Source organism: Cervus elaphus, chromosome 12, assembly GCF_910594005.1.
Source record: "Cervus elaphus chromosome 12, mCerEla1.1, whole genome shotgun sequence".
NCBI classification, from domain to species: domain Eukaryota; kingdom Metazoa; phylum Chordata; class Mammalia; order Artiodactyla; family Cervidae; genus Cervus; species Cervus elaphus.
This window is the reverse complement of record NC_057826.1, coordinates 34,232,449-34,342,910: the sequence shown is the minus strand read 5'-3', so window position 1 is coordinate 34,342,910 and position 110,462 is coordinate 34,232,449. Positions and strand designations below refer to the sequence as shown.

Here is a 110,462-nt window from a genome sequence, read left to right as displayed (position 1 = left end):
GGGACTTCCCTGATAGTCCAGTGGTTAAGAACATGCCTTTCAATGCAGGGGACGCAGGTTTGATAAATAAATAAATGGGGATTTCCCTGGTGGTCCAGTGGTTAAGAATCCACCCTGCAATGCAGGGACTGTATGTCTGATCCCTGATCAGAGAACTAATCCCACATGCCATGGAGCAAACAAGTCCAGGCGCCACAACTAGACAGTCCATTCCCTCAATGAAAGATCCCAAGTGACATGACAAAGATCCCACGTGCAGCAACTAAGACCAGCCAAACAAACAAATAAATAAAATAATAAGTAAACAAACAAATAAATAAATGGAGGTAAAGGGAAAACACTTCACCATAGCAGAACGCCAACATGACAAAGGTAAGGTAGCCAACAAGCATGATTGTTCAGTCGTGTCCAAGTCTCTGTGACCCCATGGACTGCAGTGTGTCAGTCTCCTCTGTCCATGGAATTCTCCAGGCAAGAATACTGGAGTGGACTGCCATTCCCTCCTCCAGGGGATCTTCCCGACCCAGGGATCACACCTGCATCTCCTGTGTTTCCTGTATTGACAGACAGATTCTTTACCACTGAGCCATATGGGAAGCCCCAAAGAAATACTCAAAGAGTCATGTTGAAAGGACTGAGAAGCCTGCTTAATGGGGCTCTCATTGAGGTAGAAAACTAATAGGTAAAAGTTTGACAAAAAGATAGAGTAATTTACAGAGTTGCAAAGTACTCTCCTCAATTACTTATTGATTACAAAGAGAAAAAAATAATAACTCCACAGGTCAGGTCAGTTCAGGTCAGTTCAGTTCAGTCGCTCAGTCATGTCCGACTCTTTGCAACCCCATGAATCGCAGCACGCCAGGCCTCCCTGTCCATCACCAACTCCTGGAGTTCACTCAAACTCATGCCCATCGAGTTGGTGATGCCATCTAGCCATCTCATCCTCTGTCGTCCCCTTCTCCTCCTGCCCCCAATCCCTCCCAGCATCAGGGTCTTTTCCAATGAGTCAACTCTTGGCATGAGGTGCCCAAAGTACTGGAGTTTCAGCTTCAGCATCAGTCCTTCCAATGAACACCCAGGACATATCTCCTTCAGGATGGACTGGTTGGATCTCCTGGCAGTCCAAGGGACTCTCAAGAGTCTTCTCCAACACCACAGTTCAAAAGCATCAATTTTTCAGCACTCAGCTTTCTTCACAGTCCAACTCTCATATCCACGCATGACCACTGGAAAAACCATAGCCTTGACCAGACGGACCTTTGTTGGCAAAGTAATGTCTCTGCTTTTTAATATGCTCTCTAGGTTGGTCATAACTTTCCTTCCAAGGAGTAAGCATCTTTTAATTTCATGACTGCAGTCACCATCCACAGTGATTTTGGAGCCCAAAAAAATGAAATCAGCCACTGTTTCCACTGTCTCCCCATCTATTTCCCATGAGGTGAAGGGACCAGATGCCATGATCTTAGTTTTCTGAATGTTAAGCTTTATGCCAACTTTTTCACTCTCCGCTTTCACTTTCATCAAGAGGCTTTTTAGTTCCTCTTCACTTTCTGCCATAAGGGTGGTGTCATCTGCATATCTGAGGCTATTGATATTTCTCCCGGCAATCTTGATTCCAGCTTGTGCTTCTTCCAGCCCAGCGTTTCTCATGATGTACTCTGTAAATCAGAAATCAATTCTGTAATGCAGAAACCAATTCAGGTCATTAAACCATAACATTGCTATATTGGTATAAACCAATATTTAATATCATGTATCTGGGATTGGAATGCTGGGAGAAGGACACACCACTAATTCTGAGATATTCTTGTCAAAAATGTATAACTTGAATCTAATCATGAGGAAATATGAAACAAACCCAGATTGAAAGATGTTCTACAAAATAACTGGCTCATACTCTTTTTTAAAATGTTAAGGTCAAGACACAAAAGGAAAAGCTGAAGTAATGTTCCAGAATAAAGGAAAATAAATAGATTGACAACTAAATTTTGTACATTATCTTGGATGTAATCCTGGACTCAGGGGAGGAAAAAAAAAGTAAGGCTATTTTGGGAACAATTGATGACATAGATAATAGCGCTGCTGCTGCTGCTGCTGCTGATGCTAAGTCGCTTCAGTCGTGTCTGACTCTGTGCGACCCCATGGACCGCAGCCCACCAGGCTCCTCCATCCCTGGGATTCTCCAGACAAGAACCCTGGAGTGTGTTGCCATTTCCTTCTCCAATGCATGCATGCATGCTAAGTCACTTCAGTCGTGTCCGACTCTGTGTGACCCCATGGACAGCAGCCCACCAGCTTCCTCTGTCCGCAGGATTCTCCAGGCAAGAATAGTGGAGTGGGTTGCCATTTCCTTCTCCAATAGTAGTACCGTTAGTGCTTAATTTCCTGATTGTATTCACTGAACTGTGCTCAGTAGGAGAATGTCTTGCTGGAAAATGCACACTGCAGTATTTAGGCATAAAGGGACACCACGTCTCCAACTTGCTTTCTAAATGGGGGGAGAGAGAGCAAGAGAGAACATGAACCAGAGTGTAAATAAGACAAAATTACAAACAAATGGATCAAAGATTGTAGCTCCTTGTACTCTTCTTGCAATTTTTCTGTTAAACTGGAATTTTATCAAAACAAAAATATCCTCTTCAGCAAGTGGTGCTGGGAAATTTGGACAGGTGCATGTAAATCAATGAAGCTAGAACACAGTCTCATGCCATATACAAAAATAAACTCCAAATGGCTTAAAGACTTAAATACAAGACACCATAAAATGCCTAGAAGAGAACATAGGCAAAACATTCTCTGACATAAATCATACCAATGTTTTCTTAGGTCAGTCTCCCAAGGCAACAGAAATAAAAGCAAAAAAAAACCCCAAAACCCCAAATGGGATCTAATTAAGCTTATAAGTTTTTGCACGTCAAAGGAAACCATAAACAAAATGGAAAGACAACCTATGGAATGGGAGAAACTATTTGCAAATCATGCTGCTGATAAGGGTCTAATTTCCAAAATATAAAAACAGCTCATACAATTCAATAACAACAACAAAAAACAACCCAATCAAAAAATGGGCAGAAGACCTAAATAGAAATTTCTCCAAAAAAGACAGACAGATGGCCAACAGGCACAGGAAAAGATGCTCATCATTGCTAATTATTAGAGAAAGGCAAATCAAAACTATGATGAGGTACCACCTCACACTGGTCAGAATGGCCATCATTAAAAAGTCTGCAAATAATCAATTCTGAAGAGGATGTGGAGAAAAGAGAACCTTTTTACACCATTGGTGAGAAGGAAAATTGGTGCAGCCACTATGGAAAACACTATGCAGGTTCCTAAAAAAACTAAAAATAGAATTGCCATATGATCCAGCAGCTAGTGGAGGTGATGGAATTCCAGCTGAGCTATTTCAAATCATAAAAACTGATGCTGTTAAAGTGCTGAACTCAAGATGCCAACAAATTTGGAAAACTAAGCAGTGACCACAGGACTGGAAAATGTCAGTTTTCATTCCAGTCTCAAAGAAGGGCAATGCCAAAGAATGTTCAAATTACTACACAACTGCACTCATTTCACATGATAGCAAAGTAATGCTCAAAATTCTCCAAGCCAGGCTTCAACAGTATGCGAACTGAGAACTTCCAGATGTTCAAGCTGGATTTAGAAAAAGGCAGAGGAACCAGAGATCAAATTGCCAACATCTGTTGGATTATAAGGAGATCCAACCAGTCCATCCTAAAGGAGATCAGTCCTGGGTGTTCATTGGAAGGATTGATGCTGAAGCTGAAACTCCAGTACTTTGGCCACCTCATGCGAAGAGTTGACTCATTTGAAAAGACCCTGATGCTGGGAGGGATTGGGGGCAGGAGGAGAAGGGGACGACAGAGGATGAGATGGCTAGGTGGCATCACCAACTCGATGGACATGTGTTTGAGTAAACTCCGGGAGTTTGTGATGGACAAGGAGGCCTGGCGTGCTGCGATTCATGGGGTCGAAAAGAGTCGGACACGACTGAGCGACTGAACTGACTGACTGACTGACTGTTGGATCATAGAAAAAGCATGAGTATTCCAGAAAAAACATCTACTCTGCTTCACTGACTTTGCTAAAACCTCTGACTCTGCAGTTCACAACAAACTGTGAAAAATCTTAGAGATGAGAATACCAGACCACTTTATCTGCCTCCTGAGAAATCTGTATGCAGGTCAAGAAGAAACAGTTAGAACAGGACATGGAACGACAGACTGGTTCCAAATGGCGAAAGGAGTACGTCAAGGCTGTATATTGTCACCCTGCTTATTTAACTTATATGCAGAGTACATCATGCAAAATGCCGGGCTGGATGAAGCACAGCTGGAATCAAGATTGCTGGGAGAAATACCAATAACCTCAGATATGCAGATGACACACCTCTTATGGCAGAAAGCGAAGAGGAACTAAAGAGCTTCCTTGATGAAAGAGAAAGAGGAGAGTGAAAAAGCTGGCTTAAAATGCAACATTCAAAAAACTAAGATCATGGCATCCGGTCCCATACTTACGACAAATAGATGGGGAAACAATGGAAACAATGGAATGCTTTATTTTCTTGGGCTCCAAAATCACTGCAGATGGTGACTGCAGCCATGAAATTAAAAGACGCTTGCTCCTTGAAAGAAAAGCTATGACCAACCTAGATAGCGGAGAGGGAGGTGGGAGGGATTTCAGGATGCGGGACACATGTACACCCACGGCTGGTTCATGTCAATATATGGTAAAACCCACTACAATATCATAAAGTAAGTAGATGCCAATTAAAATAAATAATTAAAAAAATTTTAAACAAAACAAAGGCAGAGACATTATTTTGCTGAGAAAGGTCTGTATAGTCAAAGGTATGTTTTTTTCAGTAGTCACGTATGGATGTGAGAGTTGGACCATAAATAAGGCTGAGGGCCAAAGAATTGATGCTTTTGAATTGTGGTGCTGGAGAAGACTCTTGAGAGTCCCTTGGACAGCAAGGAGATCAACCAGTCAATCCTAAAGGAAATCAACCCTGAATATTCATTGGAAGGACTGATGCTGAAGCTGACATTCCTATACTTTGGCCACTTGATGTGAAGAGCTGGCTCACTGGAAAAGACGCTGATGCTGGGAAAGACTGAAGGCAAAAGGAGAAGAGGGCAGCAGAGGATGAGATGGTTGGATGGCATCACTGGTTCAATGGATGTGAACTTGGGCAAACTCTGGGAGATGGTGAAGGACAGGGAGACCTGGCGTGCTATAGTCCATGGGGTCGCAAAGAAATGGACACGACTGGGCGAATGAACAACAATAACAGACTCACTTTCTGATGTACAGCAGAAATTAACACAACAGAGCTCCTCTAGTGGCTCAGTGGTAAAGCATACACCAGTCAATGTAGTAGACACAGGTTCAATCCCTGATCCAGGAAGATTCCATATGTCACAGAGCAACTAACCCTGTACACCACAACCACCGAGCCAGTGCCCTAGAGCCTGTGCTCTGCAACAAGAGAAGTCACTGTAATGAGAAGCCTGCGCACCGCAACTAGAGAGTAGCCCTCACTCTCCACAACTAGAGAAAAGCCCACACAGCAACGAAGACCCAGCACATCCAAAAATAAATAAATAATTTTTTAAAGTTTTTTTTTAAAGAAATTAACTCAACATTGTAAATCAACACTATACTTCAATGAAAATTTTAAAATAAATAAATTACATTTAAAAATCCTCCCCCAATTAAATGAAAGCAAACAAATCTATGGGTGTAGTCAGGAACCAGGCAACACTCTGGCACTAGCGGCCAGGAGAACTGTGTTTCCTGCTGAGACAGGAGCCAGCCCAAGGTATGGCCGGTCCAGGGCCTTCAGGAGGGGAGGGGTAGCCACCCTGTGGGGTAGGATTAGTTGGCTGAAACTCGTATTACGTAAATTCTGTCTGTGACTTGACCACAAACTAGGGTGCAGTTCCTGACAGAGCCCACCACGTCCTTCCAGCAGCCTACCAACTGTTTTTTTTTTTTCTACCAACTGTTTTGTGTCAGATGATTCATAGATAACATGCAGCAAACAGAAAAATCATTGGTAAATGTATGAACTGTGCTCAGATTTCATCTCTTTTCATAAAACTATTTTCAAGCCTTCTGCTTTTGTTACAGCCCATCCAGAGACAGAAATGTGTTTGCATTTTTGCAAGGAGGCCTGAATTTTTTAAAATCTGATAAAAAGAGTTTAAAATTAAAAGAATTTAAGGTAAAATCAGTTAAGATTTTCCCATTTAGTAGCAGTAGCAATTAAGGCATAAACTTTCCCTAAGCAATTCCTTTCCAAAGAGAGGCATATGTTTAAACTGAATTCATTCATCTCTTTTCTGTGGCCATTATCCTGTCTGGCCTTCTGCCACAGCTCTAGAGCACAGTGATTTCTTTCTCTCTGTCATCTCTTTCTTTTTCTGGACGGAGATTCTGAGCATCTTTGAGCTGCTAATTATATGATTTTCTCTGGTTTGCCCTCAAAAGCTTAACAGTCAGATTTTTTTCCCCACAAATTAATGCCCCACAAATCAAAGACAAATTAGCTGAAAATAAGATAGGCTTCTTCACACAAATCCTAGGTGGATATCAACTGCCTGTCCCATAGTAAGAGGTGGCCACTATGCAAATAGCCACAAATTCATTTCTTTTTATGGCTGAGTAATGCAGGTGACACCACACTTATGTCAGAAAGTGAAGAGGAACTAAAAAGCCTCTTGATGAAAGTGAAAGAGGAGAGTGAAAAAGTTGGCTTAAAGCTTAACATTCAGAAAACTAAGATCATGGCATCCGGTCCCATCACCTCATGGGAAATAGATGGGGAGACAGTGGAAACAGTGTCAGACTTTATTTTTTTGGGCTCCAAAATCACTGCAGATGGCGACTGAAGCCATGAAATTAAAAGACGCTTACTTCTTGGAAGGAAAGTTATGACCAACCTAGAGAGCATATTAAAGAGCAGAGACATTACTTTGCCAACAAAGGTCCATCTGGTCAAGACTATGGTTTTTCCAGTGGTCATGTATGGCTGTGAGAGTTGGACTGTGAAGAAAGCTGAGTGCTGAAAAATTGATGCTTTTGAACTGTGGTGTTGGAGAAGACTCTTGAGAGTCCCTTGGACTGCCAGGAGATCCAACCAGTCCATCCTGAAGGAGATTAGTCCTGGGTGTTCATTGGAAGGACTGATGTTGAAGCTGAAACTCCAATACTTTGGCCACCTGATGCGAAGAGCTGACTCATTTGAAAAGATCCTGATGCTGGGAAAGATTGAAGGTGGGAGAAGGGGATGACAGAGAATGAGATGATTGGATGGCATCACTGACTCAATGGACATGAGTTTGAGTAAACTCCAGGAGCTGGTGATGGACAGGGCGGCCTGGCGTGCTGCCGTCCATGGGGTCACAAAGAGTTGGACACGACTGAGCAACTGAACTAAGCTGAATATTCCATCATGTATACGTGCTCTGTCTTCTCTATCCATCCTCTGCTGATGGACATTTAGGTTGCTTCCATGTTCTGGCTATTGTAAATAGTGCTGCAAAGAACATTGGGGTACATGTGTCTTTTTGAATTATCATTTTCTCTGGGTCTTTGCACAGGTGTGAGATTTCTGGGTCATATGGTGGGTCTATTTTTAGTTTTTTGAGGAGTCTCCATAGACCTAGAGACTGTCACAGAGAGTGAAGTAAGTCAGAAAGAGAAAAATATTGTACAATATCACTTATATGAGGAATTCAGAAAAATGATACATACAAACTTAACTGCAAAGCAGAAATAGAGACACAGATGTAGAGAATGAACTTATGGATACTAAGGGAGAAGGGGGCTGTGATAAACTGGAAGATTGGGATTGACATACATGCTACTATGTATTAGACAGATAACTAATGACAACCTACTGGATGGCACAGGGAACTCTACTCAGTGCTCTGCGGTGACCTAAATGGGGAGGAAATCTAAAAAAGAGGGGGTATATGTATATGTATGACTGATTCAATTTTCTGTACCGCAGAAACTAACACAACACCACAAAGCAGTAAGAATTGACTTAAAAGAAAAGAGAGAAGAATAGCCCTCTGCCAGGCCCCTTCAAAATGCATCTCACAACGAAAGTTCTTCCTAATCCTTAACTTGCACCTCCCAGGCTGTTCTGGGGAAGGGCCAAGAGTGGCTTCAGCGATGGGGAGTGGAACAAACTGGAATTCACCTTCCCTTTCCCTCTGCCCACCTGTGGCGAGTGTTTCTGACTCCCACCCCAGCTCAGGCAGGGCGCTGGCGGCCTGGGCAGCACCTGGCCTTCATTAGAGGAGGTGCTGGCCCACGAAGGCCTGGAACACACCACTCATTAGATGGAGGCTGACTCATGGGGTGTGGAGGCTGTTGGGTCACATTCTTGCAACATAACAAGCAAACAGAACTGGCAGAGAAAATCTAGACTGGAGTCTGTAAAACTTTTTCAAGGCCAGTTCACAAAACACCCACAGGTCTGTGAGAATGAAGTAAAAGGTGAGCAGAGCCTGTCAGAACTGTAAAACATCAGATTAGCCCATGGCTGACCTGAAAGAAGGGGCTTCTAGAAAGACAAATACCTTTTGGGATATGAAGGCTCAGGCAGAGGAAGGGCCTGAAACCTTACTTATAAAAAGGGCAAAAGATCGAGAAGCGACCTCTCTCGGGGAAGACTTGGTAAATCTCTTACCAGCCTGTGGCCTCCAACTGTAACCACTTTTGGTCTTGAACCCCAACCTGGACAGAGTTTTCCAAAGCAGAATGTAGCCCTTCACACTCCAAGTACCTGGCAGAGAAGAACGCTTTGAAACCGAGATTTGCTTCCAAAGCATAATTAGTTCAGACCTCTGAAACTGGAAGATGAAAATCCAGTACATCTGAGAAGCAGGTCTGCTGGAACCCGAAGGTTCACATAGACAAACTGAGGCAGACGTAATTTGTTTTCTTCATAGCTTAAAACCATTTCTTTCTGGCAATGATCTGAAGGGGGGACACATGGCCCTAACACCAGACTTGAGTGTTCATCCTTCCAAGGAAATACTTCTGATAGATGAAAGGGTAGGAGCAGACAGAAGCCTAGAATGCTGAGGTGAACACATTGATGTGATGGCCACACCCATCTCCCGTGTGGACACCGCCTCCTCAACGGGACATTTTGAACCTGGCATTTAATAAGCTATGAGAAACATGAAACACATTTTCATTCTCATGATCAAAGGATGAGAGATGCTTTCTGACTTTTTTTTTTTGGTCACTCCATGAGACTCGTGGGGTCTTAGTTCCTAGATCAGGGATTGAACCCAGGCCCTTGGCTATGAAAGTGCTGAGTCCTAACCACTGGACCACCAGGAAATTCCTGCTTTCTGCCTCTTTGCCTTTGGCTAGTTTTCTCTCACTTTCCAAGCTGGGCTGAGGAAAAAGAAAGGTGAGGTCACTAGTTATTTGAATTTGATTTGAATTTCACTTTCTAGCTATATTTGATTTAAAATTTGTATTTAAATATACTTGGATTTCATTTTTAACATATATTTAAAACCATTTTTTAAACTATAATTAAAAACACAAACATGCAGCCATGTTAGCTGCTGCTGCTGCTGCTGCTAAATTGCTTCAGTCGCGTCCGACTCTGTGTGACCCCAAAGACAGCAGCCCACCAGGCTCCCCCGTCCCTGGGATTCTCCAGGCAAGAACACTGGAGTGGGTTGCCATTTCCTTCTCCAGTGCATGAAAGTGAAAAGTGAAAGTGAAGTCTCTCAGTCGTGTCCGACTCTTAGCGACTCCATGGACTACAGCCTACCAGGCTCCTCTGTCCTTGGGATTCTCCAGCCAAGAGTACTGGAGTGGGGTGCCATTGCCTTCTCTGGCCATGTTAGCTACCAGATCCTAACCCAATGGAAAGCAATTTTGCTTACAGGTTTTTGAACAAATCTTGGGACAGAGTTTCTTGGGCCCTCCCTGCTTCTCTCTCCCTTTTCCCGCTCTCCTTCAGCTAACAAGGCTTTGCAGTATAATGTCAGGTCAGGTCAGGTCAGTCGCTCAGTCGTGTCCGACTCTTTGCGACCCCATGAATCGCAGCACACCAGGCCTCCGTGTCCATCACAAACTCCCGGAGTTTAATCAAGCTCATGCCCATTGAGTCAGTGATGCCATCCAGTCATCTCATCCTCTGTCATCCCCTGCTCCTCCTGCCCCCTATCCCTCCCAGCATCAGGGTCTTTTCCAATGAGTCAACTCTTGGCATGAGGTGGCCAAAGTATTGGAGTTTCAGCTTCAGCATCAATCCTTCCAATGAACACCCAGGACTGATCTCCTTTAGGATGGACTGGTTGGATCTCCTGGCAGTCCAAGGGACTCTCAAGAGTCTTCTCCAACACCACAGTTCAAAAACATCAATTTTTCGGCGCTCTGCTTTCTTCACAGTCCAACTCTCACAGCCATACATGACCACTGGAAAAACCATAGTCTTGACCAGATGGACCTTTGTTGGCAAAGTAATGTCTCTGCTCTTTAATATGCTCTCTAGGTTGGTCATAACTTTCCTTCCAAGAAGTAAGCGTCTTTTAATTTCATGGCTTCAGTCGCCATCTGCAGTGATTTTGGAGCCCAAAAAAATAAAGTCTGACACTGTTTCCACTGTCTCCCCATCTATTTCCCATGAGGTGATGGGACCGGATGCCATGATCTTAGTTTTCTGAATGTTAAGCTTTAAGCCAACTTTTTCACTCTCCTCTTTCACTTTCATCAAGAGGCTTTTTAGTTCCTCTTCACTTTCTGCCATAAGGGTGGTGTCATCTGCATATCTGAGGTTATTGATATTTCTCCCGGCACTTGATTCCAGCTTGTGCTTCTTCCAGCCCAGCGTTTCTCATGATGTACTCTGCATATAAGTTAAATAAGCAGGGTGACAATATACAGCCTTGATGTACTCCTTTTCCTATTTGGAACCAGTTTGTTGTTCCATGTCCAGTTCTAACTGTTGCTTCCTGACCTGCATACAGGTTTCTCAAGAGGCAGGTCAGGTGGTCTAGTATTCCCGTCTCCTTCAGAATTTTCCACAGTTTATTGTGATCCATACAGTCAAAGGCTTTGGCGTAGTCAATAAAGCAGAAATAGAGATGTTTTTCTGGAACTCTCTTGCTTTTTCGATGATCCAGTGGATATTGGCAATTTGATCTCTGGTTCCTCTGCCTTATCTAAAACCAGCTTGAACATCTGGAAGTTCTTGGTTCACGTATTGCTGAAGCCTGGCTTGGAGAATTTTGAGCATTATCTTACTAGCGTGTGAGATGAGTGCAATTGTGCGGTAGTTTGAGCATTCTTTGGGATTGCTTTTCTTAGGGATGGGAATGAAAACTGATCTTTTCCAGTCCTGTGGCCACTGCTGAGTTTTCCAAATTTGCTAGCATATTGAGTGCAGCACTTTCACAGCATCATCTTTCAGGATTTGAAATAGCTCAACTGGAATTCCATCACAACCACCAGCTTTGTTCGTAGTGATGCTTTCTAAGGCCCACTTGACTTCACATTCCAGGATATCTGGCTCTAGGTGAGTGATCACACCACTGTGATTATCTGGGTCGTGAAGATCTTTTTTGTATAGTTCTTCTGTGTATTCTTGCCACCTCTTCTTAATATCTTCTGCTTTTGTTAGGTCCATACCATTCCTGTCCTTTATTGAGCCCATTTTTGCATGAAATGTTCCCTTGGCATCTCTAATTTTTTTGAAGAGATCTCTAGTCTTTCCCATTCTGTTGCTTTCCTCTATTTCTTTGCATTGATTACTGAGGAAGGCTTTCTTATCTTTCCTGGCTATTCTTTGGAACTCTGCATTCAGATGGGAATATCCTTCCTTTTCTCCTTTGCTTTTCACTTCTCTTCATTTCACAGCTATTTGTAAGGCCTCCTCAGACAACCATTTTGCCTTTTTTGCATTTCTTTTCCATGGGGATGCTCTTGATCCCTGTCTCCTGTACAATGTCACGAACCTCCGTCTATAGTTCATCAGGCTCTCTATCAGATCTAGTCCCTTAAATCTATTTCTCACTTCCACTGTATAGTCATAAGGGATTTGATTTAGGTCATACCTAAATGGTCTATAGGTTTTCCCTACTTTCTTCAATTTAAGTCTGAATTTGGCAATAAGGAGTTCATGATCTGAGCCACAATCAGCTCCCAGTCTTGTTTTTACTAACTGTATAGAGCTTCTCCATCTTTGGCTGCAAAGAATATAATCAATCTGATTTCGGTGTTGACCATCTGGTGATGTCCATGTGTAGAGTCTTCTCTTGTGTTGTTGGAAGAGGGTGTTTGCTATGACCAGTGTGTACTCTTGGCAAAACTCTATTAGCCTTTGCCCTGCTTCATTCTGTACTCCAAGACCAAATTTGCCTGTTACTCCAGGTGTTTCTTGACTTCCTACTTTTGCATTCCAGTCCCCTATAATGAAAAGGACATCTCTTTGGGTGTTAGTTCTAAAAGGTCTTGTAGGTCTTCATAGAACTGTTCAACTTCAGCTTCTTCAGCATTACTGGTTGGGGCATAGGCTTGGATTACCGTGATATTGAATGGTTTGCCTTGGAAAGGAAGAGAAATCATTCTGTCGTTTTTGAGACTGGATCCAAGTACTGCATATCGGACTCTTTTGTTGACTATGAGGGCTACTCCATTTCTTCTAAGGGATTCCTGCCCACAGTAATAGATATAATGGTCATCTGAGTTAAATTCACCCATTCCAGTCCATTTTAGTTTGCTGATTCCTAGAATGTCGACATTCACTCTTGCCATCTCCTGTTTGACCACTTCCAATTTGCCTTGATTCATGGACCTAACATTCCAGGTTCCCATGCAATATTGCTCTTTACAGCATCAGACCTTGCTTCTGTCACCAGTCCCATCCACAACTGGGTATTGTTTTTGCTTTGGCTCCATCCCTTCATTCTTTCTGGAGTTATTTCTCCACTGATCTCCAGCAGCATGTTGGGCACCTACTGACCTGGGGAGTTCCTCTTTCAGTATCCTATCATTTTGCCTTCTCATACTGTTCATGGGGTTCTCAAGGCAAGAATACTGAAGTGATTTGCCATTCCCTTCTCCAGTGGACCACATTCTGTCAGACCTCTCCACCATGACCTGACCGTCTTGGGTGGCCCCACACGGCATGGCTTAGTTTCATTGAGTTAGACAAGACTGTGGTCCTGTGATTAGATTGGCTAGTTTTCTGTGATTATGCTTTTAGTGTGTCTGCCCTCTGATGCCCTCTCGCAACACCTACCATCTTACTTGGGTTTCTCTTACCTTGGACGTGGGGTATCTCTCCAGCAAAGCACAGCTGCTGCTCCTTACCTTGGACGAGCGGTATCTTCTCACGGCTGCCGCTCCTGACCTTGAACGTGGAGTAGCTTCGCGCAGTATAATGTACCTACAGTCAAATGCACAATTCATAAGTATTTAGCTCATACTCCATATAATCACCACCCATCTCAAGATATAGACAACATCCAGCACTCGAGAATCCCTTTATGCCCTTTCTTTCTATTTTACTAATTAATTACTCTTGTTGTTGTTGAGATGGGTCTTCACTGCTGCGCGTGGGCTTTCTCTAGTTGCAGCAAGCGGGGGCTACTCTCCAGTTTCGGTGTGCGAGCTTCTCACTGCGGTGGCTTCTCTTGTTGCGGAGCATGGGTTCTAGTTGCACGGGCTTCAGTAGTTGCATCACGAGAGATCAATAATTGAGGTGCACAGACTTAGTTGCTCTGTGAATGTGCAATCCTCCCGGACTAGGGATTGAACCCATGTCCCCTGCATTGGCAGGTGGATTACGATTCACTGCACCACCAGGGAAGTCCCCATGTATGCCCTTTCAGGTCACTGGCACCCTTCTCCCATCACTATCTGACTCTATCACCATGGATTAGTTAGTCGTGTGCCATCAATTAGGAAAGTTATGGATCTGCACGGGCCTTTTACTGTTCCTGTGATGCAGTTCCCCAAAACACAGCATGCAGTCACACCAGGCTCCGAAGCACCTATTTATTTGGTCCATGTTCTTGTCAGGCCTCAGGAGGCTTTCACAAATGAATGTGCAACCTGCCATGTGGCTCTACTGCTTATAAAAGATGTTGGGTAGTTCATGTCTGACTTTTGCATCCAAAACAGGAAATTCAGTAGTATTAATTATGGTTATGTGGAAATTTTTAAGTGTTCTGGTATTCCATTTTTCAAACTTCTGGATCAGTTTAAAGAACAGACAGGTGACTAGGCAAGCTGGTGTGTGTGTGTGTGTGTGTGTGTGTGTGTGTGTGTGTTTAGTATTTTATTTATTTGGTTGTGTTGGGTGTTAGTTTTGGCACATGGGCTGCCCTAAGGCATGTGGGATCTCAGATTCCTGACCAGGGATCGAACCCATGTCCCCTGGATTGCAAGGCAGATTTTAAACCACTGGACCATCAGGGAAGTCCCTTATTTTGTTTTTTTAAAAAAATATTTGTTTACTCTTTGTGACTAAAATAATATAAAAGTAAGTTAAATGCACAGAGGATTGCAACGGTTGTACCTAAATTAATTGTTCCAAATTTGGAATTCATCAAGACAGTCATTTTTCCTCATAGATTAACTTTATAAGAAGTGAATGCTAAATAAGTTTTAACTTAAAATGCATATAAAAATTATTTAAACATTTTAAAATTAGAGTTTATATAAGATTTGTATGAAAAAGTTTTAATACTAAAAAGTTTGCAACCAGCATCCTAGGACATAATTTGTCTGGACATAGAGACTGAGCTGTTAAAGCAGCTGAATTTTCCTTCTTCTTTTTTTTTTTAATAATTATTTTTATTTGGCTGCACTGGGTCTGTGTTGCAGTATGTGGGATCTAGTTCCCTGGCCAGGGATCAAACCTGGGCCCCCTGCATTGGGAGCACAGAGACCCAGCCACCAGACCACAAGAGAAATCCCTGAATTTTCCTTCTTGACATGCAGTTTATCTCAGGTTTACATTCTTTTGGACTGCCTTATTCTTTTCCTCTCCAGTTTGAAGCAATTTTGCTATCTGTGGTAGCAATGGAAACAAGGTAGTTAATGTTCTACTGCCTTCACCAGGAGAGCCCACAGTCCCTTTCCCTATAAACCTGGTTTTTAAAAGTTTCTTTGGAGACTGTGTGTACGTGTGTGTGCACATGCATGCACTCATGTGTGTGCCTATGTGTCCATGTGTGTTACTAACAGCATTAGAGATTGTTGTTCTTATTCTCTGTATGTATTTTTCTATTGTTAAAAAAATGAGGGGGACCTCCCTGATGGTCTAGTGGCTAAGACTCTATGCTGCCAATGCAGGGGGCCTGGGTTCGATCCCTGGTCAGGGAACTAGATCCCACATGCTACCACTAAGAGCTGGCGCAGCTAAACCAATTTACAAGGAGAGAAGGGGGAGAGATCATTCTCAAAAGTCATTTCCTGAAATAAAGAGGGGAGGGAAGGCACGCGTGTGAGGGCAGTGAGTCATCAGAAGGCAGCCTGGAGGGAGCACGAGGCTACGGGCGTGAGCTGGGGGAGCCTTGCTCAGTCTTCCGCAGGCCTCTCGGATCAGTGAGCTGAGCAGGGCATCGAGCCCTTCACATGTGAGAAGAGGGCACTGTGAGAGGTCCAGAGTGTACTCATGTACAGGGTGGTGGACAGCTGGGAGGTTCAGGGGGTAGGCAGACAGACTGGTCCCAGGATTTTGGCTGGGGCCACTTCAGTTCAGTTCAGTTCAGTTCAGTCGCTCAGTCGTGTACAACTCTTTGCGACCGCATGGACTGCAGCACACGAGGCCTCCCTGTCCATCACCAACTCCTGGAGTTTATTCAAACTCATGTCCATTGAGTCGGTGATACCATCCAACCATCTCATTCTCTGTCGTCCTCTTCTCCTCCCACCTTCAGTCCTTCCCAGCATAAGGGTCTTTTCCTTCCAATGAGTCAGTTCTTCGCATCAGGTAGCCAAAGTATTGGAGTTTCAGTTTCAACATTAATCCTTTCAATGAATACTCAGGACTGATTTCCTTTAGGATGGATTGGTTAGATCTCCTTGCAGTCCATGGGACTTTCAAAAGTCTTCTCCAACATCACAGTTCAAAAGCATCAGTTCTTTGGCACTCAGCTTTCTTTATAGTCCAACTCTCACATCCATACATGACTACTGGAAAAACCATAGCCTTGACTAGATGGACCTTTGTTGGTAAAGTAATGTCTCTGCTTTTTAATATGTTGTCTAGGTTGGTCATAACATTTCTTTCAAGGAGTAAAATGAGGCTCACAGGGTTTCTTGGACTGTGTGAATGTGGACTTAGGATAGACAGGGCCTTACCACTTGGTCAGATAACACACACCTCAGGCACCCTGCATAGGGATGTGAACTGGATTGTTGGAAAAGGCAAGACTTCCAAGAAGGGGAGTGGAAGAGGGCAGAAGGAGCAGAAGGGGGCAACTCTACAATCAGTGCAGCGGCCCCAGGCCCTGAGAAGAATCACGGAGGTCCCAGCCTGGACCTGACTCAAGCAATTGCAGAGAAGGTGGTCAAGGGGCAACTAGGAGGCCCTCTCCAGAAGGAAGACTGAGAAGGTTTGGAAAGTGGTTGCAATGTCTATGGCCAGGCAACTAGGGCAAACCAATTCCACCCCCAGCTTAAACTGGAAATCATGACTCTAGCAGCTGACTCTGTGGGTAGTGGGTGAGTGGGAGGATGATATTCTAGATAAAGCCTAGACTGACAAGTCCCACTAGAGCTTTGAAGAAGAATTAGGAAAGCGGAACCACAAGATGCCTGGTTCCTCTTGTATAAAATTTAAAGTCTCACATCACTACTGACTTATTCTAAGTCTTGCTGTGGTTAACTGCCCCATTATTTGCTCCCTTTGTTGTTTTCTATTTCTCAAGAATTAGGAATGCATTGCAAGGATGAAGACTGGTCAAGAAATCAGACTGCCTGCTTTCATTACTGTAGTTTCATCACTTATTATCTGTGTGGTAGGGCAAGCTTTTTAAAAGTCCCTGAGTTCCTACTCCTTCATCTGTAAAGTTGAACTACTGACAGAAAGAACACATAATATGATTAAATGAAATCATGCATTTAGGGACTTCCCTGGTGGTCCAGTGGTTAAAGACTCCACTCTTCAAATGCAGGGGTGGTGGGTTTGATCCCTGGTCAGGGAATTAGGATCCCACAGGCTGCATGGCAGGGCCCCCCAAAAGTATCAAGCATGTAAAGCCGCTGGCACAGGGTAAGGGTTCAATAAACATTTGCCAGTTGTGATGGTAAAGCTAGAAATAATAGTAGCACTAGGAATAATGATAGTGACAAACCAAGTGGCGGTCAGGTACATGTTTCAGGGATGGAAAAGAAGAAGTTGGGAATGCTGCCCTATAGGATTGGTGTCCGGAGAAATCAGAGAGGCAGAGCTTCCTACCGTGATTAATCTCTGGGCACCAGCCTAGGTTGGTTCCCTTAAGCCTGCCCACAGCTCTGGAAATCCTCCCTTCCTTCAGCCTCTACACTGAAACCGTGTTAGTGGATTCCTTCCCCTGTTGAGGCCCTGGCTGATCCAGTACTAATGGTGGTTGTGTATCTTTCATCAGTCTTTGGTGCTGGTCCTCAAACCAGCCCCTTCTTCCAACTTGCTCCCCAAGGGGCTTTGGGCACCAGCATTTTTCCAAGCACTCAAGTGTGACTTTCAATCATCTCTGACTGGTTCTTCCCTCTCCCTGGGCCCCCACAATCCAACGTCCTGAGACTCTACATTCCTACCCCACAGAATACCTCATGTCCTCCCCCTCATCTCCTTTCCCATGGCTTCTCCTTTCCATTCAGATTCTTCTTACTGCCCACTTGGGCTAGGGAGAGAGCACCCTAACTAGACTCCTAGGCTCCAGGTTCCTCCTACGCATCCTTCATTCAGCCTATGATTTGCTGTCAGATTAATCTTCCTAACTCTGGGGCTTTCAAAATTTTTTGGCCATGACTCATAGTAGGAAACATATTTTACTTTACTACCCAGTACACACATACAAAACACAAAAAGCACCATTGCACTCTGCTATTTTTTTTATCATGAGACTCATGAAATTGACTTTGTGGCCCACTAATGGATCATATCCCACAGTTTGAAAGTACTGCTCCCACAAGAGATTTAATCACATCACTACCCCAGTGAAAGCTGTCAACAGTCCCCATCATTGACTGAAGTTAGTACAAGTTGTTTAACCTGGCATTTAAAGGCTTCGATAGGATGACCTTGATTTGTCGGCCTAAGCATTTATTGCATTTTTACCTCTCTGAGCTTTAGTGATCTAATATAGAGAAGAGGAACAACAATATTTCCCCAGCATGAAGGCCAGAGGTAGACCAGATGATATGTTTAGTTTCCTCTTTAAGGGCTATGATTCTGGGAGTGTATGTGCCCACTATCCAGTCACCAAACGTATCTCTGGTCTTTGTACACTTCCTATACCTGTGTCATCATTTCCCATTGCTCCATTTAGCCATCTTCCTCCATCTCTCTCTATCCTCCTATGTTGAAATCCCATCAAAGTTCAGCAAAGGCAAAGGACACAGGAATAAAAGGTTAGAAAATACTTAAGCAATTCAATTAGTATACTGAGGATGAAGCCACTAAGGCTGGTATGTTACACAGAGATGGAAAGATGAAACTATAGAGGTAGGGTAGGTGAGATCAGGCCAAACCGAGACCCTCAGGCTGAGATTTTCATCTTAATTTAGAGGTCACGGGGAGTCACTGAGAGTTTCTGAACAGGTGTGATATAGCTAAAGGTGAGGTTTAAGAAAACTGATCTACCTGGAGCTGGGGCAACAGAGGTTATTTCAGTAGTAAAACTGACATAGCCCAGATGAAGTTGGTCTCATGACAGGCCAGGTCATGGATGGGTCCTATAAATTCAGGCAGGCAGCACCATGGAGGTTCAGCTATGGTCACAGGTAAACATTCTGGATAGCAGATAGAATATGGTGACAAGTTATAAGAAGCAGACTCGAACAGAGGGACAAGAAGGTGCCTGGCTCCTGCCAACTCTGGCAACACAGTGCAGGGGCCCAGCCAGGAATGAGGACTAAGGGCTAGGGGGCTGGTCCTTGACAGGGCTGCTGAGAGCACTGCTTAGGAACCATACCCCTTACTCAGACCCTGTATAAGACAGTTTCTCTGCCAAGCAGTGTTGCATATTGGTCTATCTGACTCCCAAGCCTGAAATCTGAATGACACTCAACTGCTTCCAAGGTCTCTGAGGACAAGCAGCAGATTCTCTCTCCTCCTGAGACCTGGCATAGTGCTTATCCAGAGTAAGCCTAGATAAATATTTGTTGAATCGAATTGAAAAGAGATTATCACTCCTATCACCCCACAGATAATCGCTGCCTGTTTGTCTGCACTGGTGATTCTTGGTGTCCTGGCCCTTATACTGTTTAACTGAAAGAGCTCAAATACTAAAGCTCAGTGACTGATTATACTGATACTCTGAGTTCATTAATCTGGGCTTCCCTGGTGGCTCAGATGGTAAAGAATCTGCCTGCAATGAGGGAGACCAGGTTTGATTCCTGGGTCAAAAAGATTCCCTGGAAAAGGGAATGGCAACCCACTCCACTATTACTGCCTGGAGAATTCCATGGACAGAGGGTGAAGTCCATGGGGTTGCAATTTCCGAATGAGCTTTCCAGGTGGCTCAGTGGTAAAGAATCCACCTGCCAGTGCAGGAGATGCGGGAGACACAGGTTCAATTCCTGGGTAGGGAAGACCCCCTGGAAGAGGAAATGACAACCCACCCCAGTATTCTTGCCTGGGAAATCCCACAGACAGAGGAACCCCAACAGTCCATGGGATTGCAAAAGAGTCAGACATGACTTGGCAATTAAACAACAACACATTTCTAGATGAAAGGCTTCAGGTGTGGCTTCCACGACTGATGATGTGTGTGAACAGCCAATGGAGAAATGAGCATTAGTGTTGTCTTTCATCCCAAGGCATTGGGGTGGGGTGGGGGTGGGGTGGTCAGAGAGAGCTCAGCTCTACAGCAAAACCTGAACTGGACATCACTGTGAGATTTGTTTCCCCTCAGGCAGGGGAGAAACCTGTCTCCTTTCATGTGCCCTTTTCCAGATGTATCTTGCTCGACCCACCGCCCGAGGTGTTCAGGAGATGAGAGGAGCCACTCAAGGAGCAGCCGGGATTGGAGAAAGCTGAGGATGTGTGGGTGCTGAGGGCTCTGTGTGGGCCCTGCGGGTCCTGTGTGGGGCCCCCAGCAGTTCTAGCAACCCCGGCGCAGGTGGGAGCAGCTAGCTGCGGTCCCTTGGGAGCAGCACACTCCTGTGGGTGAACAGGGGACACCGACGGCCAGGAAAAGGGTGTAGAATTGTTTTTCTTGGTAAACTCTCCATAAGCATGTATTGTTCATACTCCCTGGCTCCAAGTTATTCAGTCAATACATATTTTGGGATTTCCCTGGTGGTCCAGTGGCTAAGACTCCGACCTGGGTTGGGGAACTAGATCCCACACACTGCAACTAAGACCCTGCACAGCCAAATAAATTTACTCACTAAAAAATACTTACTTACTAAATGCCCCTCTGCTAACAGGAAAGCAGAGGGAAGTCAGGTTTATTCCACTTTTGAGGCTCCTGTGCTGTGCTGTGCTTAGTCGCTCAATCGTGTCCAACTCTTTGCAACTCCGTGGTCTTGTAGCCCACCAGGCTCCTCTGTCCATGGGGATTCTCCAGGCAAGAATACTGGAATGAGTTGCCAAGCCCTCCTCCAGCAGATCTTCCCCAACTCAGGGATCAAACCCAGGTCTCCCACGTGGCAGGCGGATTCTTTACCAGCTGAGCTACCAGGGAAGCCCCTTTGAGGCTCCTATTTAAAAAATAAACAAATGGCTAAGGAAAATTTCAGAACCATACCATATCTTAATGTGTTTTTGAAATTAAAATTATATGATGAATACTGTCTTTTTTCCTTCCTGTAACTACAATTTTGTGTCTGAATTCATAACCTCATTTGTAGGTAGGGCAGAAGTCCAAAATTGAGGGTCTTTATGAATATAAGCCCCTTTTTTGGGGGGTTGGGGCAAGAATACTGGAGTGGGTTGCCATTCCCTTCTCCAGTAGATCTTCCCTCCCCAGGGATAGAACCCGAGTCTCCCGCATTATAGGGAGACGCTTTACCGTCTGAGCCACCAGGGAAGTTAGGCTCAAATGGTAAAGCATCTGAGCATCTGCCTGCATTGCAGGAGACCCAGGTTCGATCCCTGGGTCAGGAAGATCTCCTAGAGAAGGAAATGGCAACCCACTCCAGTACTCTTGCCTGGAAAATTCCATGGATGGAGGAGCCTGGTGGGCTACAGTCCATGGGGCTGCAAAGAGTCGGACATGACTGAGTGATTTCACTTTCTTTCTTTCTATGAATATGAGGGCTGGATATTTTGTCCCTAACTCCCCAGGCCTCCCCCTTTGTTCCCTACCAGGTCCTGATGCATAGAGGACTGAACCACAGCTCATTATTGCTTTGACTAACATCAGACTCTCCACTGCTTCCATTCGATGCAGAGGCTTCCTTTGATTCAAGTCCAGCCTGGAGCTTTGAGCTGTCCTGAGGGGCTCCACCCAGATGTAAGGCTCTGTCCTAGTCTGAAGCTGGTCTCCTGGGTCGTGAGAACCTTTACTGCCAACTCACCCAATAAACCATGCTACTTGGCTTGAGTTCTATCTATTATTTCCTCACAAGCCCTGAAACTGTGAGGACGCCCTATTTCTAAATGCCTGGACACAATCATCTGCAGCAACAGGAAAAGCAGGGATTCCCCAGAGACTCTTTTGCTTGGGCACATGACACATGCCTCTAAACCCACTTAGCGAGGAATAGGAGGTACCCTGGTGTCCAAATACAGAAGCACATGACTTGATGCCATTGTGATCAAATAAGGAAACACCAGCATCCTCTTTTTTAAAAAGCCAAAGGAACCTAACCCGAAACATTAACATGTCTACCTTGTAAGATTTTGGCTTTAGAGAGCGATGGTCAGAAGGACCCATTTCTTTGGGATGACTGAGTCTGCCTCTTCTCCAGCTCTGCAAAATCCACCCTGGGGGCTCCTACAAGGCCAACTGACCTCCGAGTCAAAACCTTGTTGGATTTTCCTTGCTCCGATCTAAGAATCTCATATCTGTTAAGAGAGAATTAAGGAGCTGGCAATCAACCGGTAGAGTCCCCATATAAATGGGTTCTGTCTCTTCAAGAAGTGGGACGTGGAGTGACACGGTTAGAGACAGCTGTCTAAAGTTCTCAGTAACCTGGAAATCATTGATATGTAAAAGTGCCTACCCTTCAGAAAAATCAGATAAGCAGATGAGAAAGAGCAGAAGGAATAACCTAGACTCTATAGTATCATTAAAGGAATAAAAGTATTTTTTCAAGCCCCATCTTAATTATAAAGAGGTACAAATATGATCATGTAGCTACCAGAACTGTGTTTTTTGGCAAACAGCTATGTAATTTTTGTTTCCTCACAGGCTATGGCAAAGGGAAAACATTTTTTTAAACTTTTTTTTTAGTTGCCAAGGGGGAAAAAAGAGACAAGTGGAAGAAACACTTTTCCCCATACTCGATCACACTTACATTTGTAAAACTAGTGTACTTCCATTTATTTTAGAAAGCTTCTGCACATCAGTGAAAGGCTAGAAGACAGAGCTGGTTACTGTGTGTCTTGGGTGTTATCTCTTGAAAGAAAAGTATAAAGGAAGTACCATATCCATCATTAATCACTGAGCTTTAGAAACCCTTAGTCACATGACTTTTAGTGTGTGTTTTGACTGGTTGCCTTCGTTTCTTTGACTTTAAGAGTGAAAATTCTGTATAGTTCTTATAGGAATTCCGGTGGATTTACTGTAACTAGCCCACCACTTCTCTGCCCACACCTTCACCCTTCACCACCTGCTTTTTATTTATTTGGCTGTGTCGGGTCTTAGTTGCGACAAAGGAGCTTTGATCTTCATTGTGACATGCAGGATCTTTTGGTAGTGGCATGCAAACTCTTAGTTGCTGTGTGTGGGATCTAGCTCCCTGATCCAGGTCCCCTGCATTGGGAGCGCAGAGTCTTAGTCCCTGGACCACCAGGGAAGTCCCTTCACCACCTTTATCATCAGTTAAAAATTATTTTCTCCACCCACTGCTATAAAAAACATTAGTCCTAATCACTCCTTCCTTCATGTCTAAGGAAAGGGGATGCCATTCAACCATTTAATCACTTTATTCAACATGTGTTCATTCAGTGCCTGGTGTTTTCCTGGTGACCTCATGAGTTGTAGCCTGCCAGCCTCCTCTGTTCGTGGAACTTTCCAGGCAAGAATACTGGAGTGGGTTGCCGTTTCCTCTTCCAGGGGATCTTACTGACCCAGGATCAAACCCGTATCTCTTGCATCTCCTGCATTGACAAGCAGATTCTTTACCACCGCGCCAGCGCCGCCTAGAAAGCCTACAGAGGTAAATTACATTATGTGATAATGAGATAACACTTTTCAAGTGTTATAGCCATGCTTTCTGGAAAACAAACTCACTCAGAAGGACAATGCAGATAGTGGAGTGCAGTTTATTACACCGGTGGGCCCAAGGCAGAGTCTCCTCTTAGCCAAGGACCCCGACCAGCATTTGTGAAAATCTTTCATACCCCATGTGTACGTGTCCAAACCCACCACCCCAAATCCCTTGAGGCTTACAAAGGAAGGGTAAATACAATCACAATAACCCCATCATTCACGTGTTATGTGTTCAAACAGTTAATAATCAATAAGCCCATGGTTACATTCCAATTAATGTTATACATTAATTATACAGTTAATATACATTAAATATACAGTTTATACAGTTTAATATACATTAAATATACAGTTAATAACCGATAAGCCTGTGGTTACATTTCGATAGATACTGTCTGGAGGCAGGGGTGATTGGTGTCTGTTTTCTCTTCTTCAAGATTCCCCTGCCCAGAGGGGGGTCTTATCCTTCCATTGTCATTCCCACAGGCGCTAAGCACAGAGTTCAAAGTCCACTGGAGAGGTGGCCTAGCACGACCAGCATGGACAGGCAGGCCTGAGATGGAGTCCAGGCCCTGTGAATTCCTTCTTCACAAGAAGACATCCTCCTTGATCTCATTTTGTCCCTTTTGCCTCCTTGTATCCCAGCTGCTTTCCTTTCTCCAACATCAATCTCATCCTGTTCACCTCCTTTCCTGTCAGCAACATGCTGTGATTCTTCCCTTTAACTTTGCCTCTAAGCGTCTTGACAGAATAGTTCTATATTCTTCACCTTCTTTTCAGCCGCCAAACCATGTAAGTTGGTTCCTGCTCACCCCACACTACTGAACTATCCTCTCAAGATTGGCAGTGAGGATTCCCCTATTACGAATCCTTATGGCAGCTTCCCTGCGGCCCTCAGCCTCTCCCAGTGCCTAACACACCTGACTGTCTCCACCTGGCAACGTTCTTCCCTACGACAGTGCTCGCTCCTTACACGGCTGAGTGACTGGTGTTCCCAGGGTTCCATCCTCTGCCTTCTCTGTCTCCTGTCCAAGCTGGGAGATGCCATTCACTTTCCAGGCCTCTGTTTTCCATTGAATTCCAACCTAGAATATCTATACCAACAGGGACGACTAGCAGCTTTCATCTAAGGTACTGACTCTAACCAATCAGCAGTCGGTACCTGGAGCACTGCTGTCTTGAGAAGGACGCTGAGGTGGCATGTGACCTCACCAGGAAAAAGTACAGTGATCAGTCATCAGCTCTGCTTCAGGTGGTGGTACACGTGCCAGGTATTTGTCATCCAGCTCCAAACCTTCCTGGATGAGATAATGAGATAACCTTTTCCTGTTCCCATTACCCCTGCTCTGGATAGTCTCTTTAAAGTATTACAATAGTCTCTGTGGGTCGCCTCCTTTCAGTCTCTCTCTTCTTCATCAGTCATCCAGCCCTTGTCTTATCCCCCCAAAGCAAACATCTATGTCTGCTTATTCATTATTTATTCATGCCTGTTTAGAAAGGCTCCCTCATCCTAGGATGAAGCATATGGCATTACAGGCCATTTAGAATCTGACTACAGCACACCTACCACCATGAGCCCAGTACCTCCCAGATCAGACAGTATAGCATTGTGGTTCACTGCATAGACTTGAGACCAACCTGCCCTGGTTTCACACTTCAATTCTGCCATGGTTGTGTGACCCGGAACTATTTGACTCTGTGTTATTTGACTCTGTGTTTCAGTGTCCTCATCAGCAAAATGGGGAGAACAAACCTACCTAGCTCTTGGCACGTAATAAACCCAATTAAACCTTGACTCCTATCATTGCTACCATGCCTGGCACACCTACCCTCAGTGACTTTGGTCGAGCTGTCTCCATTGACCCTGCTCCACCTTTTCCCACTCCCAGGAAGCATACATTGTTCCTTGCTCTGCCCTCCCCTAGAATGTGTCATACTCCTCTACTCCCGCTGTTATCACCGTGTATAGGACTTAGTTGGGGTTTTTTGTTTGGCTGAGCACAGAGTGTAAGACCTTAGTTCCCCAGCCAGGGATGGAACCCATGTGCTGTGCAGTGGGAGTGCAGAGTCTCAACCACTGGACCACCACGGGAGTCCCTGCATTTAGTTTATTATGTGTGTGCCTGACCCAGCAGTTGGGGGCTCCTGACCCAGTTGGGGGCTTCCCTTAAACAGGAAAGGTTCATGCGAGAAAGTTTAGAACTGGATGGGAGGCTGTCTTATTTACTTTCATTTTTCTCTTCTACCATGGTGTCTGGAAAATAGTAGACATGATTATGTATGAATGACAACATGATGAATGAAGGAAGAAATGAATTGGCAGAGGCCGAATGAGTAGCAGGTGGACTTCCCTCGTGGCTCAGACGGTAAAGTGTCTGCCTACAATGTGGGAGAGCCGGGTTCGATCCCTGGGTCAGGAAGATCCCCTGGAGAAGGAAATGGCAACCCACTCCAGTACCCTTGCCTGGAAAATCCCATGGATGGAGGAGCCTGGTAGGCTACAGTTCATGGGGTCGCAAAGAGTCGGACATGACTGAGCGACTTCATTTTCTTTCTTTTCTAGTGATAATGATGACAGTGGAATCTGTGGTTTCTCTACAAGGGAGATAATAAATAACAGTTAATCTACTGGAATCTTATACCAGTGCAGGTACATTTGTTCTTACTTTTATGCCAGTATATGACCAGGAATCAATCACCATGCTCTGACTTTTCCTTTGCTCCCAGAAAGGGCTTTTATTAACTTAAATGTTATAGTACTTATTTTCAACTCTATAAACATGAACTTCACTTTCCATGGCCCAATTCCACCCCCACTTCCACTTCTATGCTAGATTTAGCCCAAATAGAAGCTTCCCATTGGACTGTAAGACCATTGACTTTTACTCTTGCTGGGATCATGGGCAAGTAGTTCTCAGGGTCCCATGATCATGATATCAGGAGCTTGTCACTCTAGCTCTAATCTGACAGCTAACGATAACAAGAGGTTTGGAGAGCTCTGACTTACAACCTGGATTAGAAAGAAAAAGGCCTCCTCTGAAAAGTACTTACCACTTATCCCTGCCTCACACGCTGGGTATGATTCAGAATGTACTTTTCTCGGCAATAGATTTCCACAGTTTATAGTAAACAGCCTCTCAGCTTCCCTGTGTTGCCTCTCAGCTTCTCTTTGAGATTTATGACCTTGGTTCTGCCCTTGTGGTTTCAAAGCACATGGCATGCCCTTCAAATGTGCCAAGGGGGGAATCTTCCTCCATATTCTATTTCCTACACAAAACAGATCTCCCAGTTCATTCCGAGGAGATCTTTACGCTTGCTGACCAGCAGAGCATGGAGCCTGTGTGCAGACTGGACTGATCTCCTGCTGGGAGTCAGTCAGTCCTGTTCCACCCCACCCTGCCTCGGGGCTGGCAGTGTCCAGAGCTCTGCACCGAGACAGCAGTAGCTCTGTGGAGGCGATGCTTATCTGAGGCGATGCTTATCTGGAGCTTTGACGTGCTTTCCAGCTGGTTTCCTCCTCTCCGCTTCTCCTAACCTAACAGACCAGCAGGTTGGAGAAGACACACCCAGGGAGTGTTTCAACTGCTCCAGTGTTAGCAACAGGCTGAGGGAAATCCATGTAAAGCAAGCCTGTGTGATTCTGCGGTGTGGGGAGAGGGGTTTGCATGATTTGGGTGTGTGTGTGTATGATTTGGAGAGGAAGAAGAGGATAGAATCCACCGAGGAGCACATCAGGAGCAGAATGACAGTCCTGGAGAATGCAGCAAGGTGGAGGCCAGTACTCAGGAGTGATTGTTGGGGACAAAGATCAGAAAATTGTGGTTCTAAGGAAGGCTGGGCTGACAGTGGACAGGCCACCTAGTAGAGAAGGTGTTACCCAATGCCAAGTTCCCAGAGAAGACTTCCGAAGAGCGGGATGTCTCCCAGGCCCCTGAGTTGTGGATGGGCAGTGTTAAGATTCAGTGTAGAAATCCTGGAACATGAGTCATGTAGCGGTAGCTATGGCAACAAAACTGAAAGCCAGCTTTCTCGGATTCAAGTCATTCTTTATTCCTTTTTTTGGGCCGTGCTACGTGGCTTGCAAGATCTCAGTTCCCCAAGCAGGGACTGAACCCAGGCCATGGTAGTGAAAGCCCAGAATCATAACCACTCCCTCAATTTTTTTCCCTCTCTTTTATTTTTTGGTTTAAATCTTAAGTAGCATGCATGCACACACAGATGACCCAGTCATCCACAAGTCACATGGACTTCAGTGAAGTCCTGTGAGGGCCTGGGTTCTATATTAGGGGTCCTTGATGGCAAATGACAGAAACCAGCTTTAGCAAACCTAAGAAAAAAAAAAGGATTTTTTTTTAAAGGTGGGGTGTTGGAGAAGGAAATGGCAACCCACTCCAGTACTATTGCCTGGAAAATCCCATGCACGGAGGAGCCTGGTAGGCTACAGTCCATGGGATTGCAGAGTCGGACACGACTGAGTGACTGAACTGAACTGAACTGAACATATGTGTGGGTCACATACATATTTGTGTACTTGAGATTATGTTGTTAAAAATTTTGCATTCTACTTTTTTATATCTCACATTTTGTCATACATATGATAAAATTATTATAAAAATAATTTAAAATTTTGTATAGAAGTCTACTCTAAGATAATAGCCCCATATACTGTCATATCATGTTTAATGAAATATTATATTTGATTTGTCATTTCCTAATTTCCTAGTAAGTTTAATGATGCTTAATAAAAATAATAGTTCATTAATAAAAAAAAAATAAAAAAATAAAGGTGGGGTGTTAGGTAGGGGTGGTGGGCAAGAGTGACACATAAAACCCAAATGCAGAAATCAGACTTGGGCTCTGAAAAGGCCTGGAACCAGACATTTAAATATGTCAGAACTCTCTGTGAGTCTTGTCTCCTCTCTCCTTGAGGCTTCTTGATTCATCTCTTCAGCTTTCTCTGCTCTTCACTTCATGTGGCTCCCAAGTTCATATGGTAAAGATACAGCCGCTTGTACCGACTGACTGCCTCTCAGAGGCCCACATGCAAGCTCCCAGGTGAGAGAATCCAAACGCTCAGCTTGTTTCAAGAGTTTGCTCCTGATCCCATCGACTCCCGTGGGGGCGAGAGGTGGTGCCAACATGGCTGCTGGGAGCCTCTTCTGCTCAGGTGGCGGGAGGGGGCTTCTGAGAGAAATGGTCGGGAGAAGACGCCAAGTAGGTGTCTGCCCTGACCCCTGTCCCTGCGGCTGCTCTCAGTGATGTTCCTGCTGGTCCCTCCTCATTGTTTACATCTCAGCTCAGTTATCACCTCCCTGATCACACCAGCTGAAATAACGATCAACCCCTCCCCACTCCTTCCCATTCTCTCTCCGTTGTGAACTGAATTGTGTCCTCCAAATCCATGTGTTGAAGTTCTAACACCCTGTACCTCAGAATGTGACTGTATTTGGAGACAAGGTCTTTAAAGAGGTTAAAATTAAGTCATTAGGATGAGCCCTAATTCAATATACCGATGTCCTTATAAAAGTGAAGTTGCTCAGTCGTGTCCAACTCTTTGCGACCCCATGGACTGTAGCCTACCGTGTTCCTCCGTCCATGGGATTTTCCAGGCAAGGGTACTGGAGTGGGTTGCCATTTCCTTCTCCAGAGGATCTTCCCAACCCAGGGATTGAACCCAGGTCTCCCGCGTTGTAGGCAGATGCTTTACTCTCTGAGCCACCAAGGAAGTCTGATGTCCTTATAAGAAGAGGAAATTTGGACAAAAATATGTGTAGAGGAAAGAACATGTGAGGCCACAGGGAGAAAGTGGCCATTTGCAAGAGGCTGAGAAGAAACCAACCCTGCTGACACCTTGATTTCAGACTTCCAACCGCCTGAACTGTGAGAAAACACATCTGTGTAGTTGAAGCCACCCAGCCTGTAGAACTTTGTCTCAGTAGCCCTAGCAAGTGAATATATTCTCTATCCTTTTCCTAGTTTGATGCTTCCTCAAAGAGGCAGCTTAGAGAGACCTGGTCCTGGTGGTCCACTGGTTAAGAATTTAGCTTCCAGTGCAAGGGATAAGGGTTTGATCCCTGATGGGGAAACTAAGATCCCACATGTCATGGAGCAAATAAGCCTGCACACTGCAACAAAAAGCTTGTGCAGCCAAAAAGAAAAAAAAAAAGTAAAGAGGCAGTTCAGATAGTGGTTGATGCACAGACCCTCATTCTGGCTTTCTCAAAAATAGTGGCAGCAGCTGTGACAGGGCCTGCTTGATGTTCCAGAAGCCTAGTTATCGAGAGAAGTGGCTATGGCAGGCATGGGGGTTTAGGTGGTAGCTGGGAAGAAGCCAGGCCTAGTGTCAGGCTCTAGGGCAGGCATCACTGAGATGGCCAGGCTGATGCAAGGCTGGAGAAGGCCCTTTCTACCCTCTGTGGTGCCAGGAGACCTTTTTCTGGTGATACTGTCTTTCCCATCCAAGAAGGGGTGGGGTCTCCCTTCAAAGCAGACTACGGCTTCCACTGTACTCCTGAGGAGCTCTAGTTAGAGTGTAACAGCAGTGAGCTTTCATGCCACTGATCCCATCTCACTTGTTGACCAGGCTTTGAAGAACCCCCGCAAGACTTGGATTTTGCAAAATGGTTGAGGCATATATTAGACCCCCATTAAATACCTCTAAAATTAAGGGAGTATGTGCAAACAACCAGGAATTGAAATAGCACACAGGCACAATCACTTCGTCCTGAATCTGGAAATTTCTCTGCTTCACAGGATGTATTTTGCTCCTCATAACACTAGCATCTCCTTCAGTCCCTCTGTCTGGCAGCCACATGTTCCACATAATTCCAAGTTCAGAATCCAGTTGTTGGCATGAGACAGACCAAATGTCCCAGTGCCCGACTACACTTCTCACCTGTCACTTGTATGTTAATACCCCTTGGACACTGATTTGCCAAACTTGCCATGGATTCCCCAGGGTCCAAATATGAAAACTGGAAAGATCTGTTTGTTTTCCCTTATCTGGCTTTCCTGCATTCTGTTGCCTATACTTACTATCAACATATTTTTGTTGATATCTCCTAAGAGCTTCATCTTTTGTCAGACATTCTTTCCTTATTTGGCCCCAGTGTCATGCTGGTTTCTGGGTAGTTTTTCATCGTCTCTTTTCTGCCTTGTTTCAGCTCACTCACACTTTTTATTTGTCCACAATTTTCCTACTGTCCTCTCTACAGTCCTCTCCAATTCTACTTTTTTTTTTTTTCTTTTTGGCTGGGCCACATGTCAGGTTGACTAGGGATCAAACTCTCACCCCATGCATTGCAAGCACAGAATCTTAACTACTAGACCTCCAGAGAAGTCCCCAATTCTATCTTCCTATTAAAAATTGGTTCTGCTTTCTCCTCCACTTATTTTATTCTCTCTTCTCTACTCACCCTTGGAAATTCACTCTCTTTGCTCTCCTCTTCATCTGCTTCTCTCTCCTGGCATTCTCTAACAAAAGTTCCCCTCGTCCAGATGCCCTCTGGATCTTCTGGCATGCCACCAGCTTCCTCAAAGCTCCTCCTCTCCCTCCTGGTGAGATGCTTCTCCCAGGGTCCTTGCTTTCACATTAAGGTCCTAAAAATCTCTGTTATCAGTAGAAATCAGCAAAACTATTGCTTGAGGGCTAATGTTGGGCTTGCCCCTTATTTCAAACAGCATAGTGATATGTATATAGAAGTTACTCAATGATGTTTTTATCAATGTTATTAGATTGCTTTATACACTTATCTTGGAAGAGTTTTATAGGCTTCGGGTTGGGTACTACTGAGCCATTTACTGCATGTGTACAAATTATAAATTCCCAGACACACCTGGATCATAGCAAAACCCTTCTGTTAGCTTAAGGGGCATGGATCTGACACCAAAGAGTATTGGATGGGGATGTGCAATTAAGGAAGTGAAGTCAAAAAGATTTCTGAGCACATGATTAGCATAAGCAAGCCCACTAAGTAGCAAGGGCATGAGCTTTATCTATCCCAGAAGATCACTGGAAAGAAAAACAAGAGGGTGACTCATCTCTTGTCTCCATAACAACCAGTTGGCCATCCCTTTTTCTTATTACCAGAGGTTAGCCCTTTAAGCAATGCCACTCCTCGCCCTGTGGCCTCATGACTCAAAGTCTTAAGATTTATAGCATATTCTGAAGAGGCGAAGGCCATTCCTATGGGTAACTCCTTTTGAATACTCATAGATGAGTCATTTACCATGAATGATTCTGTTGAGTAAATTGGTTGCCAGGTACCCTCTTCAGAGAAGGGGTCTATTTTCAAAAACAATCCCCAGCATACAGTGACTTCTATGTGTAAACCTTGAGGGGCCAGTAATGCAAGAACAGTACCAACCACTAAGGCACTTTCAAATCTATCTTAGGTGATGTTCCCAACTCCATCAGGTGAATCCTTCACATGCACATTTCCCTCCTACAGTGAAAAACTTGTCTGGATGAAAGAATTTATCTTTACACAATTAATTATATGGTTATTTTAGAGAGGACAGGAATTATTTATGAACCAGATTATACCTTATTTCCTCCCTTGTTTACATAAGTCAGTCCCTGCAAGGATTCTCCAATCAGTGTTTGTCTAGATGAGTTGTAAAAGTCAGGATTTCTGGATTCTGTTCCTAAACATGGATGACCTTGGGTAACTATCACTTTCCCTGACAGTAAAATAGAGACAATAATACTTATCTACATCTTTCAATAAAAAGATAAGACAAAGTTAAAAGAGAGTATACATAATTTTACTTTCCTGTAAAAATGTACTAAAGAGTTGGCTGATAACTGCCTCATCATGGAGTTGTTTTGAGAATAGGTTTATTTATCTGAAATAAGTGGTCAGCTTTTAGTTCCCTGGAGAAAAGACATTTTAACATTTTTTTGTTTTTTATTTTTTGTATTTTACAAATATAGCAACCTATTAGGAAGCACACACAACCTACTGAGTGCTTCATTCTTAAATTTTTAATCATTTTAAGAGGCATTAAATAGTTAACTACGAGGGGAAAGCATTGAAAGTAATCAAATCAAACAGCCTCAGGATTTCTCTCCAGGGCCCACACTATGAATTCATTTACTTAGCAAATACTGAGTGCCTATTATGTCCCTCTTGGATTCATCATTCATACAGCAAAGAACTGTGCAGTCAGGGAAGGAAGTAAAAGAAAGTCAGAGGGAACCAACAATAAACAGAAATAAATAGGGATTCCTCTGGTGGTCCAGTGGCTAAGACTCCTTGCTGCCAATACAGGGGGCCCAGGTTTGATCTCTGGTCAGGGAACTAGATCCCACATGTCACAACTAAGAGTTCGCATGCCTCAACTAAAGACACAATGCAGCCAAATAAATAAATATAAAAAACAAAAAATACAAAAGCACATAATAAGTGCTTGATGAATAGTAGCTGTCATAGCCATCACTTCACAGTTACTTTTGTGTGTGTGTGATGAGAATACTTAAGATCTACTCTCTTAGCAACTTCCAAGTATTGTTAACTACTTTTTTTTTTTTTTAAGTTGCTCAGTCATGTCCAACTCTTTGGAACTCCATGGACTATACAGTTTGGAATTCTCCAGGCCAGATTACTGGGGTGGATAGCTTTTCCTTTCTCCGGGTGATCTTCCCAAACCAGGGATTGAATCCAGGTCTCCCACACTGCAGGCAGATTCTTTATCAGCTGAGCCACAAGGGAAGCCCTTGTTAACTATAGTATTGTTAACTGTAATCACCATGCCATACATTAGATCCCAGAATTTATTCATCTTGTAACTAAGTGGAAGTTTATGCTCTTTTACCAAGATCTCCCCACTTCTCTCCTAACCTCTGGCAACGAAATTATGTTTCTACATTTCTGTTTCTATGAGCTTGACTTTTAGACTCCATATATAAGTGAGATTATTTCGGTATATTCGTTTTTCTCTGATTTACTTCACTGAGCATGATGCCCTTAGGTTTCATTCATGCTGTCACAAATTTCCTTCCTGCCATTTTAATGACGGAATAATGTTTCACTGTGTGTGTTAACCACAAATTGGCACTTGCCATGGGCACTTGCCATCTACCACTACAAGAATTAAATCATGTGCTGCTGTGAGCTGCTGACCTCCAACACCCCGCTGAAGGAGTTCAAGGTGGAGAGCTGGAGTGAGGCACTCTGCTCCTGGAATCTGGCAGGACAGGTCTTCAGATAGTTATTCTCAGGAGCTGATTTTATGAGTCCAATTCGTGTACCTTCTCATATCTAGAAAAGCACTAAAATCCTTCATGGTGATGACTGTTTCTCACGACTAGCAGAAGCTTCATGAGACCAACAGAACCTTGCTAAAAAGATAAATGTGCTTGATTGCATGTACTCCTCCTTTCACCCAAATCATATATACTGTCCTTCTACCCATCTCTTTGGAACAGTTTCTCAGAGCTATCCGAGGTGCTGTCTCCTGGGCTGCTGCCCTCATACTGCCCCAAATAAAACTTAACTTGCAACTCTCACGTTGTGCATTTTTTTTTAAGTCGACACGTGTATGTGTGTGTGTGTGTGTGTGTGAATGTGTTTAGATACAGACATAGTATATAGCTACAGATGGGCTTCCAGAGTGGCACTAGTGGTAAAGAACCTGCCCACCAATGCAGGAGATGTAAGACACTCGGGTTCGATCCCTGGATCAGGAAGATCCCCTGGAGGAGGACATGGCAGTCCACTCCAGTATTCTTGCCTGGAGAATCCCATGGACAGAGGATCCCAGCAGGCTATGCTCCATAGGGTCGCAGAGTCAGGCGTGACTGAATCGACTAAGCAGAGCACAGCGCATAGCCATAGAGAGAAAGCTCTCATTTTCCTTATTCCATTCATCCATCAGTGGACACTTAGGTTGTTTCCAGGTCTTAGCTATTATAAATAATTCTGCAATGAGCATGGGGGAGCAGATATCTCTTCAAGATAGTGATCTCATTTCCTTTGGATATGTACCCAGAAGTACATACCATATGGGTCATATGGTAGTTCTGGTTTTCTTCAAAACTATTTCCACAATGGATGCACCAATTTATATCCCTACCAATGGCACACAAAGGTTCTCTTTTCTCTCCATTCTCTCCAATACATATCTCTTGTCTTTGGACAGTAGCCATTCTAACAGGCATAAGGTGATATCTCCTTGTGCTTTTGATTTGCATTTCCCTGACGATTAGTGACATTGAGCACCTTTTCATGTACCTGTTGGCCATTTATATATCTTCTTTGGAAAAATTTGGTTCCTCTGCCCATTTTTTAAGATTTTTTTTTTTTTTTGCAATTGAGTTGTATAAATGAGTTCCTTATATATTTTGGATATTAGGCTCTTATTTTGATATATGATTTGCAAATATTTTTTCCAGTTCTGTAGGCTGCCTTTTCATTTTGTTGATGGTTTCCTTTGCTGTGTAGAAGCTGTTTAGTCTGATGTAGGTCCCACTTGTTTACTTTAAGCTTTTAATGCTTGTGTTTTTGGTGTCATATCCAAATAATTATTGCTAAAATCAATGTCAAGGAGCTCTTTCTCTGTTTTCTTCTAGGAGCTTTATAGTCTCAGGTCATACATTGAGGTCTTTAATCCATTTTGAGTTCATTTTTAAATTGAAGTATTGTTGATTTACAACATTTCAGGCATACAGCAAAGTGATTCAGTCACACATATATATTATTTTTCAGATTCTTTTCCATTATAGGTATTACAAGATACTGAATATAGTTCCCTGTGCTACACAATAGGTTCTTGTTATTTGTCTATTATTTACATCTTATTTGTCTAGGAGTATGTATCTGTTAGGAGAAGGCAATGGCAACCCACTCCAGTACTCTTGCCAGGAGAATCCCAGGGACGGGGGAGCCTGGTGGGCTGCCATCTGTGGGGTCACACAGTCGGACACGATTGAAGCGACTTAGCAGCAGCAGCAGCAGCAGCATGTGTCTGTTAATCCCAAGTTACTAATTTGTTCCTTCCTCTCACTATCGCGTTGATAACTGTAAATTTGTTTTCTATGTCTGTGTGTTAACTTTTGTGAGTGGCTATTTGAATTAAAAAACATATGTATCTAAGACATCCTTAGTCATTTCACTCAGCTATTACCCAGCGAAATGCTACAGACAAATACCACTTCTCCTGGAAACATCACTACTTGTAACAATCTTTATTAGAGACATGTACTGTGCTTAGTTGCTGAGTCAGGTCAGACTCTTTGTCATCACATGGACTGCAGCCCAGGCTCCTCTGTCCATGGAGATTCTCCAGGCAAGAACACTGGTGTGGATTGCCATGCCCTCCTCCAGGGGATCTTCCCAACCCAGGGATCAAACCTGGGTCTCCTGCATTGCAAGCGGATTCTTTATTTTACTTTACTTTATTCTTACTTTACTCTGAGCCACCAGGGAAGCCCTAATACTGGAGTGGGTAACCTATCCCTTCTTCACGAGTCTTCCCCACCCAGGAATCAACCTGGGGCCTCCTGCATTGCAGGTGGATTCTTTACCAGCTGAGCTACCAGCGAAGCCCTTCTTAGAGCCATAGCTTTATTTCATTTTATTCCTACCTTTCTCAAAGCTACATTTGTATTTAACTCTCCCCTCCATCAAGACTCTTTCCAATCTTTGAGAAAATAGACTTCCTAGGAAGGGATTCACTATTTCAATCATTCATTTACTAAACAAATTTAACCAGTTTACTGAGGACCTACCAAACACAGGGCAGATGTTGAGGAGGCAGTGGGAAGCAAACAGCAAAACAACCTAGGGCTCCTTGGTCTGAGAGGTGTGTACCCACATCACAGTTCAGAAGGGGAATAAAAACCAGACATGGAGCTTCTCACCCAGCATCTCAGAAAACGTGACGGGACCCTCCCTGTCACTAAAGGCTTCGCAGACTGTCCCTATCTTGGTCTGAGGGCTTAGCAGGTGAATCTAATGAGAGGGCGGTGAACCCAATCTCTGGCGGCTGCGGAGGGGACCGACTGGACGTTGAGGGGATGGAGGCCGCGGGTCCCACCCACCGCTGTCCTGGGTCAGGCGTCACCTCTACGTCCTGGATCCGCGGCGCCTGGGCGCCCGGGTATCCAGCGGGGCCAGGACTCGCCCAGCCTAGTTCGCACCGAGAGGCCGGGGGCGGCCGGGGTGTGGCCCCGCCCCGGGAGAGGCGTGCCGGGCCGGGCGTATTTGAGGCGCAGAGCCGGCCGCCGCCCTGGCAGGACCACGCCACCTCTGACCGAGCCTCCCCCGCGGCGCGAGAGCCAGTGCAGAGGCGTCGGGTAAGTGGTGGGGGCGCCGGGACCGGGGCGCACACCCGCCTGCTGCAAGGCCAGGGCGCCGGGCGCTGCTCGGTGCGCGGCCCCCTTTGCCGGCTGGGCGGGAGCCGGAGAAGGGGGCTCGGCTTCCCCGGGGAACCGCGCGTTCTGGGCCCAGGTTCCTTGGCTTCCAGCCCTCAAGAGAGGAGTCTGAGACTCGGGGAAAGTTAGCAACAAGTTACAAAGACTCACCTGCATTTCCTCGCGGCGGACGGGTGTGTCACCCTTTGCGGCGACTGGGAGGTTCAGCCCGGGCTTCGCGCCCGGCGCCCCGGGCGGCCCGTGGTGCGCAGTGGGCGCGCATCTTCCCAGCTGCCTGCTCCAGCTGGGTGGGAGGAACCAGATGCCCCTACCTCGGTCCACGGTGGAGACTGCCCCGGCACTCTGTGGGCGGTTCCTCGACTGTTAGCTTGGCTGTGGGATGGGGATGAGTTCTGCTGCAGGTCAACAGCGTCCGGGGCTGCAGCCGCTCTCTGGATGCTGATCTCGCAGAAAATGGTGCTGCCCCAAGGCTGAGTGGGCATGTGTCCGGCTTGGCAAAGACCACACACCCTCAGTTTTTGCAAATCCCAGTCCAGATTTGAGCATTAGCGATCTCAGACCTGTGCTGGGGACATGTGGGGTGTGGCAGAATTAAATGTTGGTCCGAGTGTGCAGAGCTCTAGTTGAGGTGGGAAGAGGGTGCTTTTAAAACATGTTTGGGGATTTATTCTAAATTGTGAGTTGCTCATGTCAAAGCACTAACATGCCTGCGCTTTGAAGAGTCGGAGCTCTGGGACACTGGGGTTGAGGTTGTGCCTTAGGCTTCATGCCCTGCCCTTAGCGATCCTGATTTCAGATACCTGGAATATTTGTAAAGTGACTCCTGGGAGTTGGGTTGCTGGACAATGAGGACGGGTTGACTTCAATGACCCAGTCTGTTTCTAGGATTCTGGAAAAGGAATGGAAGAGAGGCTTATTTCGTTCTGCAGAAAATGGTGGCAATAAGAATTGACCACTTGGCACAGAGCATGAGAAAAAAGTTTCACCAACTTCCAAAATTCTGACTCATTTGCCCCAAGTTTACAAAGTTGATCTTTCATGCTAGGAGTGTTTCCATAAAAGTTCAATAATAAAATTCATTGTCCTACAAGAATGTCCTTTGCAGACATTGTCTTTGAATCCCTAGAGTCGTGTCATCCATCCCTTTGATGACTGTGCCTTACCCTTAATCTATGGGAAATCGAAGCTGCCTAAATTAATCAATCATATGGGGTTTTTTTTTGCTTAAAATCAGCATTCTCTCCATATTCTGGGGAGAAGTTTGATGATGGGTCTTGAATGTTTTGAGCTTAGAAATACTAGGTGGATGCCTCACCAAGGTATGTAAGCAGCAGAGGAGGAGCACTGTTTGATAGATTGACCCCCAAAGCTCATTTTTAAAATGTAGTAGGTTAGTCTCGTTGTGTTGAGAGGTCTTTAGTCAATGATATTTTGCTATGCTACAAATATGCAGAAGAGCTTTATAAAAAGACTTTTTACTTATTGCTAGTGAGGTCAAAAGGCCCTTATTGGTCTCGCCTATGATTTAGATACTGTTTGCCTAGAACTCTCTTCAGTCAGACTCAAAATCTTATCCCTAATAGAGATCTATATTCATATAGTAAAATTTGAAGTGCTTATGTTACCTAAAATACCAGTTGGCTTGTGAACTTCTTGTACCTGAGACTCATGGTAACTGATCAAAAACTTAGCCTCCTTTTCCTGTTAGTTTGGGACAGAGGCTTCTGCTGAGGACAGCTAGTTAACATTTTGTGTCTGGTGCCTGAATGGATTCTTCTCATTAAATTCTGAGTGGTGAGCCTGCCAGGGCAGTAATTCCAGTTTGCCGCTGACTAAGTATCATGTGTTTTCTCTTGACTGATATTCCGCTTTTCCATATGGGGGGGAAAAATCAGTAGCTGAGAGGTACAAAGTAACTTTAACTTCTTTATGGCTGAGGAACTGTGATGAAAAAGAAATCCTAGGAAAGGACCAGTTTTCTTTATCCTAACTAGCATCTCTGAATTTGGCTTTGCAAATGAGCATTTCTCAAGCCTTGTTCCATGTTTCACTAAGACCAGGAAGTAGACAGCCTCTCCTGTGTTCTTTGGAGAGGAGTGTGGGCAGTGCTTGTGGTTCTGAGGAAACAGTTTATGATCTACTTCCCTTACAGCTTTTATAAAAGTTGGGGCCCTTTGTGGGCAGAAATTTCAGAAGTCCTCCTGGGAATCCAGGCAACTGAATTAATTGCTACATGGGTCTAGAATAACATAGTACAGTGGATAGCAACTCTTTATTAAAGGGCAAAGCTGCAATTAGCAGCAGATTAAAAGTGGCCTGCATTCTGACTCATGTTTAAATTCCTTGTTCCAAAGTGGTACTGAACTAATTCCTGTAGGTTTTTCCAAATGTGAGGATTCAGATAGTATTTTTGAAATGCTTTTGCCTTTGATGTAGTGTTTCTTATCTGACTTCAAAATTCTCTGATTCTGGGAATGCCAGAGTTCACATACCTATAGTATCTGTACAGTGGGAAGTTTTTTTTTTCCCCCACATTTGATTATCTCTTTATATAAGCTACTCATCTAAAAAGAAAGAAACTTTCCAGGCAAGTAGGAAGATGTTTTTCCAAATAGATTTTTTAAAATTGTTTTTTGGTTCTCCTTTTAAGTTCTAAGGTTGCTAACCTTGATTTAAAAAGAACATTGGTTAGAAACCTTTCCATCAGAGATCTGATGGTTGGGAGTTGATATAATCAAAACAATGCATACCCAACTTTTAGGAAAGTAAGCTTTATCAGTTTAAATGTGGTTATAATTAGCTAAGTGACTGTGCAAAATGGCATTCTTGTATTCAGTATCACTGCACACTGAATGAGTCACCCAGCTAGTTTCTGACAAAAGCATGATCTCTTTTTTGTTTATGATTTCAGCATGTTTATGCAGTTCCGAATGAGTAAGCCAGAGATTTAATTTCTAAATGAAGTAAATAATACTTTTGAAGGACTGCACTTTAAAATGTCAAAGTTTGAGGTTTGCTACCTAGTATAAAATCAGTCAGAATTAGGAGTCAGGCTGTTTGGACTCAGGTCCCTGCCTGCCAAGGACAATGACTTTGGGCCACCATGTTAACTCTCTGAGACTCAGTTTCCTCACCTTTGAAGTAAGGATACTAACTTTTCCCTGTCAATCTCATAAGATTATTATCAGAATCAAAATAAGAAAAGTATGTGGAAAAAAAAAAAAAGTATGTGAAAGTGCTTTATAAACTGAAAACATCACACAAATACAGGGTGTCATTATTCTAATGGGCTTCTAATGTGTCCCAGCACAATCCAAACTGCCATCCTTGGTGTTACCTGAAACAGCGGAAATAGTGGAATCTGCCTTGTTTCTCCAGTTGTTTTGGTCTAGTTGGAAAATGGGGCTTCTCAGGTGGCTCGGATGGTAAAGGATCTGCTTGCAATACAGGAGACCCAGGTCCAATCCCTGGGTCAAAAGACCCACGAGAGAGGGAGACGGCGACCCACAAGAGAGGGAGATAGCAACCCACTCAACTCCAATCCAAAATAAACTGAATATGTTTGAACAGAGACTTTGAAAAGAATAAATGTTACATTTTGGGCTAGCTGTCTTGCATGAGTTTCTGGTTGTGATCAGCCTTTAAACATATTTAAGTTTAATTGGATTTATATTAATAAGATGGGCTTCCCTGGCGGCTCAGCCTGTAATGTGGGAGACCTGGGTTTGATCCTTGGGTCGGGAAGATCCCCTGGAGGAGGGAGTGGCAACCCACTCCAGTATTCTTGCCTGGAGAATCCCCATGGACAGAAGAGCCTAGTGGGCTTACAGTCCATGGGGTCGCAAAGAGTCGGACATGACTGAACGACTAAGCACACATATTAATGACACTTTATGAGGCCAGTGGTATAGCTTTAGCTAGTTTTAACAACTGAAACTACCTTTCTGTTTTTTATTGACCTGAATGGGTACTTTTATGTGAGGATACATATCCTCATTAGCTCAGGCCAGTGGTTCTCAAACCAGGCACAACTTTGCCCTCCTCTTGCTTCCCCAGGGTTATTTGGAAACATCTTAAGACCTTCTAGGTTAGCACAATGCAGGGGCTGGGGGGGTGGGGGGTGGGGGTGGGGCTGCTGTCATCTTGGGTGTTGAAGCCAGGGAAGCACATGATGCACAGAAGAGCCCCTCCCTACGAAGTATCCCACCTGAAATGTCAGTGAGGCTGAGGTCAGGGGTAAGCCCCAGCACAATGGGGATATTTAAAAGAAGTCAAAACACTTACAAAGTTATTGCTGAGTCTTTACTATGTTGCTGTGTTGCTCAGGAATGGAAGAATTTGTGTAATCAAAGGAACTAAACTTTCTGCCTACGGTGAAGTCCAAAATTGTTTCTTTCTGGCGTCCAAAGTGAGAAGCTTTATTTCTTGACTTAAGAAATATCCTTTCAAAGGATTTCACTGGCAGTCCAGTGGTTAAGGCCCTGTGCTTCCACTGCAGGGGGTACGGGTTCCATCCCTGGTTGGGAACTGAGATCCCACATGCCTCACGGCATAGCCAAAAAAAAAAAAAAGGAAAGAAAGAAATGTCCTTTCTTTCCCTTTTCTGTAAGAACTCTTAAAGCTGTTTTTAAAATCTTTATTGAATTTGTTACAATATTATTTCATGGTTTGGTTTTTTGGCCACCAGGCATGTGGGATCTTAGTTCCTCAACCAGGGATTGAACCTGCTCCCCCTGCATTGGAAGGGGAAGTCTTAACCACTGGATGGCCAGGCAAGTCCCTGTAACAACCCTTAAGTTCCTCTTGTGGTAGCAGCATACTTCTCTAGGCAGTGGCAGTCTTGGGGAAGGAAGTACAGAGGAGCACCGACTTTCGCATTAAAGAGTCGAATATTATATACTAAATGCAATGAAACAAGCCCTGGGAGAGTCACTGTGACTTCCCAATTAGATCACCTGCAGTTTCCAAATTGGAAGATGGGCACAGTGATAACCTGAGTGTATCCAAATTTAAAAAGAGACGTGCAAAAACAAAAAAATAATGGAAGGTAATATTGAACTGTATTATAAGTAACAGCAGAGTAAGATAAAATATCTGGTGTATAAATGAAGCATACATTAAGTTCTAGGAGGACTTTTTGTCTGTTTTTGTTTTACCAAAAACTCTAGTATTTTGCATTTTTAGGACCTATCAAGTAGCCACCATTTAATGGATCATTTCTTAGAATAATTGAATAACTTTAACAAGTAGGCAACTTACAGCTTCCCAGATGGTGCTGGTGGTAAAGAACCCACCAGCCAGTGCAGGAGATGTAAGAGATATGGGTTTGATCCCTGGGTCAGGAAGATCCCCTGGAGGAGGGCATGGCAACCCACTCCAGTTTTCTTGCCTGGAGAATCCTATGGACAGAGGAGCCTGGTGGGCTAGGGTCCATAGGGTAGCAAAGAGTTCGACATGACTGAAGTGACTTAGCACACACATGTAGATAACTTAAGGAAAAAGATTCTGATTATTGAAGATCCAGGTAACTTTGACCATAGCACAGGTGATCCGCGGTGGAGAAAAGAACCCAGGCCTGAGGAGTCCCAAGCTGCCCTCCTCTCCTCACCGCCAGAGCACCAGCTCTGGGAGCAAGTGTCAAACATCTTGTTTGTTGGGAACTGGCACTGAGGGAGGAGCCAGCGAAGCAGGAATGATGGTCTCATGGCCACCCACTGAGGCAGCTTTGGGCAAGGCCAACTCTCTTTGGTAGCATCCTACCCCAAAATATTTTCCTCCAAATTCTTTTTTTTTTTAAACTTGATTTGTTATACTGCCAGATATTTTCATTTGGAGTAACAAACACCTTAAAAAAAATTACATCTTGTGCTCGCCTTTCTTCGCTATTGCTTCATATTCCCAGTCTCACCTTTCTTTCAAGGTTTAGCTCAACACTGTTCCTGTTAGAAGTCAACTTTTCAGTTGTGACTTGCCGTAGCACATAGTCTGGTTCACAGTGCCCATTACTTGTGACCCTTTCTGGCCTCTGACCCTTTGATGATACATCTTGGCCAATTGCATCTTCAAACCCAGACCTGAGCCCGCCCAGTGCCTGGCGCAGAACAGGCACAAATTTGTGCAAATGAAGAAATAAGTCATCAGCAGCAGCTATGGCTTGGGCATTGGGGTGGGCAAGGCAGAGACTGTCTTTCAAACACTAGGAGGAAGAACCAATGGCCTCCTCCTTAAACCCAGAAGAGGGTGTGGGGCTGTCAGTGGGAACCAGAGGAGAGGTGGGCAAGATTCATTTGATGAACACCACTTGCATTGTATGGCCTGTTACTTCCAGGATTCAGCCACAAGCTAGTGTGATTAGAGTTCAGTTATGAGTTAAATAGGGCCTGGTGATTCAGGTGGAGAGCATCCTCGCCCTTTGAGACATTTTTATGGTTCCCCGCTATTGATTTTGGCATATTTGGAGAACAGACTTGTTTGTGTTAGGAGAATGCCTGTATATTGACTTGACCTGCACAATGAGCTGTTTGTGATGTTCATACAGAAACCAGTGAAATCTTTTAGGATCAAATGATAACCCCTATTTTTTTTTTCTCCTTTCAGGAAAATGGCAGACGGTTTTTCGGTAAGTGTTTTATGTCTGTTTTCCTACCTTAATATATATACATTCATGCAGGATGAGGGTTTTATTTCTTGTTGTTTGTTTTTTAACCACTCAAGTTTCCTGCTTAACTCTCCCACCACGTGGCTTCCTCTGGCCTCATCTGTCCAATGAGGGCTTGTTAGGTGGAGTCTTGTTTTTCCAGCAACAGGTTTGGGAAGAAAGCCAGGCAGAGAGAGAGGCCTCACTAACAGTAACCCCTTTACCAAAGGCCTAGACAGAAGTTGGTGGATTCTGCCGGCAGGAACTGAGAAGCCAACTGAGCAAAGGGCAGTGTGGTTCATTCTGAGCAACCTGATTTTTTTTTTTTTTTTTTTAATCCTCAAGTGCCCTCAATTCCTTCTCCCTTCCCAAATGCTGGAGTAAGAAGCAGCCAAAACAAATTCCTATTAGTATGCTTATGTATTCCCAAATTCCTTAATGGAATGACTCACGCCACCAACAGCCACAACGAGCTCTGCTCAGGTTTGTTTTCTAAATCCCGTTTGCTTTCCATCATCACGGAGCCCTCTGATTCCTCTTCCCCTCCCCCAGGCCACATGGGCTCCCTTCACAGCCTCACTGTGTTGCCCCAACACCAGATCTAGGGTTGTGTTCCTGACGCATCAAAGACAATCCTGGCAGATCATATTCAGTCAACGTAGAAGTCTTTACTGGGCATCTTCCATGTACCACCTGGCAGTGTGCTGTAGAAAACAGGCAGGGAGAAAGCAGCCTCTCCCTGGAGAGAAAGGACACAATCCAACACTGACACAGAGTCTTGCAGTCTGTAAAGGGCCGTCACAAATGCTGCCTCACTTGTTTGTCACCACAATCATATGAAATAGAGATTATCCCCATTTTACAAGCAGACACTAAGTCCTATACAGGTGACATGATGGCTCCGAAACTGGAGCTCTTGATGGATAACACTGGATTTCTTGATGGATAGCACTGGATTTTAAACCACATCATCTGACTCCACATCGCAGGCTCCTCCCTGTGTACCAGGCAGCCTCTCTGGTACTAGCCTGGATGCCACCAAGTGGTAACTTCCCTGGTGTACCCGAAGTGCAGTAGACATCCCGCAAAGGGAAGGCCAACGCAACCAGGGCCAGCTCGGTGGAAGGTTTTGCAGCCAAAGAGTATACTGAGTTTTGTGACTTTTTTTTTTTTTTCATGTCAGTTAGAAAGTATGTGTTTTTACATAGAGGATGGCTAGCTCCTGACTTTAGCAAATTACAAAAAGGCAACCCTCAATGATCTGAGATGATGGGAGGCAAGAGTAAAGTGATAAAGCATGTATAATCCCATAGTTGAATTTTAAGTCTTAGGAACTCAAAACTAAAAGGTAGGAAAACATTATTGATATGAATTTCATATCTTCACCAAATCCCTCTAATTCTTAGATCACATATTCCTGAAAATACTGTTGTGATTGTTTTTCATCCTATAATTTTTTTAATGTCTTTTTTTTCAGCTTAATGATGCCTTATCTGGGCCTGGAAAACCAAACCCTCAAGGTTGGCCTGGTTCATGGGGAAACCAGCCTGCTGGGGCAGGGGGCTACCCAGGAGCGGCCTATCCTGGGGCCTACCCTGGACAAGGACCTCCTGGGGCCTACCCTGGACAAGGACCTCCTGGGGCCTACCCTGGACAAGGACCTCCTGGGGCTTACCCTGGACAGGGACCTCCTGGGGCCTACCCTGGCCCAACAGCACCTGCTTACCCTGGACCAACTGCACCGGGTGCCTACCCCGGACCTGGGGCCTACCCGCCTCCCGCACAGCCAAGTGCCCCTGGAGCCTACCCTGCTGCCAGCCCCTATGGCGTCCCTTCTGGACCCCTGGTAAGACGGAGTGAATCATTTAGCAAGCTACAATGTGTTCAGGACCAAGTTAATAAAGAACATGGCTGGGACTCCCTAGCAGTCCAGTGGCTAAGACTCCATGCTCTCAGTGCAGGGGGCCTGGGTTTGACCCCTGATCAGGGAACTGGATCCCACATGCCAAAACTAAGACCCAGCACAGCCAAATCAATAAATATTTAAAAAAAAAAAAGAAAGAAAATGGCAATTGTCTGGAGCGGTAGCGTCATCACTTTGTAGTGCTCTGACTGGAAGCTGGCTCTGGGCACTGACCTGCAGAGGGCTTTGGGAGACCTGAAGCTTGAAACTCACTACTTAGAGCCATTTTTCAAGGACCAGGCACAGTGTATGTTGGTTCAATTGAAAAGTTAGTTTCCCGTGTTTAGTTATGTACTGTTAGTTTAAAGTGAAGCTAATGTGTGTTTTGAAGGCATCTGTAAGGCAGCTTTAATATAAATCAAGTTAAGATCATAGTAATGGTTGTTATTATTACTGATAAACACTGGATATATAACATGTGCCAGCTGTGTGCTTCTACATGGATGCTCTCATTCAACTCCACACGCACTCTGTAAGATACTGTTATTATTGCCACTTTACAAATAAGGAAATAGGGCAATAAAGGGTTATACAGCCTTCCAGTGGTCATAGAGGGGAAACTTGGGGCAACCACAGTAATCTGGTTTTTAAAAACCTTCTAAAGATAATTTTGTGATCTAAGGATTGAATTTTCATTTATATTAAAATTCATTTTAATAAATGAATTCTAACCATAAGACCCAACTCTGGGGGCTCCAGACACATCTCCAAACAGTCTAGCTGTGAGAAAAGATACATATCTGAGAAAAGCGTTCAATAGCAGTGTGAGATCAGCCCCTTTCAGGAGTGTGATGGCGCAGGGAGTATTTGCTCTGCTTATTGGTCAGCTTAGAGGAGAGCAGAGGGACAGCATTGGGTGCATGAGAGCCGATACACAGGATCTGGACCACACACAGGTAGTCAGTTGAGACAGGAATATGGAAATTTTGGAAGGAAGAGGCAGTGGGAAAGAGATTGAAGAGGAGGAACCCCAGAATCTAGTGGTTAAGTATTGTTGTTTTTGTTCAGTCACTAACTCAAGTCCGACTCTTTGTGACCCCATGGACTGCAGCACACCAGGCTTCCCTTGTCCTTCTCTATCTCTTGGGATTTTCTCAAACTCATGTTCATTGAGTCCTTGATGCCATCCAACCATCTCATCCCTTGTCGCCCCCTTCTCCTCCTGCCCTCAATCTTTCCCAGCATCAGGGTCTTTTCTAATGAGTAGGCTCTTCACATCAGGTGGCCAAAGTACTGGAATGTCAGCTTCAGTATCAGTCCTTCCAATGAATATTCAGGGTTGATTTCCTTTAGGATTCACTGGTTTGGTCTCCTTGCTGTCCAAGGGACTCTCAAGAGTCTTCTCCAGCACCAAAAATTCAAAAGCATCAATTCTTTGCTGCTCAGCTTTCTTTATGGTCCAACTCTCACATCCGTATATCACTGCTGCAAAACCCACAGCTTTGACTGTATAGACCTTTGGAATCAAAGTGATGTCTCTGCTTTTTAATACACTGTCTAGGTTTGTCATAGCTTTTCTTCCAAAGAGCAAGGGTCTTCTAATTTTGTGACTGCAGTCACTGTCTGCAGTGATTTTGGAGTCCAAGAAAATAAAATATGCCACTGTTTCTCACTTTTTCCTCATCTATTTGCCATGAAGTGATGGGACCAGATGCTATGATTTAGTTTTTTTGATTGTTGAGTTTTAGCCAGCTTTTTCACTTTCCTCTCTCATCCTTATCAAGAGGCTCTTTAGTTCCTCTTCACTCTCTGCCATTAGAGTGGTATCATCTGTGTATCTGAGGTTGTTATTTCTCCTAACAATATTCATTCAGTCCAGCATTTCACATGATGTACTCTGCACAGAAGTTAAATAAGCAGGGTCACAATATGCAGCGTTGACATACTCCTCTTGCAATTTTGAAACAGTTGTTTTGCAATTTTGAACCAGTTCATTGTTCCATGTCCAGTTCTAACTGTTGCTTCTTGACCTAAATACAGATTGCTCAGAAGGCAGGTAAGGTGGCCTGGTATTCCCATCTCTTAAGAATTTTCCACAGTTTGTTGTGATCCACAGTCAAAGGCTTTCACATAGTCAAATAAAGCAGAAGTGGACATTTTTCTGGAATTCTCTTGCATTTTCTATGATTCACAGATATTGGCAATTTGATTTCTTGTTCCTCTTTTCTAAATTCAGCTTCTACATCTGGAAGTTCGTAGTTCACATACTGTTGAAGCCTAGCTTGAAGGATTTTGAGCATTTCCTTGCTAGCATGTGAAAAGAGTACAACTGTATGGTAGTTTGAACATTCTTTGACATTACCTGTCTTTGGAATTGGGATGAAAACTTTCCTTTTCCAGTCCTGTGGTCATTGCTTAGTTTTCCAAATTTGCTGACATATTGAATGCAGCACTTTAACAGTGGCAAAGAATCCGCCTGCCAATTCAGGAGACACGGGTTCGATCCCTGGGTGGGGAAGGTCCCCTGGAGAAGGAAATGGTAATCCACTCCAGTATTCTTGCCTAAGAAATCCCATGGAGAGAGGAGCGTGGCAGGTTGCAGTCCATGGGGTCGTCAGAGTCAGATGTGACTTTGTGACTAAACACCACCAACAAAGAGTCAAGGAACGACTCTGGCTTTTCAAGACTGGACAAGGAGAATGCCAGCCAAGGGTCAGCCCAAACCAGGAACTCAGAAAGGGGGTCAGATCGTGGAGGGGCAGGGGACACCACTGCAGTTCACACTGGTTGGATTTGTGGCACCAGTAGCAAAGCCAGATGGGAAGAAGCACAGGACTAATACAGATCAGATCAGAGCTAGAGAGAGAAAGACTTGGGCAATGGTTGAACCCAGGGGAAAACAATCTTAAAGGAAAAAGAGAAGAAGCCAAGATAGAGCAGTGGAAATATTTATAACACCTTGAACGTAGACGGTCAGTAAATATTTGTTGAATGAACTGGGGAAGGTATTAACTGGAAAGTTCCCATTCGATAAACATTGAGTACTTGCCACCTTTAAAGCACCACACAGGGCCTGTGTGAATTAAACGTAAGAACACCTCAGAGGCCTAGAAGGTGCCACGGTGTTTGCCTGCAGGGAGCAGAACCACTAGGACGAACATGTCATATGGCAAGGATCTTAAGAGTGGTATAGAAATGTTAATGTTGATTGCAAGGTCTAGCTTAAGCCTTTCCGATGAGTTATAGATTAGGATGGTCCTTATCATGAGAGATACAGTCTCCAGAAGGGAACATGTTCTGTCTTTGGCACTAATTAACTGATGGCCTTTTTCTTGATTATTGTGGTTATAGTTGTGTAGGGAGCCATCTCTCTTCTGGCCCTGGACAAGGTGGCCTGAGAGTCTGAAAAGATGGCTAAAAGTAGGGTTACATGTTATTCACATATATTAATAGTGGTTGAACTCTAGCAATGTCTTTTTCTTTCTTCCCTCAAGAAAACATGACTCTTTTTTGGGGGTGGGTGGGTAGCTGCATGGCATGTGGGATCTTAGTTCACTGACTGGGGTGAACTAGGGTGAACTCACACCCCCTGCAGCAAAAGCATGGCATCTTAACCACTGGGCTGCCAGGGAAGTCCCCCGGAACATGACTCTTTATTGATAGATGGGTATTTTTTTATTCCCAGAATGTGCCTTATGACCTGCCTTTTCCTGGAGGAATCATGCCTCGCATGCTGATAACAATCCTGGGTACAGTAAAGCCCAATGCGAACAGGTAAAGAGCAAAATTAGCAAGTCTAACATATTGATTGATTGGTTTTTGGAATAAAGGGTGATCTGTTTTAAATTTTAATAGAATTTTAAAAATTACATTTAGAATCTCGGCTATACCATAGTTTGTGATTTTCCCATAAATCAATACACAGTCTCACCAAGAGGACAAATCCCTTGCTAAGTCTTGTGTTTTTCCCAGAACCAGAATAAAAATTTGTGAGGACAAAGAGGAAGAGCAGAAAAACCCGTTCTGTTGGTTCTTCCTAGCAGGGAAAGCCTTAGAATTAAAGGAAAGTAGACCCTTTGTGATGTAATGTTTGGATATCCCTCCACCTCTGAGCCACAGATTGTCTAAAAAACAAAGCCCATCAAAAATTAGGGTCAAAAAGAAAAAGATGCCTAGTTGATCTGAGAGCTCCTCATATTGGTGCAATCTCCCTGTAGCTGTAAAAGTTATGATACACTCTCAGATTTGTGAGCTTGGTTGCCATTTCCGTGTTCATACTGTTGGCCTGGTCTACAGATGATAAGTGACAAGATGGAGAACCCCAGTGTTCTGAGTGGACACTATTTACTTATTTTTGCTTTTATTTCTGAGTGGACACTATTTACTTAAAAGGTTTGAAAAAACTTTACAAGTTAAAGTTTTAACTTGTCCAATTAATTGATCAAAATAAACCAGTCTTCACCGTTGGTACTGCTTTGGTTGAGGTGAACTAGAAGGGGCTAAGATTTTGAGCTCACTTTGGAAAATCCATGCTGATTTACAGCTGAGTTGGGACACCAGACTCTGGTTATCACCACTGGTTATATTTACATATAATACAAGCAGGCTAAGGTTATCCTGAAGCTGTTTAGTCTGTCTGTCCTTGAGGTTGGTGGTACCATTAAAGCTCCTACAGCCATTAATTAATCTGTTTCTGGGTCTTATAGACAATGCACAAAAGGTACAAATTCAAGCTGTGTACACAGGTTTATTTAATTCTGTAAACAGCCTCTGTGAGTGCCTGTCACTTTGATCCTGGTGAATCAGTGGGAGCAACCTCCTCTGTTACCAGGAGGTGGACAGGTTCTGAACAGATCATTTTACATTCAGCCAACCAGTTCACTCCACCTCCAGCCAGCCTCCTCTGGTTCTACGTGGTAGTCACTATCTTAAGTTAGTTCTTCCTTCCACATAGCCTAGACAGCCTCTCTCAGCACAGTACTTCCCTACACAGTAAAACTGGTCTCACAGCAAGTTACAAAACATATACTCATATATCTTCTGTCTGTGTCCTCATCCACCTTTCCTCCCAAAATAACACAGGACCCACAGCCCTGATCCTGTGCAGGCAGCACTCATAACTGGGTAATATCGGCTCTCCTGAGGCAGCTGCTGTCAAGCAGAACCACAATGGCATCTTTGCTTTACTTAGGACTATCACACTAGAAAGGTTGGGCTTCTCAGGTGGCTCAGTGGTAAATAATCTGCCTGCCAAGCAGGAGACACAGGTTCTAATCCTGAGTCAAGATCTCCTGGAGGAGGAAATGGCTACCTATTCCAGTATTCTTGCCTGGGAAATCCCATGGACAGAGGAGCCTGGCAGGCTACAGTCGATGGGGTCCCAAAGAGTTGGACACGACTTAGGAACTACATCACCATCACCACTAGAAAGGTTAGAGACTGGCAGGTTAAAACCAATTTTGGTTGAAATGATTAAAGTGGTAGTAAACTGAGAAATGGATTGCTTTGAGCTGCAAAATCTATGTGAGGAATCACATGAAAGAGAAAAAAATCCTTAAAGGGTAGAGATGACAATTACCTTTTCACTGCTGAGAAAGTACAAGCATTGCATATTAAGTCAAATACAAGTTCTATTGCCATTTGACTATATTGATTCTTTCCCTGTGAATTTAATCGTTGATAGTTGGATGTATCTGTTACGGGGTGAATGAAAACACCCAAAGAATCATTGTTAATAGGTCTAGAATGCAGACCTTGCTTTAAGACAAGAGCTGCTTTTTTTTTTTTTTTTTTTTTAACAGAACCAGCTGCTTCTGATATTAGTGCTCTGGGGAGCACACTTTTGAGAAACCGTGTGGAAAGGGTAGTGCTTTAACAGCCAGAGAACTTGTGTTTGTATTAATATCCAAGGAGAGAGAACAGGATAGAAAGTTTATCCAGCACTTCCATTAATTCCACTTCACATCACAGAATGTTTAACACATTTATTATTATGACTTCACAACTCAGCAACAGGATACTGAACATTAACTATGTTATCTCATTCTTGCTGTTTTAGGACTAGGTTTTCCAGTTAACTATGAGGAAGCCAGGGATTTGATAGCACTTTATGTGACTGGTTTACTTTTAACAGGGGTTGAAAGTAACCTGTCAGGGCAAGAAAGAGGTAGCTGTATTTCCATAATGTCAGGTATAAAGTGCCCTCAAAGTGGCCCCAAACCTCTGCAGGGAAACCTTGACCATGTTTATATGTAAAGATAGTAAAAAGGGAAATACAGGTGAATAAGATATAACCAAAGACAACAAGGCTAAAACCTTAACACGTATTGTCTTGTTTACTGTGGTAGTATGTCGAGTATAGTAGTGGCCCTTATCTGAGGTTTTGCTTTCCACAGCCTCGGTTACCCATGGTCAATCACAGTCTGAAAATATTAAATGGAAAATTCCAGAAATAAATAATTCATAAGTTTTAAGTTGCCCACATTGTACACAGCATGGTGAAATCTCCTGCTGTCCAGCCCCATCCTGCCCAGGCTGTGAAACCACCCCTTTCTGCTGTACATCTGGTCTATTAGTTATCAGATCCACTGTCATGGGACCCTGGTGCTTGTGTCCACATAACCCTTATTTTACCTAATAATGGCCCCAAAAGCAAGAGTAGTGATGCTGGCAATTCACATATGCCAAAGAGAAGCTATAAAGGGCTCTCTTAAAGTGAAAAGGGGACAGTGCTCAATTTAATAAGAAAACAATTATACACTGGGGTTGCTAAGATCTACAGTAAGTACAGATCTTTTGTCCATGAAATTGTGAGAAAGGAAAAAGAAACTCATGCTTTTTTTTTTTTTTTTTTGGTCATACCTCAAACTGTAGAAGTTATGGCCCCAGTGCATAGATGTTCAGTTCAGATGGAAAAGGTATTTTGATACTATTCATGGTTTCAGCCATCCATTGGGGGTCTTGGAACACACATCCCATGCATGAGGTAGAACTACTGTACTTTGCCCAGTATACTTTCCAGTTTGAGCCCATTCTATGGTTTATTTGCTTTCTATTTAGAAGAGTGTCCTGTACTTTATAAATGATTTGCTCTTTAGAAAAGTATATGTTCTTCACTTGATACAAATGTACAACTTGAATTATTTTACTAACTGTGACTTTTGATTTAAAACAGACTTGCTTTAGATTTCAAGAGAGGGAATGATATTGCCTTCCACTTTAACCCACGCTTCAACGAGGACAACAGGAAAGTCATTGTTTGCAATTCAAACCTGAATAATAACTGGGGAAAGGAAGAAAGACAAATGGTTTTCCCATTTGAAAGTGGTAAACCTTTCAAAGTAAGTTATTGCTATTATATATTGATAATGTCTATTTCTCATGCAAGCTTAAACCACAACACACTGGAAATTAATTTTCATCAGTTGTCCTGGGACACCTGACCAGTACATCTGCTCCCCATCCCAGGGGAATGGTCTCAGAAATAGTGGCACATTCCTCAACTCCATTTAGGCACCTCACCATTGTCCTTGTTACCAGCCCTCTGAGTTTAAGATTTTCTGGAAATGAGAAACATAGCATCTTTAATTTAAAAGGCAGAAAATAGGGAGGGGGGATCGGGATTGGGAATACATGTAAATCCATGGCTGATTCATATCAATGTATGACAAAACCCACTGGAAAAAAAAATAATAATAAATAAATAAATAAAAGGCAGAAAATCTTTTTTTGGCTGTAATGTGAGGCATGTAGGGCAAATCTGCTCCCCCTGCAGTGGAAGCAAGGAGTCTTAACTACTTGCCAGGGAAGTCCCCTAGAAAGTCTTTATGATATAATTGGGCTGAGAGTTAATTCCTTAAAACCATAAGGTTAGCATGGCAATCAAAACTAAATTTTTTAAACTCTAAAAATTAATTCATGCCTGTTTATGAAAAGAAAAATTTACAGATTTTTTTTTTTTTAACTAAAAAGTTCTCCATCCTTTACCCCTCCCCCATCCTCACAAATGTTACAAACGAGTATCTTTCCAGTGTTTTCTTGTGACAAGCAACACATTTTTTTATTTTCAAGCATGGCTTCAACAAATATTAGGTCCACAGTGTTGGGTTAGGGTTGACTATACAGTGGGCAATAAAACAGCTGGACCATCCGCTCCTCAGGGGCGGGACCAACAGGGTCTGTATTCTACATCTGGTGGACATTTCCTTCTCAGAACACTGTCACCTAATAACACTTCATTGCTTAGAGATGCAGTAATTCAACCAGTACCCTACTGATGAAAATCTGGAGTATGGAAATATTACAAACAGATAAAACCTCGAAAGCTTTATTTATTTTACTAAAATACTGTGATAACTCGTCCTAATACATCTCTGCTTCCTAGAAGAGTAATTTTACTAAAAAAAAAAAAAATATGTTTAAGATTTAGATGAAGATATTGCCAAAGTGCTGCTTCCAAAATGTTAGAATTAATGCATTCTCCAACTACTGGGAGATTATGTTTCTCTTACTCTTGCCAAAACTGGTTATTATCCATCTTCATAACATTCACTTCTCTAAACAGAGAATTCCTACTTTAGCATTTTTGTTTTTACTTTCAGTGTTTGAGACCATACAAAAGCTTTAAGTTTTTATGTAGAGGAATGATTAATCTTTTCCTCTGTGGCTTCAATTATATATCCTTTTAACAACTTATCATTTTGTTCCATTTAAATCTTTGAATAATTTGGAATTTTTTTTTTTCTGGAAGGTTACCTTTTCTGACTTTAATTCGTTCTACAAAGGATCAGAAAGATGAAATTTTTGACATCCAGAGCTTAGGCTAGACTGGTTTTAAAAGGAATGGGCATTTCTAACAGTTTTGTGTATGTGTCATTTCAGATACAAGTGCTGGTTGAACCTGACCATTTCAAGGTTGCAGTCAATGATGCTCACTTGTTGCAGTACAATCATCGGGTGAAAAATTTTGGTGAAATCAGTACGCTGAGAATTTCTGGTGACATAACTCTCACCAGTGCTTCACACACTATGATATAATCTTAAATGGGCAGATACTTTTTTAAAGAAATGAATTTGAACGTAAACCTTACACATTTAAAAGTTTCATGTTAAGTATGAGTGAAAAATTTTACCTTTATTCATCAATGTCCTTCTTGTAAATCACTGATTTAATAAATACTCTAAGAGTTACTTGTCTTTACATGTAATTTAATTGGGGCAATTTATTAAGTCCATTGTACAATGGACTTAAAGGAAAAATATGTGGCAATGTTAATACTGCATTAGAGCCTCCCAGTTTTCAATATTTGAAACTATATTTTTAAAAAGAAATCAGGAGTAAATACTACCACAAAATTAACCTCTCTCTTCTAGAGTTTGGTAAAAACCAATGGATACTACAAAAAAAATCATTCTATTGTCTTACTTAAGGAAACATAATATATTCAGGAAATAAGAAAAGCAAAGTTTACATACATATGACCTTTTGGACTTCTTTTAACTATTTTATCTTTCTAAACTATACTTCACACTATCAGATCAGTAATTTATACCAACATCAATCTTCCTGTGGGGTCTTTTGGTTTTATGAAATCTCCAGATTTGTAGAAAGAAAAAAGTAGGTTTTTATTTGAAAATTCCATTGTCAATACTCTTATTATCAACCATGCCTTTCTGCCCTTCTTCATTACCAGGAAGGTCAAAGATTAATATAATTTCAAAATTTGGATATGCTCAGACCACTTCATTTTATAAAAAACCAAAATATTATTTGATCTGTTACTGTTTCTCCAGTACCATCTTCTCAAATAATCTATTGGCACAGGTTGTGTTCCCCAGGAGGCAAAGAGATCAGAATGCAGGAGGTTTATGAGGAAGTATATGCCCTTTTTTTCAACAGCTGTGAAGACAAGAAAGTACCCGACTGGGCAGAGAGAAGTGGTGCATCCATGCCTCAGTCTACCCTACAGGGATTCTGAGCTGGGATGATCCTTTAGAGTTGTTAAGAGGGGGACAGGCCTTCATATTTTCACTTCATCCCATTTCGTTTTTCATTTTTGGAAAAGCTCTGGTTCTACCCAGTTTTCTTTCATTTTATCTTTAAAGGTTTTCTTAATACCTCACAATTCTAGAATCCAGTAGCCCAAGGGCAAATTGATGGCTGCCTACCTGACTCATTCCCTGCTACCTAATAGTCCTGGTTTTACCCAGGTATAATCCCAGGTAAAGCAGGGGATCCTGATTAAGTAAATCCCAAATGAGATGCGGATGGAGATGTGGCATTAGCTGGCCTAACCAAACTAAAAGGAAGGACATAGCTCTGATTACCACTAGCAGCCATCTTATCACCCCAAAGGACCCAGCATTAGAGATGCTGACACCGAGGATGCCAGAATGAACAGATGTTGGACCTTGATGTATCACTGAGCCATTGACTATAAAGTGCCTGAAATCACCATGACAACATTATAATAATGAACTTCCTTATTGTTAAGCCAATTGGAGTTCATTGCATTGTTACTTAACAGCCAAAAGTTTTCTAAGTGATTCAACAGTACATCTTATTAAACCTAAAAAAAAAAAAATCACGTTTACTGACTGACATTGTTTTATTCTCATCTACTTTATCAATGGCAACCCACTCCAGTATTCTTGCCTGGAAAATCTTATGGGCAGAGGAGCCTGGCAGTCCACAGGGTCACAAAGAGTTAGACACAACTGAGCATGCACACACTGACTTTATCCTTGAGGGCAAGTATTATCTTATTGTTATGTTACATATTGCTTTATGTATGTTCTAAGTCTTGGGTTGCTCTGTACTCATCTCTTTTACATGTTCACAGCCCTGGACCCTTAGAAAACTCCCAACTTTGATAATACTATCTTTTCTACAAGCCCAACACAACTTCCTCTGACAACAAAAGTGGATGTGCTTTTCCTTTCTTGTTTGGAAGGCCCTCATCTTAAAGAATTATTCCTAAAGTTGCTGCTTGTTTGGTGAATACCTCCAACACTCACCTCATTTGCAAACAGAAATAACTGGCCCCAGGTCTGATGGCAAGCTTTCACTACTATGAGTCATCTTAGTGCTCTGTTGTACTGATGGCCCTGTCTTCTACAATCCTATAGTCAAGAGTTTTATAAAGGAGAAAGTATTTCAAATATACTGATGGATATCTAAAGAAACTCAACATATGAAAATGCAATATGCAACCTATTCAATATCAACAAATTTAAGAGTTCAAACTAAGTATAAAAGAATGCAAATATTTGTTAACGTTTAACATATTTCAATTAAAATGAATGTTAGTAAGCTCTGAGTAGGTATACTTAACTTTTAAGCTTATACATTTTAAACAAGAGAGGCAAGGCAAGTACATTTTTATTCTGCATTGGTTAATATACAACATATCCCCACTTCCCTTGAGAAACAGTATCATATCTAAAACACACTTTGATGAACACTGAATATTAAAATATTACACAATCATTCCTCAGAATCCTGAGGGGGGCTGGCTGGATTGGTCCCAGGATCACCCCCTCCCCTCACACACACACAGATACCAAAATTCAAGGATGCTTAAATCTCTAACAGTAGGCCCTCAGTATCCACAGGTTCTGCATCCACCTAAGGAGGGCCAACAGTCTACAAGTGGCTTGAACAGCAGTGAACACAAACACTCTTCAACTTTTCAGTATTCTAAGAATATAGCATGGATAACATGAAGAAAAATGTCTGGATTTATTTTTAAATTCAAAATTCTTCTGGTTGTTCTCCACTGAGAGGCCTCAGAGGTGAAAAGGAAATCAGGTTACCACCAAAGGAAATGTGTCTGGTCTGTTCTTGATGTCTTCTCTCCATCTGAGTGAATGTATTACTGCAGTTTAGGCCTGGCTAGAGAAGAAATTTAGAGAAGCCACTAAAGTAACTATCAAGAGTTTTACCAAGTGAGTGTTCAATCTTTTCTTTCAAATTTTCAGTGGATTAATTAATAATATAAATGACATTTTTTGTACACAATGATAAAATTCTTAGTAACATAATGTTATGCTACCCTCCATGGATCTAATTTCAAAATATAGTTTTTTTTTTTTTTAATTGAAAAGTATATTAGGAATATATACCTTATATTTGGAACCTAGAAAAATGGTACTGCTGAACCTATTTGCAAGGCAGGAACAGAGATGCAGACATAGAGAACAGACTTCTGGATGCAGTGGGGGAAGGAGAGGGTGGGAGGAATTGAGAAGTACTGAAACATAGATTATCATATATAAAACAGCTAGCTAGTGGGAAGTTGCTGCATAACACAGGGAGCTCAACCTGGTGTTCTGTGACAACCTAGAGGGGTGGGGTGGGGTGGAAGGTGAGGGGGAGCTTCAAGAGGGAAAGCACATATGTATACTTATGGCTGATTCATGCTTTTGTGTGGCAGAAACCAACACAACATTGGAAAGCAATTATCCTGCAGTTAAAAATAAATTAAAAAATAAAAATAAAAATTTTTAAAAAGGAATACATGCCTTAAAAAGTGACAGACTTCAGTAACACATGCAGGATGAATAAAACTGAGGCCACTTATGCAGATTCCACACATCCTAGTACACATGATTGTAATTAACAGGTCTTTTACTGGTGTGATCCTGCCAGGATCCTTCTCTTTGTTCTCCCTCAAGCCCTACTTCAGGTTTAAATGATGCACAGAGCTAGTAATAATGTGGGTCTAAAGGTATACCTATTAAAAAAATCCTAGAATATAAATCTTAATATTTATGGGAATGGAAAATAACTCACAGGGAGACTAAGTTATAAGATACTAAGATTTATCAACAATAAAATGTATAACTGTGAAGCAATTTTATTACTAATATATCAAAAACAGAATATTATGATTAACTTCTAGACTTATCATATATTATCAGAACCAATCATTCAGAATTCAGAACTGGGAACAAGATTAAATCAGGTTTCTATAAACTGGCCTCATGCTGAAATCCCTGTCCTTTAAGTGTCAGCCTCTGAGTAAAGAAGGCTAAGGCCAAGAATGAACAGTGCACGTCACAGTAATCATTCTGCTCCTGAGATACAGCGAGCCCAGAAGGCTGAATATGGAGAAGGCAGCTTTAAAACATAATAAGAGTCAACATAGTCAGAGGTCCTTAAGGAATTAGTGGCTTTAGAAAGCCAAGCCTTTATCAGGCATCGTGAGATTAACAAAAACTGTTGCTGTTTTATCCTACATTTGCCTTAATGAATTTTTTATATTCTGAGATTCAAGATTAGCAAAAAAGCCCATTCCCTGACTCATTTTAACAATTGTTCCTGGAAAATTTCAAGGTAAGGCTGTAAACCAGAGTTGCTGACCCTGGCTACATGAATTGCCTGGTGAACGTCCAAAACCAGATCACTGAAATAAAAATATCCAGGAGTAGGGCTGAAAACCAATGCTGCAAACACTCAGTAGGCAAGAGAGCACTCTTCCATTTATGTCCTACTATTCAGTGCCAGCATCCATGAATACGAATCAGACAGCTCTGCCCAAAGAGAAACTTATAGTTAATAAGGGAAATAGATTCCTGAAAGCATCATATGTTTTAGGAATACAGTATTGTTTATTCATATTATACTCTTAAAAAGAGATTAAATGTGTGTACTGCATATATTGTACGCCTGTGTCTATAGAGAAACATGCAAGAGATGAGAGCTTTTACAGGAAGGCTTCACAGACAGGCAAATGTTTGAACTAGACTTAGAGGCAAGAGGTCACTAAAAAGTAAAGGTTGGGGGGCTTCCAAATAAAATAACAGGACATAAAAATAGCAATCTAAAAGAATTACAATGAAAATAAGCATTGATGACTGAAGGTAGGATAGACATTTTCTTCTCAACCGTATACTTCAAAAGGGTATAACTCTTGCCTTATCTTTTTCTTGCATCACTGAGAAATACTGAGCATACTACATGTTCAAGTATTCAACCAACTTGTCACAACAAATTTGATACATAAACCATATAGGGAATTAAATCTTCAGTTTAATACTAATGCATACTATAAAGTATATGAAAAAAATTTTTCCCATTTGGAGAAAAAAATGAACAAAAAAGGACTTCAGAGTAAACACTGACAAGATGTACATTTTAAACTGTGCATATAAATTGAAAAATAACACTCATTTTATAAAACAAATCTAGAATACAAAGAACTTTTCAAATAAATTGAAAACTTACTGAATCAAGAAGATGGCATTCAGTAGTGAGACTTTTATTATCACATAATACTGAAAAAAAAAAAAGAATAATTTTTAACTTTTTAAAGAATATTCTTGCAGTTAAGGGTTGTTAGAAACGGACAAAGACTTAAAAGATATGAAAACTTCCAAATATCAAAGGCGAAGAAAAATGTGGGCCATCTTATGCTATATCTTTTTAAATGTAGTTAAATTTCTTTGTAAAATTCTCATCCTTAATTTTAGTATAATAAAAGTCTTCTCTAAATAAATCTCATGCTTGTAATTCAAAGGTACCCAAAAGATGCTGTAAGAACATAGTGGGAGTGCATTAAGTGTCTGCCCAATGTTACAAAGTTTACTTCACCTCAGGCCCCAACCAGAACAGCACCATAGGGTAACAGGTAAAAACAGGAGGTGAAACCATCACACATTACATTATAACATAAATACAAGAGCCATTTCCTATTGAAGAACAATCACAACAAAGTAGGTTAGAAAAGGCATTAGGGCAGAAAAAGAGGATGTTTTTAAAGAAAGGTTTGAGGCTCTTTGATGGAAAAGAAGAGGACTAAAAAAAGTTTCAGGGAATTTTTCTAATTCTGAGCCTTCACAAACAACAAAGGACCCCAGATAGTTAGGTCTAATGAAAAGTGCTCCTGCCATCCAACATGGATTAGTATCTGTTGATGATTTTAATCAAAATCAAAATCAACCTATTGATTTTTAATCAAAAGAGTCTGGGGTGGAGAGTAGGATACCACGACACGAACTAATTCTCATTAGATATTTATAGCAAGTATCCAATTTCTCAACCTTCATTCTTGGAAACTATATCCAGAAGTGTTTACAATAATCTATACTTTAGGACAAGTTCATTTATTTAACGAAACCTTATTTAAATACATTAAAAAGACCTCACCTGACTGAGAAGTTTTCGTTTCTTCTTCCCATGAGATGTTATTTTGTGATTGTATATTTTTTTCAGGGCTAATCATCAAAACATCCTGTGTTGTAACTGAATTTAGTTCCATTCCTTCCACATCTGAAATTTCTTCCTTTTTGTTGGTATTAATATCATCTGCTACTTTGCTAGCATGGAGAGCCAAATTCATTCTTTCACTAGATAAACAACCAATCTCAAAGTTTATCTTATTTATACCCTGGAAGTAAAAATGGTTTTTATATTTAATTATCCAAAATTAAAATAAACATAAAAAGTCTTGTCACTATTTAAAACAATAATAGAGGGATGACATTCTGAGCACAAGCTAAAGAACACTATAAATCCATCCTTCTATCTTGCTTCTTGAACAATGAGATCAGATAATATTACAGCAGTAGTATAACTGAAGTAAAGTTTCTCAGCAAGTACCAATATCACAGTTCAGAGATTGACAGACATTCTATGTAAAGGGCCAGGTGTATGATGGACTCTTGAACAATAAGGGTTTGAACTGCAAGGGTCCACTTAGAATCTTTTCAGTGCTAAATACCATAGGATCTGCAGTTGTTGAATCCACAGACGTGAAACTACTAACATGGAAGAACAAGTATAAAGAGTGGGCCAACATAAGTTTCATGTGGATTTTCAACTGTGCAGAGGGATGGCACACCCCTCCTGCTGTCATTCAAGTGTGCGTGCGCTCAATTGTGTCCGACTCTCTGTGACCCCAAGGACTGCAGCCTGCCAGGCTCCTCTGTCTATGGAATTCTCTAGGCAAGAATACTGGAGTTCGGTTGCCCTTTCCTGCTCCAAAGAATCTTCTCGACCAAGGGCTAGAACCCAAGTCTCCAGATTCTTTACCACTACACCACCTGGAAAGATCTCTGTTGTTCAAGAGTCAACTATAAATATTTTAGGCTTTGTAAGCCAAACAGTCTCTGCCACAAACACTGAACACTCTATCACTGTGTTTTGAAAGCAGCCAAACACATAAATGAATGACAGTGGCTGTAGTACAATAAAACTTTATTTACAAAAATAATCTTGATGTAAGTTGAAATACAAATTGGCACTATGGTCTCAAACAAGCCAAAGGTCTTTGAAATAAGAACTATCATTTCATATGACTAATTAAGATTTCCAATGGAAATTTTGGGGGTTTTTTATGGAGTTACTATATATATTGATACAAATAGAGAACATCCTAGGCTACCTAATGCATCAGAACAGGACTTACATGGTTTATTTCAATTAAATCTTGTAAACCAAGACACTTAGCATCTTCTCCTGTGCTGTTTCTGAAAAAGAAAAAAGAACCACTGTACTCAGAAAATTAAACATATTGCTGTCTTGATTTGTTTTGAGACTATCCTTTATGGGTCAGAGATGGACCCTCATCTAAGATCAGGCCTGATCCAAATAGATTAGTTTTGGATGATAGCTACTATAGGATGGCCTTAGAAATCAAATGCATTTTCCCCAGAACACTTACAAGTCTTTGACCATGCTGGTCAGTCTATTGGAAATCTTTTGAATCTCAGCCAAATCCAGAGCCACATACTAGGGAAGGGTAAGTTAAAGCTTACTTTTAGGGGATGGAAACAACATGCAAGTGTTGTAAATCTGGAGTTGGCTATATTTACTTGTTAGCTACAGCATGATACATTCAAATCCTGAAGTTCTTAACTCACGTTTTATTAGAAACATCTGTCTCAATCTCTTGGAGTCATTTTTTTTTTAAGTATACTCTATTTTTCTGGTTTTCAGCTTCACTTTGCCTTGATTGTACAAAGTTGTTTGTAAAAAGGCTCTTTTGAGACTATTTTTAGAAATTAAAAAGTAAAGAGAAGTCCTAAACAGCACTTGTAATATCACTTAAATACAATTTTGGATCTTCTTAGTACAAGATAATGAACTGCAGGATAAGAAATGACAATAAATTGGTATCTTATAACCCACAGCTTTTTAAAGCATCTAAAGTATTTTAACTACCACAAATGCTAAATATACTTTGGCTTACATTAAAAACTAGAAATCTTATAACTTGTTCCATGAAATACTTAGGAAGAGAAACTTTCATTTGTTTCCCCTATTTCAAGTTATAGGGTGTTCTCAAGGTGAATTTGGGTAACTTACTTTCCAAATTTTCTCATTTTTCAAAAATGGGGATTTAGTACCTCACCTGGTTGTTTTGAGGACTGAATGAGATAATATATGATAGGAACCTAGAACCATGTCCAGCCCATAATAATTTTTTTTTCAATTGGAACTAATTCCTTTATTAAATAAGCTTCATTTGGGAGCTGACTGCCACAGACCTCAGGAGGAAATACATCTTGCTTTTGCAGAGATCAACATAGTTCAGCAATGCCCAAGCTCCTCTTTCAGAGAGGTGAACCTCAGCTTAGGGGAAGGGCTGAAGAGGCTTCCACCTGAAGGTGACATGGAGAAGATGTAGTAATCATATGGGAGCCAGTTCAGAAGCAAGCCGAGTGCATGGCCACCTGCTGCTTCCCTGTGCCCTGCCAGGAGAGCGCTGCAAAGCAGCGGCATCCGGGTTCCCAAGCGGGCACCAGCAACACCTCCAAGGCAGACCTGAGGAACCTGAGGATGAGGTTCCAAAAGAAGTCCCTGCAGAGGCTGAGTCTGATTAGGAATAAAAGTAGACGGGGGTGGGGGCGTGGTGTGTGTGTGTTCAGTTGTGTCTGACTCTGCAACCCCATGGACTGTAGCCCACCAGGCTCCCCTGTCCGTGGAATTTTCCAGGCAAAAATACCGGAGTGGGTTGCCATTTCCTCCTCCACATAATAATTGTTCAGTACATATTAGCTCCCCCTGGTCTGCTCTGCCATCTGTCAAGTCAGGATTCCCAAGGTACTTTCCATAAAGGCTGGTACAAAAGTGCCTACCTCCTAATGACCCTGCAGGGAGGTAACAGCACTATTTTATACACGATGAAACTGAAGTTGAGTTAAACTTGACCTGAAGTTTCATAGTATGTCACATGACTGATTTTGAGCTCAGATGTGTCAAGCACCAAAACTGCACACAAAACAACACTATACTGTTTAGCACCAAAGAACACTATATTGTTTCTTGTCTTTTCAGTTCTGCAGAATTTATTTTATCCATAAAGATATGACCATTTCCAAATCTGAAATCTGAAGCCTTAATTTCCTCATTTATAAAATAGAAATATTGCCTATATGTTACCAGGTCACTGTGAAATTTAAAAATACATGTGTTCCATACTTAACAGGTTAACAACTGGAAATGGTATTTAATGTCTACATTCTGTTAAACTCTTAGTAATAACACATTAAAGAAATACCTGTTTCCAGGAATGTTTGAAATCAAAGTCTTATCAACAGGTTCACTTTTGGCACCCTGAGGATCAGGATTCTCTGGTGATGTAGTTTGTCTTACAAGGCCCATCTCAGCCCTGGTCTCAGACACAGTTTTGCTGACTGACTTAGGTGTTTTAAGTCTTTGAGAAAGGCATTCAGAAGAAAGTCCTAGAAGATGAAAGAAATCATCTCAACACCAAAAAGCTTTTTCATTCATTTTTCACTATAGTTAGAGAGACAGTGCCAATTCTTCCTACTCCCCTACCAACTAGCCTCTTTCTCCTAGAAAATAATGTTTATTAGTCAAATGCCTGAGACTTTCAGTTAAAGATGATACTGAACACACATACTAAAGGCTTCCTCTTAACATTTCACTAATATAAACAGTAAAGAGATAATCTTCAAAGGGAGAACACTACAAGGACAAAGCATCCTCTTTTTTTAAGGTCAGTGACTTTTAAAATTTGAAATATAATTTTCAAGGACAGACGAAACTAAAGAAGAGACAACAAAACTTAGGAAATTCTGGAAGTGCAATATAGATGGATGAGTTGTATATTACCTAGTAAACCTGAGAAAATAAATCCTAAGCCACCAGTCAGGAAAGATGTGAATCAGCCCAGTTTATACCACAGTACCCCTCAAAAAGAATTGGTGGTGTCAAGAATCGCTAGGAGCAGAGGTAAAAACAGGAAGATTGGTTCAAAGTCAGTTTAAAAAACAATTAAGAGTCCAGACTCCTTTCCTCATTATGCACAGCTGGGCAGCTGTGAACAATCCCCTCCCACCATGAAGATAAAAAAAAACTAGAGGCTTATTTCCCCAAAAAAGTTGAAATAGAGGGTCTCTGGTTTAGGATTTACAATTGAAAGATGAGTACTATATGGAAAAGGGGGGATGAAATGAGTATTTTTAAAACTGTTGATACACTGTTTCCCTCCCTCCATGTAGCTCCTGAAAAGACTGGCAGCCAGAATTACACCCTCCAGGCAGCAGGTTGGAAAGATCTCTGGAGAAACTGACTGCTGCTGTCACTTCAGTCGTGTCCGACTCTGTGTGACCCCATAGATGTCAGCCCACCAGGCTCCCCCATTCCTGGGATTCTCCAGGCAAGAAAACTGGAGTGGGTTGCCATTTCCTTCTCCAACGCATGAAAGTGAAAAGTGAAAGTGAAGTCACTCAGTCGTATCCAACTCTTAGCGACCCCATGGACCGCAGCCTACCAGGCTCCTCCGTCCATGGGATTTTCCAGGCAAGAGTACTGGAGCGGGGTGCCATTGCCTTCTCTGGGAGAATCTGACTAGCCCATGAGAAAAGACTTAAGCACAGCATAACAATGCAGCTAAATCATCCCACAGTAAAGACCCTACCACCCACGCGCCCCGTGCAGAGCCCTGCTCATAGCCATGAGCAGGCAGTGAACCACCATTAGACACCCAAGGGAAGCCTCTGATACAAGAGGCAGAAACCAAAACCAAACAGATAAGAGTATTTTGGAACAAATATTGACTCTCTAGGAGAAGAATACATAGAAGTTATCATTAATGTCTACAGAAAGATAAGACAGCACACTTAAGAAACAAGCACAGAATGTTATAAAACAGAACATCCAAAGAACGAGAAAGAGCTCTTAGGAAATAAAAACATCGTCAACAGGAAAGTTGAAGAAACTCAGGAAGTAGAAGAAAATGAAAAGTACAGGAAAGAATGATAGTCTATTACTAGGAGATATGTGCTTCTGGAAGAAAGATCAGAGAGAACCAAGGAAAGTATATCAAAGAAATAATTCAAGAAAAAAATCTATACTTTATTTATAAAAGGCCTTAAATAATATCCAAAGATTCCTCTAAGCACTGGAAGTGGTGGCCTTGAGGATATAACAAATAGGGGCTTCTTGGGGGACTTCTTTTTATAACAAACCTCATATAACCTATGTGTTCTATAATTAAAACTCAATTTCAAAAAGACAAATTTTGGTCAAAAACCTTGATCTCTCTAGTCATAAGTGCCAAGATGGGACATGAAAAAACATACAGCAGTGAACCCATGGTCCTGGAAACTACTAGGCTCCTTGGAAAGTAACTAGCAAGGAGTCATGTCATTAGCAGTGAGGCAATTCCTGGGCATCCAGGGAGCGCAGCTGCTTAGAGTAAAGGAAACACATCAAAACCACACTCTAGGTGTGATACCTAAATTGATTGGGAGGTTATAAAATACTTGGTGATAAATTTACATTTTAAAGTAAATATTGGATAGCAACTCAAATTTATTGTCAGAAATCTTCCTAGTGGACACAGTTAGATAATAGAAAAAAAAATCCCTCCTGCTAATTAGTTAGTATTTAAAGAGGACTTGGTCTGTCTCTCCTTGGAAATAAACATCTAGCACTTAAAGCATTAAAAGAAGTGTCTACCAAGATTTAAAGAACAGATTACTTCAACTGTGACCTCTCATTTATGGCTTACATTTAATTTCAATCTAAGTAAATAAACTCAATCTAATAAAGATAGCCTATGAAAAACAGGTACTGAAAAACACAACCAGTTAGAAAATTGTAAGAAATAATGACTTCCTAAAGTATTAAGAGCTGGTTACATGGCAGTATTTTAAAATCAGGGAATTGGTACTTTCGTTACATTTCAAAAACATTGGAGGAAAATTTTCACTCCAAATGAAAATGAAACCAAACTTACCTTCCATAAGCTATTTCTCAGAAATCACAGTGAAAACACATAAATCTTCACATGAAAACTGTTTTTCAACTCTTGCACAAGCGTCCATCCAACCCAAGTATTTCCCTTAAGTAGTCTCAGCAGAAAAAACTAACCTGAGAATGATTTAATGGGACTTTCAATTCTGAAAAATCCAGCATCAAACACTATTTTATCCACTTCCTTTGGCATTACAGAGGCTGCTGCCTCAGCCTGTTCCTCCTGCTTAATTCTCTCTCTCATTGCATTTTTTATGGCAGCGAGGCGATTTCTAGCAGCAATTCTTCCACCGTCATCCTGTTTGGGTTTACTTGCTATACCTGAGACAACTTTTTTCTGTAAAGAGAAATTATAACATTTATTAAAGCTACTCATTACCATCTAAAGAATCTGCCTCCAAGGCAGAAGATCCAGGTTCGACCCCTGGGTTGGGAATATCTTCTGGAGAAAGGAACGGCTACCACTCCAGTATTCTTGCTTGGAGAATTCCATGGACAGAGGAGCCTGGCAGGCTAGTCCATGGGGTCACGAAAAGTTGGACATGACTGAGTGATTAATACTTTCACACTTACATTATTATTTTATAAGAAAAACAAATAAAGTATATGTAAAATATTTAACATGTTCAATATGTACTTATCAAGCTCCTAGTATGTGCTAACATGCTGGGATCAAAAGTTAAGGGACCAAGTTTCTGCTCTGAAGGAGCTCTCAGCCTCACAGTGGAAGAGCTAGATAAAGACACTGACAATAAATGTCATGTTAAAACTAAATTCAGAGGGCTGAATTTATGAATTAATCAACCTTCAGAGGCACCAAGAAAGGCTTCCAGGAAGTCACACCTGAGCTGAAATCAGAGACAGGTGAGCTATGAGATGGGGTAAGGGGAGGGCTAGGCAGAGAGAAGGGCATGTTTGCAAAATCAGAGGTGAAAAAGCAACAGAGGAGGTGGCATGAAGTGAGCACAGCTAATCAGAATCCTTTACATGTGGCCACTCACACAGAGGACAAAAGAATAGAGATTGCCGATGAGTTTTAAGCAGGAGGTTAGCATTATCAAACCTGCCTTTTAGAAAGGTCACTCACTCTGTGTCCAGCCTGGAGAACGGACTGGAGGGTTACAAGCCAGTTAGGAAGGAGACTACTGCAGTGATACTGGAAAAAGATGCTAGTAGTTAAGGTTAAGGAGGGGAAAAAATGGAAAAAAGTAAACAGATTCAAGAGATGTTTAAGAGGAAGAATTGAGAGGGCTTAGCAATCTTTTAGACATGCAAGGGTGAAATGGTGAAAAACAGAATGGATCACAGAAGATAACCAGGTTTCCATCTTGGAACCCTGGAGGGATGGTAACACCATTCTCTGGAACAGGGAAACATCAATGTGTGTGCAGATGATTTCAGTTTGGGATATATAGCTTATATATATCTTAATACTTTAAGTATCACTGTGTCAGCAGTAAGTGTAGTTTGAAATATAGATTTGGGAATCACTGCAGGGTAGGCACAACTGCACATGAAGAAAGTGGAAGGAGGGAAGAGAGCTGGAGTAGAAACTTGAGTATCAAACTTAAGGGACAAGTGGGAACAGAAACTTGCAAACATGACTGAAGAATGGATATAGAGGTAGGAGGAAGATCAGTAGAAAATAATTTCAAGAAAGAGGAAGTAGACTGTATTTAATAATGCAGAGGGACTAGATTTTATAATTAAGTGTCTAATAACTGCAGAACTAGTGGGTCAATAACCTTGGTTATAACTGTTCTAGAGGCCTGGAGATGGTGAAGCTGAATGGCAGTGTGCTGGAGTGGTAAATGGGAATGAAAATAGTAAAGACAGAGTACAGAGAACTTTGTGACTGGGAAGAAAGAAATGGGAATGAGAAAGGGAAGGTACAGATAACTAGAGGGAGATGTGGACCTCATAGGTTTAGCTGTTTTTGTTTTTTCTAACATAAACAAAGATAAGACACCTAAACATATCTAAAAACAGATGGAAAAAAGAGGGAAAGGTAGAAAGCAAGGCTAAGTGATGGAATGAGAAGTCAATAAATAGGAATCAGAAGGGAACGGTATCAAAGTATAGGTAAAAGATAAATCTTATTTGTTCCATAGCTTAACAGTAGCTTATAAGTAAAGCAGGAGGAGAGAGACTCCTGGTGATAAAATGCAGAATTACAAGGCTCTGCTATATTGCCGTATTGCTACAGCCATGATTTGCCTCTCTGGTGATACTGATGTTTCCAGGACTAAGTACTCAATAAGAAATATCCACAGTGGCTTCAAAATATTCAAGCATCCTTCATTGTTCAGTAGATTTAAAACTCATTTGTTTAATTTTGCCAGTGTCCTTAGAGTCCTTGTCATAACAATTAGCAAAATAATTTTATTAAAAGCTTTCTTTAATACTCTAACATCTTAAATTCCTAAGGAGTCAAAACAGTTTTATCTAGATTACACAGCATAATAAAGTACCAATCTAGAAGTCTAATTTTATAACCACAGGCATTTTTCTAAAATCTAAAAGGAAAACTGGAGGTTTAAGACGTGCTCATCTGAACCAATGAGTTTAAAACATTACTAGAAGGCTTCCCTTGGAGAAGGCAATGGCAACCCACTCCAGTATTCTTGCCTGGAGAATCCCAGGGACGGGGGAGCCTGGTGGGCTGCCGTCTACGGGGTCGCACAGAGTCGGACACGACTGAAGCGACTTAGCAGCAGCAGCAGGTTTCCCTGGGGCTCAGTGGTAAAGAATCCGCCTGCCAACGGAGGAGACACAGGTTCGACCTCTGATCCGGGAAGATCCCACATGCCATGGAGCAACTATGCTTGTGCGCCACAACTACTGAGCCTGTGCTCTAGAGCCTGGAAGCCACCACTACTGAGACCATGTGCTGTAACTATTGAAGCCCACCCACATACCCTAGAGCCTGTGCTCTGCAACAGGAGAAACCTTCACACTGCAACTAGAGTAGTGCCCCACTCACCACAACTAGAGAAAAGTTCACACAGCAATGAAGACCCAATACAGCCAAATAAATAAACGTTACTAGGGAAAAAATCTACAAATGTATAACATTGGGATCTATCATGATAAAGTGAATTTCACAGAGAAAAGTAATAGGAAATGTTACAAAATAAAATGTAGGGAAAAAGACAGACATTCTAAAGAGTCATTGCTCCTCTTTTCTATTTAATATTCTTTCATTTTGAAATATATCACTCAAAAGAGACACACAATCCAGTGTACTGGATAAAAACAGGGATTCTGGAATGAGCAAGTCTGGCCTGAAACCTAGCTCCACCTTGGGCAAGTAACTTAATCTATTCTGGGCCTCACATCCCAGATAACAGTACCACCTCAATAGGACTGTTGAGGATTAAATGAGTTAAAACATGTTAAGTACCTGGAACAACATCTGGCACATACTAAATAAGCATTATATAAATAATTTACTTCTACTATGTATAAACACAATTTAAAGAATAAAACACACACACACATACCCACTATTGAGCACCTCAGAAGCTCTCGGGGTGCCCCAATTCCATCACAGCCCCTATCATTGCTCCCTCCAGAAATAATCATCATGAATTTTGTGTTGTTCATTTCCTTATTCTTTCTTCAAAGACAATCATGACATTGTAAGCAATATATGAAACTTATTTTATAAAATGATAAAAAAAATCTGAAGCTAAATGTTTTTGAAGCTAGAAAATAAAAATTCTTTAGAGTAGAAGAGTCTATATTAGAAACCCACAGACTTACCCGAAAAACTTTTTTGCTTGTATTGTTATTGTTTTGCCATTCAGATTCCTCAAGTTTGGTCAGATTGCTAAATTTTTGGTTTACGTCTTCTATCTGTTAATAAAGCACAAGTTTATCAGATCAATGAAAAACCACATTAAAATTACAAACTAATAAATCAAAGCTTCAAAAAAATTGAGAATGGCAACATAAAATTAGACTAAGTCATTCTCAATTCAGTATTCAAGTAAAAAACTCTTATGGTAAAATTTTTTATTATTCTTTTTTGTCTTATAAACCTCTAAAATCTACACAATGGATGTCATATATGAATAACTCTCCTAAATTACTTTTTGATCACTAAAATGCTAAGAGAGATATCCTAAATGTTTTTATTTCCTAAATTACACAATCTGAACACAATCTATCTCTCTCTTTTTTACAGTTTATTTATCCATTCTTTTACTGAAGGACATCTTGGCTGCTTCCAAGTTTTGGCAATTATGAATAAAGACGTTATAAACATCTGTGTACACGTTTTTGTGTAGACATATGTTTTCAATCATTTGGGTAAACACCAAGAACTGAGATTGCTGGATTACATGATAAGAGCATATCTAGTTCTTTGAGAAACTGCCAAACTGTCTTCTAAAGTAGCTGTACCATTTTGCATTCCCACCAGCAATGAATTAGAGTTCCTGATGCCTGCCATGCTCACCAGCATTTGGTGCTGTCAGTGGTTTGGATTTTTGCCATTCTAATAGGCGTGCAGTGGCACCTCATAGTAGTTTTAATTGGCAATTCCTTAGTGATCTATGACGTTGAGCTTTATCTTTTCAAATGATTACTTGCCATCTGTATAACTTCTTTGGCAAGGTGTCTGCTCAGGTCTTTTCTCCACTTTAAAACCATTTTAAAGGTGGTTTTAAGGGTTCTTTGTTTATTTTGATATTTGTATCAAATATCAGATATATCATTTGCAAATTATTTTTCTTCTAGTCTGTGGTTTGCTTTCTCATTCTCTTCATACAATCTCACTTTTAAAAAATTCAAAGTAATATCCCCATCCTTTTGATATTTCCAATCTCTTTCAAAGAGGTACCCACTGTCAACAGTTTGGTAAATTTGCTTCAAGTACCCTTACTATGTATTTATATTCATAAGTACTCTCAACCTCTCTCTCTCAAAAAAAGATTTAAATGTCAAAATGACTCAGGGTTACCTTTATGATTACTGATTTTCAACAAGGTGCCACTGCAGTTCAATGAGGAAAAGACAGTCTTTTCAAGAAACAGTACTGGGAAAATTTTATATCCTCAGGAAAAAAGATGAATTTAGACTTTTACCTACACCATACACACACCAAAAATTCCAAATGGCTCACAGACCTAGCTGTAAGAGCTAAAACTATAACACTTTTAGAAAAAAACCTAAGAGAAAAACTTTGTGATTTGTGGTTAAGTAAAAAGAGTTCTTAGATATGATCCCAACATAAAAGAAAATTGATAAATTGAACTTCATCAAAATTAAAAATATCTGCACTTCAAAAGAAATTTTTTAGAAAATTACAAGCCACAAATTGAGAGAAAATATTTACAAATAATACTTATGATAAAGGACTTGTGCCCATGATATATTGAAAACACTTACCACTCCATAATAAAGGCAAACCAATGTAAAAATGGGCAAAATATTTCACCAGATATTTTACCCCCAAAATTATGAACAGCTAATAAGCACATGAAAAGATGCTTAACATCATTATCGTTAGGGAAACACAAATCAAAACTATTACATGACGAGATACTTCTCACCCACTAGGATGGTTATTCTAGAAATGACAGACAATAACAAGTATGAATATGGTAAAAAAGGAACACACCAACTGCTGGTAAGAAAAATGCTGTAATCACTTTGGGAAATAGTGTGGCAGTTTCTTTAAAAGTTAAACATAAATTTACTATATGATCCAGCAATATTCCACATATCTACCCGAGAGAAATAAAAACATAAATCCACACAATATATGAATATTCATAGATGACTTCATAATCACCAAAGAGTGGAAACAATCTAAACATCCATCAGTTGGTTAAAGTTCAGATACAATCTACAACATGGATGAACCTCAAAAACATCATGCTAAGTGAAAAAAGTCACATACAAAAGATCAGGTACTGTATTAGTCTACTTAATATGAAATATTCACAAAAGGCAAATCTACAAAGACAGCAAGGTTAGTGGTTGCTTGGGGACTAGGAGTGGGAACGTGGATTGATTTGCAGATAGGCAAAGAGAACCTTTCTTTGGTGATAAAAGTATTCTTGGGAATTCCCTGGTGGTCCAATGGTTAGGACCCAGTGCTTTCACTGCTGGGACCTGGGTTCAATCCCTGTATAGGGGTCTAAGATCCCACATGCTAAGTGGTAAGGCCAAATAAAAAATGTTTAAATAATAAAAATGTTCTAAATTTGGATCTTGGTGATATTTGTACAACTCTGTAAATTTATTGAAAATCACTGAACTGAACACTTGAAATGGGCTAATTTTATGATATGTAGATTATACTTCAATATAACTCAAAAAAAAAAAAAAGTCCCAACAGCCAATTGGTTGAAGAGGCTCCCAATGGTCAAAGCTAAGAAATGAGCATCAGTAAAGATGGTAACTATAAACAATGAAAACACATCCAATATCTTTAAATCTATAAATTAATAACAATACTAGGAAATGCAAAATTAATTGATCATCACTGAAGTATACTAGTGAACCAACTCATCAATGTGAAAACTGTCAAATACATAAAAACTGGTCACAAAGTAATGCTTACAGTATGACTACATAAACACTATTCACAGGACTCCCCTGGAGGTCCAGCAGTTAGGACTTCGCCTTCCAATGCAGGGGGTGTGGGTTTGATCCCTGGTCTGGGAGCTTAGATTCCACATACCTCATAGCCAAAAAACCAAAACATAAAACAGAAGCAATACTTTAATAAATTCAAAAAAGACTTTAAAAACGGCCCACATTAAAAAAAAAAATTCTTAGAAAAAAAAAGAACAAAATACTATTCACATCTGAGTCATATAGTTATTGAAACAATTATGTTCCTTTACTCATTTTTTCTCCAGACTTGTGTTTTAATATTTATTATTTATTTATTTGGCTGCACTGCCTCTCAGCTGCAGCACACAGGATCTTCGCTGCAGCAAGCAGATTTTTAGCTGTGGCATGCAAACACCTAGTTGCAGCATGAGAGATGCAGCTCCCCAATCGGGGACCGAACCTGGGCCCCCTGCATTGGAGCACAGAGTCCCAGCCACCGGACCACCAGGAAGTCCTCTTGTTTTGCTTTTTACTTGCTTAGTTGTTCATGTATGATATTTATCATTGATTCATTCTAAACTCTGCACAGTAAGTATAAATCTCTTCTTAATGCAATTTAAAAAACAAATCAGGTATTTTACTCAGTTTCACTTTCCAGAATCAGGTATGGCAGAGCCTGAGACCCCCTGCTCTGCTTGGAACTGCTACTTCCTAAGCTTGCTGCACACATTGTTGGCTTCCCCCGGCCTCAATTCTCTTGGTCTCTTTCTGGGGATCAAACTCATCTTCTCCCCCATTCTTGGTTCACTCCCTCATTTTTGTGAGATACTTGCTCATTTCAGTTCAGTTCAGTCACTCAGTCGTGTCCAACTCTTTGCGACCCCATGAATCACAGCACGCCAGGCCTCCCTGTCCATCACCAGCTCCTGGAGTTTACTCAAACCCATGCCCATCGAGTCGGTGATGCCATCCAACCATCTCATCCTCTGTTGTCCCCTTCTCCTCCTGCCCTCAATCTTTCCCAGAATCAGGGTCTTTTCTAATGAGTCAACTCTTCGCATGAGGTGGCCAAAGTATTGGAGTTTCAGCTTCAGCATCAGTCCTTCCAATGAACACCCAGGACTGATCTCCTTTAGGATGGACTGGTTGGATCTCCTTGCAGTCCAAGGGACTCTCAAGAGTCTTCTCCAATACCACAGTTCAAGGCATCAATTTTTCGGCGCTCAGCTTTCTTTATAGTCTAACTCTCACATCCATACATGACCACATTCTTATTTAGCTTCCTGAAAAAGAGTTCTTCGGAGGTAGTATCTGAGACTGTTGTGCTTGGAGAATGCCCATCCACTTGATTGGTTGGCTACAGAACTCCAGGTTGGAAAATTATCTCCCTTAGAATTTTGAGGGCATTGTTTTCCCAGTTTTATATGTTGCAGTTGAGAAATCCAAAGCTATTCTGATCTTTGACCCTTTATATGAAACTTGTTTTCTCTCTGGAAGCTTCTAGAGTTTTCTCTTCATCACAAGAGTTATACAGTTACACTTAATGAAGTACACTGGTGTGGGTCTATTCTGATTCACAGTGTCGGGCACTCAGTAGGCGCCTTCAATCTGGAATTCATGTCTTCCAGTTCCACTTTATTGATTTCCCATTTTTTCTGTACTCTTTTTCTGGAATCCCTATTATTTGGATACTATACTTCCTAGATTGGTCCACTTCCTCCATCCAAATACCTTTCTTATGTTTTTCTTGGCTTCTTTCTTTCAGGTTTGAGGCTTTCTTGAAATGTTTAATAGTTATTGGCTGTAGGTTCTTGAAATGGTGTTTTATATACTTATTTCTAAAACATGCCCAAGAAGCTGGAAACTGTCATCTCCTCCCATGCCTTTACTAATCTTCCTAGTGATTCCCACTCTCATAGCACTTTTTACATTAGATTGGAATTCCTCTGGGGCAGAAAATGTGCCTTATTTTATCAACTCCTAGTACAATGTCTAGCACACAAAGGAACTCAGTAACTGCTAGATGAACTCAACTGCTAAAGACTAGATTTCATTCTCTCACATGTAGAATCATTATAGATTATTCAACAGTTGAATATAACTCAATTTCCAACCCAAATAGAAAACACTGATTATATGAGGGAGAAGAAATTGGTCATCACATTTTGACAGCACTTTACAGTTTATAAAGGTACTAACATCTCATTTATTAGGTTGGTGCAAAAGTGTGGCTTCAGACTGTGAATTTTAAATCATTATAACTAGCTCAAACACATCTTTATTAATCAAAATAGGAATCATTACAATCAACACATTTTTGCCAATAAGAAATAAGTTTGCTTATTCCTGTAGCATAAAAATATGTGCTTTGGGATTTGATGAACACTTGGAACGCATTTTTTGTATCCTGCTGATTGTGAAAGTGTTGAGATGCTTGAAGAAGTAGTAGTTGGTTGGCAAGAGGTTGGGTGAATATGGTTGTTGTTGTTTAGTTGCTAGGTCACGTCCCACTCTCTGCAACCCCATGGACTGCAGAACACCAGGCTTCTCTGTCTTTCACCATCTCTCTGAGCTTGCTCAAACTCATGTTGAGTCGGTGATGCCATCCAACCATCTCCATCCTCTATTCTCCCCTTCTCCTCCTGCCTTCAATCTTTCCCAGCATCAGGGTCTTTTCTAATAAGTCAGCTCTTTGGCCACCTTTCTAATAAGGTGGCCAAAGTATTGGAGTTTCAGCTTCAGCATCAGTCCTTCCAATGAATATTCAGTGTTGATTTCCTTTAGAATTGACTGGTTTGATCTTCTTGCTGTCCAAGGGACTCTCAAAAGTCTTCTCTAGTACCACAATTTGAAATTCTTCAACATTCAGCCTTCTTTATGGTTCAACTCTCACATCCGTAGATGACTACAAAGTCAGGCAAATGTGGTGGATGAGGCAAAACTCCATAGTCCAATTCGTTCAACTTTTGAAGCACTGGTTGTGCAATGTATGGTCGGGCATTGTGGAGAAGAACTGGGCCCTTTCTGTTAACCAATGACAGCTGCAGGCATTGCAGTTTTTGGTGCATCTCATCAATTTGCTGAGCATACTTCTCAGATGTAATGGTTTCACCAGGATTCAGAAAGCTGTAGTGGATCAGACCAGCAGCAGACCACCAAACAGTGACCATGTGCGAGTTTGGCTTTGGGAAGTGCTTTGGAACTTCTTGGTCCAACCACTGAGCTGGTCATCACCAGTTGTATAAAATCCACTTTTGGTTGCATGTCACAGTCTGGTTGAGAAATGGTTCATCATTGCATAGAATTCTAAGAGAACACAACACTTCAAAACGATGATATTTTTTATTTGTGGTAAGCTATTGAGGTACCCACTTACTGAGCTTTTTCACCTTTCCAATATGCTTCAAATGCCAAACAACCAGAGAACGGTCATCATTGAGTTCTTTAGCAACTTCTCCTGTAGTTGTAAGAGAATCAGCTTTGATGATTGCTCTCATTTGGTTCTTGTCAACTTCCAATGGCTGGCCACTGTGCTCCTCATCTTCAAGGCTCTGTCTCCTTTGCAAAACTTCTTGAACCACCACTGCACTGTACATTCATTAGGAGTTCCTGGGGCCAAACGCATTGTTGATGTTGCAAGTTGTCTCCACTGCTTTATGACCCATTTTGAATTTGAATAAAAAATAAATCACTCAAATTCACTTTTTGTCAAACATCATCTCCATAGTCAAAAATAAATATAAAATAAACAGCAAGTAATAAGTCAGGAAAAAACATAAAGTGAGAAATCTGCATTAAAAATGATGTATATTAAAAAAAAATGATGTATAACTTAATCATATTTATTAAGAATATATTCCGATATCAAACAGCAAATTTCAACAATGGAAAAACCACAATTACGTTTGCACCAACCCAATAATATTACAGGTACATAAGAAGCTACTTTTCTTTTTTCTTAACTTTATTTATTTTTGGCTGTGCTGGATCCTCGTTGCCACACAGGTTTTTCTCTAGTTGTGGCAAGCAGAGACTACTCTCTAGTTGTGGTGTGCAGGCTTCTCATTGCAGTGGCTTCTCTTGTTGAGGTTCATGGGCTCTAAGGCAGAACAGCTTCAGAAGTTGGGGCACGTGGGCTCAGTAGTTGGGGCTCCCAGGCCCTAGAGCACAGGCTCAATAGTTGTGGCACATGGGCTTAGTTGCTCCAAGGCATGTGGGATCTCCCAGCTCAGGGATTGAATCCGTGTCTCCTACATTGGCAGGTGGATACTTAACCACTGAGCCACCAGGTTAGTCCTAGAAGCTACTACTAACCCTTTTATATTACTGTTAGGGGCTTCTCCAGTGGCTCAGTGGTAAAAAAATCTGCCTGCAATGCAGGAGCTGTAGGAGACTCGGGTTTGATTCTTGGGTCAACAAGATCCTCCAGAGGAGGAAATGGCAACCCACTCCAGTATTCTTGCCTGGGAAATACCATGGACAGAGGAGCCTGGCAGGCTACAGTTCATGGGGTTGCAAAGAGTCAGACATGACTTAGCAACTGAGCACATATTACTGTTAACTCATAAAAAAAAAAGAAAGACTCAAAGTTAATATATTCAAAATATTTGACCACACACCTGAAAATTAACCATATCCCAAAATCCATCCAGATCTGTACAAGTAGTCTCCTTTTCACCGCGTTTATATTCACAATTGTCCACAAGTCCTTCAAATTGTTTAAACCTTTCTTTCATAAGGAGTCTTGTTTGACCAACTGCTGTGCGAATAAGATCTTTAGCTAGAGGAAATACAAGGTTTTTAAAAGTTAAAGGACAAAACAAGATCTTTATTGCAATCCAACCAGCTGAGAAGGTGACCTCATTCCAAATATCCTACAGTTAAAAAATAAAATTCTCACTTTATAGCAAAACAAAAAGTATCTACTACAAAGCTTTGTCATACAAATACACAGCATTTACTATCTATTTCAATTCCTGCTAAAAATTAGCAATATACATTCTCATACTCAACAGCCACACAGCAAAGCGTTCTACCTCTCCTTGTATTTTATAAGAATTTAACCTTAAACAACTTACATCAATATCTTAAACAACATCAATATCTAAGGACTTTGAGCTGGCAGCACACAAATGACTTTTTTTTCCAAACAGCTTTCCTGAATAGGCAAGATTATGGAATTTTTCAGAAAATTTGATCCATATTGATTTGAGTAATCTTCATTCAAAAAAATTTTTGTATAATTAAGCAATATCAGACATAGTTGCCATTCATGGAATCACAGTAAAAAACATTTAATAATAAAATTGGCAAATGTCTAACTCTTAGGAATGATAGTCAATAATCTACTTACATCTTTTACATTAGGTACCATTTTAGCACAGAGATATTAGTGAACATACATGTCATATGAAAAATTCTTGCTATTTTGAATAACAATGAAACTATAAAGTTGGACAACACTAGATTTTTATATTTCAGGTAAATGCAACCATATTAAAATAAACAAAGCTAAGACATTAAAAAAATATAAGTGTTCCCTCACCATCATCTGGAATGTCCAAGTCAAGTTTTCTGTCCCACTCAAGGCAGTGTGAAGTTAACTTTTCAGTTTCTGACCGGAGAATATTTCTACAATGATGACATACATTAGCATTATGACACTTACACAACATTGATTTCCCAGAGCTGATGCTTAGCTGTTTTATGAACTGCAATATATTAAAATCCATGAATACACATTGATATTCTATGTCCATCCTTCTACACCTAAAACTTAAGTGGATGGTTAATGCTAAGAGCCCATTTTTCAAGCTAATATTTCCAGTTATTTCTGTTCTTATTTTCAAATGCTGAGAAGAAAGAATTAGACATTCCTTAGTTCTGCTCTTAGTTATTTTCCATGGAACTATGACCAACCCAATTGCCAAGAGTGAATAAGATGAAGCTAAAAGCTGTTAAGTCTCAAATTACAGTGATAAGGCCTTACAGATTCTACTTGGCTTTGCTTATCCAAAGACAGTGGCATTCTCAAGTGGGGTCAATTTTTCCTACCAGGCAGCATTTGGCACTCTCTAGAATCCTTTTTGATAATCATGAACTAGAGGAGTGCTGCTGGCCAGGGATGCTACAAAACAACCTATAATGCAGAAGACCCCACAACAGGAATTAGGCAGCCTAAAATGTCAATAGCGCCAACGTTAAGAAACCCTGGCTTAAGGTAAACTTAGTATGCTTCTTTACAAAAACATCTGAGCAGGAAAACTGAGGAGAGTTTTTCTTAGAAGACAAACTTAGCTGTTTAAATAAATGGCAACAGAGAACAGCTTAATTAATGAGAGAGGAGACCTGACTTAGATCTGACATTATTTAGTTGGGTAAATTGCTTATCATCTCAATGTTTCAGCTGAACAACACAATAGACTAGTTAACCTCTAAAAGACCTTACAATACCAAAACATTATACTCTAAAAACAACTGAAGTGGTTCCCAAACATATAAAAAGATACTCATTCATGAGAGAAAGAATGACTATTAAAACAACAGGAAAGGGAGTTGCCTGGGGTCTCAGTGCTTAAGACTGACGGTTTGATCCCTGGTCAGGGAACTAAGATCTCATGCCAAAAAAAGGAAAATAAATAAAAAATAAATAAAACTAGAGTAAGATAATATTTTTATTTATTTGATTGGTAAAGTTCAAAAATTGTTAATATTGTATTGGAAATGGTATGGGAATTTTCTTGCTATATTCATCGAAAAATTGTAGAATAATTTTCTGTATAATGTGGAATATAAAGGCCTTTCTCAAAATGCACGCCTCTGATATGTTTCCAAGGCATTTAGGTGACATGTTTAAGTTCCCCAAACAGGAACTTAATTTTCAATTCAGAGTTAGAGAAACATAATCCTCTCTCATGAGTTGATGGGACACTGAGCCTCCTATCCATTTTTTTTTTAAAAATAAACTGTAATTTGGTTCTTTGGGGGGTGGGGAGGTATGAGAAAGTAGGAACTCTCATACCATGCTGGAGGGAATGCAAACTGAGGTCCTCGTATATTTGCACATGAGAGAACTGAAATATATACAAGGTTGTTCTTTGCAGCCTTGATTATAATAGTACTAGATTGAACCCAATGTAAATAATCAGCAACAGGGACTTATTTAATAAATTATGGTATATCCACATTATTGGATACTATGTGACCTTTAGAAAACACACACTCAAAAAAAAAAAAAAGGAAAACACACACTCTAAGTAACATGAGAAAGCTCTTTAAGTACTGAAATGGAATGTCTGTTACAGTTAACAATACATGAAACAAAACAGCATGCTATTGTTTATATTACAAAAAAGAAAAAATGTTTGTTATTCTACATATGCATTATCTAACTCTGGAAGTATTCACAAGAAATGAACAACACTTGCCTCTGTGGAAGGTTCGAACTATCCCCTGTGAGACAGATTTGGGAAAAAGACTTCTCACTTGTATCTTTTACTACCTTTTGAACTGGGAACTAGTTAGTGAAAAAAAAATTATTAAAATTTAAAAGATAAATGAAAATCACCGGAATTCAGTTTCCCCCAATTCATCTATTACATTCAGGCTAAAAATAGTTTAATCTTGGTTTTAATTGTCTACACGTGAATACGAAATTCTTATACTTGGAACAAATGGACAAACCTGAAATATGGCACATCATGTTGTGGCTGAGATAACTGATCTTCATTTACTTCAAGTGATGGGACTTCTTCTTTTACTGAAAGGCTATTTGAATTTTCATTAGTAGTTTCATTTTTATTTGAGACATGTTCTATAGATTAAAGAAAATATTACATATAAATTTCAAAGCAGCCACTCACAAAATGATGTTCCCCATAAGACAAATCTGTTTAAATCTTACAATTTTTTCAATGTGAATTTTCAAATTTTATCTCTTACTTAAAGATTCCATTCACCACATATCTCTAAAGTGCCTCCCAATATTCATCTCTTCAAACTCACATTTATTTTCTCAGTCTGTACTCCTCATTCCAACTCTCTCTCTCTCTCCAGATATTTTCCCCCATGTCTGCCCATCTTTCCTGACCCTGAGATCACATTCCTGGGTTATATGTTGAAAAGGGCTAATAAACCTGATAAATCACAATTCAGAAAAGCAAGTAAAAAATTAATTAAAATTCAATACCTTTACTCCAAACTGTTAGAGAACCCAAAGGACACTGTGATTTACTTGAATCTTGAGGTACTGCTTTGGCAGAGAAAGTTTTACATTTTTGTGCCAAGATTTCTTTTGTTGCTTCAGTCTTATCACTAAAAACAATAGTAAAAATATACTTCTTAAAACATGACCCTCATGTGAAAAGATTTCAAAATGATGTTGCTTTTTAAAAATCTGGGATTAAATAGAAATATATTTCTAATTTTTTTAAATGTGTCTATTCTGGACACATTTAAACACCTATAGTGGGAACGTCTGTCTTTACTAATTATGAGATCCAAAGATTACAAAGATCTCTTCATGGAACATAAGCACTCTATAATTTTGCATGCTGCTGAGCAGTTTCTAGTAAATTTGGTGCCAGCCAGTCTTTGCAAAACAACCATGCTGTTTCTATTAAAGATTCCAACTGATTTTCCCTCACTTTGCAAGTTAATTATTTTTGTCTTTACAGGTAATTTTTCTAAAGTAACAGTCAGCAAAAAGACAAAAAACCCCAAACCATTTCTGAGCTACAGTATTACAGTTTCTTTCTCCTAAAAATTTATTTCTAAGTCTTTATAAAAAGATCACTTATTAAAAGCAAAAAAACCCCACAAAGAGTACCATGAAAATACTGATAAAAACAATGTATAGGAAATGGTAAAACTGTCTAGTACATTACTGTACCCTTTTGAAGAATTTTTTTAAAAGACCAAATTTTCATGATTTATAATATAAATACATATACATAATTTACTAACTAAACATTAACCTTTAAAAAGCACAGGACAAATCTAAGAAAGGTGCTTGTTAACCATCTTAGCAAAGAATTCATTATTAACTTTAAATTCTTACACTTCTGTGTTTAACGGGGTCCAGGTATAACTGGGTGTCAAGAAAGCACTGGCACTTCTGGGAGTCATAGGTGTTACTTGATAGGTCTTCAGACCATCTAGTGGCTGAAATATAAAATCTTTAGGTGCAAAGGAATTCTTCCCTTTCATTTTTGCACTGTTTGTCTTAGATAAATTTTCCATTTTTGATAAGACTCCATCTGTATTCATTCCATTTGTTGCCCTGGTTTGTGAATCCAAAGTATTTTCTTCATTATCAACTTTAAAAGAAATGACCTAGATGGAAGGAAACAGAATAGAGTGAGAATTTCTCTCCTGGGGATATATTCAAGCCAATTTTTACAAGTCTGAAAATATTAGAGTTGAGATATGTGTCCCATGTACGTAATTTAAGAAAGAAAAATAAATACAGTTAAATGCAAATATGAAATCAGTAGACCAGCTAACTATGATCCAGAAAGAGAGAACCAATCCTCATTAAAAGACTAAATAATAGATTTTAGGTATTATGGCAAATTAAAATATATGAAAACTAAGGTGGAAAAATTACCCAACTAACAAATACCCACTTTTTATTTAAATTATGTTGATAATTACAATGATTTGAGAATCAGAAATCCAGTGTTTATTGGATGACTATTATTGTCAAGGAACAAATCCTCTTTTACAATAACCTTGATTATAAATAAATTTATCCTATGAAAAAAATATCTTTCAATGTGACATAGTGAGATTAACCAAATATAATGTGATGCTTATTTTCTTTGTCAATTTAATTATTTGATTTTTTGTAAAAATAACCTGATACTAGTTTTAGGCATGCAACATAATGATTTGATATTTGTATGTATTGCAAAGTGATCTAGACAATAAGTTTATGAACATCTGTCACCACACATAGTTAAAATTTCTTTTCTTATGATGAGAATTTTATGACCTATCCTCTTAGCAACTTTCAAATATACAACACAGTATTATTAACCATAGTCACCATGTTATTACATCCCCAGACCGTACTTACTTTGTAACTGGAAGTTTGTAACTTTTGACAACCTTTACACATTTCACCCACCCGTACAAACAAAATTTTTAGAGGATTTTACATTTCTGATTTTTAATTTTCAGTTAAGAATCTAGCCACACTTTTTTTTAATTTTTAAATTTTTAACTGGAGTATAATTACTTTACAATGTTGTATTAGTTTCTGCTGTACAACATAGCCACATTTCTTATACTTCGGTATAACTTTCTTTTTTAAGGTTAAGGAACTATAGCATTGATTATAAACCAAGGCATTGGGACCTCAAAATGGTGACTCTTTTCTGAAGACCCTATAAGGTACTATGCTAGACACTGTCATAAACATTAGAGTATTTCGTTCTTAAAACTACTCTTTTGTAGGTATTATGTACTGGAGATGGGAAAACAAATTCATAGCTTGCCCAAGGTTATATAGCTAATAGGACAATATTCAGACTCAGGCCTAAGTGAATCCAAAGTCAATACATTTCACCCTACTCTATCCTCTCTTAGCGAGTTCCCACATGAAGGTTTCTGTCAGCTGTGTTTCTATCACTTTTCTCTATTTCCTGTTAACCAAATTATGCTTTCTCTAACTATAAAACTCTGAGGATAAGGCACCTGAAAAACGAGTAAAACCTCCTGACGCTTCTTTATGGTTCAAGAGGTTTTAAGACACAAGGCAAGTCAACTTCTTGAAGCAGTTCTATATGCTTAATTTCCATTTTATGAAAGTAGCAATGAGATTTTCAAAGTATCTAGAGATAAACATGTTTATACTCTACCTTGTCAAGTTTTGTTCCTATCTTTTTGGCAGGTTTTCCTTGATTTGGTGCCTTTCTGTCTGCTTCATTACCTAAAATAAAAGTGAAATAAGACACCCATTTTGACTAGATAAAAAAATGCTGCATTAAAAGTACAAGTTAAAAAAAAAAAGTACTAGGTAATTTGGGAAAGGAAAAAAGGCTTAATAGAAATGTACAGCTTAAAGGAGGTTATGATAAAAAATCATATTAGAAAATAGGATAAAAAGAGATGAAATATCCTGTTTCAAGTATAGGCCATCTGTTTTCAAAACAAAACAAAAGGTGTTAAGGTATTTTACCTTTTGCCTCTAAATATAAAATACATATTTATTACAGAAAATTAGAAAAAATTGTAAAAAGCACAAAAACAAAAATTTTACTAAAGTTTACATTACTCAGTGGTAATCACTGTTGACACTGCAGAATATGATTTTCCAAAGTTCACATTCACATACCTATTTCATTATAGAATTTCGATCATACTGTTCAGGATTTTAACTGTTTCTCTTTGCCCACTTAATATCATTAACCATGTCATTAAGTGCTTTTTCATACCTTGTTCTTTTTTTTTTTTTTCTAATTTCCCCAGTTTATTTGAGAACAATTTTGTCTGACATACATTCATATGAATTTTAGATCAGTTATTTCAAAGTGCACACAAATTATGTATATTTCCCTACAACCAGGCACTGACAAAAGAATGCTTAATATATCAATATTTAAGTATTCCAACATAAAAGGACTTTTTCCAACTTAATACTTTTTCCCACACAAGGTGATCTATAATTGGCATTCAGGCAATTATATGCATGTAGAAGCAGACACAGTCCCCAAACTGACCATAAGATAAACCAGCACACACTTCTCCTGGATATAATTACATTTCCAGAGGCAAACGGGTTCAAATGGGAACAAATAAGCTGACTTCCTTATGAAATAAGCTACACAGACACAAACTAAGAAGGAGTGAAGGTGCTAAAGGTGAATCCCACAAATCTCCCTCCTTCCTGTCCTGAAAATACACGCGTGGGCACTGTGAGTGCGTGACACTCGACCAGCGTCGCTGGATGCCAGGCCCTGGCATCGAGAGGTAGTGCAGGCAGGGGCCCGTCCGGAGGGAGAGGTAGTGCGGGTTGCTGGAGGGACGTCTTATTCACTTCATCATGTTTTACTGTGCTGCTCCACTATTTCGACTGTTCCACTGATTTTGTAACTGGGGCAAAGTGGGAGGTTTGTAACTGGGGCAAAGTCTAAGGAACTCTTACCCCATAAACTATCTGAATCAGAGATTTTTTATTTACTCTTTTGCTAAACACAAAGACTGATTTCCATCTACAATTACTTTGTCAGGTGAGAAACAGCGAGTAAGCTGAAGGGAGGGCTGCGGCCTTGGCTCGGAAGGGACACTGTTGACAGTTGACACATGGCCTGGGGGGACGAGCCTGGGCCACAGCGGGACGGCCTGGTCAGCGGACCTTCTCCAGGAAGGCCCTGCAGCACCGCACGCACTGCTGGTAGACGGTCTCAAAGTCCGCGTCGTTGCCATAATAGGGATCTTCAATGATAAGTTGTTTTTGTGGATCATAGCTCCCGAGTAGTTCGATTTTCGCTCTGCAGTTTTTAACTTGATTACTTTTTCTATTCAAATCTCTCAGATTGCTCTCATCCATACATAGTATATAATCAAAAGTGGCAAAGTCTTCTTTGGTAACCTGTCGGGCAACGTGACTCATGGGGATACCATGCTTCTTCATGCAAGCCTGCCCCCGATAATCAGGAGGGTTTCCTAGTTCATACGTGGATGTTGCTGCACTGTCTATCCTCCAATTATCTGAAATGTTTTGATCAGTTACAAGTTTCCTGAAAACCGCTTCTGCGATGGGTGATCGACAGATGTTACCCAGACACACGAACAGCACCGACTTGGTCACCTGCTCAGCCATCTTCCCCCATACCTTGTTCTTAAATGATTACACTGCAATCCACCAAATGATGGACTGTAATTTATTGGGGCCATTAATTTTTCTCTTTGAATCACTGCTTACACCAATTCAGCATTTCAACATTTGAGCACCCACTGTGTGCTAACAGGATTATCAGGGCACAAAACCTGCCTTCAGGAGTTAGAATCTCCCATTTCCTCCTGTCCTACTCAAAGAAGTATATAATGATCTTAAAAACTGAACACAAAAACCCTCAAGGATCAAAACATAATGCTAGTTCAGTCACTGATCAAGAAATTGTTCTTACCATTAATAGCCCTTGTCTCTGGCTTTCTTGCTGCTGTAGACGGGATTTCTTTGACAATCTGCTTTGCTGCTTGAGTAGATGATCGAGTCATTCTCACTGGCAGCATTACAGGTTGTACAGCTGTGGGAAAAAAAATAAAACCGAATGCTTTTGGTGGTTTTAAATTATTGTGGCAATATCAGAACTTACAAAAATTGCCAATATTTCTACCTTTTTTCTCTTTGTCCAACACTTTCTTTTCAGAAGTCTGTCTTTGACCAGGTCGGCTTGCTCGAACATCAATCCCATTATCACTCTATTTAAAAGATAAGGTATTAATTAGGTGATTTAATTGCATAATGAACCAAACCACATTTTTAAGGTGTAAACTGACACCTCATTTGAAATATGATACTGTAAACGAACCAGCAAAATATCCACTACCCTAAATGAGATGAAGAAAAAAGTTTTCCATTACATAAATTTCCTAACAAACTTTTTCAGAATCCCAGAATTTAGAAAAACTATTAAAAAAATAACTGACTATAATCTTCTGAGACTCCTTAAACACAACAGGTATCTTTTTATCTAGAAAATTCCTCCCCTGGAAGAAAGCTCTTCCCCACAACTCACTCTTCTACTTCTTGAAAAACTGCATTTAAACTGCCACCATCTCAGTGAGGCATGATCAAAATTCTACCCTACACCTACTTCAAAACTCTCCATCTCCATTCTTTCTTTTCTTTCATCTCCCCCATAATACTTCTGACCATCTGACACACCTCATGGTTCTTTTTTTTTTTTTTAACACTATGTGTTATGTAAAGTCCTTGAAAACAGGAAATTTTGTTTGTTTTATTCACTATTATATCCTAGAGCCTAGAGGAACGTGACAGTCACTCAGATTCAGTAACTACATGAAACAGCTTCCTCACCTGACAAAGAAGCACACTATTTTTCTCCTTGCCCACTTGACTTGACTTTAGTAATTCTCATAGTAACTTTATCCATAACAGTGTTTTGAAGACCCATAAATTTATAAAACTCACCCTATGTGCTTTATATTTCTATCTGTGCTTCATGGTGACATGGAATACATAATAAAAGCCCAGTAAATAAAAAAAGAATGTGTCACAGAGTTTAGTATAGATCTCATAAAGGATGTCTGTGCAAAATATTTTAAGTGACTGTTTCCTTGGCACGTAGCCAAATCTGCTCTGTCACCATACAGTAGCATTTATTCTGGTACTATTAACTCTGAGAAAATAATCACTATTGCTTAAAGCTGATATTAAATTAAAAATAAATTTACTTACTCAGAAAAAAAGTACAATTTGTCATTTTAGTAACAGTGACCTACTAAACTACCAACTGTACCTTAGTCAGCTCCATTTGGTCTCTGGCCTTTGACCTTGTAATCCGTACAGAAGATGGAACGGCCTTAAAACAGTCAAAAGGAGATAAAGTTTAAAAAATATATTAAATAAACTGCAAAATGTACTTCTATGTCTCATGAAATAAAGCTCCCATTTTATTTATTTATTTTTGAGCAGCTGCACAGCATGCCATGTGGGATCTTAGTTCCCTGACCAGGGATCAAACCCTCACCTCCTGAATTGGAAGCTCGGGGTCTTAATCCCTGGACTGCCAGCGAAGTCCAAAGTTCTCATTTTAAAGTTATAAATAAAAAATATTTAATTTTAAATTTATATTTTTATATTAATCATTTATGGCTAAAAGATACTTGCTAACTTACTGGTTTTCTTTTTTTAACTTTTGTGTGTTTTTTTGGCCATGCTGCACAGCTTGCGGGAACTTAGCTCCCTGAAAAGGGATTGTATCCTAGCCCCAGCAGTGAAAGCACCAAGTTCTAACCACTGGACTGCCAGGGAACTCCCTAAATTACTATTTTTTCTGGTTCTGGTTTGATTTAAAATATGTTTAATAGCTCTAAAACTTACTCATATTTTTCAATGAGGAAAGAGAAGAAATTTCAAAGCATATTTTCAAAGTTATTAGGATCCTCATTTGTATGATTAGCGGGACATATTTGGAATGGGGTAGATGAACAATCTGGGAAGATTCCCTGGAGTAGGAAACGGCAACTTGCTCCAGTGTTCTTGTCTGGAAAATTCCATGGACAGAGGAGCCTGGCGGATGACAATCCATGGGGTCACAAAGAGTCGCACACAGCTGAGCGACAGCACACAGACGAACAAACTTGAGTACTAGGATCTTTTTTTTTCTGTTTATGAAAAGAAACTGTACAGCTGCACTGTACAGCTTACTTCCCCTAGCTTTGACAATCTGCCTTCAAATCTCATGATCACACAGCTGTTCATTGTCAGTAAGAAAATGGAGACCTGATCAAAAAATGTGGGAAAAAATTGAGAAGATTGAAAAATTATAAGGTATTTATCAACTCTATAAAATTTCTTAAGAAGCATAATCAGACTTCTCTAGATGAGAAGTCATTTTTCTTCTCCAAATCTCAATGAAAACCTAGTGCTAAAGAAATTAGGCTTTTCTTAACAGTACTTAAAGGGATTAAAATTCAGCAATGGCTATTGCCTGAACAAAATGAAGAACAATTATTGACTCCTCACTGAATCATACTATTTAACACAATGATAGGTCTCTTGTTCCTCTTACACATATTTATCATATTTTAAAATTTGTTTACAGTATAGATCAATGAATGCTGCTGCTGCTGCTGCTAAGTCACGTGTCTGACTCTGTGTGACCCCATAGACAGCAGCCCACCAGGCTTCCCCGTCCCTGGGATTCTCCAGGCAAGACTACTGGAGTGGGTTGCCATTGCCTTCTCCTATGCAGACTCTTAGCGACCCCATGGACTGCAGCCTACCAGGCTCCTCCGTCCATGGGATTTTCCAGGCAAGAGTACTGGAGTGGGGTGCCATTTCCTTCTGCGAGACCAATGAATGGCATCCTATATATTCTTGAAAAGACAGCTTAAGTCTAATCCCTTCCAAGATGTCTTCTCTGATGTTCCTCCAATGAAAACAGTCTCTCCTTCCTCTAATATATAGAATATATTTATCTATATCTTTCCACTTGAACTACATTCTATTAATTTTGGTATCTTCTACATTACCCTAAGATCATACAGAGTAAATAATCAAAGATCTGTCAAATGAATTATTGAGATTCATGAGGCCTAAAAAAGAAACTGTATCTTCGGGCTTTATATTATTCAATTCTTACTTAAATCAGGAATGAGTATATAGTCAATGAGATCGTTTATATGTATCTTTAAATTGCAAAGCACCAGACTACCTAATCTACAGTCTAACTGATCTGTTCAAATTTTATCTTTTTTTAAGTTTTAAATTTACTTGTTAATTGGAGGAAATTGCTTTAAAATGTTGTTGGTTTCTCACTACAAAGGAAACTATAAGTAAGGTGAAAAGACAGCCCTCAGATTGGGAGAAAATAATAGCAAATGAAGAAACAGACAAAGGATTAATCTCAAAAATATACAAGCAACTCCTGCAGCTCAATTCCAGAAAAATAAATGACCCAATCAAAAAATGGGCAAAGAACTAAACAGACATTTCTCCAAAGAAGACATACAGATGGCTAACAAACACATGAAAAGGTGCTCAACATCACTCATTATTAGAGAAATGCAAATCAAAACCACAATGAGGTACCATTACACACCAGTCAGGATGGCTGCTATCCAAAAGTCTACAAGCAATAAATGCTGGCGAGGGTGTGGAGAAAAGGGAACCCTCTTACACTGTTGGTGGGAATGCAAACTAGTACAGCCACTATGGAAAACAGTGTGGAGATTCCTTAAAAAACTGGAAATAGAACTGCCATATGACCCAGCAATACCACTTCTGGGCATACACACTGAGGAAACCAGATCTGAAAGAGACACGTGCACCCCAATGTTCATCGCAGCACTGTTTATAATAGCCAGGACATGGAAGCAACCTAGATGCCCATCAGCAGATGAATGGATAAGGAAGCTGTGGTACATATACACCATGGAATATTACTCAGCCATCAAAAAGAATTCATTTGAACCAGTCCTAATGAGATGGATGAAACTGGAGCCCCTTATACAGAGTGAAGTAAGCCAGAAAGATAAAGAACATTACAGCATACTAACACATATATACGGAATTTAGAAAGATGGTAACGATAACCCTATATGCAAAACAGAAAAAGAGACACAGAAATACAGAACAGACTTTTGAACTCTGTGGGAGAAGGTGAGGGTGGGATGTTTCAAAAGAACAGCATGTATACTATCTATGGTGAAACAGATCACCAGCCCAGGTGGGATGCATGAGACAAGTGCTCGGGCCTGGTGCACTGGGAAGACCCAGAGGAATCGGGTAGAGAGGGAGGTGGGAGGGGGGATCGGGATGGGGAATAAGTGTAAATCTATGGCTGATTCATATCAATGTATGACAAAACCCACTGAAATGTTGTGAAGTAATTAGCCTCCAACTAATAAAAAAATTTAAAAAAAAAAAATAAAAAAAATAAAAAAATAAAATGTTGTTGGTTTCTGCCATATAACAATGATAATTATATATATATATACATATACATATATATGTATCTCCTCTCCCTCATGCGGCTCCCTTCTCTGCCCCCACGCCACGCCCTCCAGGCCATCACAGAGCGCCTGGCTGGGCTCCCTGGGTTATATACAGCAACTTCCCACCAGCTATCTGCTTTCATGTGATAGTGTATTTATGTCAGTGCTACTTTCTCAATTCATCTCACCCTCTCCTTCCCCGCTGTGTCCACAAGTTTGTTCTCTACATCTGTGTCTCCAATCCTTCCCAGCAAATGGGTTCATTAGTACCATTTTTCTAGATTCCATATAAATGCATTAATATATTTGTCTTTTCTCTTTCTGACTTACTTCATTCTGTATAACAGGGTCTTGTTACCTCACTACCACTGACTCAAATCCACCCCTTTTTATGGCTGAGTAATATTTCATTGTATATACATGTACCACATTTTCTTTATCCATTCATCTGTCAATGGACATCTAAGTTGTTTCCTGGCTATTGCAAATAGTGCTGCAATGAACACTGGGGTATATGTCAAACTTCATCCTTGACTTATTAATCATTCTCTTTACATCACCCTTTCCTTTAGCATTTAATCTCTTGTCATCTGATCAGTCCTTTTCAACCTATCACTGCCCACCTGAAGCTGTTCTCTAGACCTCACTCAGATAATTGTACATATTCTTACTGAGTGGTTTCATTTAGTCCTACAACTTAATATCACATTAAGTTAACTTAACTCCTAATATCACATCCTAAATCCACATCTTAGCATGAGTCTCTAGCCTGATTTCCAAATAGGATTTTTTTAAAAGGTTATTAATATTCACCCACTTAAGCTTGTTCCTTTTCTTGCCTTCCTCATCTCTTTTAGCAGCAGCAAAGTTTGTAACATTATTTTTTTCCCATACAACATGAATCAGCTATACGTATATGTATATCCCCTTCCTCTCGAGCCTCCCCCCACCCCACCCTCCTGTCCACCCCCTAGTATATCACAGAGCACCAGGCTGAGCTCCCTGTGTTACACAGCAACTTCCTACTAGCTATCTATTTTATACATGGTAATGTATATGTTTCAATGCTCCTCTCTCAATTCATCCCCCCTTTTCTTCCCTTGCTGTGTCCACAAGTCTGTTCTCTACATCTGCATCTCTATTCCTGCCCTGAAAATAGGTTCATCTGTATCATTTTTCTAGCAATCCTCCTATTGGGCATATACCCTGAGAAAACTGTAATTCAGAAAGGCACATGTATCCCAGTATTCACTGAAGCACTTAATTACAACAGCCAGGACATGAAAGCAACCTAGATGTCCATCGACAGATGAATGGATTAAGAAGTTATGGTACCTATATACAATGAAATATTACTCAATCATAAAATAAACATGAATTTGAGTTAGTTGAACTGAGGTGGACAAACCTAGAGCCTTTTATAAAACTTGTATTATTGCTCAAACTATTATCTTCAGAACAATCACCTTTAACTCTTCAACATCCTTTACCTCTCACTACTTACTTGAGATCACCAGTCCTGTCAAATTTATCTCTTAAGATGTCTTATATGACACGTTAGAAAGGCCATTATCAAAAAGACAAAAAATAATAAGCGTTGGTGAGGATATGGAGAAAAGGGAGCCCTACTACACTGTTGTCAATGTAAATTGGTGCAGCCTCTATGGAAAATAGTATGGAAGACCCTCAAAAAATTAAAACTAGAACTATCGTATGATCCAGCATTTCCAATTCTGGGGTACTTTGAAAACAATGACTCAAGATATATGTACCCCCATGTACACTGCAGCATTATTTATAATAGCTAAGTGTCCATCAATGGATGAGTGAATAAAGAAACTAATAGTCCATTTGTGTGTGTTTTTAATATTATTCAGCCATGAAAAAAGAAGGAAATGTTGCCTTTTGTGACAACATGAATGGACATTGAGGGCATTATGCTAGGTGAAATAAGTCAGACAAAGACAAATACTATATGATCTTACTTACATTTGGAAGTTTAAACAAATAAGCCAGAGAAAGACAAATACCATATGACCTTACTTATATTTGGAAGTTTAAACAAATAATAATAAAAAACCCAACCTCCTAAAGAACAGACTGGTGGGGGACTTCCCTGAGGGTCCAGTGGCTAAGACTCTGTGTTCCCAATGCAGGGGGCCCAGGTGTGATCCCTGGTCGGGGAACTAGATCTAGCATGCCACAGGTAAGAGTTGGAATGCTACAACTAAAGATCCCACACGCCACAACAAAGATGTTGTGCCATAACAACCCTGCATGTGCCATAACTAAAGACCCAGTGCAGCCAAATAAATTAATTAAACTAAACTGAAAAAAAAAAAAAGAAGAAGAGACTGGTGGTTGTCAGAGGTGCACGTTGGGCAAAAAGGGTGAATGTAGTCAGAAAGTACAAACTTCCAGTTTTAAAGATAAGTCAGTCCTGGGAATATAGTATTCAGCATGGTGACTACAGTTAATAATACTATACTGTATGTTTGAACATTGTCAAGAGTAGACCTTAAATGTTCTCATCACGAGAAAAAAAATTTTGTAACTATGTGTGGTGATAGATGTTAACTAATTACGGTGGTCATCTTATAATGTATACAAATAATGACTCATTATGATGCACACCTGAGATTTATGTCAATTATAGCTCTGAAAAAATGATGTCTTAAACCTATTTCTTCTTTTTAAACCAACGGCCCAGTCCACTTACCTCATTTCACCTAGTCTATGTATACAGAATAGTCATAATATATGATTCACCACTGGTCTTGCCATCTTTAAAAGCTTGCCTTTCTAGACTATAACCCTCAAGGCAAGGTAATCTTCCTGAATATTAGTTTGATAACAGTACAATCTCATTTATAAGCCTCCCTTAACTCTGCATATCCTATAAGATAAATGCCAAATACTCTGGCACAGCATTCACTCTTTAGCCTGACTCTACCAGGTTTTTTCCAATCTCTCCCCTGGTTTTATCCAATCTCAACCTACCAGCAGTTACATCAAGAGACTCTGTTTTCATCTTCAGAGTTACTATTGTGTCATTTCCACCCCTATCAACTAGGGGACTCAGGGAAATGATTATTTTAGTCATCTAATCTCTTAAAGAAAATACCAGTTAAAAGCAACTATTTCTCTGTATCAAGTTAGGATACTAACCTTTTTTGGCTCAGCTTTCATAGCATTCTGGTTTGAGAAAAGAAAACAAGGCATATCAGGTCTATAAAGACCCACTTTAAATACTCCTCGTTTAGCTTTCTCTCTCTGCTCTTTCAATTTTTGAAGTTGTTTTTCTTCTTTGTATTTTTGGAGCATCTGTTTTCGTTGATCAAAGACAACAGTTTTTGTTGACTCTAAGTAGGAAAAAGAAAAAACAGTATATAAAATATTTCAGATAGAAAATTAGGCAAATATCTTAACTTCTAACTTCAACTGTTGCTAAGAAGTGCTTTTAGTAACTTCTTGTTAATTCCTTAGCACTTCAATTTATTTCCACCTGTTTTAAAATTCCTATTTCTTTTGACTTCACTTGCTCAAATATCTAATTGCTTGCTATGTACTAGGGATGTATTACTTCACTTTTAAATTAATTAACTTCTGTGATAGCCAGACTCCAAGCTGATGCCCAGTGATTCTCACCTCCTGGTAGTCATGCCTTTTGTCATCCCCTGCCATCTGAATAGGGCTGACCTGTGTAACCAAGAAAGCACTGCGGAAATGACGGAGAAAACTCCATGAATATGCAGGTTAGATCCTGGGTTGGAAAGATCCCCTGAAGGAGGGCATGGCAACCCACTCCAGCATTTCTTGCCTGGAGAATCCCCATGGATAGAGGAGTCTTGAGAGCTACAGTCCATAGGGTCACAAATAGACACAACTGAAGCAACTTAGCACATACGCATACACTCTGAGATCACTTGCTCTGGGGGGAAGCCAGTGGCCACGTGGAACCATCATAAGGAGACTCAGGAAGCCCCATAGAGATGTCCAGGTAACAAAGAACTAAGGCCTCTGCCAAAAGCCAGCACCAACTTGCTGGTCACATGAATGAGTCACTTTAGAAGTGAATCCTTTATAACAATCAAACAGTATGGTAGAGGCAGATCTCCAGTCTCAGTCAAGCCCTCAGATGCACCTCGGATAACATCATGACTGCAGTCTCCAGAACCATCTAGCCAAGCTGCACTCCTGACCCACAAAAATTATGTAAATTAATAAACATTTATTGTTTTAAGCCACTGAATTTTGGGATAACTAATACTATTTCTTTCTTTTGATATTTGGGCTCCCTGTCAGTTTCTTTAGCTCAATTTAGGTTTTCTACATAAATCTTATGTTTCTTTAAACTATGAAGCATTTTACAATACAATGCTTATTATATTGTTGAAACATTTTTATATGAAAAATATAAGTGGCTACCATGTGTGAACCATTTTTAGGTAGGAAGAATAAGTAAGAAAATGTCTGCCCTTGAGGGGCTCAAGGGAACACAGTTCCAGTTTAGCATCAAATAAAAAGGAGAATGCACATAATAAAGAATCAGTACAACAGCTATCTGGACAGATCAGGAAATGCTTCCCTAAGATAGCATACCTAAAAAAGGTTCAGAGGAATAAGTAAGTGTTTGTCCCCTGGGTAAGGATTAAAAATAATCCATACATAACTGCATAACTGAGTAAATTTACTACAAAAAGGTATATACTTAAAATGAGGGAAATTTATAGTATATAAATTGGACCTTGATAAAATTGTTAAATAAAAGAAAACCCCGGGCAGAGTACAGAATATGCAAAAGCACAGATGATCAAGTGATCAGTCATCAACAAACCCCTTTATCTTCGACTTCGACTTCTCTGAAGGTTCCCCATAGCTCTTGATTGAACTGAAACCTGGCTCTCCCCTGAAGTCACTGCTTCCCTAGTTGTCCTCTCAAGAGGTTGACTGTTTTTTCTCCCACACTAGAGTATCACTACACCTAAAGAGGAGAGATGACCTCATTGTTGGTTCCTGATTAGTTCTTCTTTTTCATTTAAAGATCCCAGCTTTATGTTGCGTGTCATCAGATCTAACTACCCAGTATCTTAAGCTGTTTCCATGTTTGTTTCTCCTTCCTTGAAGGCTTTAGCTCGTGGCTCACTGTCATTGTCTCCATCACTACTCTTGCACAAATCTTGAAGACTCATCCAGTACCCTAGCTTCTCAGTTCTTAGGTGTTCTTTCTTCCACTGTATCTCAGGTACCCATTCCCATGATCACACCCACACTAGTATTTCTACCTTTCTCGTGTCATGGCACACATAAAATAACATTCACAGACCACACTGCTTGTGGTCAAATGCAACTAACCAGCCAAAGAGAGAGAGGTCTGATCAATCCAGGCCCTGCCAGAGACTTCAAGGGCTCAGAGGACCAATTTCCTGTCACACCTGTATTCATTCATGAGATAACTAGGCACTTGAGATCTCTTTATTACCGATGAATACTGTATGTCCTTCATAAGCCCAATTTTAAGAAATCCACTCTCTGATTACCATATCTTATCTTTCCAACAATTCTTTGGTTCCACCAGGACGTACCTACACGCTCCTGATCTATGATCATATTTTCACTGTCTTTCACCTCCCTCACATCAAGTGTTTTCATATCCAATTTAGAGCCCATGATTTATCATCACAATCACTACTCAACTTTTTGGCCCCTCTCTCACTCTGGCAAAATCCCAATTCCAGTTAAACGCCTCTCTATGTCTACTTCCCACCTGCAATGCACAAGTGAATATGGCTGGAACAGCACACAAAATGCATGCTACTTCTTTCTTTCCTTTCACAGTTGACTCTCCATATTCCTGGCTTCCACATCCACAGATTCATCCAACTGCATATGGAAAATATTCAGGAAAAAAAATTCCAGGGGATTTCCTAGCAGTCCAATGGTTAAGAATCTCTCCTGCAACACAGGGGATGCAGGTTTGAACCTTGGTCAAGGAACTAGAGCCCACATGACACATCTAAGATCCCATATGCCGCAAGGAAGATTGAAGATTGAGTGCCACAAGTAAGATCCGGCACTGCCAAACAAATAAATATTTAAAAAACCAAAATACCATGTATAAGTTGGCGACACCTGAATTTACATATCTAGCTCAGACTTCTCCTCTGAACTCATCTTGGATATCCAACTACCTTTTCAAAATCTTCTCTTTTACATCTAATAAGCATCTTCAGTTTAACACATGCAAAACTGAACTCTCAATCTTACCACTCCCTCAGTCTTTCACAATTTAGTAAATGGCCACTTCATATTTTTAGGTGCTCAGGCCAAAAACTTTGGAATCATCTTGATTCCTCTTTCTTACTTACCTACATTTATTTATTTATTTAACTTTTTGGCCACTCAGCATGTGGGATCTTAGTTCCCTTACCAGGGATCGAACCCTCACCCCCTGCAGTGGAAGAGTGGTGTTTGAATCATTGAACCTCCTCCCTTGACCTCTCTATCAAGTCCTACACTGAATCCATTAAGAAATCATATTGGTTCAACCTTCAAAATACATTCAGAATTCAACCAACTATTTTTGCGGCTACCACTCTGGCTTCCCTGATGGCTCAAATGGTAAAGAATCTGCCTGCAATGCAGGAGAATTCAACCAACTATTTTTGCGGCTACCACTCTGGCTTCCCTGATGGCTCAGACAGTAAAGAATCCGCCTGCAATGCAGGAGACCCAGGTTCAATCCCTGGGTCAGGAAGATACCTGGAGAAGGAAATGGCAACCCACTCCAGTATTCTTGCTTGGAGAATTCCATGGACAGAGGAGCCTAGTGGGCTATAGTCCATGGGGTCGCCAAGAGCTAGACATGACTGAGCGACTAACACTTTCACCACTGTGGTCAACCATGAACTAAATTATTGCAACAGTCTTCAAGCTGGTCTCTCTGAGGCTATGCTTGCCATCCCACAATCTATTCTCAACACAGTAGCCAAAGAGATGCCTTTAAATCGTAAATCAGAGAAACACTTATTAATCCATTAAACATTTCATATTTCAGGGTAAAAGCCAATGTCCTTATAATGATGGCCCTCAGGGCTCTCTGGGAACTTGCTTGCTTTCTCCAGCCATGCTTCCCTATTCACTTTCTCTGGAACACACCTGGCCCACTCCTACCTCTAGGCCGTTGGATATGAGGAATAAAAGACACTTGAATAGCACACTGACAAAGTTAAATTTCATTTGAAAGATTCTGGCTGAGGAATGAAGTTTGAGAGGGTCCAAGTAGAAGCAAGGAGACAACTCGAAGGTAATAACATCACCTCTTCTCACAGAAAATATCAGCTCTTTCTTCAAAGTCCATCTTATTCAGTTCTATGACCCAGTTTTCATTTCCTCTGAATTCCTAACAGATGTTATTCTTTACTCTATGCCCCTCAAAGACCAACCCACTTCCTTTGATCTTCAAACATAAACCATCACTTCATCTCAAAAACAAAAACAAAAATGCTACAACATATTAATCCAACTCCTTTTCTCACTTTCTTTTAGAATCACAAAAATGACAAATCTAGAAGAAATAGTTTTAACCCACCCCTCCCTTTTACAGAAGCAATCAAGCTTTATGTGTTGAGAGTCTTGTGTGTGTCAAACATTACACTGGTTCTGGAAAAATTATAAAAACTGAAGCAGTTAACACTTAGAACAACGTGACATCTCATTTCTCTATAAACTTTCTAAGACTTTATCACTCTCTGCCACTTCTTCAAACTTCATTTTTGCTTTGTTTCACTGCAATCTAGCTCCTAGTACCTGCTATATAAACACAGCTACATAGGAGTCCAATGACTCATTCTGCAAATGCATGCCACTTTCCAGTTCTCTTCCTTCCATTCTATAGTATCACTTGCCTTCTAAGACACTCATTTTTATTATCTTTATGTTTTGCTGAGATCATTCCTTTCTTTTTTAACTGGTTCTTCCCCTCCTAAATACCCCAAATCCTTCTAGGTAAACTACAGGGATGAATTCTGTGATTTAGTATCCTTACTTTGTGAATACTTCAATCAAGCATATCCATATTCTTTTTTAGTTGCAGCATGCAAATTATCATAATCACTTATATTTTTATATAACCCTTATCAACTTATCTTGTTAACATTTATCTTACCTAAGCTCTAGAAGAAATTAGGATTCTGACAAGGCCATAAAGGTAAAAAATGTTATAATACTCCATAGGTGAATGGCATTAGCCTAGATAGGGATGTTCAGTCTTTGCTTGAAATAGGCAGTACTTAATTATGGAAAACAGAGTTATTTAGAATGGTATTTCAAAACTCCATTCTTCTGGTCAGGGTTTTTTTTAACCTCAGGTATTAAACCACTCTTCTGAGGTAATAATACTCTCAGATATTTCTCTTCAAAGCACTTGAAATTACAATCAATCTTTACTTACTTGGCTTGATAATGGCCTTTTCTGGAACAAGCTCTTGAAATGTCTCATCTAATTCAAGAAGACTTCTACTTTCCAAGGTTGGAATGTTGACATCTTTCAAACCAAAATGTCTATTTCGTTCATATTCCTTATGTCTGTTTTCTTTCTGAGACAGTGATTTTCTATGAGCAATTTTAGTTCTAATCATGTCAGTACTTAAATCCTTTCTGTGCCGACTGGCAAAATGTGATGAAGACATCCTGTCAGGAAAAACAGAGAAAGACCAACTTACATGGAATTTCATTTTATATTTTAAAAATGTAAGATTCCAGTTCACTTCCTGTACCACTTCAGAGCTTTCGGAAATAAAAATGTTAAAATACAAAATGGAATAAACATGTGACTTAAGAGTGGGAAGAAAGTTATCAAAAGAGAAGATACTACAACCTGTTTTGGGGTTCTGAATAGGAACTTGTCTGACAGGTGAAATGAAATCTAGGAAGCCAAGGTCTGGAATATATAAAAGAGGTTCTAGGCTTACCATAGAGAACATTGCAAAATGTATGCAGTAAAGGTGAAAACAGGGAAAAGTAAGTGAAGGACAGTATACAGAATAGTTGCCTTAACCTTCCCCTGATGATGAGTGCAGGCAGCCTGGCACTTTTTCTCAACCCAGAAGACAAAAAAAAAAAAAACAACAACACAAGATGCCTATTATATAGTAGAGAAGATAAATAGGCAGTCAAATATGAGATTGAGAAAAAAGCGTTTTCAGAAGTACCATAATGATGTAGAAGGATAACCATGTGCTTGCTTTGGTGAGACAGAATAAAATTCTTTTAGCCATGTAAGAAGTCGTATAGTTTATTTGGCATATACTCTTTTCTTAGAAAGATCCCTGAGAATGTATTGAAGCAAAACAAGAGAGAACAAGAAAGATGATGTCATGGGTTCTAAGAAACTGTGGATCCAACTGAAAGTGAAAGTGAAGTCACTCAGTCGTGTCCCACTTTTTGCGACCCCATCAACTGCAGCCTACCAGGCTCCAACTGAGGAATAGAATAAAGGAAACTGGAAAATCTAAGGGCCTCACCTAAACAGCTAGTGGAGAGAACAACTAAGCCAAACTGGAGAAAAAGGACCAATTCTCCAACTTGCCAACTTAAAAGAAAACGGGGGGGGGGGGGGGGGGAGGGAAGGATGGAAGGATGGAAAGTCTGTCACTAGGAATTTTAAAAATATATAAGCACACAATGCTCTTCAACAACAAGAATAACTAAGAAAGTACCCTAGAAAACTGCACATAAAAATCTGCATAAGAAGTGAGGCAAATTAAAATTAACAACAAGAATAAGAAAGTACCCTAGAAAACTGCACATAAAAATCTGCATAAAAAGTGAGGCAAATTAAAATTCAAGCAATCAATAGAATATAAAATATGAGAATTCATCTGACCTGAATGACTCATTAGAAAACACCCTGATGCTGGGAAAGATGGAAGGCAGGAGGAAAAGGGAACGATAGAAGATGAGATGGTTGGACAGTATCACCAACTTGATGGACATGAGTTTGAGCAAGCTCTGGGAGTTGGTGATAGACAGGAAAGCCTCGCAAGATGCAGTCCATGGGGTCACAAAGAGTCCGAAACGACTGAGCGACTGAACTGAATGCTAAAAACATTCTCCTTTAAGGGTCCAGAGGAAGTGATAAAGAACTGTGCTTTTTATTAAGAACACTCCTCTACTATGTGATTTACCACTTCTCACAAATACTATGGAACACTTGCTCTCCTTGCTGCACAGCAGGCCAATGAAGGGGAGATGAAGTGTAGAGGCAAGGACTTTATTTCGGAGAGCTGACCAAGAAGATGGTACACTAATGTCTAGGGTTCTGAACAAAGGCATTTTAGTTTAAGAGTCAAGCAGAGGGGTAGGATTCTCTGAGGCAGGCCATTATGCATGATTATAATAACAAAAGCAACGGAAAAGCAAGTCAAAGAAACAGTTCCAACCTGGAGTCAAAATTGGCTTTTCCTGCAACAATATTAAGCAGCTATTAAAGAAAAAATAAAAACTATGTATTAGTTATTTAAAATACGGCATAGCACTGTACTGTACACAGCAAAGCGAGAAAGGACTAACACTGACGGCATATTTTATTATCATCTAAATCCTAAAAGGTAGTATAACTACCCTTATACAGATTAGGTAAATTAACTGCCCATATAAGCACTGTTAAAAGGTAGTGGAGCTGAAATCCCCAGCCCCGCAGCCCGGCTCTTCACACACATTTAAGTTGTCGACCCTTGACTGGAGTTTCTTCGAGCCTGAAAGTCTAGAATGCCTTACTTAGTCTTGCTTGCCCAGGGATTGTCAACCCAAGCGTTTTTAGTTGTCACATAATCTGTAAGGAGCTACTGGAATAAAGTTGGGGCCAAAGGCCAATTACGCCCCGGCGGTGAAATGCTGCTGCTACACAGATCTCGGCAACAATTATTTACTCTTCCGGAGGACGGCGTCAGCAACTTCCGGAAGGAGAGGTACTTCGGTCCTAAAAGAAGTCTCCCCCAAGCGAAGTTCATAGCTTTGCCGCCAGTCCTCGGACCCTTTTATACCTTCTAGAAAGACGCGAACCGTGTCCTCCTCCAGCTCCCCAGCAACCACCTACCTGAGGCAGTTTCTAGCGTTAAACCTCAACCAAACTAAAAGGAACTCTCTGGGCCCGGAAGACCACCGCCGCCTCCGAAGAAGGAACGTCTACCACAAGAATCGAAAAAATTCAAACTTCCCGCACACAGCCGCTGATTGGAGGTATTTTAAGCAACACTTCCGGTAAAAGTGCCCGCCTCTTCCCTTCGACGAGGCTCGCTATTGGCTCGCTCCTTGCCATATTTGAATTGATTGAAAGGTGAACAGACCATTCAAAGGGTAGGTGTAAGCGGACTCTTTGGGCGTGTCCGCGATGCTATGTTGATGAAGGGCGGAACGGTGGGAGGGCTGGGCCGGCTAGGAGCGGGAGTAGCCGGCGGCTGACCGTGGTCTACGCTTGAGTCCGATCTGCAGCTACCTGGCCCTCGCGGGTATCGGAGAAAGGACGGATGGAGGAGAGGGGAGTCAGAGTTTGCGGGGCTTTTAGTTGTTTTTCATTTGCAGGGCTTTTTAATGTCCTTGTTTAATTACATAAATCAGCTGAACTTAATGAAACATTTTCTTCGCTTAAAGTTTTAAAGAAAATTTTATTACCACACCAAATTGCTCCTTAAATCAATATTAGTTTTATTACTTGTTACTTGCCTTTTTTTTCTCGTCTACTTTAAAAAATAGATATAAAGTAATTACATTCAAAAGCATAGGTTTTTTTAGTGTATAATTTGATGAGTTTTGCTAAATGCAATCAGCTGTATAACCACCAACCAGTCAGGATATGTGAGCATTTTCATAATCTTTGAGTTCCTCAAGCCCCATTCTAAATCTTCTAGCGTTTAGGTGATCACTCTTCTGATTTCTGTCACCTTAAAAATAGGAGTGGTAGGTACTCTTTCCTGTTTCCCTCTCTCTCAGTGTATTGTTTGCAAGATCCGTCCCTACCTTTGCATGAATCAGCCATTATTGCTTAATACGATGGTACCCACCTAGAGCCAGACATCCTAGAATGTGAAGTCAAGTGTGCCTTAGGCAGCATCACTAGGAACAAAGCTAATGGAGATGATGGAATTCCAGTTGAGCTATTTCAAATCCTAAAAGATGATGCTGTGAAAGTGGTGCACCCAATATGCCAGCAAATTTGGAAGACTCAGCAGTGGCCACAGGACTGGAGAAAGTGAGTTTTGATTCCAATCCCAAAGAAAGGCAATGCCAAAGAATGCTCAAACTACCACACAATTGCACTCATCTCAGTATCAGTATCAGTTCCGTTGCTCAGTCATGGCTGACTCTTTGCAACCCCACGAACCACAGCACGCCAGTCCTCCCTGTCCATCACCAGCTCCTGGAGTTTACCCAAACTCATGTCCATTGAGTCAGTGATGCCATCCAACCATCTCATCCTCTGTCGTCCCCTTCTCCTCCTGCCCTCAATATTTCCCATCATCAGGGTCTTTTCAAGTGAGTCAGCTCTTTGCATCAGGTGGCCAAAGTGTTGGAGTTTCAGCTTCAACATCAGTCCTTCCAATGAACATCCAGTACTGATCTCCTGTAGGATGGACTGGTTGGATCTCCTTGAAGTCCAAGGAACTCTCAAGAGTCTTCTCCTCTCACATGCTAGCAAAGTAATGCTTAAAGTTCTCCAAGCCAGGCTTCAACAGTATGTGAACCGTGAACGTCCAGATGTTCAAGCTGGGTTTAGAAAAGGCAGAGGAATGAGAGATCAAATTGCCAACATCCATTGGATCATCCAAAAAGCAAGAGAGTTCCAGAAAAACAGCAACTTCTGTTTTTTTGACTATGCCAAAGCCTTTGACTGTGTAGATCACAATAAACTGTGGAAAATTCTTAAAGAGATGGGATTACCAGACCACCTGATCTGCCTCTTGAGAAAATGTATGCAGGTCAGGAAGCAACAGCTAGAACTGGACATGAAACAGCAGACTGATTCCAAATAGGGAAAGGAGTACATCAAGGCTGTATATTGTCACCCTGCTTATTTAACTTATATGCAGAGTACATCAAGAGAAATGCTGGGCTGGATGAAGCACAATCTGGAATCAAGATTGCTGGGAGCAATATCAATAAGCTCAGATATGTAGATGACACCACCTTTATGGCAGAAAGCGAAGAAGTACTAAAGAGCCTTTTGATGAAAGTGAAAAAGGAGAGTGAAAAAGTTGGCTAAGAACTCAACGTTCAGAAAACTAAGATCATGGCATCTGGTCCCATCACTTCATGGCAAGTGGCAAAACAGTGGAAACAGTGGCTGACTTTATTTTGGGGGGCTCCAAAATCACTGCAGATGGTGACTGCAGTCATGAAGTTAAAAGATGCTTGCTCCTTGGAAGAAAAGTTATGACCAACCTAGACAGCATATTAAAAAGCAGAGACATTACTTTGCCAACAAAGGTCCATCTAGTCAAAGCTATTGTTTTTCCAGTAGTCATGTATGGATGTGAAAGTTGGACTCTAAAGAAAACTGAGCACTGAAGAATTGATGCTTTTGAACTGTGGTGTTGGAGAAGACTCTTGAGAGTCCCTTGGACTGCCAGGAGATCCAACCAGCCCATCCTAAAGGAAATCAGTCCTGAATATTCATTGGAAGGGCTGATGCTGAAGCTGAAGCTCCAATACTTTGGCCACCTGATGCAAAGAACTGACTCATTTGAAAAGACCCTAATGCTGGGAAAGATTGAAGGCGGGAAGAGAAGGGGACAACAAAGGATGAGATGGTTGGATGGCATCACTGACTCAATGGACATGAATTTGAGTAAACTCCAGGAGTTGGTGATGGATGTGGAGGCCTGGCGTGCTGCAGTCAATGGGGTCACAAAGAGTCGGACATGACTGAGTGACTTAACTAAACTGAAGTTTTTCATTGAGTAACTTGTTGATGGATATTTGAATTGCTCCAGTTTTCAGGTATTATGAATAAAGTGACTGTAAACAATCTTGTACAAGTCTTTTTGTGGGCATGCTTTATTTATCTTAGAGAAATATAAATATGGATTTTTTTTAACTGTTCTAATTAACATAGTATTGGTTTCAAGTGTACAGTATAGTGACTCAATATTTCATACATTATAGAATGATCACTACAATAAATCCAGCTACCATCAATCACCATACAAAATTGTTATAATATTATTTATTATATTCTGTGATGTTTGTTTTGTAGTTGAAAATTTGTACCTCTTAATCCCCTTCACCTATGTGGTCCATTCCCCCCACTCCTTCTCCTGACAACCAACAGTTTGTTCTCTGTATTTATGAGTCTGTTTCTGTTTTGTTTATTCACTTGTTGTTGTTTTTTTAGATTACATATATAAATGACATTATATGGTATTTGATTTTCTGTCTGATTTATTTCACTTGGCATATTACCCTCCAGGTCCATCCATGTTGCCACAAATGGCAAGATTTCATTCCTTTTTAATGGCTGAGTAATATTCCATTGTACATATGGATACCACATCTTAGTATACCCACTCAACCATCAATGGACATTTAGGTTGCTTCCATATCTTGGCTATTGTAAATTAGCTACATATTGCAGTGGACATAGTGGTAGGGCTTCCCTGGTGGCTCAGTGGTGAAGTATCCACCTGCCAAGCAGGAGATATGGGTTCAATCCCTGGGTCAGGAAGATACCTGGAGAAGGAAATGGCAACCCGCTCCAGTATTCTTGCCTGGAAAAATCCCATGGACAGAGGGGCCTGACAGACTACAGTCCATGGGATTGCTAGGAGTCAGACATGATTTAGTGACTAAACAACAACAGCAAACATAGGCATACCTATCTTTTCAAATTATGTTTTCATTTTCTTCAAATAAACACCCATAAGTGAAATTGTTAGATCATATGGTAGTTCTATTTTTAGTTTTTTGAGGAAACTCTGTACAATTTTCCATAATGACTGCAATAATTTACATTTCAACTAACAATGCAAAAGTGTTGCCTTTTCTCTACATACTTGCCAACACTTGTTATTTCTTATATTTTTGATAATAGCCATTCCAACAGGTGTGAGGAGGTAGTTCTCTGTGGTTTTGATCTGTATGTCCCTGATGATGATGGTGCTAAACACCTTTTCATGTGCCTATTGGTCATCTGTCTATCTTCTTTGGAAAAATATCTATTCATATCTTCTTGTTTAATCAGGTTATTTATTTATTTATTTATTTGATGTTAAGTTGTGATTCCTTTACATATTTTGGCTATCAATCTCATTTTGGTTTATCTTTTGCAAGTATCTTCTCCCATTCATTAGGTTGCTGTTTTGTTTTGTTGGTTTCTTTCACTCTGCAGATTTTTAGTTTGATGAGGTCCTCTTTATTTATTTTTTGTTTTTATTAACCCTACCTGAGGAGACATATTCAAAAAACATTGCTAAGAAGAAAGTCAAAAAGGTTACTACCTATGTTTTCTTCTAGGACTTTTGTGGTTTCAAGTTTTACATTGAAATCTTTAATCCATTCTGAGTTTATTTATTTATTTCCATGTTTTGGCCACACCATGTGGCATGTGGAATCTTAGCTCCCTGGCCAGGAATCGAACCTGTACCCCCTGGGCTGGAAGCACAGAATCTTAACCACTGTACCACCAGGTGAGTCCCATTCTGAGTTTATTTTCTTATATGGTGTAAGAAAGTGGCCCAATTTCACTTTTTTGCAAGTAGTTTTCCACTTTCCCCAACACCATTTATTGAGACTATCATTTCCCCATTTTTGTTCTACACTCCCCATTCTTGCCTCCCTTATAAATTAATTGGCCATATAAGCATGGATTTGTTTCTGGGCTCTCTATTCTGTTCCATTGATCTATGTGCATGGTTTTGTGCCAGTACCATACTACTTTGATTACTGTAACTTTGTAGTATAATTTCAAGTCTAGGAGTGTGATGCCTCCAGCTTTATTTTTCTTTTTTAAGTTTGCTTTGGCTACCTTTTAATTATGAATGAAGTTTCTATAGACATTCTTGTACAAGTCTGTCTGTGAGCATGTTTTATTTCTCTTGGGGAAATATAGATGTGCTATTTCTGAGTCATTCTGGGTATGCTTAACTTTATAAAAAATTGCCAAGCAGCCTTCGAAAAGTGGTTGTACCATTTTACACTCTCACTAATGATGTTTAAGAGCTCCCATTGTTCCACATGCTTGCCAATGTTCGAGTTATCGCTCTTTAATTTTAACCCTTCTAGTGGGTATAAAATGGTATTTCATTCTCATTTTGTAGTTCCCCAGTAACTAATGATGATGAGCATTTTTTCATGTGTTTATTGACTGCTTTTGTATCTTATTTTTTCAAATTCCTGTTCAAGTCTTTTGCCTAAGTTTTTAAAATTGAGGGTTATCTTTTAAAATTTAATTGTCTTTTTAGTATCCAATTATAGAAGTTTTATCTATTCTGAGTCCAAGTTTTTTTTTCAGATATATGTATTTTTAATAATTTTCCCTTTTTTAAAAGGTTAACTTTTTAAAACAACAAACCTTTAATTTTAGAATAGCTTTAGATTAACATAAAAATTACAAAGATAGTAAGGTGAGTTCTCATATGCCCCACATCCATTTCCTCCTGTTACATTAGTATGGTATATTCGTTACAATTAATGAAATGATACTGATACATTATTATTAACTAAAGTCCATATTTTATTCATATTTCCTTAGTTTTTATCCACTGGTCTTTTTCTGTTCCAAGATAGCATATTACATTTGGTCATCATGTTGCATTAGACTTCTTAAACTATAACATCTTCTCAGACTTTTCCTTATTTTTGGTAACCTTGACAATCTTGAGGAGTACTGGTCAGGTATTTTGTAGAATGACCCTTAATAGGAATTTGTCTGATGTTTTCTGTATACTTGGACTGGGATTATGGCTTTGGGAAAAATTCCACAGAGGTGAAGTACCTTTCACATCATATCACATCAAGTATGTAATATCAACATGACTTATTACTGTTAATGTCAACCTTGATTATTTGGTTGAGGTAGTGCTTGTCAGATTTCTCCAGTGTAAAATTACTCTCTTTCCCCCATTCTGTACTATACTCCTTGAAAGGCAGTATGAGCAGACCACACTTAAGGACTGGGAAGTTATGCTTCTTGAATACAAACTATGAACATAAACAGTTTGAAACTATTCTGCATGGGGAATTTGTCTCTTCTCCCCAATTATTTGTTTAGGCAATCGTTTACCTTAGAAGTTGTGGTCATTTATTTTACACTTTGGGTTATATGCTAATACTAACTTTATTTTGTTGCTCACATTGTTATAAGTTCAGCCATTGGTAGGCTTTTCAGTTTGTTCCTCCATCACCTGGAACACGTCCCCATTGTTGAGGGTTTTTGTCTGTCGTTTGTCTGTTTTTGTTTTAGTATTACTTTACTTTCTGACTCTACAAGATGCCCTATGCGTGTGTACTCAGTCACTCCGTCATGTCTGACTCTGTGTGACTCTTGCGGACGGTAGCCGGTCAGGCTCCTTTGTCCATGGGATTTTCCAGGCCAGAATACTAGAGTGGGTTGCTATTTCCTTCTCCAGGGGATCTTCCCGACCCAGGGATTGAACCTGTGTCTCTTGCATTGGCAGGCGGATTCTTTACCACTGAGCCAACTGGGAAGCCCATAAGATGCTCCACGTTCATCTTATATTTTCCTTGCCCACTGCTGGAATCAACCATTTCTGTAAGGAACACTGTTTCCTCTGACTGGAGCATTGTGCTAGAAACCAAGATCTGAGCAGTAGTTATACTCTTTGCTACTAGGGAGTTTCTCAGGTGATAGAATGAAGGAATATACCTGTCTAGACTAACATATGTATATACATATCTATAAGTATTTCTATATATAAACATCTGTATATATTAAGCTAATCATGAGTTCATGCTGATGTCTCCAACTCTAATCCATCACCACATGGATCATTCTAGCCTCCTCCCCTTGCTTATCTGTAACCTCCCACCCTTACAGTAGAAAACCTGGCTCTGTTGGTTGCCTTTGCATTTTCTTAGCATCATTGGTGAGCAGAGGGTTTAAGTTTGATGAAGTCTAATTTATAATTTTTTTCTTTTATCCTTAATGCTTTGTTTCCTCTCTGAGAACTGTTTGCCTAACACAAGGTCATAAAGTTTTCTCCTGTTTTCTTCTCGAAACTTGATAGTTTTAGCTCTGATGCTTAGATATGTGATTCATCTTGAATTAATTTGTGTGTGGTATCTCCAATCTTTTCTCACTTTTTTAATACATTGTCCAACATCATATATAAATACAATTCTTATGTATGGCTGTTTGTGGAAAAGTTCCCCCTTTAAAAGCCTTTGGTCATATTTTGGAGTTAACTAAAACTAAAACATTTTAGTACCTTATGGCATATAAAGCAAAACATGACATATGGAAGGATGCGGCCATTGCATGTTCAATCCCTTTAGCAGCAAGCGTGAGACTGGCAGCCGTGGTGAGAACAATTTCAGCTAAAGGATGGTGGCATAAACCATACGGCAATGATGCAGCTTCAGTGGAAATTACTGAAGGCTTCCCTGAGAGCTCAGTTGGTAAAGAATTCACCTGCAATGCAGAAGACCCCAGTTCAATTCCTGGGTTGGGAAGATCCCCTAGAGAAGGGATAGGCTACCCACTCCAGTATTTTTGGGCTTCCCTTGTGGCTCAGCTGGTAAAGAATCTGTCTGCAATGCGGGAGACCTAGATTTGATCCCTGGGTTGGGAAGATCCCCTGGAGAAAGGAAAGGCTACCCACTTCAGTATTCTAGCCTACTGAAACACACACAGAGGGTATAACAGAGGGATTAGCCATTTTAGTGATGGAAAGGATTTTGAAGATTAGTGACTTGTCCAGAATCTTACAGCTAACTAAGTAGCAGAGTCAGAACTCAAACCAAGGTATTTTCATTTTCCTGGTTGGAAACACAACTTGTTTAATGTTGATTTGAGAATGGAAAAGAGCATAGGCTTTGGAGTCAAATGGATGAGTTTTAAAGTTGTCACTTCACATTGGGCAAGTTTTCTGCACTTCTCTGAATCTCCATTTCCTAATCTATCTCTTAGGAAAATATTGGGAAAATTAAACAAAATAATGAATTCCAATTCTGCTTTCTACCAAGATGCTGGCAAAGTAAAGTTACTAGCTCCTTTCCCCAAGATTAATCTCAAAGGACCTACAGAGAGAGAGAGAGAGAGAGAGAGAGCAAGAGAAAAGCAAAGTTGGCTGCCAAACACCCAAATACCATGGAAATAGAAATTTCTGGGACCATATGGCTGTTCTGAACTGGTGTTTATGGGACAATGCATACGGCATGGGGCAGGACACAGCGGAGGATAAAATCAGAGAGAAATTGTTTGGCTTTTGCATCATCCC

General features: G+C 40.6%; 3 protein-coding genes across 5 annotated transcripts; 1 reads left to right on the top strand and 2 right to left on the bottom strand.

Annotated features, from left to right (window-relative positions):
* Nucleotides 1-36,777: 36,777 nt before the first annotated feature.
* On the top strand, nucleotides 36,778-54,707 carry LGALS3 (galectin 3). Its single transcript, XM_043919593.1, has 6 exons — nucleotides 36,778-36,900; nucleotides 43,576-43,597; nucleotides 45,093-45,461; nucleotides 49,204-49,292; nucleotides 52,693-52,858; nucleotides 54,399-54,707. The coding sequence occupies exons 2-6, from the start codon at nucleotides 43,580-43,582 to the stop codon at nucleotides 54,552-54,554; spliced, it is 798 nt and encodes a 265-aa protein (XP_043775528.1). The 5' UTR covers nucleotides 36,778-36,900; nucleotides 43,576-43,579; the 3' UTR covers nucleotides 54,555-54,707.
* Nucleotides 54,708-56,881: 2,174 nt separating this feature from the next.
* Nucleotides 56,882-102,244, bottom strand: DLGAP5 (DLG associated protein 5). Of its 3 annotated transcripts, none has more exons than XM_043919590.1 (19): nucleotides 102,107-102,244; nucleotides 99,461-99,699; nucleotides 94,177-94,370; nucleotides 87,807-87,869; nucleotides 86,661-86,745; nucleotides 86,451-86,570; nucleotides 84,180-84,250; nucleotides 82,376-82,650; nucleotides 81,506-81,630; nucleotides 81,001-81,130; nucleotides 78,863-78,948; nucleotides 77,937-78,097; nucleotides 70,513-70,605; nucleotides 66,865-67,084; nucleotides 64,022-64,205; nucleotides 61,928-61,988; nucleotides 60,667-60,907; nucleotides 59,746-59,795; nucleotides 56,882-57,411 (listed from the first exon to the last, which is right to left on the bottom strand). In XM_043919590.1, exons 2-19 carry the CDS (start codon nucleotides 99,696-99,698, stop codon nucleotides 57,271-57,273), a joined length of 2,538 nt encoding a protein of 845 aa, XP_043775525.1. In that variant the 5' UTR covers nucleotide 99,699; nucleotides 102,107-102,244; the 3' UTR covers nucleotides 56,882-57,270. The 3 variants fall into 3 exon arrangements, with proteins under 3 accessions (XP_043775525.1, XP_043775527.1, XP_043775526.1); XM_043919591.1 differs by having other exon boundaries at nucleotides 57,271-57,407; XM_043919592.1 differs by lacking the exons at nucleotides 99,461-99,699; nucleotides 102,107-102,244 and having other exon boundaries at nucleotides 86,451-86,572; nucleotides 86,662-86,745; nucleotides 94,177-94,254.
* Nucleotides 85,487-86,170, bottom strand: LOC122704699 (low molecular weight phosphotyrosine protein phosphatase). Its single transcript, XM_043919594.1, has one exon. It carries the CDS (start codon nucleotides 86,141-86,143, stop codon nucleotides 85,667-85,669), a length of 477 nt encoding a protein of 158 aa, XP_043775529.1. The 5' UTR covers nucleotides 86,144-86,170; the 3' UTR covers nucleotides 85,487-85,666.
* Nucleotides 102,245-110,462: the final 8,218 nt, after the last annotated feature.

Excerpts from the sequence above, each read along its gene's own strand:
- LGALS3 (XM_043919593.1), top strand. Across the intron at positions 45,462-49,203 it reads GCGTCCCTTCTGGACCCCTG|AATGTGCCTTATGACCTGCC; the intron begins GTAAGACGGAGT and ends TTTTATTCCCAG. Across the intron at positions 49,293-52,692 it reads GTAAAGCCCAATGCGAACAG|ACTTGCTTTAGATTTCAAGA; the intron begins GTAAAGAGCAAA and ends GATTTAAAACAG.
- LOC122704699 (XM_043919594.1), bottom strand. The coding sequence starts at position 86,143 with ATGGCTGAGCAGGTGACCAAGTCGGTGCTGTTCGTGTGTCTGGGTAAC.
- DLGAP5 (XM_043919590.1), bottom strand. The coding sequence starts at position 99,698 with ATGTCTTCATCACATTTTGCCAGTCGGCACAGAAAGGATTTAAGTACT. Across the intron at positions 86,746-87,806 it reads ACCAAATGGAGCTGACTAAG|AGTGATAATGGGATTGATGT; the intron begins GTACAGTTGGTA and ends TCTTTTAAATAG. Across the intron at positions 64,206-66,864 it reads TCCCATTAAATCATTCTCAG|GACTTTCTTCTGAATGCCTT; the intron begins GTTAGTTTTTTC and ends TTCATCTTCTAG.